General features: G+C 44.1%; 4 protein-coding genes and 2 long non-coding RNA genes across 12 annotated transcripts; 3 read left to right on the forward strand and 3 right to left on the reverse strand.

Moving 5' to 3' along the window:
- Positions 1-9407: 9407 nt before the first annotated feature.
- On the reverse strand, positions 9408-16105 carry IRF1 (interferon regulatory factor 1). The gene is made up of 10 exons (XM_032125232.1): positions 15998-16105; positions 14739-14830; positions 13731-13830; positions 13391-13567; positions 13028-13077; positions 12766-12901; positions 12474-12599; positions 11816-11859; positions 10848-10983; positions 9408-10387 (listed from the first exon to the last, which is right to left on the reverse strand). Exons 2-10 carry the CDS (start codon positions 14823-14825, stop codon positions 10287-10289), a joined length of 957 nt encoding a protein of 318 aa, XP_031981123.1. The 5' UTR covers positions 14826-14830; positions 15998-16105; the 3' UTR covers positions 9408-10286.
- Positions 16106-26676: 10571 nt separating this feature from the next.
- LOC116451711 lies at positions 26677-39448 on the forward strand. The gene is made up of 3 exons (XR_004243306.1): positions 26677-27869; positions 38066-38341; positions 39363-39448. It is a non-coding gene; the product is annotated as an uncharacterized LOC116451711 (long non-coding RNA).
- LOC116451710 lies at positions 35891-39371 on the reverse strand. 2 transcript variants are annotated; one of them, XR_004243305.1, is made up of 4 exons: positions 38268-39371; positions 37936-37968; positions 36772-36912; positions 35891-36168 (listed from the first exon to the last, which is right to left on the reverse strand). It is a non-coding gene; the product is annotated as an uncharacterized LOC116451710 (long non-coding RNA). The 2 variants fall into 2 exon arrangements; XR_004243304.1 differs by lacking the exon at positions 38268-39371 and having other exon boundaries at positions 37936-38021.
- Positions 39449-42861: 3413 nt separating the features above from the next.
- On the forward strand, positions 42862-61945 carry RAD50 (RAD50 double strand break repair protein). 2 transcript variants are annotated; one of them, XM_032125376.1, is made up of 26 exons: positions 42862-42882; positions 43757-43936; positions 44337-44420; positions 44653-44804; positions 45601-45786; positions 45932-46136; positions 46547-46675; positions 46890-47055; positions 47749-47942; positions 48489-48695; positions 49548-49730; positions 49934-50091; positions 50717-50892; positions 50992-51229; positions 51722-51911; positions 52767-52893; positions 53119-53312; positions 53623-53733; positions 54272-54364; positions 54451-54564; positions 55341-55468; positions 56257-56481; positions 58976-59061; positions 59469-59611; positions 60965-61098; positions 61422-61945. In XM_032125376.1, the coding sequence occupies exons 2-26, from the start codon at positions 43808-43810 to the stop codon at positions 61606-61608; spliced, it is 3939 nt and encodes a 1312-aa protein (XP_031981267.1). In that variant the 5' UTR covers positions 42862-42882; positions 43757-43807; the 3' UTR covers positions 61609-61945. The 2 variants fall into 2 exon arrangements, with proteins under 2 accessions (XP_031981267.1, XP_031981266.1); XM_032125375.1 differs by lacking the exon at positions 42862-42882 and adding an exon at positions 42951-43196.
- A 14710-nt stretch (positions 61946-76655) lies between these two features.
- On the forward strand, positions 76656-78794 carry IL4 (interleukin 4). The gene is made up of 4 exons (XM_032125364.1): positions 76656-76799; positions 77019-77066; positions 78406-78537; positions 78696-78794. The coding sequence occupies exons 1-4, from the start codon at positions 76656-76658 to the stop codon at positions 78792-78794; spliced, it is 423 nt and encodes a 140-aa protein (XP_031981255.1).
- Positions 78795-80755: 1961 nt separating this feature from the next.
- Positions 80756-100969, reverse strand: KIF3A (kinesin family member 3A). 5 transcript variants are annotated; one of them, XM_032125377.1, is made up of 19 exons: positions 100885-100969; positions 99309-99591; positions 97589-97733; positions 97255-97339; positions 96673-96778; positions 95777-95916; positions 94906-95103; positions 94344-94518; positions 93242-93331; positions 91582-91653; positions 89728-89736; positions 87977-88133; positions 86969-87149; positions 86574-86684; positions 85667-85792; positions 84964-85017; positions 84746-84814; positions 84415-84539; positions 80756-83902 (listed from the first exon to the last, which is right to left on the reverse strand). In XM_032125377.1, the coding sequence occupies exons 1-19, from the start codon at positions 100888-100890 to the stop codon at positions 83854-83856; spliced, it is 2181 nt and encodes a 726-aa protein (XP_031981268.1). In that variant the 5' UTR covers positions 100891-100969; the 3' UTR covers positions 80756-83853. The 5 variants fall into 5 exon arrangements, with proteins under 5 accessions (XP_031981268.1, XP_031981272.1, XP_031981270.1 ...); XM_032125381.1 differs by lacking the exon at positions 100885-100969 and adding an exon at positions 100485-100502; XM_032125379.1 differs by lacking the exon at positions 91582-91653.
- Between the last annotated feature and the right edge of the window lie 886 nt (positions 100970-101855).

Here is a 101855-nt window from a genome sequence, read left to right on the forward strand (position 1 = left end):
TTCATCTTTTCTTGGATAATAAGTTCAGAATCCTTGGGTTTTTTTGGAGTGTGATAAAGCAAATATTAAGCCAGCACTTCAGTGTACAGAATGCCATAGCTGGTGTGGAAGGCTTTGATAGAAATGCCATGTACAGTCTGTTGGGATTCACCTCTGCTTTTGGAGCTAATATGGATGGGTTCACCTGGGAGCTTTACGATGTTGAACTTGTGCAGCAGAGAAACATAACAAGTGGGGGAATGGCTACTGATAGCGGTATTCCTGTGGCTGGCAGGAGTGGAAGAACAGGAGGCTTACCATAAACCTTTAACTGAAATATTATCAAAATTGAACAGAAAAATAGTTCCTCTGTAAGTGTGGTCTGAAGCTGGCTGCTGATTAAAGAAAGATGATAAACAGGTGGTAAATCAGTGCACTAAGTAGGAGGGGGAAAGCAGAGAGCTTCTGGTGGGCTGCACCACTTGCAAAGATCTGGTTTCTATATGAAGAACATGGCAGAATTAGTCCTGTAAGATAATTTGTCTGGGAAGGGACCTCGGGAGGCCTGTACTCCAGCATCCTGCTTGTGCTCAGCCACAAGGTTAGACTAAGTTGCCCTGAGCTGTTTCCAATCTGAGAAACCTCTCTGGATGAGCTGTCCCACTGTTTGGCTGACCTTGCAGGAAGAAACATCCCCTGATATCCTGGCTAAATCTGTTATTTCAGCTTTTGCCCCAGGGAGAGTCTGGGTCTGCTCTCTCAAGAAGCCCCTGGCAGGAGTGTGTTATGAGCCTGCAAAGCCTCTCCTTCTCCAGCAGAACAACTCCCCTTGTCCCCTCCTCTCTCAACCAGGGCTCAGTGCCCTGGTTGTGCTGGTGGCTTCAGGCTTTGGGGGCTTATTTCTCCATTTTGTCAGTGTCTTCCTTGTACTGGAAGGATGCAAAACTGGGCACAGTGTTCTAGGCATGGTCTGCTGTATTCTAGGTAGAGGGGAGAATCCCTTTCTTCCATCTTCTGGGTGTGCTTCTCTTGGTGTATATCCATATGGAGGCCTGAAGAGAAAAGGCTATGTGAACTGGAGACCCAAGCAGGAGCTGACATGGTGGCCCCAGACCACACTGGCTGCTGGCACTTTTGGGTATGGAATTGGTGGGATAATCAATGAGGGCCTGGAGGGATAATGACAAAAATAAATGCTTCTGCAGAGATCAGCCTGCCAGATCCGTGAGCTCATGAGTTACAGCTGAGTCACCTCCCATTGGTGAGATGTGGAGTGGAAGGAATGGATAAATGGGGGAAAGGAAGCATGTTCTTGGTGTTTCAGACATGGCCTTACCTGATGCCCACAGGTACTTCTGGCAGTGCTCCTGCAGCAGCAGCATGAGACTGCACACTATAGAAACTCTTGGCCAGAAAGTCATTTGGGCTAAATCTACACTGGCTACACAAACATTTTTGCTGCTGCCTCCCCAAGCAAGACAGCAAGTTTTCAATTACAGAATCACAAACAGACACACAGGACACGCCCTGATTAATGCATTAAATACCAGGAAAGGCTGAAGTTCTGTTTGTCACTTAGCAGACGGTGACGGTTGCTCCAGTTTGTGAAATATTTCATGCCTGACAGTTCAGGAAATGGTGGTTTGCTCAGCAGAGGTGCAGGAGGCTGTAAGTTGTTATCGAGTGTACCATGAGCCTTTCTCCTAGTTTTTCTCAATTTTCTGAGTTTGTTTTCCAGAGCAGAAAGCTGTGCAGGGCTCTTCATGGCACACAGTGGGGTACCCCAGCAGGCACTTGTGAGCTTGGGGTGCCTGCAGCAGCAGAAGTGTCCTGTGTGCCAAGTTCTTGAATTTTTTATTGACTTTTTGACACTGTAGCAAGTTCATTTTCCTGCAGAGCTGGGCTCACATCCTGCAGATCTCAGTGGCTGAGGTTCCTGTTCCCCAGACACAAGGCGCCTGAGGTTTGCTGAACTGCAGTGAGTTCATTGTGAAACTGTGCCACAGAGGTGGCTCAGCTGCCCCTGCATTGTTGTTCTGCAAAGGGGTTGAAGATGAGCCCTTGCAGGCCATTTCCAATCAGTAGGAACAGGTCTGTGCCGAGTGGGTGCTGTGCTCATCCTGTGTGTGGGAGGGCTCTAGTGGGTTTCCCTCACATCTTCTCCACTTTGAGGAGAGTGCTGTGGTAAGGGCACACCTCGGTCCTTCCACTCACATCTCATCAGGTCCTGCTCTGAAAGCAAAAAGAAACAAACTGGAGGACCAGCGTCTTCCTCCTTGTCATTTCAAGGGCCATGTGAATAAGTCATGGAGATGATGAGCTGGCTCCTTCCAGCCGAGGCTGTGGGAGGTGGGAGCGCAGCCCCTGCCACCCGTCATCCTGGTGGCTCCCAATGCTTCTGCAGATACCTCCTAATTTCTAAAACAGGGAAACACCTCTGCTCCAATATGACCCCTCAACTTTTAAACATGGCTTAGGGAGCAAGTTGTTCCTCTTCACAACAAGGACCTTTCTCAGGGAAATAAGCTGTTTCCCCTGAAATACAGAAATTTTGTCTCTACTTGGATCTGTAAGGTTCCATGCAATGTGATTGTGGCACAGCATCAGTGCTCCAGCCTTGGCATGGGGAATGGTCAAATGTCAGCCATGTGCAGCTCCCCTGACCCCAGCAGGGTCCTGCCTCCATCCTACTGTGGGGGTCTGTAGCTACAGAATCCCAGAATCATTTAGGCTGGAAAATCCTCTGAGATCATCGAGTCCAACCATTCCCCCAGCACTGCCAGGCGCACCACTAAACCGTCTCCCCAAGTGCCTGTTTTTTAAATCCCTCCAGGGATAGTGACTCTGCTTCTGCCCTGGGCAGCCCATTCCAGGGCTTGGCAACATTTTCCATGAAGAAATTGTTCCTAATATCCAATCTAAACCTCCCCCGGCACAACTTGAGGCCATTTCCTCTTGTCCTATCACTTATTACCTGGGAGAACAAGCTGATTCCCACCTGGCTCCACCCTCCTGTCAGGGAGTTACAGAGAGCAATGAGGTTCCCCCTGAGCCTCCTTTTCTCCAGACCATTTTAGTCCCTGCAAAATCTGCCAGAGCAGAGTCATTCCTGTTCCTGGAGACACTGCCTTGGCAGGACACCCACTCAGCCTGGCTGTGCTCCTTGGTGGTGGAAGGAGATGTCACCTGCTGTGGAACCCAGAAAAATGTTATTTCAAGGCTTCCTCATACCTGTGAGCAGTTCAAGGGCTGTTCCCACTCTTTAACCCCTGGATGCTCCTGTTACCTAAAGGTGTGTGTGTTGTAATCAAACACCTTGGTTGCCTGCTTGTCTCAGGATGCTGATTAGGTAGAACATTTGTTACCTGTTTAACACAAGTGAAATACTGAAGGGAAGTGAGGTGAGCTCTTCATTAGGAATGGGACTGAGGGGCTCAGCCCGTGCTTCCAGCAAAGCTCCTCATGTTTCTCTGTGGGAAGCCTGTTTGAGGGCTTCCAGAAGCATGGGGCTAGGCAGGAGAAACCCAGTGAGGATCCTCTAAAGCTGATGGTGAAGGATTGCCCTGCGTAGGAATGACAGCTGCTGGATATAACACAGAATTATTATTTGTGTGAAATGTAGATGTCTAAATGGTTCACTTGCTGATTTTAAGTATTGCCACTAGTAATCTATGCGACATCCCTCCAGAATTGATAAAAATATGCTAAGAACTAGCCACAAGGCTGGAACAGGCCAGCACAGTCTCCACTCTGCTCCCTGCTTTCTTCAGCAATAGAGCTGGTGAAAACAAAGTTGTACCTGTCTGGACTTGTCTTCTCAGTTAGTTTCTGCTGGCTGAAGACTGTTGGTGAAATCTTTGTAGTATTAAGCTGATGAAAGAACAAACTCAGTGAAACATATTCTTGCAATGGAGATATGGGAACTGGGCATATTTAATGGATATGCTGTGGTTCACCTGGCTCTTGTTATTTAATAGCCCTGCTCACAAATAGCTGTTATGTGTAATGCTTGTGCTAGATTCAGCTTGAATTAGGGCCAGCATCCTTATGCTGTTTTCTGGCCTTCATTCGCTGTGTTATCAACGCCAAACCACCCATGCTTTGAAGGGAGCAAAACCTCCAGCTACTTTCTGATTGCCCAGAGTTCCTCAGACCCTTCTCCTTCCTCCTGCCTTTGAGAACCTGCCTTTTACCACTCCCTTGTTTTTGTGTTTTCAACCATTGATCCATACAAATAGAACAAACAAAGTCCTTGCCTATGCCTGTGGTGGGCAGGCAGCTGTTTCTGCTCAGGCTCTCGTGTAATGCTGTTGAGGTTGAATTCCCCTGGAAGGTCCCCAGAAGATGCTGGACACATCTTGGCTTGCCCCAGCTTTGATGCTGTGACCATGTGCCCACAGTGTGTCGTGTGATGGGGAACAAGCACAATAGGCAGGAGTCCTTGCTTGAAGTGTGACACTATTACCCCAAAATAGGTGGTGAGCTGTGACAACTGAGCACCCACCCTCTCATCACAGCTCAGGATGCTCATGTGGTAATGTATGTTGCTGCTGTTTTGGACCAGGAGCTGGGTGCCCCAGAAGCCTGGTGGGCCACCAACTCAACACTTCCTCCCTACTGGTTTTTGGCTGCTGGGAGAGACTGGTGAGCTGTGAGAGGCTGGTCTATGCTGTGTTGTGTCTATGCTGAGTAGGCTGTGACAACATCTCACCCCTCATCCCATCTGACATCTCGGGCTGGTCGGGTGCTGACTGCCAGGCTCTTCAGTAAGCTTCATGGTGAGGTTTCTGTATGAATCATGAGCAAAATGAAGGTAGTAGATCATTCTGAAGTTAAAAAGGCTGAGAACAGCTGCACTGTTTGTGTCAGCTGTCAGAGAGCAAGGAGAGAGGCTGGATTTGCTGTCCTGTTTCCTCTGCAGATCAGATTCCTTATTCCTGGATATCTCCTGCTAACGGTTTCCCAGTGCCTATTTCATCTATGTGTTTGTCTTGACTTAGTTTTCCAGCCTCATACACTAGAATGGATGGTAACTGCCTTGGTGTTCATGCAGAGACAGACTTCTGTCTGTAACTTCTGGCACAGAGGTTTTGGATGGGCGGGTCATCTGATCTGCTCCTTGCTCAGTCCCTGGCCTTCCTCATCTCTGAGCCCTGTGGCTACAGGTCCTCCTGGCTACCCCATCTTCCTGTCATGCTGCCTGTGATCTGGCACTGCCCTTCCACCATGGTCAGCAAGGCAGTCAGTGGTTGAGAATGTTCATGCCTGGCAGCCCTGAGTCCTTCATACTGTATGTGACATCTCTGCTTATATCAAGTTGGTGACTAAATACAGCAGGATGAGAAGATTTTCTAGGTTTTAGGCAATTTATGACTTCTGCTGGCTTGGGCCGATATGCCTTTGAGAGTTCAGCTGATGGCAGTGCATGCCATGCTCTTGTTGAAACTCTGGAAGGGGACATGGGAAGTTTTCTCATCCCTTCCCAGCTCCTCCCTTCTCTGGGGAAGCTGTGCTAGGACAGAGTGCATGGCAGGGAACCACACTGTCTGAATTCACATCCTGACCTTATCAGAACAAATGAGACCAAAGGTTAGTGGTAGTGCAAGTAACTGGAGCTACCTGCACCATGCAGCTGCACCAATGAGCTTTTACTGTTGCTTTTGCACATAGAAGGGCTTGGGGGGGGAGGGGGGCAGGGATGAGTTAACAGTGAGAGAAATATTAAAGGGGGTAGAAAAATGTGGGAGAAAAATCAGCTCTGAAGTGCAGCGCTGTGGTGGGAGAGGGTACAGGCAGTGGACTGAAGCAACTGGTGAAAGGGATACGACTTAGATACAATTGGTCCATGAAAAATGTGACTTTCCTCCCTATCTCCCTTTCTAGGGAAGATGTTTCCCCATCTAAGCTCTAGAAAAGTTAGTTACAGATAACACTTCTTTCCTTGGCCCTCCCAAGTCTCTGAGAGAGGCTTTTGCCCTTAGAAAGTTTCTGTCTTCCTTGTGTTATGTTTACAAATATGGGGGGGGAATGGGCCCTTGTGGAACTGGAGAGGAGGAATGATCCTCGACAGCAGAGAAATGTTTGAAGTCCAAGACATTTGGTTGCTTTCTAAGCAACCAAATAAATATTCCACTGTTTTTTTCAGTTATAAATTCATACCTATGACCTGAAGCACTGCTATCCATTCCAGGTGTAATACTGTAAATCATGTGACTGCCTGGAAATGTGTCTGATTATCAGGATTCAATCACCACAGCAAACAAAGGTGAAAGAACTGCAGGCTCTGCTGCCTAGTGGGTAAAGCTTATATGAGGTGCCACTGCTCTGGGCAGCCAAGAGCCAGAGGCTTCTCCAGGCACCAGTGGTTCTTAGTGAGCCACTCACTAAGAATCCATTTGGACAAAGACTGGGGGGAAAGCAACAACTCCTTGTTTACTGATGTGTTATTTTCAGGAAGTTTTGTACTGTTAATGGTCTAAGGCTCTAAAGCTAAATAAAGAGATTTTTTTAGTTTGTTTTTGAATGGTTTCAAGGCTTACAAGTGAGCTGCAGCTAGTGATGGTGTAAGGATGGTGCAGGTAATGGAAAGCCTCTGCTGGAGCAGCCTTCTAAGCCTGCAGCAATAGCTCCATTCATTTCCTAAATGACCAGTGATTACGCAACGATTCCTTTTGTTTTCCACCATAGAGAAGTTATCTTTTTTTTTACAACAGCTTCACTGCCTTTAGATCTTTCTCTCCATCATGCAAGGTTCATAGCATAGAGCTGCTTGCCCTTTGAGCTCTACCCATAGGAACTTGCCTTTATTGCTCTCACTGGGTTTGAAAGGGCTGCGGAGCTCTCCCCAGGGACCTGATCTCCTTCGATGTGAATACTTCCCAGTTGAATTTAATGACAGGTGAAAACAACTCTTATTCCAACAGAAGTTTACTGGGTTTATGAAGAGCTTGATTAGGATAGGCAAGTTCAGAAAAATCCAGTGTCAAGGTTTAAAACTCTTTCTATCACATAGTCTATGCAGGGAGTTTATCCTAAAGAGCTGATGATGCTCCTCTGTGTACAAGCAGCCTAAAAGTCTCTTTAGTCTGTTGCTCCTACAAGTCCCACCTGCCCTGGAGGCGATGGAGGAGCCAGTCAGACATCAGCTCAGTGTAGCAGCCTCCAAGTCACCCCACTCATGAGCTGGAGAGCACCACTCTGTTTTTTTCCCCCTCCCAAAGAGTTCAAAACAACAAAATACCTGGGGTGGAATTTATCCATCCAGATGCCTCAATGGCTGAATAACTACCAAATTCTGTCATGGGACCTTACCACTTTTCACTGGTAAAATACCAAACATGCAGTCATATGTGCAGGTACCTTGGGAGGTAACAAGGGAAAGCATTTCCAACGTCCTGATAAAATAGTCTTGGAGCATGTCTCTGGTCCCTGGGTGTGAGGCACTTGCTGCTGCTTTCTTCTATTCCCAGATCTTGATCTAACCTTTTATCTGTAAGCATTTCAATGCTGGGGGGTTTTTTTGTATCTGAGCATGTTTGTGAAAAGCATGCCCCTTTTAAGGCATGAATGGGTGAATTAATCTCTACTTTATTTTTAGCAGTGTTTGCATCATAGAAAGTTTCCCTTCTCTCTCCTCCCCCCACGTGTGGTAAACTTGCAAGGGCTCTTAAAACTGATTTCCTCCTTGTGTTGGTGATGCTGAGCTGGTGTCCTGTCCCAGGGCTACAGGTAGCTCTAGGTCCTGCAGGCCCGCATTCTTTCTCTGGTAGAAGCTGCTGCTGCAGCTGACCAGGACACAAATCTGGTCATGGAAACATAGAACCATCAAATGGTTTGGGCTGGAAGGGACCTTAAAGCTCATTTTGCTCCAACCTGCTATGGGCACCTTCCACTAGACCAGGTTGCTCCAAGCCCCTCTCAACGTGGCCTTGAACACCTCCAGGGATTGGGCAGCCCCAGTTTCTCTGGGCACCCTCCAGAGTCAAGAATTTCTTCCTAATATCTATTCAATCCAACCCTGCCCTGTTTGTAGCCATACCCCCTTGTCCTGTCACTGTCTGCCCGAGATAAAAGTTGCTCTCTGTCTCTTTTATAAGCTCACTTTAAGTACTGGAAGGCTGAGAATCTGGTGGGTGGTTTCTTTGCTTGTGCACAAAATGTTCCTGCTCTAGATCTGCAGGACTTCAGGTGTGTGTGATTCAAGGCAGCCCAGGTACCTGGGGATTCCCAGCTGGATGGGATTCCCAAGATGTGAACCTTCAGGCCAGATACCCTGCTAGGGAGTGTGACAGCTTTGGGGGGACAGCACAGTCCCCACACACACTGCCACCCCTGCAGGGCCAGGATGAGGTCATCAGAAGCTGCTCTCTGCTCCTGTCACCTGGTAGGTGCTTCCTGAGCTTGCCTGCCTCAGGCTGTGCCAGGGAGGGGTGGTTAATGACTAACAGGACAAAGGGACCCTGCCCAGCCTCCCCCTCCCCAGGCTGCCCCTCCACCTTGCTGTGCTGGATTTGAGACCCACAACCTGGCACTCAATTTTCCCTCTTCCCTCAGTAAGCCCCACATCTGTCCCTGCCCTGCAGGTCAGACTGCAGTAGAGCCTGTGCCAAACGCAGTAGGAAATGTCTTCTTTGTTCCGGCCCTTTGGGCTGGGTCTTCCTCTCCTGCAGCCCAATATTCTCTTCAGCTCTGGCCCAGAAAATGAAGTTATTCTCCAAAGGCCAGAACAGCACAGGGGTTTTCCAGGCAGTGTCAATGGCTGTGGCTCTCACACATTGCCTCAGCTTCACTTGTATCCCACTACATGTGATGCAATAACATTAGACCTTTACAGCATGAAGTATAGCAAATGCATCAAATATTCAGGGGAAAACCAGCTTGCTTTCCCCTTGCCGTTTGAATTGTGCCTGTGCTTTCTTTTTAGGCAAACCTGAGGTATTTAACTGGGGCTTCACTGCTGATTTAATCCCAGAAGCCAATGGTATTGCTGATAGGAACATGCATAGCAGGGACTTGCTGTACAGGATTTTTTTAGTGTTGCCTGTAACCTTGCTCTGAGTCAGGTCTGACTTGCAGATGATGACAAATACAAACCAACTACCCCACAATACACAGCACCAGTGCTCCCCTTCCCTGACATGTAGGATTGCACCCATCAGCTGCACTTGGAAGAGGCTGGGGGGTAGAAAATGAGAGCAAACTAAATTCCTTGTGCTTTCATGAGTCATGAAAAAACCCCTCCGTCTCTGTTAACAGTGCATCTGTTTGGGTATTTTCAAGGATGCTGGAATTCGTCCTCAGAGCTTTTCTATGAGAAAAAGTAAACATGTCATATATAAAACATTTTATTAAAACAAATATACAACACTTTATATACAAAAATAAAATGTACAAGAAAATAGTCTGTTACAGCTTAGTGATTTGATTCCTATCTATTACACACACACACACATTAGAACCTCTTCCATCCAGCACTTGCCTGCACATGCTGGTCCAGAGGATCTGTGGGATGTTAAAACTTGTGTGCAGTACTGGAGAGATCCCCACAGAGTGCCAGAAGGGATCTGCAAAAGGCATGGTAAAAATAAAGAGCTCTGCCCCATCAGTGCAAAATAGTTTCATGCAGCAGCTCTTGAACTCATGAGGAAAGGGATAGGGCATGCCTGTGGCAGAGAGCATCCTATGAGTGCACCTGGGGAATGGACTTGGTGGAAGCAAAGCCTAAACTGAATTTTCACATTTTAATGGTCTATTTACAGAGTTTGAAAGGTCTGAAAGATGAACTATATGATGGAGTAAATCAAAGAAGAGATGGCCCATTAGTGCAATTTTTCTGCTTAAGTGTAATGACAGTCATTAAGCTCAATGTCACCTGTGTTGCACAGGTAAGCAGCAACCAAAACTAACAGGTCAGAGATTTATCTGCAGTGTCTCCTCTAAGCACTCTGGGTAAAGTGCTCATCACACCACACATGGGGAGGATGGTAACCTGCTCCCCAGGCCTGTGGTACCCCACCAGGTCAGACTCCACGGCACAGTGACACATTCCAGCAAAAGCTTCACCTCCAGAGCAATAAGGTGGCAGCTGCAGCTGAGCATCTTCGGTGCCAGAGTCCTGCTAATGAGATGGGGTTCCTTTTTTACATTGATAATGGTGTTTTCATGCTAACCTTTCCAGGCCTACAACTGAAACGGAATAGAAAAGTTACTTTCTTCCTTCAGTCAGTAACAAAGAATTTCTTCCATTCTCTCCACGCCCATTGAAGTTTCTATCCAAGAGCAGTTTGTGGTTGGAGGAAGTCAAGGGTTTACAACCCACAGGGAATGACTTGCATGGTTGGCCTCACTGTATCCAGCCAGGAGAAGTCTAGGCTGCTTTTCTGGTCAAAGAACCTCAAATCCACCTCTCCTAGATAAAAGGAACCAAGAATGGGCACTGAATTAATGCAGCAAGAGCAAAATAGTGTGTATATATATATTAAAAATAAATATCAAAAATTGAAAGATTTCTCAGATGAGAGTAAATACCTTAGACTATTATTTTCCTAAAATACATCAAACACTTTCTATTAAACTGTTTCATTTAAGCTATTGCTAGAAGAAATTCTTTAGTTGTATTCCAAGGAGTTCCTGAAAGCTGACCTAACTTACACATGTATAACCCTGAAATCCATAGGATTTTCTTACTGGAGGTATTTTTGACTTTTCCTTTTTATCAACTAATTCCTTACAGCCTTCCAACAGGCTGCTTGGAAATCTCATAACACAAGGATGGTGGATTCCTCAATTTCCTTTGCTGCCTTCTAATTAGTGTCTTATCTGCATCATCCTGTGGCCTTGATTGTCAGGGATAGCCCAGAAGCCTGTACCTGAAGTCGTGTTGATGTCCCCGTCCTGCTCCTTGTAGCCGTAGGTGCTGCAAAGGGTCTGGGTGCCTGACTCATTGGTGAGAAAGCCTTTACCCCCAATGCTGGTGTTGTGCCAGTCTTGGGCTGGTCCAAGCAGCTGGAAGAGAAGAAGGAGATGGTAAAAACTGCTCCTTCTTGCTGGGGGTGCAATGTTTGATTACTTGCCCTTAATTAGAAGACAGGTAAGCAATAAGATTAAGTTCTATTTTCTCATGCTAAGTTAAATAAAACATGTTTTATTCACAGTTTAAAAAAAAAAGTTCATGCAAAACAGCAAGGGCTGGAGCACCTTTTTCTATCTTATCAGTGGGATGAGTGTGACATGTCTGGAAATGCAGATTAAGAGCTAAACACGTAAGAGGTGGAGGGAAGGGCAAAACAGAAAAATCTGGAGGATCTCTGCAGACCCTAATACAACAACCTGAGATCAAGGAAATGGCCTCATTTGTGCCAGGGGAAGTTTATATTGGATATTAGGGAAGAAATTTTTGTGGAAAGGATTGTCAAGCATTGGAACAGATTGTCTAGGGAAGCAGTGGATTCATCATCCCTGGAAGTGTTCAAAAAACATGAGGATATGGCACTTAAGGACATGGTGGTTACGCTGGGCTGATGGTTGGACTTGATGTCTTAGAGATCTTTTCCAACCTTAATGATTCTGCAGCTCTGATTCTATGAACCTCTACTCCTAGCAGTACTCAGTAACTTCCTCTGACTTTCACATGAAAGGTAAATATTTCCATGGGTGTGTCCTCTCCAGTTCATGTTTGCAAAGCAGCTTTCTTTTTATATTTAATTTTTCAGGCTTCCTTATTAAGTAAGTATATGTTCAGCTCGCATGAGACTGGATCAGATACCTGCTTCCCCTCCTCTCTTGGTACAAACATCAACTTAGGACAATTTTGTTCTGACAGAAGGGCTGGTTTTACCTTAAAAATATCTGGATTTATTTCCTCTTCATCTTCATCTGTGACTGTTTTGGAAGCACATAAAAAAAGAGAAAAAAATATAGATGTCAACTTTTAGCCCTCATACTTCTGCTTCTTCACCACAGAACGTGCTCCATATTCTCTTGTCACAAAACACCAGTACTTTTTACTCATGCCCACCCCAGACTCCTTATAGCCCTTCATCTCTGATGCTTTTCAACAACTGCACGTTGAGATGCAGAGCTCCAGCTAGCTCTGATGCCTCCCTAGGACTCAACAGAGCAGAGCCCACTTGCTGTGGAAGCTTATAGGAATAAGATGATTTGCACCCCAAGTGAAGAACCACTCTGATATATCCATGTTAATTGTTTATTTCCCCAGTGAGAAGCATGGCTACCTCCACCGTCTTTGTTGGAGCAGGTGGCATTTCAGAGCCATTCACCCATGGGCAGGTGGCATGTGCCAGCTCTTCCATTCTGCACCCTGGCCAGTTTGGTAACTCCAAATTCCCAAATCTATCAGATGGAGGTTGGTTTTTCTACAAAACAGCTCTTGTTTTTCCTGTTGGCCCAGGCACTCCTTCATACTGCCTCCAGCAGACTGCCTCCGTGCCTCCAGCAGACCAGTGAAAGATGGGTAGGAAAAAAGAAATACCCACCTTCGGAGGATGAAGCCAGAGGAGACACCTGGAGCTGGTAGAGGTCGTTGGTGCTGTCAGCCATGGTGACTTCCATTGCTGGCCTCCAATCGGTCAGGGAGCCGCTCACCTCGCAGGAGGACATGTCTGTAGGATGCACCAGGAGTTGGCACTCACAGGAGAGAGACAACCACCTCTGTGGTCCCTGCCAGTCTGATGCTGCAGCTGCCCCAACCCCAAGATTCATCTTTGACCACGTGTTTAGCCCAAACAGCACTTTCTGTTCCGCTCAGACCTAAACCCAGCATCTCACCTAAGGTGATGGCTGTGCTCTCCACCTCCACTTCCTGCTCTGCATAGTCGTGAATGGTGTAGCCACTGTGGTCATCTTGCAAAGGAGTGTTGGTTAAGCTTTCTGCTGACTCTTCCAGCCTTGTCTCTTCATAACACTGCAAAAACAAGGGTAAAGCATGAAAGACTTGTCTAAGAACACGGAAGTTCCCATATGAAAAAAAAGTTAAGCAAGAAAACCACCAAAACCTCTAGCTTCTTCAGCTGCCTCTAAAGACACATACCTTTCTCTTGCTCCTGTTTCTTACTTCTCTTGAAGACTTTGACTTCCTTTCTGTGAAATAAAATAAGACAAATGTGAGAAAGGGCTGCACATTTTAGGCAAGTGTGAGCTCTTGCAGCCTTGAAACCTGCTCAGCTACTGCCAGCAGCAGCCAGTCCCCATACCTCCTGATGCTGCCTTTAGGCATGTTTAAGTAATTTGGGATAAAATTAACTGTTTGTACAGGCTATTCCCAGCAATAACCAGTGAGCAATCCCAGTAGCACCAGTGCTACCAACAGGTCTGTTACCCCCTGCTTACATGGAGCAAGACATTTAAGTGCTGTTTAAGCAGTGTAACTCCAGCTGGCTTGCCAAGGGTTTACCTTTCTTCTGATGCTTTGTCAAGGGTGGCAGCATCCTGTAAACCCTGACAGCACTGGAGCCCCTGTTGATGCTTTTATCCTTCACTTCTTCAATGTCAGGCAGGGAATTCATGGCACAGCGGAAATTTGCCTTCCAGGTTTTTGGATCAGGATCTTTCTCACCTTCTTTATACCTTCCTATAAATAAGAGATGGGTCATGTATTTAAGACTTTCCAGTCTATTTTCTGACATATACACTAGTAGTTAGTCTAACTACCAGTGTATGTCAAGGGTAAGTCATGCAAAAAAAATGCTTTAAGATAGTCATATGACTGATGGGAATGTAAAGCTAGCACACACCTGTATGAATGGCCCAGCTCCGGAAAAGGCAGGCATCCTTCTCCATGTCCCAGCCGTGCTTAGCTGCATGTTTCCATGGAATTTGAAATATCCTCTTATCCTGAAATTAAACCAATAGAGATTTGAATGAAAAAAGAAGCATCACATGCCAGTTTGGAATGATGGATTTAATCAGAGTTCTCAGTTGCAGCTCAGAAATATTATAACCCTCCTGCTCTATATTTTAATTAAATAGCTATTGTTCCATCTATTTTGTTCATGGCATTTAAGGCTTTTTATGGTTTCTGAAACTGGGGAAAAAAAACCCAAAAGTGATACAGTATGGTAGAATTAAGTAATATTATCAACTTTATCCCAGAATAATTTCAATACATTGCATCTAACCTATTAGTATGTCATAAATTACAGCATATTTTCTAGATATACTTTGTTAGAGAATCCCTTTTTTAAGTTTCCCATGAGATCCTGCAGCAATGCTACAAAAGAATGTAGCTTAAATATCTTCTTGGGATGGATATGGAAACTTCAGAGACCTGGTTCAATAAGCTCAGTGATCTCAACCTGTGCTACACACTGGTAACAGGGATATGCCATACAGACCAAAAATTACATTTCTTTCAGGCCAGATCTTAAAACTGGAAGTAACTGGAGTGTAACAGCAGCTGCTTATCTGGGACAGGAGCTGACTTGGCTCAGTGAACAGCAGGAGTTAAAAGAGAGCTTGAAGGTTTCTTGGTTCTGCAACATGCTCAGAATGTTTTCATTGTAATTTATCGTTCCTCTCCTGCGAATTTTCTGAGGGAAAAATGGAACTACTCCACTGTGTACCAACCAGAGCTACCTTTTCTGCGAACAAAACCTGTTGCTTTTTAAACATAATGCTGGCAAGTTTTCTCCATGTTTTTTCTTCATGATCTTGACTTGTGTTTAGTGTCCTTTAAGAATAAGGACTGCTGATGATACACAAGTAATACTAATAATGATGATAATAGTACAGAGCAGCCTCACCTTGTTAATCCATATCAGTCCTGGTATTTGATTGGAATCAATCTGCATTTCCAACCATGGCCTCATGCGCATTCTTGAGGCTGGCATGTTGGCTGTGAAAGAAGGAACAAACAGGTCAGCCCAACTCTCATCACTGTTTTAACCACTCTGCAGTGTCGCCCCTCCCATACCTTCTGTGCTCAGCATCACCACCAATGCTACGAAGAACTACTTTTCCAGAGTCTTAACTCTCGTTCAGTGCCTCTCACCTGCTCCTGGAAGGAAGCAGTTCCTGCTCCGCCTGGCTCAGCTCCAATTTGGAGCTCAGGTTTGGAATTCGGCAAAGAGGCCGACGGCAGCAGTGGGTATTCAGCCCATGCTGCGTGGGCAGCTCTGCGTGGGACCGGTCAGGCCGGTGGGAGCCCGGCTCCGATCCCCGTTCTGGGAGGGAGCCTCCCGCCCACACCGCGACTGGGTGCGGGTGTCCCCCCGCTCTACAGCCACGGAGAGGCACCGACTGCACAACCCTCTTCTTAAAAGTTTATTATTAATTAAGTTGCGCAAGGTGAGGGGCAACGGCCCTGCTGCAGGTGGGTATCCCCAACTCCACCACGACCCGTCCCGAGCAGCGGCCGCCGCAGGGACCAGCCCTACTGGCGCTTCCACTGCACAAATAATTTCCTGTTTGCAGTGTTTTTCCAAGACGCACAGCCCAAGATTGCCCAAAGAACACGTTTCTAACTTTCACCAGCAACCCGCTCGGCGGGGGCGGGACGAGGTCCCGGAGAGTGCCCATCCCGGGCCAGGGTCTGCCAAGGGCTGCCCCGAGCAGCGGGGCTCGGGCCGCCCGCTCCGCCCCAGGCTAATCAGCGGAGCAGAGCCGTGCCCGGCCCCGCGGGTGCGCAGGGACAGCCCGCCCCAGCCCGTCCCCTCCCAGGGCTTGTGCACTGCGCCGTGGCCGCTGCCCGCAGGAGGGATGCGCGGTGTCCACCCCGACGGCCGCCGGAGAGATGCGCCCGCTCCGCCTCCAGAACTCCTCCGCACGACAGAGGCCGGCGCTGCCGCCTCTTTACGACCAGAGGTGAGCCGCGCCGTGCCCCCGGCACCGCTCCCAAGGACCCTGCGGGGCGCCTTCTCCTGGAACCTCCATGCTGCGCAAAGTGAGGGGCTAACGGTGGGGCAGGGCAGGGCAGGGCAGGGCAGGGCAGGATAGGATAGGATAGGATAGGATAGGATAGGATAGGATAGGATAGGATAGGATAGGATGCACCGTGACCCACCTCGCTGTGCCGTGCCGTGCAGTGCCGAGCTGTCCCCCGTCCGGTGCACGCCCGCCTCCCGGCTCTGGCTGCCGCCGGCCGCGCCCGCGGGTATAACGCGGCGGCTCCGGGATTCCCCGCGCCCGGGCCCGGCCGCCGCCCGGCCAATCCGCGCCGCGGCGAGGGGCGGACGTGCTCGCCATTGGCGGCCGCCGCAGCATCACTTCGGGGAAATCACGCTGTTGTAGCACCAGCGGCTCGGGGAGGGGCGCGGCTCCCCCGCCGCCAGCCCCGGCCCCGCCCCGCCGCCCGCTCGCGCTTCCCCCGCGGGATCCAGCGCCGTTCCATGGACACGGAGGGATCCAGCCCCTGTCCCACCGAGGGATCCAGTCTCTGTCCCATGGAGGGATCTAGTCCCTGTCCCACAGAGACATCCAGTCCCTGTCCCATGGAGGGACCCAGTCCCCGTCCCCCCAAGGGATCCATGCCCCGTCCCACGGAAGGATCTAGCCCCCATCCCACGGAGGGATCTAGCCCCCGTCCCGCAGAGATATCCTGTTCCCGTCCCACGGAGGGATCTAGCCTCCTTGTCAGGGAGAGACGGTTGAGTCGCCAAAGCAATTCCTGTGCACATCATGGTGCACCTAAACCAGGAACCAGCGTGTGACAGGTACCTGCCTGGCCTCAGCAGACCAGTGGCAGGACAAGGGGGAATGGCTTCACGCTGACAGAGGATAGGTTCAGATCAGATATTAAAAAGAAATTCTTCCCTGTGAGGGTGGTGAGGCCCTGCAACAGATTGCCAGAGAGGATGCCCTGTCCCTGGACAATGTTCAAGGATAGGTTGGATGGGGCTTGGAGCAACCTGGTCTGGTGGAAGGTATCCTTATCGCAAGGTGTTGGCTCCTTTAAGGTCTCTTCCAAACCAAAAAGTCCTGGGATTCTGTGATTCTATGATAAAGGGTGACCAATGGTATTGTCTCTTATCCCTCTTGGATGAAGCCTGAGGAAGGGAAATGGCAGCATGGCAGAAGGCTACTGAAACAGTGAGGATTTCTCCTCAGTCCACTGGAACTGTACGACAGGGAGATTAGATTTTCACCCAGTGTCTTCAAGGTGCATTCCGTTCAGCAGAATATTAGAGCATTTTTAATTACTTCCACGATTTCAAGGAAGGTTTGTAGTCATATGCAACAAGAAGTTGTATTGGGAGAGAGGTACAAAGATGCATGGGCAGTTGAGACAGGAGTGTGACACCAGCACACTGCCTGCCTGCTCTGGCAAGTTGTCTTCTTTTAATATAGATGAAAGAAAAGCCCCAAGCTGGTTTTAAGTGCAGAGAAACACCCTGTAGAGTCCCATGCTTTCTCTTAACTAATGTTTTTTTGTCTGCTTGATGCACGTAACTTGTGGTAGGATCCTCCAGTTGGGTCTTTGGGCTGAGGGAGGCACCATTGACCACTGACATTTCACCATAGGTAAAGATACAACATATTAGGTACATTAAACAAATAATCAAAGATGGAGAGATACTAGATATTACTAGACAAATACAGGGTAACATAAAAGTAGCCTGAAAAAGAGAAGACAGAAGATATTTGATGTTTCAGTGTAAATGTCATCTACAAAAATAGTCACACCAACTCTTATACAACATAAATATTGACAAAAAAAGATTATGCTGATTGCTTTTGAGCTCCAACCTCCCATGGTTTGCTTTCACCACTCACCCAGCTTTACGAAAAATGAATTCTGACCTTGCTGGTCTCATGGGCTAAGGTCTGAACACAGCAAATGTATCAAACACCTTAAATGACTGAATTTTGAACAGCAACTTTTTTTTGATACATGACTTCAGTACTGTTGAGACCCTTACTGGCTTTTTAGTCTGTATCTTGTCAGGAATTGACACCAGACACCAAATAAATAGACCTAGAATAGAAATGCATGAAGGAAGGTTAACAGCCCCACCCCTGAATCTCCTCTTCTTTCCTTGGGTTTAAACCCAGACAGATCCTACTTAATGGAACTTAACTGAACTTTCTATTTGTGTCCTGTCCCATATCTGCATGGCATGTTTCCATGGAGCAGGACCTGCCCAGCCTGGGATGCCTTATGTTTGTTTGCTTTTTTGCTATCTCTCCGCTGAAACAAGGAAATAACAACTTGTGTCTCCACAATGTTATTGAGTGTCAGACTCCCTTATACCACACTTACAAAGACTTCTCCTTATTAAACTGACTCCTTCCTCTCATTTATCCCACTACACTAACCACCCTTTCATCAGCTTACCTAATGTAGCAAGAATATGCACTTAAATTTGTCACATATAAAAGTATAAAGAAGGAATAAACTCAGATAGTCAATAAATGGTTGGCCATAAAGCCCTTCTGCTCCACCCAGTTAATCACCCAAGAAGAATTTCCATAATGTCAACATCTCTATTCTCTGCAGAATCATAGCCCTGCTCCAGCTTTATTTCACAGGGGTCTTACCTTGGGCACCTTTTCCATGAATTGCCAATTCCCTTGTTTTACCGGTAAGCTGAGACCCAGAGAAGCAGATCACTGGCATATTTTATCACATTTACTTGATCCAGGGAGATCCCAAGTCTAGGATTGTTGAATGCAGAAGTAATATTTAATTGTATCTTTATTTAAAACCAAATTCAATCCCAAACTAATCCTCCAGCAAGCTGTGTTTGTTATCCTATAACATGTACCTCTCCCTCTCAGCCAGTGCCCCAAGATAAGGAGCTCCTAGGAAGACTGTAATTTAAGTGACGCAAAAATGTGACCTTGATGACATCAGCCACGGAGCTCCTGGCATGGCCTCCAAGGAGGGAGGGTTATGGATCAGATATAGAGGCTCAAACATAGGTCTTTTTTCTCTGGCGTCATTGCTCTTCTTATTCAAGCAGCTCAGGATGGCTCTGATCCTGTGCTGTATGAAAGAAATTGTGGTTAATACAGAACCCAGTGTGCCATGAGGTGAACCCATGAGGCTCCAAACATCCAGAAACACTTTGAGGAGCTAGAAGGTGAAGGGCAGAAAACCAGCACACATCAGTGCAGACATGCTTGCAGATGTGGGTACAGACTCAAGAGCCACATTGGCCTCCAGATGAGCCTCCAGTTCTAAATCTCTAAGGTGTCTTGGGGGGAAAGAGCTTGAGCATTATACCAAGTGCTGATGACAGTCTTTGCTTTGAAGATCTTCCCCTGACTGTGAACTCAACCAGGGGAGAAGGTCCGCAGTGGGGAATCTATGCTCTGACAATGGGGAGATGGGGAGATGGAGACAGGGGTGATGGGATTGGGGGCTGCCACAGAAAGCTGCCTCTGGTGACTTGGTAGTGAACCCAAGGAGGCAGCAGAGCCCCAGGTCTGCATGCCCAGGCAGTATTTGTGTGGGGGGAGTGAACAACCACAGGATGGGGCAGGGGTTTCTGGAGGGGAGGAGTTGGAGCATGGTGAGAGGGAGACTCTTATCTGTTTCCTCGTGGCCCTGGCTGCTTCCTTCCATCTCTACATCAGGACCTTCCCATGCCCGCCAGCCCTCAACAACCCTTCCAGACCCCACTCTGTGAAGGCTTGTTTGTTCCTCCTTTCTATCTGCTTTAAGAGAAACCTGCTCTAATTCAAGCCCTTTCTAATTCCACACACCCCACACCTCCCCCCCCCCCCCCACCTGCCTCTGTCTCCTTTCCCCATCAACTCAGAAACAAAACTTCCTTTTTGGAGCAGGACATAAAAAATGGATGCAGAGCCATCCCTGTAACCTCAGCATTGTCATGGTTCCCCACTAAGGAGCACCCAACTGCTGTCACAGTTTGTTGACAGAGGTCATCTGTCAACAGGCAATGCCTCTTCCTCCCAAGAGCTTTCCAGGCTGCGAGGGGTTAATGCAGAGTGATTTTTTTTTTTTTAGGAGCAGGTATGGAGTATCAGCCTTAAAAGCTGCCAAGGCAGACAACCAAAACTAGCTGCTTCTGGGTCAGAAGCTGTGAGGGTGCAGGGCTTGCTGCAAGCTGTTTCCATTTCTTATAAATGCCTATTTTACAGAAAGGAACTTTGGTTGAAGCGCATGCAGGAGAATGAATGTCAGAAATGTTGAAACTCTGCCCAGCTGGCATGATGTAATCCCAGCAAGTGCTCTGATCTGCAGGGTACAATAAATATATCCTGGGATGGGGCGTTTACAGTTTCCTGGAATTGGAAAGACCTATCTCAAGACTCAAAATCATTCCAGTTCTTCCCAGTTATGGCACAGTGAATTTTTTAATTAAACCAAAAAGAGATCCTGTGCTTATTTTGGTGGGAATAAAGGAAATTCCAAAAACTTTACTTGGACTTTCCCTGCTCCTTACTTTCCTCTCGCCTTGCAGGAGGACACAGACATGTCATGAACAAATTGCTGAGGGAAGTCCTGTGAGCTGCAGGCACCTGGCAGCTCTGACAGGTTTGCTAACAAGGGTGCAGACCTGCAGCAGCCTGAGCTCCCTGAAAAAGGCCAAAGAGACTCAGGCCTCTCTTGGTGCACATGGGTCTTCACCCAGGGCACAGTGGGGCAGGTGTGGGACGGTCACAGGGCTGTAGTGACCTGGGGTGTCCTGAAGTCCTGGCATCCTGGCCAGTAACCCTCCAAGTCAAATGGGAATCCATGCATTTTAGACTGCTGGAGTCCTGCCAGTGAAGCTGGGGCTGAGATCAGTAGAAAAAAGGTGAGTTGTGTCTTCAAGTTCTTGTATTTGCCCTTAGAGTATCCATCTGAGAGTGGGAATGGACCTCCTGCCCAACTAGCCATCTGCAGAGCAGGAATCAAGCCAAAGGGACAAGCAGCACATGGTGGGCAAGGCTGGCTGTGCCTCATCTGGGTCCTAGCTTGCAAAGTTTGCTCCATCCTGGACTGATTAGAAAAGGTGCCAAACTTCCCAGCTATCGGAAGGGAAGGACAGGCCAGTGCCTATGGCAGTGTGGTGCTGTGCCTCCAGCCCTTCTCAGGGGTAGGCAGGGGCCAGCTGGAGGCTCATGGAGGCCCACCCCCCACCTCCTGCCCAGCCCCTGCCTGCACCCTGCTTCTGCCCTCCAGCAGCTAGAATGGGCCAGTGTGCCTGTGAGCTGGAGGCAGGGAGACCCTGGGGATGGACTGTGGCCCTCCAGGAAAAATCAGCTGAAAGTGGAGCCTGCAGTGCGGTGACCTGTGAGTGTTTCACTTCTGCTTCATCTTGGCAAGAACATCCATAATGCCTGCTTTGTTTGAAATACTCTGTCCTGTACTTGTGCAAAGTGGATGCCTAAAAGGAAGTTCTTATGGATGCTTAGAAGTGCCTGGGCCGGTCACGTTAGTGCCATGAGGAGCTGAGGGATGGGAATTGGAGGCAGGATGCAGTGGGAAGGCAGCTTGTCCCATCTGGGATAGACTGCAGGTGAACAGCAGGATGAGACCCTGGTCTAGGCTGGGCTGCTGGTCCCAGTGCTGACGGCGACCATGGTGGCATCAAGGATCTTGTAGGACCATAGCAAAGAGTGAAAATCATGTGCTAAAACATCTGAGTTGTATTCCCTATATTTTAATTATTATTGATCGGGTTTTAACCTTGATGGCAACTGCAAACATCTCTGCCCAGACACAGACCATGAGGGAGAACAGTAGCTATATTGGATAATACCACAGTTTACATAAGCAAGACTCAGATTTGGTGCTTGAAAAACACCTGCCTGAGACAGGTGTGGTGTTCTTGTCCTGCTGGGGTTGGAGCAGTAACAGCTGTCGCTTCTGGCTGTTCATTTTTTGATGCTCTCAGAGGGGGTGCTGTAAGCACTGGTTGTGTTCCCCTCAAGAAAAAAGGAAAAGCCAAGTGACACATCCAGCTGGATGCTGGGGAGGCAACCCACTGTGGCTTTACTTGACCCTCTGCTGAGGGACAGTGGTGGATCTGTAATGAGGGAAGGACCTATTGCAACTTTCTCTTGACCAAGGAATGGGGGGGACCCCTTGAGCAGCACCCAGCAAGGGGGGCCCTGGGGAAGGGACCATCTGTCCCACACGATTTCTTGTTCAAACTCATTGCCTTCTCCTGTTTGGTGGGAGTGACTTTTTTTAAAATAAACACAGATTTAATTTTTTTATTATTTTTTTTTAATCCTCTGCTGTCCCAATGGGGAGTTCCAGCCACTGACTCGCCAGCTGTGGCTGAAATCTCAGACCAGAGGGGTCTTGTTGTACACTCCCTTTGCTCTTTTTTGTCCCCCCCTTTTTTTTTTTGTGTCAGCCTTCTTTTTTTGTGTGCACCCCCTTTCATTTGTATCCCCTTTTTTTTGTGTCCCTCCTTATTTTATGTCCTCCCCTTTTTTTGTGTTTCTCCTTTTTATGCTCCTCCTTTTTTTGCCCTTTTCGTTGCCTCTGTTTCTTTCGTCCCTCCTCCCTTGTTGCCCGTCTTTTCCTTTTTTGCCCCCCTTTTTCTTTAATCCTTCCCCCCTCCCCCCTCTTTTTCCCCTTAATTTTCGTGTGGCCGTTGTTTGTGTGCATTTATTTATTTATTTATTTATGTGTTTCTGATTTTGCCCGATCCTCCGCTACCCAGCCCCTACTCATTCTCGTTCTCCTCCTCCCCTGCCATCCCATTCCCCTCCCCCTCGTCCCGTCGTGCCCAGTTTCGGTTTCCTGCGGGAGCAGCGGCGGCGGGAGCGGCTTCCGGGAATCGGCGCTGCGGGGCGCGGCCGCGGGAGGGCGCTGGTGGGCCGGGGCCGGGGCCGGGGCCGGGGCGTGGGTCACAGGCAGGGCTGGCCGGGAATGCCGGCCGGCCCGCAGGGAATCCCCGGCCGGGCCGGGAAAACTCCCCCGGGGCAGCGGGGAGCTGCTGCCCTGACGCCCCGAGGGGGCTCCGGCACCCGCTCGATCCGGTGACCCCTGGCCGAGCCCAGAGAAGGAAACCAGAATTGCTTTCTGGGATGAGTAATGCTGCTCGCCGGGTCAATTAAAGTGTGAAAAGGAAGTATTAAAGGTTAATTGAAGTTAGAGTGTTGTTTCACATTAAGGGTATGCTGTTTTCCCTGGGCATGCTAGAAAAAATGATTCATATATAAAATAGAAAAATGACATAAAATATTATATATCAATTATTTAATATATATGATATTAATTTTATATTATATTTAAAATATATATAGTCTAGAATCCCCCGGAATGTTAGCATATACTATATATAATATATATTACACTTAAAATACAATAAATAATTACACATAATTCAGCACATATTTGTACTATCTATATGATTTTTTTTTTTCCCTGGGCATGATAGAAAAGATAATTCTTTTGAACTTTCTATATAAAGTCATAGTTAATATTGAAGTGCAGCTGGAGCAGTTCCCCCTTGAAGCAGGATCCAGGTGGGTCGGAGGGCAGGTGTCTGCAGTGATTTGGGGGTACAGAGACCTAGACAGAGCTCCCAGCATCTTTAGAGTTCAAAAGTTCCCTTTTTTTGCTGACCCTGAGTTCATCCTGCTGACTCGTGCCAGCAGCGTGGTTCATTTTCTTCTCGTGGGTAGTTTCATCATGCCCTGTTCAGGCTTTGCACACTTGTTTCTCCTCACCATTCCTGGGTGTTTTCCACGGCTCGCTATAGCTGGAGCCAAATAAACCCATTCCTTTTTTCTCCACCGTTTGGCCCCTCTGAAACTGCACTCACTGAATCCAGGGAAACCTGTCCAGGGAACTCCCCCGTGAGTACTCGCCTGCCTGGATTTAACCTGTATGTGCCTGCACCTGGGGTTATACCGCTCTGCAGATGTCGCCTTGTTCTTTAGGCAAGGACTTTTGGACTGTCACCTCCTTCCTGCTCCAGTGAAACCCGAGGCAAAGGGTGAGCCCGGCGGATTGTGTCCCACAGGGATTGCCTTCCTCTGGGTGGCACTGGGAGGACAGGGATTGCTGTAGGGATGTGCTGAGCACGAACGGGACTTGGGCTCAGCTCAGGAATCGTAATCACTGCGAAATAGGGGACTTAAATCGAACGAAGGAGCTCTGCGTACCAGAAGGAAGGAAAGCCCTGTCCAGGATTTCCCCTGCCCAAAAGCTCTCCCGGGAGATGCATCGAGCATTTCTGATCTCCTGTTGCCACCTGCCGTCAGCCGCCCACCGCCTCCTCCTACTCCTGTGCGAAGGCTTCTCTGCTTTGGGGATTGAGCTGCAGCAGAGTAAAGCGTCTGACAAATCAACGTCTGCACAAACAACTTATAAGTAATAATTTTGCTGATTAACCCTTGTTTCACCAGCAATTGTTCCTGCTTGGCCCATCTTATGGAGCAATACTGTGAAAGACTGTACTTTTCCTTCATAAAAGTTGGATAACACTAGAAAACACTGGGAAAATCAGCATTGATGTGGCAAGAAAATGTTTTGTTTCTGCATATTTGTTCTGCCATCACAGGATTCTCACCTGTCCTTCCCCCAGTGTTCCCGAGGATGCCCCCGAAAAAGGAGCAGGGACGCTGACGTTGTATCAGGACATGTCTGACTCAAGAGTTTGAAGCGCATTAAACCAAACTCTTGGCAAGACTGTGACAAGTGCCTTGCTCTACTGCTCAGCTTCTTTTTTCACCATGGCAGAATTGGTAGGTTTTGGAAGAAGCTTCTCCTATGATCAGAAAGACACTGGAGGAACCCACCTCTCTCTCTGACTAAAAATCTCTTCTCAATTTTGTTCTCATTTCTTTCTCCTATATATATATTTTTTTTTTAAGAAATAAACTTATGATGGGATATTTATAGAAAAAAAAAATGCAAACATCATCCAGGGAGCTAGAGAGAATGTGTGAGCTCAGCTCTGTTACAGAGGTGGGTACCTTAATGGACTCTCTGGTTTTTAATTCATGCATCATTAGAAATAGCTTCCAGCAATACATTTGCTCACTCATCTCAAGGATCTAATTCCCCTGACTGGTAACTAGATTTCCTGAAGTGTGGGAATAGCTTGGAAGAAATTGGGGGGGGGGGGAAGGAGGGGGGAGGGACAAAGGCAGAGACAAACAATTACTTTATTAAAAGTAGTTAAAATACAGAATAAATATTTTCTCCAAAACACTTATGTCTATAAAATATAACACAATTTAATTGACACAATAGAAATAAATTTGTACTGATCTAAACATCCCTACCCATTAACATTATAAAAAGCCCATTAATTCTCTAAGTGCTATATGTTCCGATCCTTACAAATCTTTAATTGTCAAATTTACACTGATCTACCAAAGCTGCAGGTAGAGTAAAATCCCAGGATGTGTTTCTCAATGCTTGTGGAATAAGGTGGTTGTGTGAGAGCAGTAAAACTTTCCAGTAGAAATCTGACCTTAAACCTTCAAAGTTAAAAGATCCCCAACCCATATTGCTGTCCCCCCCTGCACTGGCCCAGTCTGGTTTCAAAGAAAGGCAAAGGGGATATATTCACATCCTGTATCATCTGTCACTCGGTGTTGATGGCACAGCAAGACCTGGAGCCAGGTGATGGTCAATGGTCGGATGAGATGTGTGCTGTGAGCCAGCTGCTTCTGCTCACACCCACCCCTATTCTGTTTCCCTGTAACTCAGAAATTAACTCTTCATGAGAAACACAGAAATTTGGTGCCTAGTCAGGTCCTTCTGTAATCCCCTGCATGATTTGGTTTATCAAGCATTTAAATTTTTGTCTCAAAATACAGACACCATTTTGCCACCAAATACTTTGAGATGACAAACACAAACCAGCACAGTACCACTGAAACTGAAGGTGTGTCCTGCCAGATTTTAACACAAAGGAGGAACACTTCTTAAACAAGGAAAGCTTTTACCGCTGATATAAATTTACAGCAATTTTAGAAACTTCTAACTCTCCACTCTTGTGTTTTTTAATACTTTCTGGATGAATGTCATCAGCTTTTTTATAAATATTGTTGTGCTTCTTCTTTCTGCATCACATTTCCCCTGAAAAATAAGTCAAGAAAATGAAATTGCTTAATATTTCATCATTATTTAGAGCTTTTTAATCTCAAAATAATTTTATAAATGATCCAAATTTTCTTTAATTTGCTAATCATACATGTGAATCCTTATTTTAGAGGTGGATCAAGCTGATTATTAGACCAAGGGAAGGATATAAACATGAAATAACACCAGGATTTATTCTTCCATGTACTAAAAACAGAAATTACTCTCTTTTGTAGATGTAAAGACTCATTTGTAAATTATAGATCTTATTTTGTTACATCTCTGCTGCATGATCTCTGGTAGACAGCGAATAAATTCCTACCTCTTTTTCCAGGCTTGGCATGAGCCATTGCCTCAGTCTTTCAAATTTTTGGAAAAAGCCACTGAATTTTTTTATAGCTGGATTATTTTTCAGCTGTTCTGTTCCTTCAAAGATTGTACTGATACAATTCACATCCTAAGATGGAAGAAATAGAAAAATTGAGATACAAGAATTCATAACCACAAGCTATAATGAGCTTATTAAAAAACATTGTGAGTTTTGCCTAGCTGCCTGGGTGGCAAATTCATTCTTATTGACTTTTGGGCTTGAGTTTGCAAAAAACTTAGGCGAGTGTGCTTATCTGCTGTACATATATATTTACTCTGCAGACAGAAACCTGGCAAAGGACAGTATCTGCTGGCGTGCCTTGTAATGTCCAGATGAAATATGTCATTGTCTAGAGACTCAGCCCTGCCTCTTCTGCAGCCATGTGAAGACCAGTTTGATTTCTCACATCTGCTCCTGTCTCTCCAACAAAAGAGAAAGAAAACAGATGAACTTGAAGCTAGTCCAAACATTAACCCATGTGACATCTGACACCTGTGTTCCAGGAGAGATGGGGACAGCGGTCACCCTCTCATTTCCCAGCCCTTGTCCCGTCCTAAGGGTGGCCATGCTGGTCCTCTGCCACAAAGCAGTCACTGGCTTTGCTCTCCGAGACCTTGTGGTCTGGACAAGGCCACCAGAAGGGGGAGAAGGGATGTGGGATGGAAGCCAAGCAAAGAGTGATGATGGTAACACTATCCAGGGTGGGATTGTTTTGAAAGAGATCAGCTAAACTCACAAAGAAGGGAAGGAGAGGACAAGACCATCAGCATCAGGAACAGATTTAAGTGTTATGGGAGAAGAAAGTGATGAAAAATGAAGAAAAACCTAATCATTGAAGATTGGAGGAAATGCAGGCAGCTGCTGAAGGTCAGAATTGCACCCATGATGTTCTTGATGAACGTGTGTCTCCTGTTAATTGTTCCTGGATGCTGCACGATGAATGAGACCATTTTCCCCGCACCCTTGCCTTGGAAGCTGCATGCTTCTGCCACTGACAAACAGCAAGCACAGAGACACCGAGGAAGTCTCTGTCACCTCTGGACCCAAAGAACAGGTGAGAGGGAAGCAGCTCTTCCCCCCGAAGGAGAGCTGGGCACTGACACAGTGGGTTGTGGCAGCACCACCAGGAACCCCATCAGGGAAGGGGTAAGTGAGCTGCTACCATTGGGAACTGCTGATTCTGGATCAGAACCTCAGAGCTAAAGTCAGCCCAAGCCCCAGCCTAGGAAGAGAGCTCCTCCAGACAGGATCCAGAGATCTGGGAACTTTACATCTAATTTGCAAGGAATGGGCTGGATTGGGATGGAATGGGATGGAAACCCCTACCCTCCCGTAACTAGTTTAGGGCAAAAATGGGAATTATTCTGCTCCTTCAATAAATCAATGACTTAGATTACATTCCCACAAATAGCCAACTGGACACACTATTAGCAGAAGAGTTCTGTGCTGGACTGTGGACTGTGGACTGTGGACTGTGGACTGTGGACTGTGGAAACCAAGATTCTAGTAGATGCACAGCAAAGGAAAAAGCCTCATTAACAGTGTCTGCATGATAAGGTAGTCATTTAAAGTTATCTGAGAAAGAAAATCTGAGAGGGGAAAGGAGAAATTTATTGGAGATGCAAAAGAAGGTGGGAAATCCATAAAGGGGAGTTTGATCTTTAAGACAGACCCTGCTCATGGACACCCGGTCACAGTGTCCTGTTCAGTGGGCATTAACACCATCCTTAAGAGAAGATGAGGTAATACAACTATTTAATTCCCTAATTTATGGTAAGGGTATAAAAAGCCGTTTCTAGAAGTGGACTTAATGAAGTAGACTAAACAGAAGGATTTTTCAGACATACAAGCAGGAAGTGTGAATGAATGTGTTCTTTCCTTTTTAGCTGTTATCTCATTCAAAAAACTGATTCAGAAAATCATTCTGTGTGTGTGTTCTGCAGGAGATTTACAAAAACATAGAACAAGTATAGTTGCTGTCCTTTTATATTACAGTATCTTTTTTGACCCATCATTTGATTGGTTTTAATAATGTTTTATATCTAATGACACTTTATATTTTATAATTAATTTTATATCTTATATATAGCTACACTTAAAGTAATTGTTTGCTCTTAAATACAAATAGAATATTTTAGAAGACAACAATTTAAGAATAGAATATTGTAGAAGACAACAATTTAAGAACTACCTCCATTTCTAGTGAAGAAATTAACCAAAAAAGTTACTTTTATTTAAAAATCTTTTACTTACATCTATATTGTTGGGAGTTTCAATCCTCAGATTCTGAAAAATAACACATTAATTCAGCCTTTCAAATATCTTCTTCACTAACGCTGATAAAAATATAATAGATAAAAACATAGATTGTTTTACTTTCAAAAAAATTTAAATATTCAAGAACAAGAAGATTCAGTATATTAAATTTTACATTAGAAAAATGGAAATTGAATTTACCTGAATGTCCTTTGTCATCACCTCACACATTTGCTGGAGTAGTGTCAGTAATTCAGCCACGCTGCTCATCTGGGGAGCAGCAGAGATGCCTGCAGCCAGCAAGAGAAGGTAGAGATGGGTCTTCATCCTCCTGATGTGCTCAGAGAACCTGTAAGTGGTTCTGGACCAGTCCTCTACCATTTTATGGTCTCTACAAGGAAATAACTGTTTAGGTTGAATTTTAAAACTGGTTAAAAAAAAAAAAAAGCCATTCTTTGAGATTTTCTGGAAGAGAAAGGTTCCAGTAAATTTGGTGTTTAACCTTGGGCCAGCCTCCTTACCCAATCAGCTTTTCCATGGAAAGTAGGTAGTAAATATAAAAGGAGTGGCTTTTCAACTTGAAAATTAGTAAAGCATAGAATGACCTAAAGCATGACCAAGCAGATGCCATCTGCACAGCACTGCTCTAGAAATCAAAGCTTCTTTGTTCACAGAGTGTGATCATCTGCTAGACAATAGGAAAAAGACTGGTATAAGAAAAAAACACCAACAGAACCCCATGGAAAATATGTGGCCCATTTCCTAGAAAGGAAAAATTACAGCACTTGTGCAATATTTATGGCAAAATTTTGACAAAATACAGGCATTCTGTAAGAGTTAATTAATTTACAGCAGGAGAAGCCACTGCCCTGGAGCATCAGGGTGGCACTGGGGATAGGCACAGCAAAGTGGCCCTTTTTGGGTGGGAAGAAGGGAAGCAGGGTGTCTTGAGTGCATCAGCCCAGACCCCATGGGCACAATTGGTGCCCCAGAGTTGATTTTGTGTCAGGATAGTGGTCCCCTTACTGGCCCATTCTCTGGACAGGAGCTGACAAGGGTTTGCAAGCATCCAGTCTAAGGTCTTCATTCATTGAAGGCATTGTGGTGTCTTACCTGGCCAAATCAGCCAGTGACTTGTGTTTTCCTCTTTCCCGGAAGCTGGAAAAATTCCTTTTTTACTTCTGTTTAAAAAGTATGATGTTATTTTACAGAACTGAAGGCCGCATCGGTGGTGGCTGCAGTGCAGCCCCATGTCTGCCAGGCAGGAGCAGATCCACTGGCTTCACTCATGGGGTCTGATGTCACAGCATTTCAGAGTAAGCACCTCAAGATCTCAATAGTTTGAATTGGGGAAGTCAAAAGTCAGTAGTGGTTATGTGGCTTAGCTCAAGCTAACCTGAAAGCTTGCTGCTGCCTGCTTTGCTGTATCCGTTTGTCATCTCTAACAAGAGGAGGGTTTTTTCCACACTTCACACTTATCTGTAGAACTTTCTCATCACACAGCTCTGAGGATCATATTCTTGTAGGAATGTGGCAAGTAATAAGGAAGAAACTTTTTACAATAAGGAGGTAAAACACTGGCACAGGTTATCTGGAAAAGCCTCATTCCTGTACGTGCAAGACCAAGGTTGGGTGGGGGTCTGAGCAAGCTGGTCTAGTGGAAGGTGCCCCTGCTCATGGCATGGGGTTTGGAACTAGATGGTCTTTAAGACTCCTTCAATTTCAAAGAACTCTGTGATTCTGTGGACTCTGCATAAGTGCATCTCTGGGAGATGCAAAGGCAAAGAATCTGCCTGGCACAACCAGTTGCCCTTGGGCTGAATTTGTAAGCCATAAAACTGAAAAGATTAAGCCCCACTCTTGGCTCATTGTGTTTTTGGTGTTCCACAGCTCCCTTCCTTTGGTCTCCTTCAAACTCACACTGGGTTTTCAGGCAAAGCCTCCTCTCCCCTTTGGCTGGTACCTGGGCTGCACCTGCCAGCCAGGCTGAGGTTCGACCCCACCGTTAGAGATCTCTGCAGGCAACTCAGTTTTAACTCAAGGTTTGTTGGAAAACCCCACTTTTTTCACCTTTTCCTTGGCCGACAGTTGGCCCATCTACTGTAGCATGGTGTTTCCCATCCCCACTGCAAAGGATTGCCCATGGGGCTGCTGGACACTGCTGTGTCCCCCCACCTCAGACCTCCCTGCACCAGGGCTGCTTAGCGCAGAGAGCACATCTGTCTCCAATTCCATTCCTGGCCGGCATAACCACCAACAGATTTTGTCTCAGGCTTTTTCTTTTCCTCCCTCTCTTGCATTTGGTATTTGCAGACACTTCTGCAGAATCCCAGCACTGTCCCAGAACTTTGTACGACCTGTATGACTGTTCTTTTTCCCTTGATAAACTTAGTCTGTAGGAGATAATTCCCTGTTCCGAAGAATTCGTGGGTATTTTTGTTAAATATAGCAGTAGCATGAACTGGTCTTTCAGCTTTTCCCAGCTCCAAAGGAACAAGATTGGTCCTTCACTGCTTGCTGTTTTACCACTCTCCCTTCTTGTGACATATTCCAAAATCACTGTACTTTTCAAGACAGGGATTTTTCCTTTTCCTCTTTTCCTTCACTTTTTCCCCTATTTTGCTTGAGGTAACAGAACTGCTCAAGTGCCTGTTTTTCTCTCTAAGCTGGCTCAGTGCCCCTACACAAATCATAGTCCCATCTTCTGACAGGTTCATTTTTGTACAGATGGTTTGGGGTTTTGTTTTTAACATGAATGCAGGGTTAAGAAGCTGAAGGAGGATGTAAGAAAAAAATAGGGCAATGTAAGCAATGGGTCCTGACCTCAATAGTGTACATCTCTGGTACCTATAGTTCTGGAATTTGTCTGATCTGGGAGCATGAGCAGAGTGAGGGCACACAAACACTAATAGAATAGGTAGGAATAGGAATAAGAATAAGCAAAGAAAATATTTCAGAAGAAACTCTGGAGACTGGAGTATCAGACAGCAAGTGGAAATCCACACTGCTGGATTTATCCAAAGTGTCTCTATTTCAATTTGGAATGATCAGGAGGGTGGAAGTGAATAAATAATCTAATCAGTCAATTCATGACTTTTGATACTAATGAAAAAGGCATTTCAGTGGGAGTCAGGGTGTGATAAGTGTTCATATTTGAGCCACTTTAGGAATATTATTTAAGAAAACAATCAGATGATGCTGAGTGTGAAAACAAAGTTTTCCTAAAGGCAAGTGCAAGGTGCTGCTGATGCCAGCTGGGATCATCCCTGGCAAGGGCTTCTTTGTGTCAAGAAATTGTGATGGTTCCTGCAGGTTTATGCCTGCACTAAGTTGATGGACTCAGTGAATGCTTTGTAAAAACTGAGTTGCAACTCTTCGTAGGAGCTGGTTTTGCTCTTTCATGTAGATACACGTGAAGTTACAATGGTCAGATAAGGTTTCTTTACTGGTGTGAGTAGAAAATGCAGCACTGCTATGGTGCAGTATCTTGTGCCACCCTAGCCTGCCAGACTCAAGAAAATGGAAATTTCTGGAAACCAGGGAACAACTCCAGGAGAGATGCTCTCCTTTCCCACATGGTTATGTTTCAATATTTTGTGCTGGGAACTTAGCTTAAAGCAATCCATTTGAAATGGAGTTTTCTCTTATCCCAAACAAATTTTCTGATCCTCAAACTCATCCAGTCTCCTGGAGTTGTAGAAACTGTTTTAAACTTTAGTGATACTCTCACTTGTAACAGACAGAGAGAGAGAGGAGTGAGGTGAGTGCAAAAAGCAGGTCACTAGGAGGGAGTCATATTCACTACATTTAACAAATTATTCTTTAGCTTTTGCTGCCTTGCAGCAGTAAGGTGCCCTTTGTGAGGGTGGCTGGTACAGCAAGGTACATGTGTATGTCTGGATGCTCTTACCAATGAGCAGAATTCCTGCTTCCTACAATGGACAGCAAAGATAAATGCCTGTACTTTGTTCTTGCATCCCAAAGTAGTGCTGCTCCATAGTGCTGCTCCTGGAGCATTTCTGCCCCAAAACTGCCCTGGTGATTCTTCAAAGGCCAGTTCCAAGCCAGGGAAATTGTGAAATTTAGTGAAGACTGGTTTTGATCTAAATTACATGAAATAAAACCTTTTCCTGGGAAACAGGCTGTTGGGAGGAATTTTATTTACAGTTCTGTGGCAGTCCGTGGGAGTGACTGCTTTCTGGAAACAGTATGTGCAATATCTGGCCATTTTTTCACAGGTCCCTTTTACCACTGGACACTGCCATCTGTGGGACTCTGTCAGATCCCACTCTAAGACCAGCTTGACTGAGCTGTTGCACAAAATGGGATGCTTCCTATAGAGAAAAATAAAGGCAGAAGACAAAAGACAAAGGAGGGAACTGTTGCTCAAGACTCAGACAAAATGTGGATGTCATCTGCTGCTCACTCTCTGCCCTGGGCTGGAGCAAAGGCACAATTGCTGGCTGGCCCAGGCTGTACTAGAAAGCTTTTAAGCACCATGGGAAATGCCAGTGGAATGGTAGCCAGAATAGTGAAATGTTTTAAAAAGACCCTAATCCACTGTCATGTACCTCCCTGAAGTGCCAAGGCAAAGGAACAGTAGTGGGATGCTTATCGCTTCGGATCTCAGGACTTCCTTCGGCAGCTTTAGCATCTCTTCTGTTTTCTAAAATCCTTTTGCTTCCCTCACCAGGAAATGAAACTTGTAGGCGCTCAGAAACCTGTGATTATGATTTTTTCAGCCTAAACCACTCAGTATATTTGTCCCTAATGTTTAGTTTCTTTGTTTTCTGATTTTTATGGTGGCAGCGATGCACTGGGTTTCAGTTCCCACAGCATCACACCCTGCAGCAGGAGCCTGCCTTAGTGCCAAGTGTCCCCTGCACTCAGCAAGACCTTCCTGAGAGCAGGCTCTGCCTCAGTTTGGGTGGGTTTTTTGTCTATACATCCTGAAAATGAAAGTCTTAAAAGGCTTTTCCTCTTCACTCACAGGGTAAACAGCATTGTGTATATTGCATGTGAATTTTAAAGTTGTACAGCCAGTCTTGCAACTTCCTCTGCTTTTTTGTGTGCAGCCTTTCCCTGCCAGGGCTCCTAAAAACCTTTTTCATGTGCCTGGATAACTGGTTTGAAAGAGCACCTTTCATTTCTCTTTTGAAATGACTTGTCAATAGGTTGACAGTGTGGTAAATGGATAATGCACCATGTTGGCAGCACACTAAAAATCCATTTCTGCCACTCAGGCTATTTTAGAATGTTCCCGAGGATTCTAAATTCTCTTATAATCCTAGCACTGCTATTCCTGAAGAGCACAGAGCATAAAACAAGAACTACATGTGCTCCAAACTCTGTTAACCTCTGCTAATGCAGGAAGTAAAACACTTCCAGAAGAACAAAATAGAAAGAAAAGAGATTTTGCTGTGCAGATGGACCCACTATAAGGTAATGAGATGGAATAGTGAAAACATGCACTTTAGGTATGAGCTGAGCTTATGCAAAGTTGCATAATTGTAATTAGAGATGTCTTCTGCTTAATGAGTTAATTAAACTCCAGTCTGGTCATTTCAGCACTTAGTAGCATTTGTCTGTGCTTGTCTTGTGAGGTTTAGCTTGGTGTGGGTGAGCAGTATTGTCCCCAGAGCAGGTACAGCACATTATAGTTTACACTTATAGCAGGTTTTAGCATGTTTTGGAAGGAAAGGTGAGTTCTTAGCATGACCTGCGTTAATATTACAATCACTCAGCAATGGTTGGTTGAAAGGGGTTTGTTTTGATTAAGATTATAGAGTTTCTGCAAACTTTGTGATAAAATGCTGCCTTTGCTCCTACTTTTCAGTTTTATGCAGAAAGCTAGAGTGAAACATAAAATACTAGAAAAAAGTGATGCTTCCTAGCCTTGCCTCAATTTTAGCAGCTGTGCATCATTTACAGTTACTTGTGAGAGCTGATGTTTATGTACTTAAATATCTCCTCTGTGTGAGACAGGTTTCCTGGCTTATTTTGTTTCTCTGGATGCATTTTTGATTCCTTGGGAGCTGTGTCAGAAGGGTCCTGTTTGGAGAGGTGCCGTCTCATGTTTGCTCATTCAAAGGTCATTGTTTTACTCTTGCTAAACCTCCGGCAGTGACTAACAGCGTGGGCATGGCCTTGTGAGACAGCGTTCTCCAGGTTTCCTCTTTACTGCTCTCTTTGCTTGCTCTGGATAAGATTTATTAGTTTTAAGACTGACTGGATTAGCCACTGTCACACTGCTAATACCAGTGTCTGGATTTATCCTCGCTTTTCTGTCACCAAGATGGGAATCTCTTTGCTGTGCACCCTTTCATTTCTTGTAAAATCTTGTCTATCTGCTACAGTCATCACAAACCGGATGGTTCCTTGGACATAACTCAATTACTTAATCCTATTGTTTATTTCAGTAGAGATGGGCTATGACTTCCCAAAAATACATCTATGCCAAGTATTTTTCACTTAAAAGTTACACAATGTCTATCTGGGCAGGTCCTCAAACTGCTTCATGCCCCAAAAGCCAGCTAAATGAAGCCACTGCATTTCATTTGGAATTCAGGGTATGTTTCCATACACTAGCAAGAGTGTTGTTTTCCTCTGACACTTCAAGTTCTAGAAAAATGTCATATTTTTATTTAGGAAAAGTGACTCGTAAACCCATTCTTCACTTCATAAAAAATACAGCTTTAGGCAATCTGAGAAGAAAAACCAAACAAATAAATCCAGCCTAAATTAGACAACCTTTGCTACCACCACTGTTTCTGTTTGATAATTATCATTATATTTCTATGGCAATAACCCAGAGACCTGCTCAGGGTTTTGTTTTGGCTTGTCACTGAGCCAACAACACTAATTCCTGACTCTACTACAAAATTTGAAGATACCATGGGTTGAAAATAAATTTGGAGTAATATTAAAATAAATATTATCTGCTCGCACACTGAATATATTAATTAAATAAAGAGTGTGTATCATGCAGGTATACTGTACTGCAATTATGTTGTAGAATTACAGGGAAACAATTGTTCTCAAACTTAATTATGCACATATTGAAAAGACAGCCTTCTCTCCTTTTTATTCCTGCTTTCAGATGATAAGTATTCGACAATTTTGTAAGTGCCTGCAGAAGAGCACATCAATGGATCTGATGCTTAATCTGTATATTTTTTTATTTCACTTATATAGCCTTGACTTATACTCTAGTTATTATAGTGCATAACCTCCACAATATAATTAATACTTTTAAGTTCTTTTACTCATTATCACTTTGAATACTAGGACTGTGCACAAATATAAAAGGTCTCTATAAATTAAATAAATACATTAATACTTGCAATAAGGCATAAATATCTGATAATTCATACATGAAACATTCATGTTAACATTGTGGTGTCTCTTCCTGGTGCTCTGTCTTCCATCAGGACCAACTCTAGTGTTGGGTCTAGTTGTCTCCAAGTATTTGGGGTGCCAACACCTGTCATCAGGACTCCCAGCAGTTCTCGTGCACCTTCTGGAAGTAACTCATGAAGTGCTTCAGGGCTGTCTGTTGGGGCAGGTCTCTCATTGGACAGGATCTGGTGTTCTCAGGTTGCTGCAATAATGATAATAGCAACAGGTAATAGTCAAAATAATGGAGGAAATAAGAAGAACATATTGCTGAGAAGCTGTCGGTGGTTGTTCAAGGGGATGTTTAATCAGAAGGAAAGACAGATCTGCACGAATGAACAGAGAGAAGACATTTGAGTATTAGGAATACTTCTTCCTGGTTGACTTTGCTTACTGAGGTGTGCCTTAGGGCCTTTTCTTATTAGTGTCCTGGATAATGACAAGTTCCAGAATTTGCCTACAGGTGATGCATCTTTTAGGAAACTCTAACTCCCATCCAGACTCTGTGAATTCAGGTATTTCCTGTAAAACCACTGCTGAGCAGCAGCCGTAATGCTCAACACTGTGAAACTAAGGCTATGCAGAGATGGCATCAAAATTTTGCTGTTGACTTTACTCGGCCAGGATGCTGAGATGATTAATTTCATGTTTTGAAAAAAAGTGAGTGGTACAATAACATAATTTCATATTTTTACCTAGGGTGTCCCTAATTCAGCCAGGGGACTTAGAACTAGATGAGCTTTAAGGTCCCTTCCAACCCAAACCATTCCATGATTCTATGACTAAAAATAATTCATGAGAAACTTACTGTATGTGTTTTCTTTAAAGTTGATGTTATGTGATCCATGTTTTTCTCCATCAGAGAAATATGGGCTCTTGCTGGATTACTCTTAAAGGAAAGTTTCAGTCCTTCTATGGTTCCTTCAAGTTGACAGGGAACATGACTGCACTAAAAAAAAATCAAGTAACAGCAAAATTATATTCTGCCAAATTAGTTGACTTTTATCTTTCAGTAAATTCAATAAGTATTTGCATGCATAGCAGAAACAGAAATTACCTATTGTCTACTCTATTTCTGTACAAACACAGAAAGAGGTACCTTCCTATCTTTTCTGGGGTTTGATTAAAAATCTACAGCAGGAGAGAAAAGAAACACATTTTTTAAATTGTTATAAAGGAAAATAAAGAAAAGAATTGTAAAAGCAGACTAAAATCCATTGGGGTTGCAGTTTTATCAAAACCATACTGACTAGCCCGAGGATGTTAGATCTGCCAAATCCCTCTCCCAGCTGTATCTCCCACACACGACAGAAGCACTGTACCCCTCTGTCTACATCTTAACCTTCTTTAAAGCTGCAAGCTCTAAACATTTTTTCCTCTAAAACAACAGGCTGGCTGTTCTTAATTATTTTTCATGAACCTTTTTCAGTTCACAGAACTTGAGAAATCTGCAGACCACAAACTGAAACCACTGATCAACAGGGTTGTGGGCAATAACTTCTTGTGCCAACAAATAGCTTCCTTCAGACACAAACTTTATGGTGCTTTATAACACTCAACTTGTTTGTTTGCCAAAAAGTGAGAACATTTTAGTGCTTCAAGTACTAACCCCATTTACCACCTTTGGTTCTAAATGACAGCAGGTGATGTTCAGGGTCTGCACTTCACGCAGTAATGTTGAGAACAGCTTCAGTAGTTATCTCTCTGCAAGAACTCCTGAGACTGCCTTCAGTAGGAGTATAACCAATTCCCAGAGACCATGGCCACAGAATTGGTTATTTATTTTCACAGCTTTCCATACAAGTAAGTTCACTGAATTTGACAGAAATGCCCATGAACCATTAGCATATGTATTCCTTTTTAGTGAGATTCAGTCTTTTTTAGTAGTCTCTTTCCCTCAAGATCTGCTACAAAGCACCATCATTTTTCAAATAATTAACAACAGCAGAATAACGAAGTTTGAAAGCCTTACCTGAAATTTCCCCTTGGGTACTGGAAGAAAGATCTAAAATTTTTAAAAAGAATATACTGTTAGAAAGTATTTCTCCTCTAAGTGACTGCCACATTGTTAAACATCTCTAACTACGTATCATCTTCATCAGGTTTTCTATTTCTGAACTTCCTTTGGGGAAACAACTACCGCACCAGCTTCTGAGGAAAGCTTGACACGCAGTGCCTCGAGCATCTCAACTTTAACAAGCAAAACACAGGACATGCCAACTAGAGCTGAAACTAGCCCGGACTTCATTTTCTATTTCCATCAAAAGAACTGTAGGAAATGAAGAAAAAGAGATAACGACCCACCTCTTTGTTTGCTAGAGCCACTAGAGCCTTGAGGTTTGCTTGAAATTCTTCTATTGCACCTCCCATTGAGCCAGGTAAGCAGCAACTCACCAAGAAGATACAGAGCAACAGCATTTTGGGTTCAAGGAAAGCTGTGTTTGATTTATGCACCATACGCTGCCTATATATACCCACATACACCTTGAATATTAGATGAAAGGGAAAGTTTTCTCATATAGGAAAAGGCACAAGACCATAGTGGGAGTTATCATAGGCACTGTGGGATGCCTCATTGGGGACAGGTTGGGGGTTTCCTTCCTTCTGACATCAAGTAAGGGGAAAATACCTTTGTGGATAAGAGATGTCATTTTCTTACATGATATCAAAAACTCATCACAGGAAATAGGAGCATTCCTTCTGTAATACAGATCTTCGTGTGGTCCTATTCTTACTTTTGCATCACATAATCAGATGGAGATCTGAAAAGCTGTGTAGTTTTTACATCCTTTGTTCAGTGGGATTTTCTAACATGAACTGCAGTTCAAGGCTGAGTAAAAAATATCTGCAACATACACCTTCTTAGACAAACACAGACCCTAACAACACTTAATCAGTTTGGATTCTTTACCCTTCCTCCCTCACCCTCACTGTTTGGGGAAATACAGCGTAGAACACATGGCTGGAAAAGGCATGGGTTTAATTGACAGCCCAGCAGTGAAAGCATGGCAAGTATTAATGGCTGGAATTAGCTGTCCTGGCATCAGGTGAAAACCTTGTCCCTTAACGTAAGTGGAAAAACTCTATCTACTGAAAAAAACCAAAGTGCTTATAAATGGCTGAAATCTGCTTTCAGATGACTGGCAAGGGATTGTGAGAGGGTAACACTCACTCATTAAAAGGTTACAATTTTCCAGCAGAATTGGACAAATCATTCAATGATGTGAGAAGAGTCATCTGGTTTTCCATAGCTACCTGCTTGAGAGGCCCAGAAGCAGAGAAGACGTTGTGCACATTGAATTATCAGTTTCTCAACACATAATTCACGAGCAGATCTGTTTTTGTTGGAAATACTGCTTAAATAAGTTTTTAAATACTGTTTATATATTCTTGTCCTAGAATTCTGCAAGAAAAGCATAACTACGAGTTTAAAAAGCCATCTTGAAAGGATCTTTTGATCCTAACTGAAAAAGCTCCTGATAAAGCCTTTAACACTAAACTTATGGAACATCCTGTTGTCAGGCCACAACCAAAGAAACACAAGAGATCCACAGATGAAAATGTCTGGCTCCTAGAAGAGCATGTAGAAATAATACAAGATATACTTCCATTCCTCCACAGAAATCAGCATCTGGCTGCTCTTATAGTAGCTTAGACTGGAAAGATAAAAGTGTGTAACCGCTATTTGTTCTTCTACCTAATGTTCCAAACAGATTGACAGATTTCTAGAAGGGATGACATGATAATAAACATTGCAGGAAAGAGTGACTGAGGTTGTCCCTTCTGCTCCTCAGCCTTTCATGCTCACACTCATATTCATAGATTTATAGACTTTGAAAAGCTGGTAACTGTGCTGGTGAAAGGAGAACCATCACAAGCGAAGAAATCATTCCCACTAAACCATCCCACAGCAGCATAAACACACACAATATTTAGAGAATAGATTTCATATTGGTGGGAAAATGGTGTGTGTGAAATAGAAAACTCTTACCAGAAACAGTGCCAATAACTGTCTCCTAATCATCAGCTTTCGGAGAATATTCCAGAGGTCAGACTGGCTACAGAATCAGGGTATGACACATGCATCATCTAAAAGCAAAGTGGAAAAGCATTGCCATGGAGAAATCATTGTGCTGCTGAACAACTGAGTCATACTAAGGCAGCTACAGGGCAGGAGGTGAAACACAAATGGAGTATAATCTGGTGTCATCTCTCCAGAGAAGTTGTACTGGCTTCTCAAAGATGGGTGCGAACTTTGGCAATATTTTTACAGGCTGTTCTGCCAATATGGACACTAATTCCTTCTTGTCTCAAAATCTGAAGTGGCCATAGCACATGTTTTTTGAACCGTTTTTGCACTCATAAAAGGTAGGATTATCACCAAAGTAGAACTGTAGGGAAAGCCTGAATTGTTGGCCACAAAACCACCTGCTGGCTACCAGTTTCTGATTAGGTCCAGACTTACTTCACCTATCCTCTCTGTTACTCATTTTAATTACAGATAATGCTGAGATTGAGCACAAAGGGCTGTATTCCAAAGTTTGCCTCTGTTACCTAACTATGAACTTGATCTGACACAAGAACTATTTGTGCTGTTTCCCTTCATGGAGAAAATACAGTAAGCACTAAAATATGCTGGCAAGTTATTAATCAGTTTTGGAGTTGGCTGAAAGTGTAGATAAATTAGATTCCCAACACTGTTGGCTTGTACAGTGAACCTGAGATGGCTCCCAGCTGGCCAGGGGCTGCTGGGTCAAGGTAAAGGGTGTGCATGGCACGTGCAGCCTGACCCTATGTTTGGTCCTGGCAGGACTCCTGGTCCTCAGGAGCAGGATAACAAAGCTCCAGAGAAGCAGGAGGAAGGGGCAGTCCTCTGGCTTGGACTTTTTTCTAACTGGATGATGAATAGGGGATAGGAAGCAAGAGGAACAGGATGTGGAAGAAGACTGGAACAAGGGGGCAAGGAGCTCTGTTGGCCCTAGAGAGAAATGAACTTGAGAAGCCAAAGGGTGTGATCCCCTTTCCTACCTCTGATCATCTGGAACTTTGCTGCAGTCCCTAAAACCGCCTCTCTTGGTTTCAGCTGAGATGGAGTTGATTTCTTCTCAGTATTTGGTACAATGCTGCGTTTTGGATTCAGAATGAGAATAATGTTGATAGTATACCAATGTTTTGGTTTTTTCTAAGTTGCTGTACCCTAAGTCAAGGAATATTTTTGATGTCTCATGGTCTGCTAGTGAGGAGGTACAGAAAAGAAACGGTGAAGGAGCACAGCTGGGACAGATGACCCAAACTGGCCAAAGGGATATTCCACACCATGGAATCTTATGCCCAGTAGATAAACTGGGGGAGTTACCTGGAAAGGGTCTGGCATTGCTCAGCATGTGGTGAGCAATTTTATAGTGTTATAAATGAGGCTTGGACTTTTTTGGGTGGAATAAAAGTCTGCTCATTTATTAAAAAGAAAACCAGGAGCATAGACCCGAGGTAAGCTCAAGTCCCACTCGACAACCCAGAAAAACAAACTATGCATCACACAGAGCACTCCCTTGGACTCAGGTCCCTCAGGAAGAGGGGGGGCTGAGCCCCGGAGCAGTTCTTATAGTCTCTTTTGATGCTGTGATTGGTGCAGCTCAGATCCTCCCTCTGATGGCTCGTTGCTAGGATCCTCATTAGTGTTCAATTCTGTCAGTCTCTGGGGCGTGGAGTGATTGGTTTGCCCCTTAACCAATAATCCTTCAAAGTGTCTACATCATGATTATTGGGTTGTCTTAAGAACATTCTAGAGCATTCCCCTCCTTTCTATAGACCCACTACTTTCCCCCATTAGTGTCCCCATCTAGTGGGTACATGGCAACATTACACCCGTACAATCGCAATAACAATTAACTCATTAACTGCATACCCCCACTCCTCTAACAAGCAACTTTTAACTCTTTCTCAACCAAAAAAAAAAAAACTTTTTAACCATTTATTAAAATTGGGCATCAGTTATTTGGGGATTTTTTTCCCCTATTTATTTTCATTATTATTATTTACAATTATTGTTGTATTTTGCTTTGTTTTCTATTATTAAACTGCTCTTATCTCAGCCTACAAGTTTTAGAGTTGATTCTTCTCCCCCTTCCACCAAGGATGGGGGGGAGGAGAGGGAGATCAAGCCAGTGGCTGTGTGGTGCGTCACCACCACAGTATAAGAAAGATATTTAAGCTATTAGAGAGTGTCCAAACAAAGATAATGAGGATGCGGATGGGTCTGGAGAAGAAGACATATGGGGAATGGATGAGGGTACTTGGTCTGTTCAGCCTGCATGAGACTGAGGGGAGGTCTTGCACCAGGGTGCAGCAGCAGACACTGACCTCTTCTCTGCAGTGACCAGCAATAGGACTTGAGGTAATGGCCTGAAGTTGTGTCAGGGGAGGTTTAGATTTTATACCAGGAAAAGGTTTTTCACCCAGAGGGTGGTTGGGCACTGAACAGGGTCCCCAGGGAAGTGGTCACAGCACCAAGCCTGACAGTGCTGAAGAAGCGTTTGGACAAGGCTCTTGGGCAGAAGGTGTGGCTCTTAGGAATGGTGTTGTACAGGGACAGGAGCTGGACACGATGATCCTTGTGGGTCCTTTCCAACTCAGCTTATTCTGCGATTCTGTGATTTCCAGCTGGGCTTAAACCACAATACCGCCTTAAAACTCCGTCACTCCTCTCTGAGCCCTTAGAGGACTCAGCATCGCGGACACGATGCGCGTATACCGAGGAAATTCTGCGGGCCCAGAGCCCTCAGGCCGCCCGAGAGGCGGTGCGAGTGCGGCGGGCGGGGCCGCCATGGCCGGGGCGGGGCGAGGCGAGGCGAGGCGGGCGCGGGGATTGCCGGGGCGCGGGGACTGCCGGGGCGCGGGACGGTGTCAGCGGCGGGCGGAGGTGACTGCGGGGATGGGGAAAAAGCCGCTCGCCGGGCCGGGGGAGCGGTACCGCGGCGGGCTCAGTTCGGCTGCGCTCGGGTGGCGGGTAGGGGAAGGGGCGCCCCAGGGCCTCTTCCCGGAAAACGTCCGCCCGCGGCGCCGCGCGGAGCTCCGGGCGGGAAAGCCCTGGTGGAAGGAAACGCCCTTTCCCGAGCCGAGCCCCGCCGGGCACCCCGGAGGAGCCGCGGGAGGTTCGAGCCTGGGCCATCGGCCCCGTGGAATACCCTCGGAATACGCAGCCGTACACACACCACGCAGACGCGTTTGCAGTGGGTCAGTGACGGGCCTTGGGGTCGGAGTTGCCTTCCCCAGACCCCTCCAGTGCCCGGGGCAGCTCCCACCCGTACACAGCCCAATGGTCTGTGCCTGCCCCATGGCCTGGGAAGGCTCGAGTCTTCCCCTTGACAGCAGGAACTAGTACAAAGTGATGCTGGATATACGTATGAGAAACAGGCATTGACAAAGCTTGCACGGTGTTGGGTGTTGCAGTAAAACAGTCGGTTATCAAAGGGAAAAAAATATTGGAGCTTCTGTTGTGTTTGGGGCATTCTGAAGGCACGTGCATAGTGTTTGTCATGTGGATGGGTTATTTGGGGCCATTGTGTTTGATTTCGTGATACACAGTATGGCACTTGGAGGTGATTAATTTCTCAGTTTGAAACAAATAAGGTTTTGCCTTCATATGTTTTGCACCTTGAGCAGTAACTGAAGAACCTTAGCTGTGTTTTTAAATATATTCATCATATGTTGTGCTTGTATAGGTGTTTAGTCAGCTTTCAGTAATGTGTTGTGATTTCTGCCTACTGGATTTTTCACAAAGCTCTCTTTTACAGGATTTACTGTGTTTACACCTCTGACTTTGGAACAGAAATTGTTCAGCAGAAATGTCGAGGATTGAAAAAATGAGTATCCTCGGAGTGAGGAGTTTTGGGGTAGAGGATAAAGACAAACAAATTATCACTTTCTTTAATCCATTAACTATTTTGGTGGGACCAAATGGTGCAGGAAAAACGGTAAGGCTTGCTGTATTTTTGGATTTGAGCTGTAAATAGGTCTGGAAAGCCTTAACATGTGAATAATAATTTCTACAGAAAGGTATTAATAATACTGCAAAAGTCATGCTGTTTGCTATAAATATTGTGTTGTTTAGCATTATTAGAAATCTGCTTTCATGCCTGGAATTTGCAGAGCACTGGTCGATATATTTTCTTAGAAAATTGATCCAGATCCTGATTAAAACTGCTTTTGCAAAGTATCATGTTTTCATGACACTCAAAATTTAAAATATTTCTCTCTCTTTATGTATCTAATTCATTTGTGAATGTTTGGGTTGTTACTGTGGATTTGCCTGTAGTCCATCTTTGTTACTCTAAATTTGTCTTTATAACTACATACTTATTTCTGTTTTCTTAGACTATCATTGAATGTCTTAAATATATATCTACTGGTGATTTTCCTCCTGGCACCAAAGGAAAAACATTTGTTCATGATCCAAAGGTAGGTCATAGTGACTAGATGTAACATGTGTTTACTCCTGAGTAAAATACTCCAGTGTACTCAGGTTGTGAATAAAACTGGGATGCTCAAGTCATAGCCAGCCTTGATCTGAAATGAGGAAAAGCAGAGAGCTGGGGGTGGTTAGAACATACCCTACAGTTGGAGAGGCACGTGTTCCTTTGGACCTTGAGGAGAATTGCCCTCATTCTGGTTTTTTTTGCTTCTACCAAAGGTTGCCAATGAAACCGACGTTAGAGCTCAGATTCGGTTACAGTTTCGAGATGTCAATGGGGAGCTCGTAGCTGTCCAGCGCTCCATGGTCTGTACCCAGAAAGGCAAGACGCCAGAGTTTAAAACACTGGAATCTGTCATTACTAGAACAAAGTAAGTCGTCAAGTGTTTTTTCTTACTTTGGCATGAAGATAGGTTTGGATTTGATATATTTTTATGTATCAGGTAAGAGAAAATTATGTAATGTATTCCTCAACATAGCTACTAATGCTTTTAGATTATTAAGATGTGTACTTTCATTACTTTATCTGTTAGGTGATTGAAAAATCCTATATCTGATAACTGTGGTGTTAAGAAATCCTTACATCTGTTGACTTACATTTATTTGAAAACTTTATTAATAATAAGGGTGGTGAGGCACTGGCACAGGTTGCCCAGAGAAGCTGTGGCTGCCCCATTTCTGGAAGTGTTCAAGGCCAGGCTGGATGGGGCTTGGAGCAACCTGGTTCTGTAAGTAGCATCCCTGCCCGCAGCAAAGGGAATGAGATGGGTGGTAAGGACTTCTCCAACCCAAATCATTTCATGATTGTAGGATACAGTTTGAAAGTATCATTGTGTGGATATGTTGGCTTTACTTCCTTTAGTACCATTTTCAGTTTCAGATTGGCCCATGTTTAACTCCCATGTCCACTGTTTTAAGTATATTCCCTTAACTCAAGAGCTTTCCTGCTCCCTCTGGTGGTTCCTCAGAAACAGTCTGTGTTCAGTCTGACTTCAAAAATTGGCAGTGTTAAATGCCTTTGTTGAACATGGTAATTATGTGCTTAAAAATTGTTACTTGTTAAATTTTTGAATGGGGATGTTAAAATGAGGTTATACTGTTAAAATGCAGTTCACTTTTTGAAGAACTTGCTAGTAACTTCTTTGGGGATTTTCTTTATCTCCATAGGCATGGCGAGAAGGTCAGTCTGAGTTCCAAGTGTGCCGAAATAGATCGGGAAATGATCAGCGCCCTTGGTGTTTCCAAATCTGTGCTTAACAATGTCATTTTCTGTCACCAAGAAGAATCCAACTGGCCTTTAAGTGAAGGGAAAGCCCTGAAACAAAAATTTGATGAGATCTTTTCAGCAACAAGGTTTTTCCCTTTACTGTGATTAAATAAAAACTAAGTAAAAAATGTCTTCTCATAACATAAATGTTAATGAAAATGTCTAAGATACTGTTTCATACATCAGTATTGCTGTATTGCCAAAGCAGTTGAAATTTTGCTTTTTTTAAAGGTATATCAAAGCACTCGAAGCCCTGCGTCAGGTACGACTGAAACAAAGCTTGAAAGTAAAGGAGTGTCAGACAGAACTGAAATATCTAAAACAGAATAAAGAGAAAGCACAGGAAATCCAGGATCATCTCAGCAATAGAGAAGCTCAGCTGGCTGCTTCTAAGGAGAATGTAAAATCAATTGAGAGCCAGCTTGAGCCTCTAAAGGTAATGTCCATGAGGATTATGTTAATACTTTAATACAAAACAATAAAAGAAGTGAAAGATGGATGAATTTCTTGATTAAAATCTTGGATTTTTTTATCTAATCCTTTGCCTTGCAGCAGAATGCAGCACACCTCAACTCACCTGGCAAATGCTGCTCTAATCTGTAAACAGTCACTGAAGGGTTAAGAACAGAATTCTTATAGCAGCATTGGGTTTTTGTCAATTTAAAATCTCTCTCAAAGCTGGCATCTAAAACCATTTTAAGCTTAACTAAAACAAAAACCAAGCTAAAACTTAACATTCCCTATTTTAAAAACATATTTAATAAAACTGGAGGTTTTGCACTTAAAATAATTGATTATGGGATTCATGAACTGATGAGATATTTTACTTACCACATTCTTTTGCAGAGTTCTCTGGCAGCTGTTGAACAGAATCTCACAAAAGTAATGAGGTTGGACAATGATGTGAAGGCCCTTGAGAGCAGAAAGCGGCAGATGGAAAAAGATAATCAAGATTTGCAACAGAAGATGGAAGAGGTTGCCTTTATGACAAAATCTTAGATTATTTTACTTTGTCAGCTTAAGAAAAACAGTTTTCTAGTTTAGCTTGCTGCAGATTTTCCCCCTGTATGTCTTAGTATAGAAATTTTGCACGTGAGGTTTTTGTCTCTTATTTCTATAGTTTTGTTGTGAAAACTATAAATTTTTGAAACATCAATACTTGACTTATAAATTTGTATGTGGTATACAGGTTTTTCAAGGAACAGATGAACAACTAAGGGATAGATACCAGAATCACCAGAGAATAGTGAAGGAGAAGGAGAAGAGATTGTTGGACTGTAAGCGTGATTTAGATAGAGCCACTAAAGAGTGCCAGAGATTTAACAGTGAAAAATCAGAGCTGCTTATTGAACGAGGTATTTTAGACTTCATTTATAGTCTTGTTTTTTAATGTAATTAAGGTATGAAATGGAACTACTGATAATTGAAGTGATCTGAACTGGACAAAACTCCTAAAACAAGTATTAGTTCAGGTTCAGCTGCACAGTGGGGTGTGAGACTCTCGCTGGTGGACAAGTTTTGGTGTTTTTTCTCCTAGAGTTTCTAATGCGCATTTTTTCTGAGCTATAATTACAACATGTAGTACGTTTTGTCTTATAACAGAGAAAAACCATGAAAGCTGAATGCCCAGCATTCTCCCTGTCTCACATGGGGACTGGGGACAAGTCAGAGGGCTTTAGAGTAATGTTCTTTCAATTGCGTATCCTTTTTTTGATGGATTATGGGAATTTCAGCAAAGTTGTAGTAGTCGAGTCACAGAATATATGCTTACATAAAATATGTTTGGGCTTTGTTTTTTTTTATCAGAATAATATTTTTAGTGATTTTAGGGGCTTGCTTTTGAATGATTGATTTTTTTAATTAATAAAAATTTAGTTACCTGAAATAGCAATCTCTACCTACAGCTTGTTTTTATTCTGTAGCTTTTTGTGTTGTTCAAGAATACTTCAGGGTTTCAAATGCTTTAGTAGTCACAACTGGCTTTGAATCCTAAGTGTGTCTTCTGCCTCAGTTTTTGAACATTTATGTCACTTGTTCTTTTTGTAAAGGTCGTCTTCAACTGCAGGCAGATCGTCACCAAGAGCACATTGTGACCAGGGATTCCTTAATTCAGTCTCTGGCAGCACAGCTGGAATTGGATGGGTTTGAACGAGCACCTTTCACTGAAAGGCACATTGCCAGTTTTCGCAGGCTGGTGAAGGAGAGACAGGAGAGAGATACAGAAGCTGCAAATCGTATGATGGTAAGAATATTGTTGTTTAAGTAGTGTAATTTGTATTGGCCATTGGTGTATTATTGGTCCATATGGGTCTTTATGGTGCTGGGAGGAAGTGCTGATGGGGGGGAACTGAAGCTGTTTTTTTTCTAGAATTCTTGCTTGTGTCATCTTCATCTTTCCGTGGAAATTAGTTTTGGGATTAGGAGTGGTCATCAAGGCTATTGAACAGGCAGTTCGTTAGAGAGGTTCTTCTAGCAGCCCTCATGCAGGTAGATCACTGATAAGCTCAAAAATCTGAGGAAGAATTACAGTAGACAGCTGGTTTAAAAAGAAACAACTTTTTGTTGAAGTTATGTTCAAAATGGAGTTGCTGTCATGGAACACTACTGGTATGATGCATCTGCATTTTCCTATTAAAAACATTTCAGCAGAAAATTTTGGATAAGTTGTAGTTTTCTCAGTATTTCAATGCTTTACTGGGGTGAATATTGGCACACTAGTGTGAAAAAGTATTTCAAAATACTTTCCTGTGAAAAAATAATGGATGTATTGTTGCTGATCTTCTTTCAGAGAGAATTTGCACAGAAAGAAGCAATGAAACAAAAACAGGTAGATGAAATAAGAGACAAGAAAACTGGATTAGAAAGAACCATTGAGCTGAAATCAGACATTCAAAGTAAGAAAGAAGCAGAGCTGAAGAATGTAAAATGTGAATTGCAGCAGTTGGAGGGGTTTTCAGACAGAATTAGTGAGTTGAATGAGGAAATTGGCAAGACGGTAAGTTAGTGTGCAATTGAAAAAATTACAGAAGCTTGAACTAAAAACTTTCAGCTTTATCATTAAAAAAATATACCAAAACCCATAACCCCCCTTTGATGTTTACTCTTTCAGCTGTGTTTCTGCCCTTTTAATATCCTGTATTCTTTGTCTGTTTAGAGAGTGCACCTTTGGGGCAGGGTGTGTTCCTACCTTGTTTTTGTACAGTGCACACGTAGAATATGCTGCTTCTGCTTGATGAGTTGTAAACTGGGTAATAGCACAGCTGGCAATTAGGAGATTGGTTAGTCTTAAATTATTGAGCCAGAAACTTTGAAATTAAAGTTCCATACTACTTACATTTTCAGAGATAACTTGCCTGTGAGATGGACTAGTTGGTTTTAAGTGTTTTATGTGATGAAGTAAAGTTACAAGCATTTTATGTTCCAGCTGAACGGCTGGTTATGCTTTTGTAGCCAAATATTTTGTGGTTTTTAGCAGCATATGAATTCTGCTTGACAGTGTTTTTTCTAGCCTCCTCACTAGGATAATTTCAAATTTAATATACAGTAGATACTAAAATACAGAAATTCAAACTAAATATGAGTGAGCTTCTGGTAAAAGCATGAGCAAGCTGGGGCAGTACTGCATTCCAGGACTGCATCCAGTATCTGCTTGGGGCTTTCCTTGCCCCACACCAGTGTCACAGCCTGTGTCCTTCTGCATGTATTCTTTACAAATCTTGTGGCATTCCTGTAACAGCTACTGATGCTGCTGCCAGGTAGCTGAAGAGGTTTCTTCTGTTTCCTTTAGTTAGAACTTCATTGATTTTTGTAATTATTTGTGTCTTCTGGGCTCTTATTTTTTGTGTAGGAACATGAGCTGGAGAAGGCTGAGAGGAACAGTAATGTAGAAACACTCGAACAGGAAGTACAGACTCTGCAAAATGAGAAAATAAACCTGGACAAAGCTCTTAGGAGGTTGGATCAAGAGATGGAGCACTTGAATATACACACCACAACAATTACCCAAATGGAGATGCTGAAGAAAGACAAAGTAATGTTTTTATCAATATCTCATAAGAGAGGGACATGAAATTGATACAGTCCCTCCAACATTTGTGTATTTTTCAGGTGTTTATCAACAATCAGATGTAGAGCTTCTGTCTGACTTGATAGAAGCTATTAGCTTAATGAATGCATTGACTGTTATAAACATGAAGATAGGAGAATTTCATTTAAAATGCTTTGTTTCCCTAGGCAGAGAAAGAAGATCAGATTAGAAAAGTAAAATCAAGACATTCTGAGGAACTAACATCACTGCTGGGATACTTCCCCAATAAAAAACAACTTGAAGACTGGCTTCATGGTAAAAATAAAAAGATTAATCAGACAAGGGATACTCTTGCTAATCTTAAGTAGGTATTAATTTAATTAATTATTTCTTCACAAGTATTTATGTAATTATGAATTTAGTGTTTATTTAGGTATCTGCAAAATCAGAGAAAACATCCTGCAGAGTTCTTGTGATGTAGAGCTGATACAGTTTGTGCTAGTTAATAAAATCACAATATTTGTAGTGTGTCAAAGGCAGCACTAAAAGCAGATAGCAAAATAGTGATCTGGAACATCCTTCGTTGTTTGTACTAATTCTAGCTGAATGAATGTGCCTGGGGCTGGAAATTGCTGGTCTTCCGATTTTCTTACAAGTCACAGAGTGGTTAATGACTATATCACAAGTTCATGTGTGATTACCTGTTCCTGATTTCATTTGATTAAATAAAACAGCTAGTTAGAAAGAGTAGGAAGTTTCTCATCAGTAATGATCTAGAAAACAAAAGGGATTTAAAATTAAACACTTGTGCTGTACTTGCATGAATAAAAAGTTGATGCTATAGATTGCCTGAAAAATCAATAAAGAGGAAGTGGTGAATAGTTCTGTAATACCAATTTCAGATTACCTTCCCATGGTTTTTGGTTTTGCTTAAACAGTTTAAATCTGTGGGTTTGGGTAACAAAAACGTTTCTGCATTAATATTTCAGCAAGCAACTGGCATCAGTAGAATATGATAAAACTTATGCCACTAATGAGCTAAAAAAAAAAGAAGCCCAGTTGTCCCATCATGAAGCAGAACTTTTTGATGTTTGTGGAAGTCAAGATTTTGACAGTGACCTGAACAACCTTCAAGATGAAATTGAAAAAAGTTCCAAACAGCGAGGTAAGTTCATGTATAGCTTTACTTTTTTTCCTGAAACACTAATTTAGCTGATTATGCACTGTTTATTTGACATAAGTCTTCTGTTTGTTTTTCACCCAGCTGTCCTTGCTGGAGCCACGGCAGTTTATTCACAGTTCATTACACAACTGACAGAGGAGAACCAGTCTTGTTGCCCAGTTTGCCAAAGAGTTTTTCAGACAGAGGCTGAACTGCAAGATGTCATTAGTGATCTGCAGTCTAAACTGCGCCTTGCCCCAGACAAACTGAAGTCAACAGAATCTGAGCTTAAAAGAAAAGAGAAAAAACGTGATGAAATGATGAGTCTTAAACCACTGCGGTAAAGTACTAAGCAAAGCATATTGTTGCAGGCTGTTTTCTTTCAAATGCTTTGGTTTTGATTATTAAAAACTATGCAGGCATCAAGGAGGCTTTATTTTAGGGCTGGTTAATTAATTTCAAAATGTCATTGTTGGGATAAATATTTTGAGAGAATTTGAGAATGTGTGAGGGTAGAGCTTTCCTTCACAAGAGGGCACTCTTGTTCACTGCTTTATACCTTCTCCAGATCACTTGCTGTAATGAAATTAAAAACCAAAAGAGATTTTGTTTGCTTGTTTGTATCATCTCACATAAAATGAGGGATGTATTACCTTAGCTGGGTATGTAACATAAGCTTAGTTAGATATGGGCAAAGTTAAGGGGATACTATTTTAGCTAAATTTAGTCTTCCACTACTAAATCATATCATGGATTTTGTGATCTTGAATGTCTTCAATTTATGCTGCTGTTTTTGACCAAGGAAATGTTAGGGATTTATATTTCATTTAAGGCAAACTGTAGTTGAACTCCAAGATAAGGAAATTCCAGACCTGAGGAACAAGATCCAGAATGCAAACAGAGATTTAACAGGCCTGAGGCGTGAGATAGAAGAACAGGAATCACTCCTGCAGACAGCTTTGTCTGAGGAAGAAGGTGCCAAAGCACGTTTACAGGATATAACTCTGATGGAAAGGTACCAGGTATGCATTGGTAATTTTTTTTAATATATAGAATTATACTCACTTGCATTTACGTATGTAGTTACTCAGTAATATGACAAAACTTTGAGGTCCTTATTTTAAAATGCTTCCAAAGACAGTATAACATAGGTGATCTTGTACTAATAAAATTTCAATTTACAAAACTCTTTTTTTGAGGACCACAGGGTCCCTTGAGTTCTGATTCAGTTCTGTGCTATATGAAAAAAGAGGTGTAATCCAGAACTGAGCGCAACCACAAGCACACAAAATACAACCAAAGTGTTTCCAGTCCTCATAGTCATTACAGGTCACTGTATTCCCAGCATCTCACATGTGTTTCCTGGTTCTGTGCCATCTGGATATATGGTAAAGGGAAAGAGAAATCCTGCACTTCTTACTATTCTGGCATAGGAGACTGTTTTGAGCAGTCTTCATGCCTTTGTTACCAACAGAAAATCTTTGCTTGACTGAGAACCTTCAGAGGAGCAATTAGAGAACCTGGGGCCAGGCAAAGGACTGAGAGCATTTCATGAGATGAAGATGTCAGCAGCTCCTGAGGCTCCAACAATTCCAGTGTTGCAGGGACAGGTTGCACATGGAAGTGTCCTGAAGTGGGCCGGGGATGTCAAAGGTCTGTGCATCCTTATTGACTGATTCCATCTGCAATTAGGAATTCCAGTTCCTAGCAGCTGACATAACCCTCCTGCTAATGATGTGACATTGCTCCAGAAGAGAGGGTATATTTGAAGGTCTTGAGTGCCTCAAGCCCTGAGCTTGTTCTTATGTGCCAAAGACAAAAAAATACATTGTTAAACATTAATATAGTAGTAATGGTACTTTTCCTCATGCTTTCAGACTGATATTAGGGATGTTGAACGAAAAATTGCTCAGCAGGAGGCTAAGCTGCTAGGGGTCGATTTAAGTAGAACTGTGCTTCAAGTAAGCCAAGAAAAACAAGAGAAAAAACACTTGTGGGATACAGGTAGGTCTTACAAACCTGTTATTTCATTTTTATATGGAAAGTAGTGTTCCAAAATTCTTGCCATTAAAATTTTAGTTTACTTATTTTACATTCTCAAATAATTGTATTCTCCTAGTTCGTTGTTACTGGTATTTGGAGTCATACCAGCTTAATTTACAGATGAATTTTCATAAGGATTACAATAATGGTTTTAATAACAGTGTGACTGTTTGTTTTCGTCTGCAGTTACTGGTAAAATTGAGTTAAATCAAAAACTCAAGCAGGACCAGCAAAGCCAGATTCAGCAGCTGAAGAGTGCAGTTAATGAGCTCAAAGCAGAGAAGCTGCAGATTGTCAGCAGCATGCAGCGGCGGCAGCAGCTGGAGGAGCAGACTGTGGAGTTAACCACTGAGGTTCAGTCCTTATACAGAGAGATCAAGGTGAGAAATACTCTTAATTGTCTAACCCTTAGCTTTGCTGGCCTTGAAATAAAAAAATAATAATCTTGTTATACTTAATATTGTCTCTAGTCCTAGAAAATGGGATGGATTTCTAAATGTTTGTCCTGTGCTGCTATTGTATATCTTTGGGAATTTCCAGAACTTTTTTAATACATATTTTCACATTTTCTTTTTTTAATACACCCAAAAAAGAAATAAGTAACCACATTACTTTTTTTACTGCTTGAAAAATTATTGATCTTTACCAGAGTCCGAAAATAAAACCTACTTTTTTCCAACTACTTTTCAGGAAGCAAAAGAGCAGGTACTTCCTTTGGATGCCATGTTAGAGAAATTACAGCAGGAGAAGGAGGATCTAGTGAATAAAAGGACTGCAAGTAATAAAGAAACACAAGAGAAGGTTTGTTTGCTCTTGGCATAGCTGTGAGATAGGATTAGATATTGTTTTTCAGGCATGGATGGAAGCTGTGGTACTGAGTTTGCTTTTAGGAAACGTCGGTGACTCCAGCAGATGCTTTGGATTGATGGAGCTTTCAGGGAAGAAAAGAAACATGTTCAGGACATGAACTCAATTGTAATTAACCTTTGGCAGTCTTGACAAAAGGCTTCTTGGCACATTTGGCAATATTTAGTGACTGATGGCATTCAAAAGCCCTTCCTAATAGACCCAGGAGGAACAGCAAGGATGACCATCACCCATCCTTGCCAAGAGACACACGGGTTTTTCCCAGGTTAAGTGGCCCTCATTCGTTTTGGGAAACATTTTCATGCTTATAAGGAGTATTGGGATTTTAGAAGCTGAAGACTTTATTAGAAAACTAAAGGGAGTTATGATAAGGAATTGTACTTGGGCAGGAGTGTTACCCGGTATCTTTGATGCAGAGCATATCTGTTCTTGAACATAAGACCATATTTCATTTGAAATCTTTCCTTTGCAGATGAATGGCATAAATGAGAAAGTTAAAGATATAAACACGTATGTGAAAGAAATTGAAAACTATATTCAACAAGGAAAAGAAGACTATAAAAAGGTAATCTAAAAACCAGTCAATAAAAAGTTAGCATCAAAAGTACTTTTGTTTTTAAATCATATACCATTTTCTTCATATTTCTTTAGCAAAAGGAGTCTGAACTTGATGAAGTAAATTCTCATTTGGCTGCCTGTGAGAAACAGAAGGAAAAGATAAGTAAAGAGATGGAAATGACCCGACAAGATATTGACACTCAAAAGGTGGATATATTGTTTAAAGTATATTTGGCATAGTTGAAATAATTCCTAGTTTTGGTTTGTCTGCCTATGTCTGTAGTGGTGTGAAATTAGCTTCCTCTTGATTTATTTGATCAGTTGTTCATCAGGATAGCTGCTATACGTGCATTAGGCTGAAAATAGTTTTGAGATTTGTATGTGCAAATTTAAAAATCATTTATCTCTAACCATCATCTTACGGTATTTCTAAGAGTTCAGTCTGGTGGGATAGTACTCAGCATTTTCAGGAGTATCTTTATGTGGAAGATACCTGCCTTTATAAGTAAAGTACAAACTGCAGGTACCAAAAGTTGCTTGCTACTCCAGATTTGTCATGTGTATAATTCTTGTGTATATGTTTCAAATACTGTTTACATTCCGTATAGGAAATATGTCTTTCCCCATTCTACCCCTTCAATTACTGTCTACTCTTGTAGAACTGAGATAGAGTACTTGGTTAAATCTCATCCTAAACTACTTGTCCTGGTTGAAACATGGATTAATATTCTCAAAAAGAACGAGTCTTGCATTCAGTTGTGACAGTGAACACTGTCATTCCAGTTTGAAAGATGAAATAATATTGCTGGTTTCCATTATACTCTATTTCTAGGACAAGGTAAGTTCTCACTGTGATAATTTTTGTTGTTGTCAATTATTTTATACTTGCAGCATGTTTTAGAGTTGTGCAGAATTCATACATTTGTAATCAATAAGCAACATACTGAAACATTATACAATTTCTTGCTTTCTTTTGGTGCTAGATACAGGAAAGATGGCTGGAGGATAATCTCACTTTGAGGAGGCGGAATGAAGAGCTAAAAGAAGTTGAAGACAATATAAAACAACTTACAAAAGAGATGGGAGAAATGAAAGTCCCCCAGATGAAAAAGTAAGCACCTTCAAAACAGAATGGTGTGCTTTGCACAAGAATTCATTGAATGTCTGAATGTTGTAGTCACTGTGTTCTAGTGTGTCCTGGTCCACTTTCCCCCCCATTCATGCAGAGTGCTTCGTCCTTGACGCCTCTGTTTGCTTCATATCCCTGTGATGACAGTGTAAATGACTCCGTGAAATGGTACAGTGCTTCTGGCTGGAAATAGAGATATCTGCTCATTCCTGTTCCAATCCAATCCTTTTCATGATGTTTACTGAGAAATCCACATTTAAATAATTCATGCTTCTGGATAAGAGTATTTAGTTTTCATTTTCAGTCTGCTCACTTAGTTCCCAGCAGCAAATTTTATGTTTACTTCAGTAGTTTAGTAATAGTTGCTTAGATACTAAACACTTTGGAAAAGTAATCACCCCTTTTCTGGTTCTTGCATGTGAAATATTTATGTAGCATGCTGGAGCTTACCCAGTAATTAATCTATTTTGCTCAGTATCCATTTATAAAATTAATTTTTTTTTTGTTTCTGCATATAGCACTTTAGTATTTGAGCTTGACAACTTGCTTCTCCCACTCAGAATAGTGATTTGAATATGTTCTTAGCAAACTTAAAACTATTTTTATTTCAATAGTGTATTCATTTCAGTGGCATTATAGTTTTAACTGTTACAGACTTTATAGATATGATACAATGAGCTGCTGTTTAACATAAACTCAAAATTAGAACCCTGGTTAAGAAATTGAAACACTAAATACAAAATACTTGTGTATCAATTATGGTTTCACAGTGAACAAAAACATCTGGAGGAGAAAATAGAATCTCTGAAAAGGAACCATCACGTTGCACTTGGCCGCCAGCGTGGGTTTGAGGAGGAGATTGTTCGCTTTAGAAAGGAGCTCAGAGAGCCACAATTCAAAGATGCAGAGGAAAAATACAGGGACATGATGATTGTCATGAGAACAACAGAGCTGGTGAACAAAGATCTGGACCTTTATTACAAGGCTCTTGATAAGTAAGTATTGTCAAATGAGGATGATTCTTAAATGTTTCCATCTTTATTGGTATTGATAACCTTGGTGCAAAGCAGCTTTCAATTCCAGGCTTCCAGGGTAACTCAGAAAATTGCTATGATTCCTTGAGATATATTATAATTTCTCTTTATAAATTCTGGCATTTAAATATTAAGAAGACATAACAAGGTATAACTTCCTTAGTAAATTAATGAAACTATACTGGAAACTACACAGGATTGGTATGATGTAGGAAATTTGTAAGTTAATGTCTGTAATGTACATATATTAAATGCATTGATGGTAATAATTGGAATTTAATACAGTCATAGGTAAGTCTGATATTTGTATTCCCAATTCTCTGTAAGACTTATTTGAAGTTTTGGTTGTACATTTTAGGACTTAATTTGCAGCACAGCAATTGGAGAGAGATAAGGAAAGGTGAAATTGATGTTTAAATCCTTTATTTTTAACTTGGGCCCTTCTACTTTTGTTTCTATAGCAATATATTTTATCATCTTCTGGTCATATCTTAACATGCGTAAGATATGCCAGGTAGATTTCTTGTTTCTCATGACAGCTTCTCAGGTAAATAATTGTGTTTTAAAGAATATTACAATATAGAGGGTTTTTATCTCCTTTTCCAGTGTGGGTGGTTTTGTGTTTATATTAAAGAAGGTAAGGTCATAAGAAACATGTCTGGCATTTGATGGAAAGTTTAGCAAATTTGTGCTTGTTTCTGTTTCCTCTGGAAGCTTGTTTGCTGGTTGTGGACTGACTGGCCAAAAAGGGCATCTCAAAATTTGTAACCGTATACAAAATGAAACATGTGGCTCCTAAAAACCCTATTTGTTTGTTTGTAACGATGGAATAGTAGTGAACAACTTGATGGACAATAAGGGAGGATTTTTGAATCAGTGGATACATCCAGGAAATAGTAAACTGGTGCTCAGTGGTAGAAAGATAAATATTAGGAACAAAAAAAGAGAAAGAGAGAAAGATAAATATTTTGGCCACTGTAGGCATTCTCAATACACCCATGTCTTGAATAAAGTATGGAATTCTGGCCTTCTATTTAAAAGCAGTGCTGGAAAAAGGAGCACAGAAGAGTAATTACGTGGTTGAGGATACAGCATAATGGTCAAGAAGAGAAACAAAATAAATGAGATCTTTCCAAGTTGAAAGGACATTCTAGAGGAACCCCATTCTAAGCTAGTTTGATAATAACATTAAATAAAGTAAACATAATACTAGAATGTAAGCTAATCCAAAATTTATTGTGTGAAGATCTAATTTGTTCAGAGCGTGTATAAGTCTTCCCTTTCAGCTGTAATGGAAATGCACTCCAAGAATTTCCTTTTTAGATTTTTTTTGTATGGTATCAAATCATCTATTGTTTCTATTTAAGGCTAAACAGGAAAACAGTCTTGTAATTTCAAGAAAAATAGATAAGCATCACTTAGCGGTAATCATCTGAAAAATCGGTGAGACAAAATGCTAACTCCAATGGCCAAACCTGTATCTGTGGCTGGGAAAACCAACATTTTGGGTGTTCCATGCTATCAGATGATCTTTATTTACTTTATTTAGATTTATGATAAATTTTGATGAGGAATGCATTCTTGGGGTTAAGTAAATAGTTGAAAACATTTCAGTTTTACTTAACAAAACTTAATAGAGTTGATACCTCAGTATTCCCCAGAACAGGTGAAAGAGCAAAGGTAGAAAAAGCATATGTAAAAATCCATTTCAGAAGGATATTTGAGAGAAGACTATATTGCCATAAAGTTAGTGAGCATTTTTTTCATTACAGAGTAGCTTTTCTTTAAAAAGCCAAGTTAGAAATGCAGTGTCCTGTCCTTTTCTGAGTGCTTTGTAAGATTTCATGAACTAATGTCATGCTGTTATGTTAACCAGAGAAATCAAATTTAAAATTATTAATGATTATCCTGTGTTACTCTTGCTGCTAAAGAGAAAAGTAGTGCTTGTCACAATGCCTGTTTGGGTAATCACAAATTATATTCTCAGTAGGAATTCTCTGCTCTGAGGAGACTTTAGGTTCTCCTTTCCTGCTGTTGTTTGCCCCGTTGGGTGAGGGTGACTGTGCCAAAGAGTAACACTCCTGTTCTGGAAAGCTTAACATCAGATTCATCTTCTTGGTGTCAGCTTGAAAATAAATCTCACACATAAATCATAAATCTCTTAAAAAGTCAGGTAAAGTCATTCTCCATTGAGTGACTGCAAATATATTTGTCATCATTACTTTCCTACTTCTTAAAACTGAGCTGTTTGTGAGCATAGAATTATTTATGCAGTGGCATGTTGTTATTCCTTAGGTACTTCTCCATCCAAAATAAAATAGTATTTTCTACATTTTTAGTAAAAGTATTAAGGGAATGGAAAGGGAGCTGCCACCTGCCTTAAAGCCCCTAGCAGTCCCTAGCAGTCCCATGGTTGCATCTCTAACAATTTGCCTTCTTTGCTGTTGTTTTTCAGAGCAATAATGACATTTCATAGCATGAAAATGGAAGAAATCAACAAAATAATTCGAGACCTGTGGCGAAGCATTTACAGAGGACAAGGTATGTAATAATTTTTTTTAAGTTTTACCCATATGTATCCATTTGATATTGAGCACTGCATATGGAAAAGTGTTTGTTCACAAGATGGGAAATAGCTGGTTCCATTCTAAAGGCTGTATCTGTTCTTCACCACTATAATCTTTCATTGCACATTATATAGTAACGTGCAGGATAAATTGAGTTAATTTTCACTTTCCTGTGTTTTCCAAAGGTTAGGTTTCTTTGAGACAGGGGAAGTGCATGAGTTCATTCCTTCAATTTTGGAAAAATTAATTGCCAATCTATCAGTGGGAGTTCTGAACTGAATTTTTGTTGTCACTACATACTATACCTCTCATCTCCCATTAATCCAATGATATTTTTCGAGATCTTTGATAATGCAAAAACTGTCTCCTTCCCATTTTCAGATATTGAATATATAGAAATTCGCTCTGATGCAGATGAGAATGTCTCAGCCACTGACAAAAGAAGAAATTACAATTACAGGGTAGTAATGGTGAAGGGAGATACAGCACTGGATATGCGAGGAAGATGTAGTGCTGGGCAAAAGGTAATGGCTCTTTATCTTCAGTACACGCACAATAACAGGGATTCTGAAAACTGACTCAGGTGAATGCAGGAATCAAGTGACCAAAGAACAGGCAGCTCCGACTCTTAATTTATTATTGCGTACCACTTTCCTTCACTGTGTCTGGGTGACAATATATGAACAATATATGACTCTGAACATCTGAACCCTGTTTTGGGCTGCCAAAATCCATTGTTTCAAATGGGCACTAGGCTGATTCCCTGCAGGAGTGAAGGGTTTGACTTCCCTCTCTCCTCAAGTTCAAGTCCTCCCATTTTGTCTCTTCCTAGTTACCACTGAGGTTTCCTCAGCTTCAGGTCTATTGATTTGCTCCAGTTTTTTTTCTTTCTGAGCCCTTGGTCTTCTTTTTGCAACTGCATCTACTTCTGAGTTGATAGGACATCTCTTCCTCCAAGTTATGCTGCTTTCACCTGCTGCTGACTATAACCTTTCATTTCATGTCACCAATATCACACCTAGCCATACTTCCAGGCATTGCATTTCCTCCTGTGCTGTCAGCTCGCAGCTCTGTGGTCTGCCCGTTCAGCTTCAATAGCACACGCTGGCCAAGTGGCCTGATGACACACCAGCTGTGACAATGTGGTCAGAGGTTCATCACAGTTAACCACACCCACACATGTTGAGGGTTGTTTCCACCTGTCTGTTCTATTAAATGGGTCCTCTCCTAGAGTAGTTTAGGATGTTGGCGTTAGAGTCCTATGTAAATGAGAGTGAAACTTGAACAAGTTTCTTAGCTGAAATTCTGAGAATTCTTCTTTGATCATCAAATGTGATGCCAGCAGTTGTGATAATTGGAAAATATTTTTGGTAGCACAGTTTCCATTGAGTGTTCTGTAATTTTTAGTAGCTCAGTAGATCTTGTAAATATGATTACGCATGTTGATGCAAAACTAACATGGTGGTAAAATCCTACTGTCTTCCATTTTAGTAAGTAGTCAGGAGTTCAGTAACTCAAACTTAGTAATATGCAGACAAATTTCCACCCTCCCTCCTGTAGTGGGGTGGGCTCAAGCAGAGTGTAGGGGTAATGCAAACAGCAGTGTTGTAGCTTCTTTACCCCAGATTAGAATTCTTACTTCCAATATCTTCTGAATTTTGAGTACTTCTTTGTAGAGTCAATCTTTGAATTCAAACTTGAAGTTTCAATGTAGTTTTTCAGTAATTAATTAGTTATTGTCATTTTGTGAACTGTCAGCACATTGTTCTGTAAACTTCAGCCACAGTTTGTAATGGCATTAAGAACAGGTTGTTACATGTAGACCCTCTTTAAACAGTTTGAAGCTTGAGATTTTCATGTTTTTTCCTTTCCCTCAGGTGCTTGCTTCTCTCATCATTCGCCTTGCTCTAGCAGAAACATTCTGTCTCAACTGTGGCATTCTGGCCCTAGACGAGCCTACAACCAACCTTGACCGAGAAAACATTGAGTCCCTGGCACATGCCCTGGTAGAGTAAGTGAGCTCTCCTTGTGGTGCTTAACAGTGGGTGTTTTTCAATACCCAGTTGGCAGTAGTTAATTATATTTTACGCTGGCTTATCTTTGTTGAGAGTAGTTTTAGATTCCATCTCTATCTGGAAAAGAAAAAAATATTTCTTGCATAATTTGAGGGGGTTTTTTATGTGGGTAAAAAGAGTGGCTCATCAGGATTAGATTGCTCAATGATTTATGTCATTCATTATCAATAAGGAAATATTTTTGTGCTTTGTATTTGCAAGTTCTCTAATGCTAACATGGGATTTAGATAAATGCACACTCAATAATATCTCTCTGTAGGATAATAAAGAGTCGCTTACACCAACGCAACTTTCAGCTTCTGGTGATTACTCACGATGAAGATTTTGTTGAACTTCTGGGCCGTTCTGAGTATGTGGAAACATTCTACAGGATAAAGAAGAACATTGACCAGTGCTCTGAGATCGTGAAATGCAGTGTCAGCTCCCTAGGCTCCTATGTTCATTAGACTGCTAAGTAATTACATATTATAGACAGCATAACCTGATACATTATACACTCCCTGACTTGATAAGAGGTCAGTGTAGGTGTCTGAAAATGTAGTTCCTTTGTATCATATTCTGTTGAAGATTTGTAACAATTTTAGCCAGAGTCTAAAACTGTGAGACTTTTATACTTCTTATCTTTCCACATATTTCTGTGCCTGGGTTTAGGAATCACCATCATTCGAAAGAATTTAAATGAATATGACATAGTTAAATTTTGATGTATTTTATGCTTTAAAAGTGAAAATAAAGTTGTGATGTTCTTTGTGGATGTCCTGCTGGGGAGATCCAGTTGCAGAATCTCTGGAGTAGCTACAGCTCAGTGGAATATGGCTTGCTCTCCATCCCTGGCAAGGTCAGCAGTGCTGGGTGTCGCTTTGGTTGAAGGTGTGTTCATTGCTACCTACCTAATCTACCCAAAATTCACAAGCTTCAAAGAACTTTTACTGCTTTCTCTGCAAGGTAACCTAACTCTGGCTGTTCAAAGACAGAATCTTCCCCAAGTCAGCTTTGCTTCAGAATAAAGCAAAGGCCCATCTCTAACCAGATGAAGGAGTGAATTCTCTGCTCAGTGAGTTATGTCCTGATTCTTCATGGCAATGTCTGCAAACAGGAAAATGGAACGTAAGTGCCTCAGAGAGTTAGGTTGTGTGAATGCTGAACTTCACCTGCCCTGCTTTGAGTTCTTCCTGAAGCTCTTTTCCTTGGTGTGATAACACCCAGGGGCCCTATAGCTTGACAGCCCCAGGGAACCCACTTCTCAGTAGGAGTGACAATGGAAAGCCACAGGGGTGGTCTGCTGCAAAATGCAAAGGGCCTGATTATCAAGAGTCCTGAGGTTGCACACAAGTTCCTCATGCTTGCTGCTTCCGAAGCCACGCAAGCCCTGAGGGGAGGGATTTCTGGGTCCCTGTTTCTTTGTAATCAAGTCAGGGGCTACCTTGAATTCTTGGTAAGTGTCCACAAACAGAAGCTGGACTTAAAATTCTTTGAAACCTCAGTCAATGGTGTATGACCAAAGCACAATTTCAGAGGAAGAATCTTTAAACCACCATGAAAGAAAGTTAATTTCTGTAACATCAGGACATTTCTCCTTGGCAAATGTTTGAGTGAGCCTTAGAACATTGGATGTTGTCTTCCTCCTCTGCCAGGGTGCAGGAATCCCTTTTTTTTGCAGGGATAGGGAGCAGTTGACATGGGAGGGGTGCAAGCAGACCTGGCTTGTATGGACAGGGCCTGGGGCTGGCTGAGCATGATAGACCAGAGCCTTTGCCCCTGGAGATGGTGCAGCTGTGCCCCTCACATTACCATCACACACCCCCAACATCACCTCCTGAGGGGTCTGGATATCTGCACAGAAAAGGACAGAGCCCAGTATACCCCTACTCTGGTTCTTCTCTATGGCAAAGGCTCTTAGGCCTCAGCCTTGGCCAGGGTGAGTGGCAGTAGGTGCCTTAAAGTGTGATGGCAGAAACCAAGATCTTCAGCTAAGGATTATTTCCACCTAAATTTTCTAAAACTGGAAGCTACCAGTGTCAGGGTGACCCCAGTCATCGGGAAACCACTCAAAGATAAGAAAATGAATGGGACTTCCTAGCAATTACGCTTTCACCAATTCCCCAAAAAAGCAATGAACACACAGCTGGGGGGGGGGGGGGGGGGAGAGTAGGAAAAGGAAAATGCTACTACCCTGCATTATGTTTGCAGTTTTAAATAAGAAGCTTCACTGACTCTAGTACTACTTCCTGAAGGGAAATTTTCTTAAAGATACAATCAACAGAAAAAAAAATGCTTTGTCTTTTCAGATTTTCCTGTACAACCTATTTATTTTAGCATGACATGTACACCCCAGCTCTGCACTGTCACCAGAAGCAACTCCCCAACCTTTGTAAGTTCTGTCCTACTTTTTCCCAAGTTAAGGCCATAGCTCACAGTTCTTCCATGAAGTACTTTGGGTACATTTTTGCCTAATCAGCCTTTCCCAAGTTTATGCTCACACATACTTTGATATTAAACATTTTGCCAGAACATAGGGAAAACACAAGAAATGTAGTGGGAAACCAACCTCTCCTATATCAAATAAATTAAAATGATAAAAAATAACCCACTGAATAATTTGAATAATCCATAGGCTCCTTGACAGCCAAAAGCATGGAAAAGAGACTCTGCCAGCCCCATGGTTTTCATGTGGACTAGAAAACAAAAAACAGGCTTATGTAAATTAAGTGTAGGAGAAACTTCAAACACTTTCATGATATTCTGCTGTTGATGGGTACCTTGGGACAGTGAGGGCACAAATGGGCCCGACTGCTCCAGCCATGGCGGTGCTGCCACCTCTCCCATGCCCACCGGAAGCAGCAGCAGATGGGTACAGTCAGCCGCCCCCAGCGCCACGTCAAGGGGATCCCTGCTCTGCCACAGCTTCCTGCCCTGTCACACAGGGACAACCTCCACCCACGGCGGGAGGGCTGGAGGGGAGGGTGGCACAGGAGCAGAACATCCCAGGAGAGGTGTTCTTGCCCCTACGTGATGCTACACAAAGTGCAGAACCAAGCGGAGATGTTCTATGGCAAACAAGGCACAGATTTATTGCTGTAATTCACTGGGCAGGTGGCAAAGTGGTGAAGAAAGTTTTTGTCTACTTCCCATTTTGGGTGGAGTGGGGGTGGATTTTCAGCAGGGAGATCACAGCACCCATCCTCCAGACAGCAATCCATGCACACACCTCACAGAAACAGGCACACACTCAGATACATGATGGTTAAAAGCCAAAAATAACAGCTGCAAAATAACAGTATCAAGTCAGCAGAATTGCCGTTGGTTCATGAGCCGAGATTCAGGCAGTTGCCTTGGATGGTAATTGCAAAGCCACTTATCTGAGGGCACCAAACACCAACTCTGCCTGTTGGCCTGGAAGGGTTGATTGAGTGCAAATCCCTTCCAAGAAATTTGGTCTGGTTGCAGCCTCAGTTCTGGCAAATGCTTTTGGAGCCAGGGATGTACAGGAGATGGAGGGCTTTGGCATGCACCACTCAGGTAAGAGACTTTCGTTCCGCCTCTGTGCCACAACATCCATTTCTTCAGTACCATGACGTATTTTTGCTTTATCTACACTAAGCAAGGTGCCAACTACTTTCACTAGGAAGAAAACCCAGAGACCTCCAAGACATGCCTGTCTGAACATTTTGTTTCTAATTGAAATTAACATTAGTAATAGAAAACCAATACTTCAATTTTCTGATGCTTACTTCAGTATTATTTCTGCAGTATAACTCTGCTGCCTGTTTACAGACTGCTGCATAACACCTGCCCCAAAGTACTTTCGATTTGCAAACTTCAGAGAAGATTAATTGTTTTAATTTTTTGTTAATAAAAACTGCTTTATGGCCTGCCTGAAGTAAACAACTGACTTACTTAACTCATTACTCCCAGCTGCAACTTCTCCAAGTAGCTTCCTCCTACATGCCATGTTTTAGGCAAAGAGCTTTTAGGTGCCATAGAATTACATTAAAAAACACAAGCAGATGAGATTATCTACAAATAAACACCACAAACTAAAGCAATAAATATAGATGATGCTTTCAAAAGCTTAATCATTTGCTGTCTCCCTGCAACTTTGCATTTAAATGTCACACCAAGTATCATCTCATCTATTTCAGTATGACAGGGTTTGCTGCCCCCGGGCAATCTGCCAGGAGCCAGCGTTTACTCTCTGCCTACTGCAAGATTACACCTTTGGGGAACGCCACACAATTTGCAAATTCTCCTTCATCTGGCTCCATACTGTAATTTGATCTACGCAGGAAAAGTAAATTGCTGGAACTGTAGTGCACCCTTCTCTCCAGCTGCAGCAGCTGAAGGAAGCAGGAAGGTTCCAGCACTGCCAGCCCTGCACAAGGGAAAACTCAATGTTTATAAAGCCAATAAACCCAACCACTGATTCAAGAGATACTACATGTGCTGATGCTACACTTTATGCCGTGACCCACATTTGGGTTTTTTCAGTTTATAAAATGTTTTATTTAATTGCTCTGCTAAGTAAGGATCAGCACACATGAGAGAACAGCCTGGAAGATGTGTTGGTGGCTTCTCCATGAGGATTTCATAAAAGTCAACGCCGGAATAGTGTTGGAAATGAGAAAATGGTTAGTAGGGTCATCCAAAATCAGGCCCTCAAGGACAAACTGAAGTTATTTATATCACCTCAGTTAAAGCATCTGCTGGACCTTCTGAGTTCTGACATTGTTTCTCAATGCCGTGATCCTATCCTGTCTCTCCAAAAATCCTCCACCTGCCACAGGGATGAATTTGGTTGCTAAAGCAAAGGTGGGAAGGTGACTCAGTTGCCTCCCTTCACTCAAACTGCCAGGGAGAGGGAACTGAGCATGAGGAGACTGCAGGGAAAGGAAAGGCACCCAGGAGAAGGAGGTGCCCTCCTTGCCAGCCATGCTGGGGTCCTCTTCCCATCCTGAGCCAGGGATGGCTAAAGCAGCTGGGCGGGAACATTCCCACCCCTCCTGCCTGCCAACTGCCACTGGGATGGCTCAGTACGAAGGTGAAGCTACTGTCTGTTTAACTGGGGAGGCACGAATTCAGCCTGGCTAAAATTATGGAAATTATTCACCCATTCCCTACAGAGCCAGGTTAGAGAAGAGGACGCTGCCATAGGGAGCTGTAGCCCCTGGATATCTGACAGCCATTGGTCATACCTATTTCTTTCCTCTGATTTCCGTCAATTCCATCCATGTCCCCCAATGTCATCCCATGCTGGTCATGGCCATGGCTGCAGCCAACCCCTCTGGTCTTCATTTGTGTGCGGTGATTGTGGCATCCAACCTTGGCTTTGCTGCTGGAAAAAAAAATATAAAAGAAAGAAAAAATCCATGGCTTTGGGTACAGAACAAAGCAAAATTTCTGGGTTTGGTTTCTGGGTGTCTTCAGATGACTTCTCCGTTTTCTGGTGTCATCATCAGAGATGCAGCTGTGGAAAGGCTCAACCAATGCTGGCCCAACGTGCACCATCGCCCCCTGGTCTCTCCTCCACATGGGGGCAAGAGGAGCACAATGTACCTAAAATAACCACCTGGATAATTTCTCTGAATTGGTTGGGACCTACTTGGGGTGGCTTGAATCAAGCATTAAGAGCATGGGGTGGCAAGGCAGGGTGGGGACACACCTCTGGGACCCCTCTGTTTTCTGCCTCTGGCCACAGCTGGACATACACGGCAAAAAACAGCAAAGCAAAACCATCTCTTCTATGACCAGGAGACTCAGTTCAGGCTAGACTCACATACGTGGGGTTCTGTGTCTACCTTGATCAGCAGCACTGGGTTCATGGTCATGGTGTCCCAGCACCCCAGTCCCTTTGGGAAGGACAGCTTGACTGACCAACACTCTTGGAAGGAGCTGTTTTGGTTCCCTGCAGGTCCCATGCTCCTGGTGGGTCTGATCCCCTCTCACATGAGCCTCCCCCAGTGCTGTTTCTCAGAACCGGGCTCCACCTTCTAGGTATCATTTTCTACCCCCACAATGCAAATTTACACATGTGAGCTTTTCCCATCAGCAGGTTCATGTTGCAATATCAATAGTTTGGGGAAGGATTTTATCTGCCTTTGAGGGAGGTGACATACACTCTCCCATGCATGGTTTGCGGAGTCGGGTAATCCAAATCATGGGAACACTCTCCATAGCCGTCCATAGCCCTGTGATCCCACTGGGACACTGCGCCAGGGCACAGTGATGGGACTATAGAACATTTCCTGGGGTCACAGTGCATCCTGCTCCAGCAGTTCAGCTCAAGGGAGCCAGGGACACTGGCTTTGGGACAGGTGGACATGACAAGCTCTGCACTGTGCAGCCCTGGATATACACCAGGCCCTCCACCTGAAGTGATGGGAACACTACAGGGTCCCACCTGCCTCTGAACCAGCCTCTCAAAATCACAGGAAATTCAATGACTGGGAACTGTCACCATCTTTTTTCAGGAAAACAAATTTTTTCAGGCTAGTACAGGAACAAATGGTGAGTGCTGCAGTCCAGTCCTGCCACTGCAACCTTAGGCCAATGGTCATCCCACAGAGAAGGAGAACAGTGAAGTGGGAAGAGGTTAATTTGAAATATGAAGTTCAGGCTTCCTCAGGCTCTCTCTGGCTCTGTGACACCTTGACTTGACTGAAATTTTGGAAATTAAAAAAAAAAAAAGGTTTAAACTTAAATGTTTCTACCTTTTCTAAATTCATTTAACAATTTGCACTATTTATAAGCCTCCAAGCAGGTACCAGCTGAAGTTGGGCTTCCCTGGACAGGGTTTGCCTCAGCTGGGGGAGCAGCACTGCAGGGCCATGGGGAGCTAGTGACAGCAGAGCCACAAGGTGCTGCTTCACCTGTGCATGCAGGAGGATGTAGCAAAAGTCATTTAAGAGTCTGGAGAAGAAATGAACCTTTTGCCAAGTCAACTTTTTTTGCCACAAAATTTCTGCTGACAACACCAGCCATAGTGGGAAATAACTATGGGTTTGTGTCTGTTCTCCTGCTCAAGAATATGGTGGTCTGAATCCCTGAACTATTGTTGATTCTCTGATGTCCCCTTGGAAGGTGTGAGAGGGACAATGTGGCATGGCATGGGATGGTGTGGGATGCCAAGCTGGGCACTACAGGAGCCATTGTCCCACAATGGGATTTGTGTTACAGAGCTAAGTCCTTTTTGAAACTAAATACCCACGTGCCAGAAAACACCCTCAGCTATTTCTTCCTTTACAAACATGAGCACTTTTATTTTGTTTTTGCATATGTTTAACATCTTGATAAAAGTTTTGAGGTTTTCTTTTCCTTCAAATCTTTGACAACTTGAGCTTACTGGGGCTGCTGTTATTATGGCCAAAGGACATGAATTTTTCTGGCACACAGTTCAGCTCTTCCTCTCCAACAGCATCCCTGTGCCAGGCCTTTCCCTGAAACGCTGCCATTGCCCATGATCCCCCTTTATGCTGGTGGTGGCCAAGCTGCAGCACAGGGCACTGAGGTCCCAGCATGGCCCAGGGACACTACTAGGAAAAGGAGCCTTGCAGGAGGAGAGGTCCAGGTACCTGCTGGTGTTATGTCATCCTCCATGAGACACCAGCACCCAGGGCAGGAGCCTGGCAGGCATCCAGCCATGCACATTCTAGAGGTGGTCCTTCTGCATAACTGTTTGTCTTTTCCATCGTGGAGACCAGGAAAGCACCAACGGGTATTCCTCTGCCTTGACTTTACTCAAGCCTTGCAACGTGCTTGGTTTGGTCCTGCACATGTCCATGGTTTTCCACATGCAGCACATTACAAACATGCTCGATAGTAAATAGATCCTTGAACATCAAAAAGAAAATCTCATCTTCTCATCCCAGTATCTCCTTATCTATCAGTTAGGTGATTAAAATCTGCATGTATATATAGAATAATAGATAACGTTATTCAAAGTATAGAGAAGTTTTTGCCACCATTACGTAATGCCCTTCTTTGGGGTGTCTCACTTCCCACTGCATCCTCTGCTGCACAGGAAGACACCTATATTTGGCAGTAGCAATGGAGACGCAGGTCCTTTTTCACACTATAAAAATGGTGCTGTCTCAAGCAGAGGCAGAGAGGCCCTGGCCATCCAGCCCAGCCAGCACAGGACGTGCTCAGACAGCAGTGACAGGATGCTCCCCTCACTGAAGACAACTTTCACTCTCCTCTCCCTGCTCCAGCTCATCTCTTCCAGAGCCATGACTCCATCTCCCCAGCAAATACTGAAGGAAGTCATCCTCCTGATCCAACAGCTCAACTCAGCAGTGCAGGTAAATGCTGCTACACCTCTTGGCTTTGCTTTGCTTACTCGTTATTGATGATGATGATAATGTTCCTCAGTGTCCAAGGCCGGGCACTGGCACTGCCACCACAGGTGCCTGCTTGGGTGGCAGAAGCCCTTCCCGCTGGCTCAATCCACTCCATCCCACCTCCTGCTTGGGGCACCCTGGCCCGTTTCAGCCTAGACTTTGTGGGATCAGCACTTGAGTTGGTGGTACAAGCAGCTTCTGGGGTCAGGTCAGATGAAGTTTTCCGCCTGATGTTAGGTACTTTGCAGAAAAAAAGTCCTGAGGAACAAGAAAACCCTCTGTCAGGGTGACAGAGGCAGCTCGGGGATGTGGACATGGTGGTCTGGGCAGCGTGAGCTGCCAGAGGGTTCCTGCTGTACTCCCACTGAGCACACAGGGACTCTCCTGCACCTTCCCAGACAAGTGCTGTGCAAACCCAGGTCCTGTGCCCAGGAGCCTGTTTGGAAACAATTTGCTGAAAGATGGATCTCAGTGCTGGCAGCACCAAGGGTGCATCCACACCATGGCCTGCTGGAGAGGGATGGAGACACAGTGCCCCTTCCTGGCAGAGGGATGATGGTCTTATAATGACAGTCTCATAACCATGACTCTCCCTTGTGTTGCCTCTCCAGGTCCCCTGCAATGACACCCGAGTGGCACAGGTCACCTTCATGGATCGAAAGGTAAACACCTATGCAGAGATAGGCAGAAAATGCATTTATCATAAACCCACACATAGTCAGGGCCTCCTCCCCATGGGGGACAGCACCTGTAGCTGAGGTAGCTTTATTAGTCACTGAAGGGCTGCTCAGTGCCAGTCGGTGGGGCAAGTGTATGGCTGGATGCTGGCTGTGCCTGAGCACCTGCCTCCATCCCACATCTCTGTCCCCCAGTTCCCCCCAACCCCAGCCATGGGGCACAGCCCAGGGCCCAGGTCACTGCTGTAACATGAAAGCAGCTTAGGAAGTCACTGTGGAACCTCCTGCTAGTCCTGGACACTTGAATAAGCAGCTTCAACTTAATTCAGCTACATGGTTCTAATCATTCCCCTCTGTGTTCCCCAGCTGCCGGACCAGGAGCTGCTGTGCCAGGCAGACATGGCACTCACCAAAGTCACCAGGTGCAAGGAAGTCTATGAGCCACTCATCACCAACCTGAAGCGCCTGCATGGCAAGAAGGTAAGCAGGGGCTGCACCTCCCCCCTCGTTCTGTGCTCCGCGGCTCTGGCCCCATGGTGCCTGTGGCCCCACACCAAGGGTACCACAGGGCTGATCAGAATTTGCTCTCTTGAATTTGGCCAGAGCTGGGCATTGCAAACCTGAAAGTGATTCAGGATAATCTGCCTCTATCTATCAGTCCCCACCAGCCCCAGGCCCCCCAGACCAGTGGTCATGGGGGTCACACTGCTGGGCACAGGGGCCAGATGCTTGTTCTGAGCAAAGGACAATTCCTGAGATCCCGGGCCAGTATCCTCACCACTCTGAGTTATTTGCTGAATTATTTATGTGGCAACGGGGGCAAACAAAGCATCCGTCTGGGCTGGGAGCCTAGCTACCCACTGCCGCAGCAGCTAAATCGTGCTGCCAGCTCTAATGTATTTACACTTTTCCTTCCCCAGAACTGCTTCCTGAGAGATGAAAATGAGATCTACCTGCGCCACTTCTTGCCAGCGCTGGGGAACTTCACCCAGGGGATGTACAGGCGCAGGGGCTCGTCGGCTACACAGTAAGACAGGCACGGCTGCCAGCCCCGAGCCCCGGGATCTCACTGCTGATAGCTCTAAAATACGTTTTGCGGAGTGGTTTTGTTTTGTTTCGGGTTTTTTTCTCTTTTTGCTCCCCGTTTCGTGCAGTTCCTCAGTCCTGCTCCAGCCGTCCTAAACCCAACCAATCCTCACAATCTGTCCCAGAGGGTACGCCGGGCACCTGGGGTCCTCAGCTGCGACGGGAAATGTCCCCTGCACGGCAGGCACCTAACATCTCCCAGACTTTCCGTCCGAGTGCTGTTTGTTAGATATTACTCAATCTTAGCAGAAGCGGTCTCGTTTGGACAAGGCTGCCCTTAACTCTTCCGTGCAGCCCTGCGGCTCATCCAGCTGGGATGCAACAACCCTTCCCTCTCCCCGGGAGGAGGGATGCGGGAGGATTTGCCGAGCCGGGAGGAGCAGAGCATCCTGGAGAGCATCCTGGACCAGCTGCTGAGGAGCCTGAGCTCTTAACTCATTCATCTGCTCCTGCAGCACCTATAAAACCAAAAACAGATTATCTGCTTCCTGTTCCCCTTAGTGACAGGAGGTTTCTTCACAATCATCTTCTCTTCCTAAAGAGATCAAAATCTACGCTGAAATGGTGAATTTTTCACTGATATGCTACTACAGCAGCTGAGGGGAAGGCCGACTTCTGGGAGCAGAGCTGGGGAAGTGCAGCATTCGAGAGCAAAAGCTGGGAGGGGAAACGGGTCAGAGGGGGCTGGAATTGTTACTGCAACTTCAATGTGTCTCTTCTATTGTCAGTGGCTTTTAAATTATTAATAGTGAAGACAGGAGAGTCTGTAGGATAACTTTGAATCTAATGGGTGCTCACAGGCGTCATATTTCTGAAGTTTATTTATTATTATATGTTATTTAAATAACTTATTTTTATAGTGTGTAATCTAAATATTCAAGACCAAAAAGTCCTCGCTGTTGAAAGTTTTTCTTTGCTTGGGACCCAAAATAAAAAGGAAAAGCCAATATTCAAGTGGTTTATTTTGAAATTACTTGGTAGTTCTGTGGAATACAATCATATTTAAAATACTGCTACCTCACTTTAGGGAACTCTTACTGTCTGATTGCCTTTGCACAACAATGAATGAACATGTGCTGATTTGTAATTTATTGTTCTTCTCTCTATTTAAAATATTTGTATTACAAGAGTTAATATATTCAAATTACCATGTATTTGAACGTCTTCATTTTATTATTTTGTTCATATCAACTATGCACTAATGTTATTGAAGTGTCCCAGGGCTTAAGCAATAAACGATTGAGTATAAGAGCTCTTGGTGCCCATGCTTTATGCTGTCAATTCCCTCTTACCTTCAGCATTTCATGTCGAGCATCAGTGGCGCTGCCTCCTTGGTCAGCACAGGGGACTGGGTTGAAGAATGCTGGCATTTTTGGGTCAATGTACAGTAAATGTACCCACTCTGCCACTGAGAGCAAGGCCTCGAGAAAGGAGAAGGCACCAAAGAACCCGCCTGGCTTGGGGCTTAGGAAATTTGTGAAAGGAAGGGGTGGTGGAGGAAGGGTGAGAGCCTTTGTTTGGGAAGAGGGCCATGGGCATGAGGCCATGGTGGAGGGGAGTGTTGGGGTGCAGGCTGTGGTCTGGGGGCAGTGGGGGCTGGAAGGGGAGCCAGCAGGAGCCGAAGCGGAGCTGCAGGCAGGAGAAGGCTTGTCCAATGGGAGAGAGAAGGGATAGGGCTGGCTTATGGACCAACACATGTAGGAAACAAATCCACAAATTAACTGCTGGAAATTGTTATACATGCTCTGTTGGAGTGAAAGCTCCTCTGGACTCAGGCCCAGAGGGAAGCCAAAGCACAGGGGTTGAATTAAAACCTTTGGATAAGCTGAGATACATGAAGTCACATCTAAGTGAAATAGAAAAATAGATTTTTTAACTTTTAGTAGAAATATATGCTAAGTGCCTTAAACATTAAAAAGCTGTAGCAGAGACCTTAAACACAGTTCTTGCTGCAGCAGTGTTACCTTTTCACAGAATTCTTTAGTTTAGACAAAATATAGAGTTATACTGTTCACATTTTTTAGATAGAGTGTTCACATAAACAATAAGAGCTGATAGAAACTGTATACGCAAATCTGTGTAATACCTATGTAACACTTGTGTAAGATTTACGATTGTTAGAATTACACCAGGATAGGTTAAGAAAAGGAAAACTAGAATCATGTATTATTCTTATTGGTCAGTTAGCAAATATAATCCACACTTCTGTAAGAAAAAATATAGAGTATAGAGCATAGAGAGTATAGAGCATATAGAGCATATAGAAGAAGAAGCTGGTTTTTGCCTGTTGTTTGCTGTTGCTGCTTGCATTTATCATGAACCCCCTTCGAACTCTGCCTTCAAGAAAGCTATGAGACTATGAAATAAAGAACTTAGCAGAACAGCAGCTTCCTCTGCTCTCTTACCCTGGTCCAAGAAGGAAGGGTACCCCGTCAAAATCTCAACAATGCTCTAAATGCATGTAATAGGGGCTCAACTGCAGTCTTGGGATTTGCCCTGGATAAACCCCAGCAGTATTAGCACCAGGCATGGCAGCAGCAGATATTCATGAGAACAGAACATGGACAATACCCTCGGGCACATGGTGTGACCATTGGGGATGATGCTGTACCAGGCCAGGAGCTGGACTCAATGACCCTTGTGGGTCCCTTCCAACCCTGCTTATTCTGTGGTTCTGTGATTCTGTGATTCCATGATCCCTGCTGCCATCAGCTGCCAGTCACCACAGGTGGGGTGTGACACCTAGGCAAACCCTCATGGTCCTGTCTCAGTGGCTGTCCTGGAATCGCTCTGGTTCGGGACAAAGAGGGGAGAGCTGAGCTGGTGGCGTGTGACTTTTGGTAGAGCCCAGGCTCAGTGGCCATAGGGATGTTGGTGCTTGAGATTCCTGGGCAGGATCCTTGTGGGATGGGAGATGCTCCAAATCACAGAGCCCAAGGGCTCCAAGAGGAGGAAACTGAGGACACTTCTCTGAATCAAGCACCTTTCTTTGGTAGGGAAATGGGGCAGGTTCATCCCTGCATGGTGGCTGGGATGAGGGCTCCAGAAACACAGGAGACCCCACTGGGGCTGTAGCTGTCCCTCCAGTGAGCGATGGGGCCATCACTGCCATTAGCTCCATCCCACCCTTGGGAAAGGACATGGGAATCTTTTCATTCACTGTTGTGTTGGATTATTGACCCTGGATTGATGTCACGGTCCCAACACAGCCCCCCGTCACCCTCAGCTGGGCAGTGGGGAGAAAACATAACAAAAGGCTTGTGAGTCAGAACACGGAAAAAACACTCAGCAATTACTGTCATAGGCAAAACAGATTCAACTTGGGGGGAAATTAATTTAATTATTTAATTAATTCAATTTATTGTCAATCAAATCAGAGTAGGATAATGAGAAATAAACACTAAATCTTAAAACACCTTAACCCCACCCATCCCCTCCTCCCAGGCTTAACTTCGCTCCTGATCTTCTCTCTTCTCTTCTCTTTTCTCTTCTCTTCTCTTCTCTTCTCTTCTCTTCTCTTCTCTTCTCTTCTCTTCTCTTCTCTTCTCTTCTCTTCTCTCTTCTCTTTCTTCTCTTCTCTTCTCTTCTCTTCTCTTCTCTTCTCTTTCTCTTCTTCTTCTCTTCTCTTTTCTCTTCTCTCCCCTCCTCTCCCCTCCCCTCCCCCTCCCCTCCCCTCCCCTCCCCTCCCCTCCCCTCCCCTCCCCTCCCCTCCTCTCTCTTCTCTTCTCTTCTCTTCTCTTCTCTTCTCTTCTCTTCTCTTCTCTTCTCTTCTCTTCAGTTGTGTAGGGTTTTTCCCCAGGGCACTGCCATTGTTGACAATGTGCTGGGCCTCATCCAGCAGTAGGTTCCTCTTGGAGCAACTGGCATTGACTCCATCAGGCATTGGGAAATCTTCCAGCATTTTCTCACAGAACCCCGCCTTGTAGCTCCCCACTATCAAAACCTTGCCATGCAAACCCAACACAGCTGGTGACTTTCTCATCAGAGAGTGATGCAGTTTTCCACCATGATTCAACCTGAGTAGAGAAAGGTTAAATTTTTCTGTGATTTGAGCATTTTCTCTTCACTGATTCCAGTTTTAGAGCTTTCCACCATGATCACTGGGGAAATCCCTGTGTCTGCAGGGTGGAGCTACTACCTCCATCCACCCTCCTCTCTCTCCTACCTTCTCCAGCACCACTTTTAAGCAGGAATCCTACCACCACCACCACTCATTCCAGACCACTGGGACAGCTCTGGGCATGCTGATGAGGACCCACCATCCTTGAAGGCCATGGATGCAGTCACACAGGGACAGCATGCTCCCTTATCTGCTCTCCGTAACAGGGAGGTAGGAAACAGCCCAGCTCTCCACTGGCAGATCCCTCACAAAGGTCTTTCTGAGTCAGTGACTTCACCTAACTTCATCTGGGGCATCTCAGACCCAGACAAACAAAATTACTCTCAGTCTGGCTACTCCCGGATTCATCAAGTGCTCTCAAGTTGTTATCTGGTGGCAAGTTGCTGTTTGAGTTAGAAAAATCCCTATTAGTTATTACAAAACTCCAAAGTTTCCCAGCTCAGCATTTCTCAGCGCCATTTCCTGTGGGGCTGGCAGAGCCCATTGCCTGAAAACTCAAGCTGATGTTCCCCAAGCAGGGCAGGATGGACAGGGCAGCCTCCAGCTCCCCAAAACACTGGAACAGGGCCACAAAGTCCCAGTTTCCCAGCATCAACACAGCAGGACTACCCACACCAGATCTCTGCCCACAACCCTGCAGAATGCCACACTGGTTTGGGGATCCTGTTTGGCCAGGAGGGGCCCCATCTCTCCACAAATCCCCCGAGGTGATGCCCTGCTCCTGCCCAGGTTTGTCCCCACATGGCTCTGCCATACTTTCTGTTCCTCTCCAGGTTAAGAAACTCAGGGACGGAAATCTGTGTGCAGATGAAGGATGCTTTACATGATCTGAAGATATTCAAATGAAACACGACAGAAGAACTTGCAGGATACTCAAAGGAAAATAAAAAGAAAACTGTTGTTATTGGAGTGGGTTACCCAGTTTAGCTACTTCCAATTCACGGTGTAGAGAAAGCCTTGAGATATGGAGAAATGGAGAATCCCCAAATCAGGCAGCCTTATATACTATGTGACCTGACTCCTGCCACTGTCATCTTACAGTGGAAATTTCATAATGCAAGATCAGAAGAAAATTTTGACTTGCACAAAAAAAGACCTGCTGCTCTCCTAATTGGGAGCAACTTTGGAAAGTGCAGATAAGGGAAAAATAAGTTTTTCCTTCTGGTTCAGCAATTTTACAGTAATAAATTGAGGTGCTTCCTCCAGAGAAGCACACACAGGTACAGATCACAATCCAGAGACTAAGAGCTGAAGGGGTCCAGCCAAAGCAGGTCATGAGCATCCTGGTCCAGGTCCTGCTCACCTTCCTGGCACTGTCAGCCTGCCTGGGTGACGTGGTCACTCCATGGAAACACAGACTACGGACCAACATGCTGAAGGAGAGCATCAGGCTGTTGGACCAGCTCCAACAGATGGAGGTAGGGCTGGTTGATATTTTACCCACTGATGGGAGGGACAGACTATTTAACCAGGCTTGGAGGGAGCAATGCTGAGTCAGAGGCAGGTGATGAGCATGGGGTTCACAGGGCTCCTAGGGCCTGGCGGGTGGATGGACGTGTGTCTCTCTGTGCATGTGTCAGGATGGATCCGTGTTGTCTGGAGCCTGATTGCTCCTCTTCCTTTGTGTCTTGGTAAAGGTTTCCTGTAACAAAATGAACGTGACAAATATTTTTGCAGATGATAAGGTAAGAAAAAAACCCAATCATATAGTCCTGATGAGTACTGGGAGAGGATGCAGGGGGCCAGAGGAAAGCACAGGGTGGTGGGAGGCAGGCAGGAAGACCGGGATCCTGCATGTCCTGGTATGGTGCTGTGGAAGAGCAAGGAGCCCACTGTGAGCCCCCAGCACAAATGTTGGGCTGCCCAGCTGGTTCTCACCACTCCCGGTGCCCTGCACATGTGCCCCCACCTTCCCACACCCATGTCCACCTCTAGCCAAAGCAGCATTGGTGGCTTTTGACCACCCTGGGGACAGGGAAATGCTGGAGGATGGGCAGGGATGGGCACCTGTGCTTGGGCAGCAAACAGAGGTTTCAGCTTTTCAGAAAGGAAGAGAGGAAATCTCCCTTTGCCTTGGAGTGCTGTCACCAGCTCAGGCACCTACACATGCCTGTTGCATGGCATCTCAAGTGCTGGGTAGACACACTATCCCTTTTTAGCCCCTTATCTGGGGGAAGGCTCTACAGTTAGCACAAGATTTAATAGCAAATAATAAGGCTCTGAAAACTGCTGCCTAAGCCAAGCTCCCCAGCCCCTGAGTTCCTGCTTTCACAGAAAGCCCATGCCCTCACCTCATGCCACATTGGGTGGCATCTGAGGCATGCAGTGGCCTTCCCTGGTGGGCTGGAGCTCAGCACCCCTCAGGGGATCCCCACACCCCTTCCGCCACAGGGAGCAGCTGTGGTAGTGAGAAGAGATGCCTGAGATGCTGCACAGCCCCACACTCACAGCTGCGCAGCTCACAGGGATGGGCTGGTCACTTGTTTGATGTGAAAGCTGAGAAAGAGCAGGCAGCACTGGGAACATCCCCCGGGGAAGAAAGTCACATAGTTTTTTTTATTGCCAGCAGCAACTCACTCCTCATCTTCCATGTGTCTCTGCTATAGGACTTCTCAAGCCCCTAATGAAGGCAAACTTTTCCCAGGTACTTTTGTTATTCCTGTAGCACCTCTGCCTGCTCAAACCAGCTTCACTCCCAGGGAACCTGCATGGAGCATCTCCACAGGGTCCCACATCCACACCTGCAGCAGAAGCACGATGCTCCAGCACAGGGGTGCTCGCTGCTGTGCCACACTGCTACAGCTTCTGCCGGGGGTTGGTTACTCCTCACCAGGAAAGGGATGGGAGCAGCATCAGGTGCGCACAGATGGAGCCAGGAAGCTTCATGAAGGCTTTGGCACCTCAATCTGCAATTTTCACCTATCCTTTAGAACAGAAATATATTATTTGTTGTGTTTTAATCTGCTGCTCATAAGCCATGAGCATACAAAAGAGTTTTTTAAAAAGTAATGTGCTTTTTCCCAGAGAGGTAACAATATGGAGATCTTATGCAAAGCTGCCACAATTGCTCAGGAGAGCCAGAGCTGCCACAGGTACCTCGAGGGCATTTACCACAACTTGCTCAGCCTGGTCTGGGGGACCAGAGCAGGGCACAAGGTGAGGCACAATTCCCCCTGCACGGCCCACAGCCCTCAAGCTTCTCCCTCGGTCACCATTTTTGTTTTACTCTCCCACCACTGTTAGCAGCCCATCCCAGGCTGCAGAACCCAATCCTGCCCCAGCAAGCTTCCTAACAGCCTCTTTTCCCATTCCAGAAGCCATGTTCTGTGGCAGCAGGCAGCACCACCTCACTAAAGAATTTCCTCAAGCAATTACACCAAGTTCTCCAAGAAGAGTATAAGAGTCGGAAGTGAAAAAACACTTTTGTTTTTAAACTATGAGCCTATTTTTCAAAGATTATTTATAATAATTCTTTAAATAAATGTATTTTTGGACTAAATGCACTGGCATTACATAGGATGTTACATAAGGCAACAGTTAAGAGAGTTACAAGTTTATGGGCACAAGGGTGGTGTGGCTAGGAGTTGCCAAACAATCTGTCCTGCTATGGCATTAAGCTCATGCTAACATGAGGAACAGAGGTCTAAGCAGAAGGAAAAGCCCAAGAGAAGGCAGAGGGGAGAAGCCAGGCCACAAATGGGGCATGCTCCTGAAAGGTGGGAACTCAAAAGTACATGCTCGAGCTGCAAAGGCAGAAGCCAGGTCTGGAGCTAAGCAAGTTCTCTCCTCACTTTACTTAAAGCCTATATTACTATATATATATATATATATATGGCGCAGCCCATTGGGGCCCAGGAGTGAAGAGGCCAGGAATGTGCAGGGTTTGGTTCATGTATCAGCTGAGTCACAGGACTCTGGGGAGCTGCAGAGGCTGCAGACCACGGAAAACCTGGTACCTACGAGCTGAGCAGGCTGGGAGGCCACAGGCACTGCCAAACAACACAGCTCACGCAGCAAAGGAAAGAGTCCTGAACATTTCCAACTACTGCAGGTAAATTCACAGCACCTGGACCAGTACAGGGTGTGACTGGTTTGTGTAACACGGGAGACAAAGCCAGGACAGCATGCGAAGACTTCTCCTCATCAGCTACACCCCCTCTGCAATACACACACCAGAAGAGGCAGAGCACAGGCAGCACTGACCGTGTAGGGGCCCAGAAGCTGCTCTTGCAGTGCCCTGGCTCAGTCCAGGACCACCCCAGCAGAGGATGAGCTTAAACAAGGGCTCAAGCAGCTCCTCAGGCACATCTCTGGCTCGGCAGCCTCATCCCACTGGTTCTCTCTGTAGTCTTGCAAAGAATCCTCTTGTTTAGCCCTGTCCACCTCTTTCACGAGGTTTTGCTGCCCACTGCCCTGGAACTTGGCAACAAGGCCCCCACACACCCCACAGTACCTGCAGTAACTTCTCCAGTGCTGTGCAGCTCAGAGCTACAGCGGCATCTCACTCACCCTTCCTCACCCAGCTCCCGACACAAGTGAATTAAGAAGATGTACTATGTATAGTATTATTTGGAAAATACGCTGTCTTGGGTTGGAGACAAATTCAAGGAAAAAAACCACTGAAATGAGTGTTTTTCTCTAGAGAGAGGACTTCACTAACTCCCTTTTCTTCTGCCACTGAGAGAAATGGATACCAAGGGATGAAAGTGAAAAAAAAATAAAACTGTTTATTTAACAAAGCAAGATACCCGCAAAGCACAGGAACAAAAGAAATTGAACTTTAACACCGCACCCCCACCTCGCCCCGTGGTTGTGAGGCAAAGATGGCGGCTGCCCTTCTTTGTCTAAGGGAAGGGAGGAGAAAGAGTCCACGCAGCAGCTGGGAATCTGTTGGATTTCTGGCGTGGATCTTCTCTTCACAGCAGGTGAACCTGGTGGAGTTGAACGTCCCTTCTCTCGCTGGCTTGGTCTTTCCGGGGTTCAGACCGGCCGCGGCTGCCCCCCGCAGGCTCCTTGGGCCGAAGAAAAAAACGAACCGAGACAGTTCCAGGAAAAATAAAAACTAAAACAGAAAGCCGCCGAAAGGATTTGCCGGTGAAAAGCCTCCAGGCCGGGGGAAGGAAAAAAAGCCAAAACCCCCAGAAGCTTCTTGTCTAAATTGGCGAAAATTAAACCAGCAAAGGCAAAGAAGTAACAATCCGCTTGGCCGCCGACCACGCCGGAGGAACAGATATTGAAGAGAGCCCGCGCCCGGAGTTCCCGGGCTCCGGCCCCGCCCCCTGGTTCATCTTAAAGATACAGCAGACATTTCTGGGCATAAAGCAGATGATTAGGGAATTAAGTATCATCATAAAATCACCCCAAGACACACGCGTACAGGGTGGAATTAGGAATCAAGAATTTTATTTCATGGTCTGAACATGCTCCAGGGACACAATATTGATATATACAGTAAAATTAATTAACTTTTAATAAAACAAGGAATAGTAAGAAATAAACAAGAGTTAAAAAAACCAATTAATTGGAAGGCAAATTATACAAACAGACCAGAAGTTCTTCCCTCTATACAGGCCTGGCTAAGCAGAAGTGTAGAGAAAGGTGAAAGCTGGACATGTGCAGACAGTGTAGTCAGTGAAAGGCACTAAGGACCATTTCCCCTCCTCTTAAAGGATTAGGAATAAGTTAAATATGAAATAATTGATTTACACAACATTAAACAACATAAAGCAAAAATCTCACTGTTAAGATCAATGTTCTGGAATGAGGAGAATCTTCTGGTAGTAAAACGCAAAGATGAGCACACACAGTGTATGTTACGTAATATGAGTTTTGATAAATACTAGAGCACATACTGACCTGCAATGAGAAAGGCTGTATTAAGCTCTTAAAAGTCTGTATAAATAAAATCCTTTCCTTATTAAAACACATTATGGGCCCATTAGACATTGACAGATTGGCAGGGGTTTAGAGAGGGCCCATGTGGTAAATCTACAAGCCAGACTCCCTGGTTTTACAAGAAACTTCCCAGAACTTCAACAAAACACACCAGTTAACAGGTGAGCCAAATTGATAGCGCACATGACCATGAGAGCGTTCCACTTTAAATAAAGTCCTCTTATAGAGCAGATAATTCCTCCTCCAAGCCTCTGTAACAGGAGATAACCAGTTTCTCCAATCTGCCAATTAAGTATCTGCCAATTAAAGGTGTGCAAGCAATTCGTTATAGTTTTCCCTGCTCCAAGGCTCACTTAAACATGCAGAGTACTAACGTTTTCAGCAGCAGGACTGTTATATTAATTGTAAAGCATATGCCTTTAAGTTTTAAGTATTTTAAACATTTAATTTTTTTAAATGGAGTGCCATGGTTCACAGTGGTATCTTGAAGCAACTGATACCTGTCAGGTAAAAGGATTTTTAATCGTCTTTTTGAAAGCACAGTTCTGGTTTAACTCCCTTAAAAACATATAATTCAATAAATGTTAGCACAAGATGTAACACAAAAAGGAAACAGGAGTTATCCCTGGTTCTGAGAACTAGTACAGGCCACAGCTGTGCATCTATCTGCTTGGACTTGGAACTGAAAGACTTCAAGTAGCATTTAAGCCATTTTCAGTCTGGATTTTTTGATGAGAGGTATGTAATAAGAGATAATCCAACTCTGTTAAAGCATATTCTAAATAAGGTCACCTCTCCACAAGCAAAACCAACTACAGCTTCAATCAAGAAAGTTTCTGAGCTTTTGCCTCTACATGCTAGCCTAGAAAAAACAAAAGCCAGCGTTTGCATCTGTGTGTTGTATGAATTAGGTGACACTCCCAATAGAGAGGGCAGCATGTTCTTCCATGAGCCTGAAAAAAACTTTAAAAACACCAGGAAAAAGCTTACAACTTGTTTAGAATAGCACTGAATATATCCTTCAGAGCAAAATATGTCCTTACAAGGCCAGTTTTAACTATTACAGACCCTGTCACAGACCCCAAGGTACCTCCATATAACCATCATGACAGGAAGAAAGGGCATTTAACTTCTCTAAGTACTTCACAGAAATATTCTGGTAAAAGCAGATGTGGCTACTAGCAAGGACTCAGGACACCTGAGGAGCTGACTTGTTTTCTGCCACACCGAAGAACTCCATTTCTCCTGTCAGTAATCACAGCTTTCAATCCTCCAGGTGACACTAAGATGTCAAGGAGGTCACAGCTTATCCCCCCACCCTGGCACAGGAACTGCCTATATACCCACAGCTGATGTGATGTGTTAAAAAACACACACAGTCTGAAGGAGGTGCATTTTCTCTGTGACACAAAAGCAACATATTAAAGTGATACGTGTCTATTAGCAGCATAAATATAAAATAAAAAGAGCAGCCATCACAAATAAATGGTTATTATCAGAGACCAGAATTTTTTTCCTCTGCATAGCCAGAGATGCACACAGTCTACACAGGAACACAGACAGCACCAGTTATGTCAGGGGATATTGGTCCAGGAGAATTGAGCAATTCATTCTGTTTTACTAAAGGAGAGTCAAATTCATCCTCAGTGTAGAGCAGTGGCCCAGTTTCTTATAGCCAGGGATGAGGAAATGGAGCCATAGCGCTTTACAGCCCCTGTAACATCAGGTCCTGGTGTTACAGCATCCTCCTTACATCATTTCTGCTGTTCAGATTACAAAACTACTCACACACAAATTCCAGCCCTGAAGCATAAAAAGCAGCCAAAGTAACACAGCCTTAAAAGAAGGAAAAAAAGCACTCTTTTGCCTTCATATCCAAGGTCTCATTTTCCACAGTGCCAGCAAATCACAAACTGATAAAAATAAAAGGACTATTAGGCACCCTTGATTTCTGCTGCACTTAAATAGAGCATGGTCCCCCTTTTCAGACACCTCAGTCTTTTGTAGTTCTTTTCCTAACCAGCTACTTTCTCTGTACAGCAAGCCAGCAAAAAGGGAAAAGGACTGTGTATTTGACACACAACACGATCAGGTTAACAGCCACAGTGAGGAATATTAAATAAAAAGATTTGATGCTCTTAAAGGTTTGCAGCAACGACATTGAAATACAGATCAGTGCAACAGAGGACAACAGTGAAAGCTGCCAGTTATGTGCAAAGCAGGGCGTAAGTCAGATTTACCAGCCTTAATTTTAGGATTTCATTAACTGTTTTGAACTAACACGTCTAGCACTTACACACACATCTAGAACCCTTATTTTCTATACATTTCAACAAGGATTACCAACAAGTTTCCCTGCACAACACATTCAACACATGGAATTTCACAACCATCAATCATATATACCAGTTTAATATTATGTTAATATAACATACAATATACAGGCAACTAAGGAAAAATACTTTTTTTTAAACAAAAAAATTACAACCATATCAAACTGTGCCATCTCTTGAATTCCGTATTTTGGCCAAACCTTATACACTCACTGATTTTTACAGCAATTCTGACCAGGTCACACTACTGCAGCAGGGAGTCAATGACAGCTCCTGGCTTGGCCGAACGTTTTCTGTTTGGAGAGCAGAAAGGAAAGGGAAAAACAACACCACACACACATCATTACGCTGTCTAGGAAAGACAGGGACCAGCCACATTTCAAATCAAAACTACATGACATGACTTCTCCATAAGCAAAACCAGCCAAACAAAAAGCATAAGGAAGCACATGCTGAAATCTCCTCCAACAGCCCTCTCCTCTCCATCGGTATGAGTGTACTGTGTCAAACTGAACCATGGAATGCAGCAAAATAAAGCAAGGAGCTGGAAGAGGAGAATGCAGCAAAAGAACATCAGAAAAATCCCCAGACAAGTCTTTCTGGACAAGATTTACTGCACTAAAGAGATCTCAGCCTGGTTCTGTCACACCTGTTCGGCAATACCGAACTACACCATGCAAAATTTTTGTCCTTTGGCTTCTCATTAAGCTAATATTTGAAGACTTGTGGTAAGTTTGCATACACAAACTTAAACCTTCCCTTGGGTAAATCCCTCATTGCATACAGATACCCCAGAGTTCTTCACCTTCTACCCGTCTTGGGCCTGGATCTGCCTTTTGAAGTCCTTGGCCTCTCCAGCTTCATCAGAGATTGCCTCAAGCTTTCTTCAGTGTAAGCTAAGTAAACATGGGAAAGGTCCACTTCAAAGGGCTAGAAAAACACCAGAAAAACCCGTAAGATAAAATCATCAGAATAATTTTATACACTGATCAACGGTGCTTTCATGACGCTATAAAGACTCATTTCTTCAAAAGAAAAGAAAATTGAAATTGGACAGTTTGGCTCTAAATAGAGTGGTAGTCTCATGCAGGACTTGGGCCTGTACAGTTCAATACATCAATTCAATAGTCACTCACATCTTTCTCTTTTTTATCCAGAACAGGTGTCTGTTTCCTCATATTGTTTCCTGTATATGCAACACATTTCTGTAAGCAGAAAGAAAGATCTGTTAGTAAAGTCTACTGTGCACAGTAAAACTGACTACAGCTTCACCAGTTTCTTCCTGGGCTCAATTAAACCCCTCAGAAACTCATGCTAACATTAGCTTGTACACAAGCCAGGCAGCCATTCTTACCAGCTGCCATTCTCCTATGTCTTCATTCCAGTGAACGTAGTTCTCAATCATTTCCTACAAAGAAGTCAGGACAGTAAGTGTTAGACTTGCACAATCTACCCCCTCCAGCTGCACTTTCCAGAAAATACATCCTAAGGCCTGGACAAGCTGCGTAAGAACAGTCTTGATCCATTCCAAGTTGCTCCTATCAGGACAGCTATATCCTGTGCAAAAAAAAACCCTATTTATACCCTGAAGACTACAGAAGAGAAAATACTACTCCCAAATTGTATGTACTGGAGAGCCCCCTAAAGCATGAGGTTCCGATTATGCCAACACCATCAGGACAGCAGTAAACAAACACTGTAATATGGAGAATGGTAACGATAAAAAGAATTTCCCTTAATTTTCCCATTAAATAGTGTGCATTATATTTAAGCTCATCATGAATTTTCTGAATACTGGAGTCACAGAGAAGGTCAAAGATCCAAAAATCCAGTCTTCATGTTAATTTCAGACATTAGCAAGCACAACTTCAAGCTAGTGGAAAAAAAGAGAAAGATTTTGAACAGACCCACTGCATGGGCACACAGCAAACATACCAGTTAACTATATGGTGAATGTTATTTTCTTATTTTTATAAGCCTTTACAAAAATAAGCTGCAAGAGAACGGACATTAGCACAGCACAACCCCTGCCCCAGGCTTAGGTGCTTTGCCTTCACCTGGTAGTCCTGAGGAATGAAGTTGTCTATAATGAGAATCTGAAGACGGAGCTCCCTGCTCAGCTGCCGAATGTTCTCCAGCAGCCCTTCAATCTCTCTCTGATGCTCTTGTTGTAGATCTGCCATCTGAAAACAAATCATGCATTTGAGAGGCATCAGAGTCATCTTAAGACATGGTAAAAGCCTAAAGAGAACAGTCTTATGTCTGTATGAGGTTTTTGGAAAACAAAAGCAAACTCTGGTTATTAGTACCAGAATATTTATCTCTGAAGAATAAACCCTCTGAAACATTCCAACTCAAGAGATTGCTGAAAATAGCATTAAGTTCTCAGTTTCATAAACCCAAAACTGGCCTTCTGCCAATCCAAGCTGCTTCAGCTAAGACTAGATGATGAGCATGAGACAAGTTATACCCCTGGCACAGTTTTGAGGAAAATCTCTGATCCCAACGACTAAATGCATTTTTTGTGAAACAGGAACTCCAGCAACCAGCCAAAGGACACATTCATCCAGTGACTGAGGATGAGGTAACAAGGGCATCGGTCACAAAGAACAGGCAGCTCAGAGCAGAGAAGCCTTTGAGCTGCAGCGAAGCAGAACATGGGGCTGCCAGCAAGCAACTTGCATTTTATTTCAAAATTAACCAGTGTTTTTCCTTGAATTTCTACATATCTCAGGGTCTCACACATAACCCTTGTCAGCCTAGCCTCAGGAAAAGCTCTATAACATGCTGTTCTAAAGCTCCAACTCCAGACTTAGGTATTTTTGAATTATGTGAGCCAAATGGACAGCACAGGAAGACATTCCTAAACATACGGCACTTTTTCTAGCATTGCAAAGCCGATGGCTTGTCCTTCCCAACTCTAGTACCTCCCAGGATCACTGGCTGAGGACTTTAGACACTAACCTCTGACTTTGCAGCCATAAGCATGGTCCAAACTTTCTTCAGCTTTTTGGTTTTCCCCTGTGCTTCCTCCTGGAGGTTGGTGTACTTCTCTTCGATGTCCAAGCGTTCTTGCTGTGGACAACATTTAGCACAGATACACACACACTAAATCACAGAAACTCTCTGCAATAGTATGAGCAAGAGGAAAAACTACTTGAACAAACAAAGCATTTGCCAAGAACACAGAGCCTTGGCTGAGCCAGGCTGGCTCAGACCTGCAGGGGTTGCACAGCCAATGAGTGACCTGTGGAGGGGTTGGCTTCTGCAGTGCTTCCAGAGCAGAGCCACACCTGGGTAACACATCCTGGTATGTCACGCCATTGCTGTTTGCAGACAGGCACAGTAGATAACCCCACCTCCTTCTCCTCAAGCTCCTTGCGAAGCTGCTCTGCTCTCTTCCTTCGTTCTTCCAGTTCCATGTTTGATTCTTCTAGAAGCTTCTCTTGCTCCTCTGCTTTTGCCAGCAAGTCCACTCCTCCCACAATCACCTTTTTCTCTAATGCAGACAGTTTCTCCAACAGGGACTGGTGCTCTTGCCTAGACAGACAGGTAGGTGTGAGACTTCATATCCTACCGTGCTCAGCAGGCAGCAGGTCCAGCTCGGTTTTATAGCCCAGACACCCCTCACAGGGCTGGAAAAACTTGTCTTGCTGATGAGGGTTTAAGTGGCGGTGAGGCAGTGCAAGTGAGAGCAGCAAGTTCCCCAAGCTCCAGCTCCCACCACTTTCCCTCAAGCAAAACCAGGTCAGCAGAGAAGTGACTCCTGCTGCGAGTCACCTCTGTGAGGGGCTGCAAGCACCCAGTGGTATCACCAGGCAACTCAAGGCACCCTCTGCCCCAAAGGGCCCTGTCAGCACAGCAATGTCCAGAGGCAGCTGCTGAAATAAGAGGGGAGTGAACAAAGATCAAGGCAGTGCAGCTGAGGTGCAAACCAGGAATGCTGGCTGCTGCTGGAGCAGTCTATTTGCATAGGGTAGTGCAACCTCAGCAGCTCTTTGGCTTCAGAATGAAGCACCCCTACACCCAAAATGACATGCTTGGGGCTGTACTGCAGGAAACCCGGCCTGTCACAGAACAGTACTGCTGCTCCTCACAGGTCTTGGGAGATTAATTTGTTTCTAGGCTATCTTGCACAACTAAGTAAAGTTAAGAAAAGAAGTGGCAAAAGGATAAGTTTGTCTTTTCCATATACTCTAAGCTCTCAAAGCAGAATAAGCTCCTCTTTCACCTTGAAAACAGCAAGGGCTCGTGTTCACTTTCTACAAAGTTTGACAGGCACCTTACCATGTATCTCCAGATATTCATGTCATTAAGGAAGGAACAACCCACATGACCATACAAACTTCTCAGAGCATGGTACTCACTGAGCTTTGAGCAAGTCTTTTTCTCTCTTCTCCAGTTCAGCTCTGGCTTTATTTCTTTCTTCTTCTTCCATATCAAGCTTAGTTTCAAGAGCTTTTCTCTCCTCTTCAATCTTTGCTTGCATCTCTACCATCTTATCAGGGGAAACTTTCTTTTTGCCTTTGAAAAACATAGGGAAAACAAATTATTTCACTACAAAGCAAAACAACCTCTGTATCATAGTATTTTTTCCAAGTTCAGACTCAATACTTGCATTTAACAAAAATTTCATTAGGTATCAGCTTCAAAACGGACAAAACTCAGTCCTTCAAATCCCATTTTAACATTTGACCAGTTGTCACCAGCTCCTACAGAGCAGTCATGCTGTGTAACTAACACTGGAACCTAATGCCCCCAAGATACAAAACATATGCAGAACACCTGGAGAAGGAACACTGCTTAAAGAGAAGCCCAAAATGGAAACTCCGACATTCTAACAATGCAGATCAGGCCAGAAGAAGGAAAACAGAAGACTGCCTCAACCTACAGCTACAAGAGTTCAGCTACCAAGAGTTACATACTCAAATTTCAGATTAGCATCTCCACCATTCCCCCTCATTCACTGCCCTCCTTACAGGCTTACCTGTTCCAAAGGGAGCATACATGTATTTTTAAGAACATACTACTACGAAAATAGAGAAATTCAGAACAGCCGTATGAAAACTAGGCAACTGAAGAAACTTCTTGATAATATTTGGTCTATGTAACAGTGATTACCCAGAGATTCGAAAGTACCAAGGCTTGCTCTGGCTTAATCAGCTGTCTTTACAACAGAACCAGGTCCATGTCATGGAGGGCTACAAAGGGAGTGGCCAGAGCAACTCAATGAACCTACTAACCTCAAGGGTTGGTCTCAAACACCCCAAATTTGAAACAAAGTGTGAGGCTGCTGCTCTTGAAAGCCACTCTGCAAGTCTTGAGCCAACTTTCACTGCAATCTTAGGAGTGCCCAAAGCAGGTGAACATAGAGATCCTGGGGGGTTATGTCGAATGAGAATGCATTTCCTCAAATCCACAAGTCCTAAATATCCCTTATTCACAAGAGAATCCATCATTTTCCCTCTTTGCTTTTCTACAGACATGAAAAAACCTCACCCTGCAGAATTCAGCTGTACTTGAAACTAACAGGAGCCACTGACTGCGACCTGACAGTTTTCCAATAGTGACATAACGCACATGGTCAGAACACGCTCAAGGAAGCTGTTCAATAAAATGCTTTTCTTCCTCCAGTCTGCAAGATATTCACCTTCATTTATATACATATATTTTATTTATATACATATATACATTATACACATACACACTCCAACAAAGTGTACTGCATATGTAAACATGCGTGCACATATTTTCACATCTGCATATATATTTCTTCAGGTGCACGAGAGCTTTCATTAGTTTTGTTGCAAGGCAAGGACTTCACCAGTACAGCAAACAACATCTTCATTGCCATCTGCTAAACTTCAGAATCAGATAATGAGCACTTCTTTCTGGGCTTGTGGTGCAAAAATCTCTCACTAATTAGTCTTTGAGTAAGAAGCTTTCTGGAAGTGCTATACAGAGCTCATCATATGAGATAAGCCAGATAAAGGCTTCTTACTATTAGGACATAGCCCTATATATTTTCAGTTTAGGAGAAAAAGGTGAAGTGAAGCAAGTTGTAAGATCCTGTCACAAGCTTTGCAATTGTAAGGAGGTGAAAATCAATTACACCAACCTGCTTGATCTTGTATTAAGAGGAAGTAGAAAGCAAATCGCAGAGAGGCAGCAAACACATAAAAAGAGGAGAGAAAATGTTATTGCTTTGATCATTTTGGACAAAGATCATCAGCACCAGAACAAACATCAAATTTTATATTCATGTTTCTAGGGTAGAAAATACGAGATAATCGTAACTAAAAACCCCTCCATTAGAGCAAAGACTAATACATTATGTTATGCTAAAGCAGAGAATGTGTCTGTACTTCTGACTGCTTTGCAAATCCAGGATAATCTTCAGCTCACTCTTGCATTCTTCTGCCCATTCAATGCAATGCTGGATCTAAACACAACATTAGGAGCCTGCCGCAAGGATCATGCCCTAAGAAACAGTTAAAGGGGGTGGATTTCTCCTTCAATTAACAAACTTAATGCTCCCCACACTCAAGAGAGCCAATTCTGTTATATTACCTGTAAAATACTAGCATACAGAATACATGTTTTAACCAAGATTTCCAAGCCAATTCTTAGCAAGGTACAATACAGTTGCACACAGAGTCTCAACACAAGATTTCTCCATTTAATTACACATGGGATTAGTTAGTTAATTTGCAGTAACTGGTGCTTCCATAGAGGTATAGAGCCATTTTTGGTTATTCAAGAAAGTGCATCAAAAAAGGCAGGACAGGAAAGGGATAATGAAAGACACCACATGCAGAAGGGTCACACTAGAGGACAGTTAATATCCCAAACCACAAAAAGCTACACTTATCCCAGTTGCCAAAAGCCCAGCACAACTTCCCCAACAGAGCTGTCTCCAAACCTGCAGGAGATGGACTGCTGACACATCAGCAGTTTGCTATTAACTGTCCTCATCCAAACAAAACACTGAGGTTGCAAGCAAGCTTTAAAGGAGCAGGATTGAAGCAATCGAATTCCCAGGCTACAGTCATATGACCCACAAAAGGTCTCCCCTGGGTTGTGTTCCTTCCAAACCTGCTAGTACCCTTCTCTGAGCTGAGGCTTTACACTAACATCACTAGTGTAAAAGTGAGTGAACTATACAGCAGTACTTTCCAGGGTCTCTCCACATAGGGGAGAAGAGTGGAGTGCTTCTATCCAGGATAACAACAACAGTGGGTGAAGTCCCCACAAGCCAAGTCCCAAGATGTGATTTGTTTCCTCAGTCCTCATTGATTGTAGGGTTTCTACAGGCACAGCAACCTCTCTGACCAGGAGCAGCCCAGACTTTATTCACTGCTAGATCAAAATCTGGATCTCCTGTTCCTCTGAACTAAGTCCCCCAGAGATCAAGAACTTAGTATCATGGGGCACTTAAACCCCAACCAACTAGGATATTTTTTAAAGTATCTGCAAAAATAAAGCCGATCAACCAAGCATTGCCACATCTTCTCTGCAAGTATAAACCCCATGCTGTTTTCTCCAAAACTAATTTTGAGAAAGCAGAGTCCAATATAACATAGAATACATGCCTAGCTATCCTCTTCATGAACTCATATTGTAGCAATTCCCATTAGAAGTTATCTCCGTCTTTTCCCCTGTATTTTAGAAGGCACATTTAACACAGGTTGCAAACTGGATTTTTTAACCTATTATTTCTCAATTATCTTTAAATCTTGCTCAAGCAGCCTACTGCATTGTCTCCTATTGTCTCACATATCTGGTTAACAACGTACACAATGATTAACTGTTTCAAGCATGGAAGCAGCAAAGGAAAGGCATGCTTTAGCAGAGTTACAGCTTGAGGTTTATCTTTCCAACAGACAAAGCGGGGAAGAGTGCAACATTGCAAAATGGAGTGTGCAGATTATGGAAAGGCCAAAGCTTAAAGGACTTAAGAGCTCCCACTCACTAGTGAAGGACTTATCCAGAGGTTTCTCTATGACAGAGCATGTGGAGTCTGAACTACTGCTGCTGCTACTGCCTGGAAAACAGAAATGCGTCCCACAGAAAAACCCAGAGAGGAAGAAACATGCAGATGGGAAGTTAGTTCTAAAGGAAAGAAACCCAGAAGAGCCAGCAACCTAGTTCAAAAAAGCACAAGTTCCCATCAGGAAGGATTTGCTAGGATCCCCCCCAGACTCAGTTTGCAAAGCCACCATTTCCCAGCACAAGACTGCATGCTCAGAAATACATTGCAGTTAAAACCCATCTTAACCAGACTACAGCTTAAAACAACATGCCAAGGCAGCTTCCGTTTCAAGCAACAACAGCAGAGAACACCAAATCATAGTGGAGAAGGCTGTGGATATCTGCCATAGCAGAGGATTCAGTGACAAGGAAGCCTTTCCAGTCTGACGCACATGGCAATGTGCACTTCTCTGAAAGGCAGAAACAGCTTACACAGGGAGAGTCAGTGTGTATTCCCGTGAAGCAGCTCCCTTAGGGAACTTAACTACAATAGTTTGTTTGGGAGTTGAGTAAGTCAGTTATTCAACCTCTACTCCTTCCAAGCAGCACTTTGAAGGTGACCTCCTCTTGGGAGGAGATTTGGGCAGGACATTTGGAGACAGTGGTCAAGCTTTCCACTTCTAGAAATAACCAAAAAGTGAAAAATGAAGCTGTTACAACAATCACCAAAGGCATAGCAAAGTCATTTATGACTACTTGGACAGATACCAAAATGAAGAGAGTACACCTAAAAGCAGGAATGCTTTAACAGGAATTCTTTTCAACAGATGTGGGTGCTTCAGGAAGGCAATTTGAATGTCAAAATAAGTTTACTAGAGAAGCTGGAAGTTGGGATGTACCACTGGGCTTGATTTCTCTACTATACATAAGGAATTACTAGCAGGGTTCTAGGAGAACAGCAAGCTCCCAAGAAGCCACAGCATCTCATGGTACACAGTGACCTGCAGTTCCACGTTCAGCAACATCTCCTGGAGTTTAGATGATACACAGCAGTTGAACACTGGTGCGGGACCAAGGAAACTTCAACATGGGATTTGCAGACTGCTCCCAAAAAAATTATGTGCAGCTCCCATTAAGCTTTTCAGCTAGCACAAAGACACCCAAACGTCACTTTTCCCTCTATCAGTATAAAATAGGACACCAGAAGAGTCAGTTACTGAAGATCCATAAGACAGATGAATCCTTTGCCTAAACCACAGCCAAAATTCCCCTCCAATCATACCCATGGCTATAAAAACCACATCTGCCTACAAACAATCTTTGGCGTCTTCTTCCTCCCACCTCTGTGAGCAGGGGAAGTTCCAAATCACCAGTCACAAGCCATATGCAGCCACCTTGCAGCACTCAGGGAGCCACCACAAAGGAGGATATCACCACAAGCACAGCTACCCGAGTGGAAGCAGGTACTACACAGGTTTGGAGCTGTCCATCCACAGAGACGGCACCAAAGGGCTTAGTTTCTAGGAGAGGCATGATAATTGCAGCGGCATAGGGCAGCTCTACAACTCCTCTTGTCCCTGCCTGGCTCTGGCTACACTTCCTATGCCAGCTCGTGGATAAGAGGAGACTAGTGGCACTGACAGGAATCTCTACTGCCTTACCCCGCCGCTTCTTCCGCTTCTCCTCTCCAATCTCCCCATCTTCATCCTCCTCTTCAGAATCACTGGTTTCAGAACCAGAGATCTCTTCCCCTAGAAGAGAAGAGTGTGCTTTTATCAAAAGCTTTCCTTCGCCTCCTATCAGCTTGTTACTGGGACAGCAGCATTTGTCCAAACACAGCAGTGCCTGACATCAGCTGACAAGCACCTGCAGAAGTCCTTAACTGTTACGCAGGCAGACAGCTTGCCATGGCTCAGGAAACTTAAGGACAATCAAGATAAGTAACTGAATGCTGTGATGTCAGTGTGTATATATTAAAGCTCAAGAGGCTGCTTTCTATGGAAAAAAAAAGCATCTTTGCATAGCTGAAGTGACAAAGTTTTCCTAGCAGGATTCTACCATACCTTCTCTTCCACCTCATACTTCTATCTCAGATGAAAGAAAAAGAAGCATTACTGACCATTTCCTGCTTCTCCTGAATGGGGCAGACACCAAACAGCAAGTCATGTTGGAATTACTGCTACAGCTGTTCTGTGCTGTATCTCTGGAGAGAGATGTTGTGACAAGGTCACTGTTTAGCAAGCATCTCTCTACCAGGGTCGCTCCATGTTGATGGACTAAAAGTGACACAAGGCTATGAAGTTACATGGCTTAAAGAAGCTTCTTGTTGCTCTACAGTGTTTGAAACCCCAGTTCCAGCTCCACAAATTTGGTTCATTCTTCCCCCTGATAAATGCATCCCTCCTCCCCAATCAGAGAAAAAGTGTGACCTTTTGTTACAGTCCAGTTTATTTCCCCGTACCATGTCAGCCGTGTCCAGAGCCCCCGTGCTTGCTAGGGAAACCCAAGGAAACTGCCAGCCTGGAGGCCACCACTCACCCTAGTGCCAAGTGCCACCTAGTGGGAAAGTCAGGCCCCCACAAGCAGCCTTAGACACACCTCTCCTGGCATCCAGCTCAGCATAAAAAACCAGGACACGGACCTGCACCAGCGGCCAACCTCGCGTGATAATTCAAGTAGCAAAGAATGTTCCCATTCAAACAGAACAATCGAATTCAAATGGAACTGTGCAGAGAGGAACACAAGGGGAAAGGAGAGTCTCACCTTCTTCCAGTTTTTTCTTAAGCTCTTCAATTTCTTTTTGGAACTGGCGGAGCATAGCATCCTTGGGATCCTCATTAATCCTGGCCTTGTTCTTTATGTTCTTGGCTCTGTTTGCATACCTGAGAGTGCTGATGGTTTCATCGTAGTTGTAGTCTGCTGGTCCAATGTTTGCACACTGCAACACGTGGAGACCGAGTTACTGGAGGACAGTATCAGTGCCCAGCACAAGGTACTGCAGGAACCCACCCCCAGCTCTGACAGTCTGGCACTGCTACTCTTTCCCAAGCTTTCTAGCTGCTTCTACACTGAAGCCACTCTTGACTACTCAAGCACAGGTTCTGTTTGATCTCATGCATGTATGTATATGTGTGCTGTGTTTAGAACCTCATCCATACAGAGGCAAAGAGAAAAGATGGAAAGAGATGCACAAAGAAGGTTCTCTAAGCTGCAAATCCTAAACCCAGGATTAGAGAGGTACATGCCACGCTGTTCAAGTCACTATGCCATCCCTGCAAAAATGCAGCCCAATAGCTGGCACTGGAAAGGGCATCTCTTAGCTTACCATCATGGTTTTGGAATTGCCCCCCAGGGAGTCCTGCAGCAGCCGTGTGAGTTTGGAGTTACGGTAGGGCACATGAGTGCTCTTGCCGTCCACCAGTGCAGAGATAACATTGCCCAGTGTGGAGAGAGAGAGATTGATCTTAGTGGCTTCCTTCAGCCTCTGCCCTGTGGCTCCAGTTTTTGTCTGTCTTTCAGAACCCTGCAAAGGGAACATGAAGCAGGAGTTAAAACAGATCCTCTAATACATCTCCTCCCTGCAAACAGAATCAGCTACACCTGAAATCTTGCTAGCAGCCATGCCACTAACCACCTCATCCATCATTAGAGAACCTGGCTAAGTATCTCACACATTGTTAGAGAGACAAGTCAAACAGGTCTTAAACAGAAACCTTCAGTGTTAGCAAATTCTGGATTGCTCAAAGCAATGTAGCTGACAAAGCTGAGACTTTCCTCCCCATGAACAAAAATGTTATGGGAAGTCAGTCGGCAACTAAAAGGCACCCCAGCTGGAGCTGCCAATCGCCATCTACAGCCCTTCCGATCAGCAGAACAAGAGAGAACAGCAACACTTCAATTATTTTAAAGAGTTTCATAGAGCATCTTATATACACATCATGTAAATAAGTTAATGCATGTAAATAAGTTAAGTTGAATGCCTTTAGTCTCACTTTTTCTGCATCTTCCCCAAGGAAAGGTACCTCAGTATAAATCTTGGTCTAAAGCCATGTTTTACCAGCACAATTACATTGGCTCAAAGTGTAACATTGAGGGAAGGAACCTGCAAGTGATGAACAACATGGCCATAACCCTCTGGAAAAAACTCAACACCACAAACCAAATGTCTTGCCAAAGACCTGGCTGGTCCTACTCACAGCAAGGTCAACAAGGTGCAGCTTCCCCATGCGCACGTGCATGTTCCCATCGACTCCCTTCTCACTGCACTCAATGGTGATAGTGAAGATGGCATGCGAGCGAGAGCTGTGCTCGTTCATGTTTGTGGCACCAACAGAACCTTTTAATAGAGACAAAAGCAGTGATGTCTTCAGAATTAGTCACATCTTCCTCTAACTCCTCCTGCTCTCAGAGGAGACTCAACCCCACCTCTTTACCCAGCCCTGTATTCCAGAAGATAGCAGAGGGATGCTCAGACTCAGCAGCAAAGTGTATTCTTGGGCACTAAAGTTGCAGTACACTTCCAGCCTGGACTAGCAGAAGGTCCTGCAGCCTGCTCTAAGCCAACCACAGATTCCCAAGAGCAGCAATTGTCCTCATCTGTTTCATACAGGCTACAAAGATCAGTAGCTTAAGGTGTTCACAGCTGATCCCTGAAAACAGCTGTATTTTGGGAAATAAGAACACAGCAATGCATGCCAAGGGCAACAGGAGTCAGAACTTTAAGTCATTAAATAATCTGAGCTTAACTAAGAAGCCTTCCAGAACACAAACTACCTCCCACACACAGCACAGGGATAATGTTCATCCTGATCAGAACTGAAGTGGAAAAAGGACCAAGAGACACACAAGCAGTTCTAACAACACTGCCCTCATTACATCCTCCCTTTGCTGATCCCCCCCACGCTGGCCGATGTGGGAGGCACAGCCTTCTTTCCCTGCCCCTGCAAAAAAGGGGTTTGGGAGGAGATACTCTTTTTGTTCTGTTCAGCCAAACATTCTTCCCAGCAACAGGACTAAGATCTCCTACTGTGGTCTGGTAACCAGATCTTTGCTCTGTCTGAGCTATAAACCTGCCCACAGCAAGGCTACGTACGGTTCTTGTGGCCCAGAGTCATGATTCTGTCCATATCATCTGCATTGTTTACGACATAAGCTGAAAGGTCTTTGATATAAACTCCCACATCAGGTCTCTCTTTCACCTAGGAGAGAAACAGTTCAGACTGAGCATCCCTAGGAGACCCCGACAGCAATTCTAGTGATACTGTAACAGTACAGTGGTTTACCCCTCCATGTTCTGGTTTGCACATAAAATACTCCACTTGGAATCAGAGCAGATAAGGAATAAAGACTCATGCATGACAATATGCTACTGTTTTCCTCTGGGGGAAAGACATGATTTTAAATCCCAGTCTCCAATTCCCAGGACTGCTGAGGGGCCTTTGGGGGTAGAATTGCAGGTACAAAACTGCCTCAGGTGGAACAGCCAGTTTGTGCAACTGACCAAGTGGAAGAGATTCAGAGGAGCCAGCAGTAACGTATAGCTACTGCATCTTAAAGGACAAGAGGACTGCTGAGGAGTCCAACCTCCCACTTCCCTGCAACTGCTTCTCTGGTCTTTAAAACAGAATATTGCTCTGATTCAAAACAAATACCACATTCAGATGAGGAGGCTCACCTCTAACCTCTGTGTCTGGTCCTTTCCCAGCAGGTCCCGCACTTCCTCATTGTAAATTTCCAGGTAAGAGACACGAACTAAAAACCTGCAGGTGAACAGCTGGGTAGTTCACTTAGCAAAACATTTGCTGAAGTCCCACACAGTCACAGAGTGCAAAGAAAACAGTGAAATACCAACACAGTCCTGCTGCCCCTCAAGCACTGCTGAAGTGGGAGCCTTTCATCTTGGGAGAAGTACCATTTCTATTGCCCTTGTCAAGGTCAGGCTCGTGCTACACAGGGACTCACATTAAAAAAAAAAAAAAAGACAGAAGCAGTGAAGAGAAGGCATTTACCTTGTATCCCCCTCTGCCTTGGCAATGTGACCAAATATATGGGCAAAGGAATTGGGAATGATGCCTCTGAGCTCAGGAACTGCTCGGACCCCTTCCATGGTGAAAGTTTTGCCTGTTCCAGTCTGCCCATATGCAAAAATAGTACCTGAAGGATAAGGTAAAAGAACAAACTTTAAGAAGTTTTCTCTAAACTCTAACTGCAGTTCTACTTCATCCCTTCTTAGCCTAATATCACTAAACACCTCTGTTGTTACGGAGTTAAAATTTTCCACCCACTCCAGTAGCTATGGGAGTGCAAGGCTGGAGCAACAGATATACTGGGCAAACACAGCAAACCCAATTTAGCTGCTGCTTAATCCAGCCTGCAAGATGCCTAATAAAAAGTCCATTTGTTTTAAAAGTGCAGAGTGATTAAAGTATGGAGTGCTAGTACACTTCAATTCCACATATGAACAATACAGGTAAGCAAAATTAATAACACGGCCAATTAGCAGCAGATGATTATATATCAACAGCAAACCCAACTACACCTAAACTCTAAGCTACAGCAGAAATGGTGTGAGGCTTCTATAGCAGAGCCACAGCAAAACCCCAGCTCTGAACTTGCACTTACAGCTACAATTTGGACTAAAGAATCAGCTTGCACAGAAACGCATCCAGAAACGTTACTAAAATCCCAGGCTCTGGAACTCCAGAAAAATTCCAGTTCTTAGATTTAGCCTGGCACTGCTGAAAACTCAAGTTTTTGTTATCAAGCCTGTGACATTACAGATCAGAAAAACTGAATAGAATATTTCAGCTGGAAGGGACCTACAATAATCATCTAGTCCAACTGACCAAGCAACTCACAGCTGACCAAAAATTAAAGAATGTTGTTAAAGGCATTGTCCAAACGTCTCTTAAACTCCAACTTGGGGCACTGATCACCTCTCTAGAAAGCCTGTTCCAGTGTTTCAGTAAAGAAATGCTTCCTAATGTCCAATCTAAACCTCCCCAGGCACAGCCTTAAACCATTCATTTTCAAACCATGAACTTTTATCAGCTGAAACCAGTGTCTGTTAGCACAAGAGATTATTAGTCATTTTATAAACCTTGGAAAACTTTGTAAACTGTTGTTGTTTGTAGCATACTGTTATGGAAAGAAGTAATCTGCTTTCCTTTATATATTATATTTCCATGCATAACAGACATACACACAAATCACGGCCATGCTCGTCTCAGCTGCAGGAAGCAACAGACTATATGTGGGGAAGGGCAGATGTGTTTAAGCAGTCATCCCAGTTGAAAATAGCAAAGTTCAGAGGAAAAAACACAGCAGCTCTATGCAGAGGTCTGGTATGCATACCTAGTGACTGCCCAGCCATGGCAGCTCCTGGGCACTGAAGTTGTACAGTGAGGAGCCACTGAGAATTCTGATAATGAGATAAGTGCATATCTTTTGCAAAGAGAAGAAAAAGGATAAAAACATGCAGCTAACTGATCTCAGCAGAGTCTCCTGCATCACCCATCTCCCACTGTTAATGACAGTAGTGGGTACAACCCCTGAGCACTCAGAACAGCAAGTACCTTCAGGCTTTTTCAAGTTAGAGGCCACAATAGAAACAATTCGGGATTACAGTCCTCAGAAAGTGAAACTCCCTTACACAAGGTCGGCAGGAACTTCAACAAAGCAAAGAATAGGAGACCAGATGGGATCCTTCCCTTACAACAAGGGACTTACCATTGTATCCCTCTAGGACAGAATCTATAATAGGTCTTGCTGTTAAATTATAGACATCCAGCTGTTTACTCTCTGGTCCAAACACTGTGTCAAATGTAAATGTCTTAGGAGGCTCATTGGATGAGTCTGTTTTATGAACAGTTATAGTTCCTCTCATCTCATCCACATTCACTGCCATTTTGTAGCCTGTAGCTTTCTCCCGGTCATTGAGAGGCCGGCAGCGAACAACCACCTTGACATTGTCACAGCTTTCCGGCTTGTCCAGCTTCTCAGGCTTGTTAATCTATAATTATTTAAAAAAAAAAAAAAATACACAGGCTGTAACACCAGTGTTAACATAGAATCACAGAAAGGTTTGGGGTGGAAGAAACCCAGTTCCACCCCCTGCCATGGGCAGAAACACCTTCCACTGAATCAGGATGCTCCAAGCCCTGTCCAGCCTGGCCTTAAACACTTCCAGGGATGTGACAGCCACAGCTGCTCCAGGCAATCTATGCCAGGGCCTCACCACCCTCACAGGGAAAATTTTCTTCCTAATATCCACTCTAGTCCTACTCTCTCTCACTATAAAACCACTGTGTTTTTGAGCACAAACACTGCTGAATGAGCTTGAGCAACTACACCTCCAAAGAATCATGAACTTGGGGACTTAAAGCCAGGACTGGTTTATAATTAAAGCTGAGAGAATAACACACTTATTCAGGCAATGGGATCTTCTTCTGTTTGCCAGTGTGGAAACCAAATGAGTAAACCTTGAGCATTTCACATTCAACACCATCTAAGAATTTTTTCAAGAAACAATTTCACACTTGCAATCTGCAACAAGTTTGCCAGAATTTGGTGCAGCCATGACATTCTTTTTCAGTAACACTGAGTACACGCTCTCAAACCTCAGATACTAGGGAGTGCTGGCTGAAGGGAATTCCTTTCAGTTACAACCCTCAACGTTGTACATGCTAAAGTTTAATCCTTTAGAAAACCTCACATTCATTTTCTTTCATGTAGTTACCAAAAAAAATCTTGAAGCACAGCTGATGAATCTAGTTAAGCCTGAGACACTCCCCTTGGCTGGAAGTGCGGCAGCTGAGCGTTTATCTACTCCTAGAGCAGCTATATTGAATGTCAAGCCGAAACAAACCCTGTTTCCAAGCGCCTCTCCCTCCGGCTGCTACCTACCCCGATTTCTCTCAGGCCTCAGCAGCGGCTTCTGCCGCCCTGCAGAACGCAGAGAGCGGCTCAGCCCCACGTGGGCGGCACCGCACACGAGGCGCCAGCCAAAATCAGGTGCGGAATTCGGGTATCTCCACGAGCCACCCGGGATATGGGAGGAGACCCTCAGGGGAGGCCGAACCTCCACCCCCCGCTGCCAAGGTGCCGCCGCCTCTGCGGGGCCTCGCCCCGCCCGGAGCCCCTCATCACCCCCCGCCCCGCTCGGCCTGACAGGCGCCGCCCGCACCGCGGCTCCTGCGCCATGGAACGGAGGCGACGGGGCCTGCGAAAACCGAGCGCGGCGGGCCGAGATGCGCAGTGACTAGACGGCCCCGTGAGCCACGGCCCACCTTCCCCCGGGTCTCACCGGCATGGCGATGGCAGCAGCGACAACCCCAGGCAGGCGCTGACCCCGCGGAACAATAACAGCACCGCGCCTGCGCCCGCCCCGCCCCGCGGCCGACCCCCGAGCGCTGCGGAGGCCACGCAACCAATGGCGGGCGGGAGAAGGCGGGGCCGGAGGCGGGGTCGGCGGCGCAGTGGCGGCGGGCGTCCCGGACACCGCCCGGGAGTGGGGACAGTGCGCGGGGCTGGGCTGCTGGCCCGCCGGGGCTCTGAGGGATCTCCAGAGCGTTTGACAGGGCTCCAGAGGCTCTGACAAGACTCCGCTGTTCTGGAAGGGCTCCAGGGGGTCTGACGAGGCTCTGGGTCTCTGACAGGGCTGCAGCCCCAACCTGTTCTCCACACAAGGAAGAAAATCCATCTCCTTCTTTTCCTGACTGTAGTGTTTTGAATTGCTGATGAAATAGAGGGACTGCAGAGTACCTTAAATATAAACAAGCGATACAGTCCAAGTGGGACACAAATCAGTTAGCCCCACACTAATGAGGCACATTTCCAAGTTATTTGTCGTTTAGTGTAAAGTTTCATGGGATACTTCCGGGATCCTCCACATCCTCACCTGCTCCACTCCTACTCGCAGCCTTTCAACATCACGCTGTCCATGTGTGACTTATTTACAGAAATTATATTAAATTACTCCAACAATCCGACTTTGTCCTTTCATAATCTATGTCCTTAAAAGTCAGACATAATTCTGCTCAACAGGAGAAGTCCATGAATAGTTTCCCCAGTTCCCCGTGCCCTGAACCACAGTTGTCTCGCTCCCCCCCAGGTATTTCTGCACACCCAAATCCTGTTGGCAGGCAGGGCACTGTTCCTGTCCCACTCCTCCCCTTGCTACCTTTGCTGTGGACCACTGTGGCCTGGGATCCCTGGGCAAAGCCAGGAATCCCCAGCACCAAGCACCGACACAAACACAGGGCTATACCTCAGTTG

The sequence above is a fragment of the Corvus moneduloides genome, chromosome 15 (genome assembly GCF_009650955.1).
Source record: "Corvus moneduloides isolate bCorMon1 chromosome 15, bCorMon1.pri, whole genome shotgun sequence".
NCBI lineage: Eukaryota > Metazoa > Chordata > Aves > Passeriformes > Corvidae > Corvus > Corvus moneduloides.

Coding starts and splice junctions, on each gene's coding strand:
- IL4 (XM_032125364.1), top strand. CDS start 76,656: ATGAGCATCCTGGTCCAGGTCCTGCTCACCTTCCTGGCACTGTCAGCC. Junction 76,800..77,018: donor ACCAGCTCCAACAGATGGAG/GTAGGGCTGGTT, acceptor GTCTTGGTAAAG/GTTTCCTGTAACAAAATGAA. Junction 77,067..78,405: donor ATATTTTTGCAGATGATAAG/GTAAGAAAAAAA, acceptor GCTTTTTCCCAG/AGAGGTAACAATATGGAGAT.
- KIF3A (XM_032125377.1), bottom strand. Junction 94,519..94,905: donor GCAATTCCAAAACCATGATG/GTAAGCTAAGAG, acceptor CACGTGTTGCAG/TGTGCAAACATTGGACCAGC. Junction 85,018..85,666: donor TCATTCCTCAGGACTACCAG/GTGAAGGCAAAG, acceptor ACTTCTTTGTAG/GAAATGATTGAGAACTACGT.
- IRF1 (XM_032125232.1), bottom strand. CDS start 14,825: ATGCCAGCCTCAAGAATGCGCATGAGGCCATGGTTGGAAATGCAGATT. Junction 13,568..13,730: donor GAGCTGGGCCATTCATACAG/GTGTGTGCTAGC, acceptor TCTTATTTATAG/GAAGGTATAAAGAAGGTGAG. Junction 10,984..11,815: donor TAAATCCAGATATTTTTAAG/GTAAAACCAGCC, acceptor CTTCTCTTCCAG/CTGCTTGGACCAGCCCAAGA.
- RAD50 (XM_032125376.1), top strand. CDS start 43,808: ATGTCGAGGATTGAAAAAATGAGTATCCTCGGAGTGAGGAGTTTTGGG. Junction 54,365..54,450: donor GAAAAGAAGACTATAAAAAG/GTAATCTAAAAA, acceptor ATATTTCTTTAG/CAAAAGGAGTCTGAACTTGA. Junction 54,565..55,340: donor AAGATATTGACACTCAAAAG/GTGGATATATTG, acceptor TTTTGGTGCTAG/ATACAGGAAAGATGGCTGGA.